Source organism: Dipteris shenzhenensis, chromosome 30 (genome assembly GCF_047967505.1).
Source record: "Dipteris shenzhenensis isolate YYH24624 ecotype China chromosome 30, Dip_SZ_1.0, whole genome shotgun sequence".
NCBI classification, from domain to species: Eukaryota; Viridiplantae; Streptophyta; class Polypodiopsida; order Gleicheniales; family Dipteridaceae; genus Dipteris; species Dipteris shenzhenensis.
The window spans coordinates 9936738-10080916 of NC_141625.1; the positions used below are offsets into that span (position 1 = coordinate 9936738).

The 144179-nt window shown below is 42.9% G+C and overlaps 1 protein-coding gene and 2 pseudogenes across 1 annotated transcript; 1 reads left to right on the forward strand and 2 right to left on the reverse strand.

Moving 5' to 3' along the window:
- The first annotated feature begins 21115 nt into the window (after positions 1-21115).
- On the forward strand, positions 21116-105914 carry LOC147881694 (serine/threonine-protein kinase CTR1-like). Its single transcript, XM_087402110.1, has 16 exons — positions 21116-22302; positions 52609-52907; positions 53130-53274; positions 70975-71078; positions 71221-71414; positions 92281-92787; positions 92902-92942; positions 95073-95141; positions 95450-95550; positions 95661-95745; positions 95868-95966; positions 96055-96123; positions 104534-104665; positions 104960-105054; positions 105323-105492; positions 105609-105914. The coding sequence occupies exons 1-15, from the start codon at positions 21379-21381 to the stop codon at positions 105417-105419; spliced, it is 2961 nt and encodes a 986-aa protein (XP_087258236.1). The 5' UTR covers positions 21116-21378; the 3' UTR covers positions 105420-105492; positions 105609-105914.
- On the reverse strand, positions 74324-78577 carry LOC147881695 (uncharacterized; annotated as a pseudogene).
- Positions 105915-114309: 8395 nt separating the features above from the next.
- On the reverse strand, positions 114310-114972 carry LOC147881696 (uncharacterized; annotated as a pseudogene).
- Positions 114973-144179: the final 29207 nt, after the last annotated feature.

A 144179-nucleotide genomic window follows, 5' to 3' on the forward strand; every position in this document is an offset into this window, starting at 1 on the left:
AGAAGGTTCCAGGACACTATATATGGAAGTTTATAGTTGAGGTATGTAGTATTATTATATATTCTAATCATGTGGCTTCCTACCCACTTCATGAAGTTTACAACATACATAGTGCTTCAAATTTTTAAAATTTTATAAAAACTTGGATATGGCTTGAATGGTGCCGGTTGGTGGTTAAGAGCCCTTTTTCATTTATTATAGATGCACATATTGATTTTTTTCACAATCACAAAATTTGGGATGTTAAATCGCATAGCATTGACAGAATATTTCAATCATTTTATTTCATGTGCAAGATGTACTTGAAGTCTTAGCTCTCTCTTATTTTGAGGTGTGCAATCATGTACCTTAGTTTTGGCATACTTTGAGTAATAAATTTGGAATATTTTAATAAAAAGCTTAGATAGAAAATTTAATAATTGCCATTTTCAAACTTGGAATGTTTGTGGCACTCTTTTGTCCGTGTATGCTTCATGGACTTTGCAAGTAACTTATGAGATACTTAGGCGATTCAAGCACCGCCTATTGAAAAGTTAATGGGGAATGGTGTAGCAAAGGAATAGAGCGAGAATAGAGCTAGCCATGTGTTGTTGCCTCTATAAGCAACTATGAAAGCCCCATATTGCATGATGGAGAATCAAAATGAAATTTTGCATAGAGATATGGACCTTTTATGATAAGTACAATTAGCAACGCTTTGTAATGGAAGGTAGATGATGTGATCGAGCAAAACACAAGACTATTGAATGCTAGAGGGAAATGGTGTAGCAAAGGAATAAAACTAGTGGTGTATTTTTGCCTTATGATGAGTACAATTAGTAATGCTTTGTAATGGAAGGTACAAGATGTGTTCAAGGTGGGATGAGTAAAAAGGAAGCACACCAAGATTAGTCCTAGCAAGACCCTTCACCATGGACGAACTAGGAGAAGCCTTAAAGGTCCTGGCAAAGGACAAGTCCCCGTGCCCTCACAGCTTGGCAGCAGAGTTTTATTGGGAATTATGGGATTTGATTGGTGAAGATTTAATAGAGATGGCAAATATGGCAGCCAAAGTGGGCTCTTCGTCACCTACTGTCAACTCAAGCTTGATGAAGCTACTCCCTAAATGATAGAATCGCCTCAAGGTCTAGGAATGGAGGCCAATCACAATGCTAACTACCTCCTACAAGATCATGGCGAAAGCTCTAGTGCTCAAAATAAGAGATATATGCTCGAGCATTGTGGACTAGGAGAACAACGGGTTCCACTCAAAGGTAAGGACATTTTTGAAAACATATTGAACGTTTTGGTAGTGATTGACTACGCATTGTTTTCGGCTCTGAAGGTTCTTCTTCAGGTTTGACCTTGACAAAGCCTATGATAGGGTCCAATGGAACTACCTGCTGCTGGCGGTGCTAGGGAATCTTGGGTTCGAATCTAGATTCATCAGATTGGTGGCAAGCTTGTTTGGAAACGCCTCGGCTGTGCTCTACATAAACGGAGGTGCAATGGTGAATTTTATTCGCAGGAGGTCGGTGAGGCAAGGCTTCCCCCTCACCCCACTTCTATTCGCTATTGGTACTGTACCTCTAATTCAGATGCTAAAGAGGGCGGTCTCTGAGGGTCATCTTCAAGGGGTAAGGCTACTAGACACATGGTGGCCAATCCATTATCATGGCTAGTTCAATAGAGGAGGAAGCCAGTGCAACCAACCTACTGCAGATTCTTAAGAACTTTTGCACGGTGTCGAGCTCGGTGACCCAGCTAGAGGAAAACCTTTGCAGTTCGCTCCGACTATGAGCCATCCCCGAAGTGGTGTGTGACATACAGATGCAGATTATCCGATGAGGCATGGTCACGAGATACCTACGTGTGCCAATCAGGCTGGGGCTAACAATCCGTCAGAGATTTGATTGGTTTAAAAATGTTGTCAAGGAGAAGTTAAGGAGGTGGCGTATGGCCTCTATTTGGTGGGCTGGAATGCTAGAGTTATAGTGGCTCTTCATAGGCTTCATCTGGGCTGACGAGGGGGATAAAAAGAAAATGCATACAATCCAATGGGAGGCTCTCAAGACCCCGAAACTTCAAGTAGGCCAGGCCTGTCGGACATTAGAACGAAGAATATTTCCCTAAGTGCTAAATGGTTCCCTCAAATGCTTGAGAAACAAGCCCTGTGGATCGAAACACCAAAGCTTTCATCTGCAAAAGTTGAAGCAAAGGAGTCGGTGCTTGGAAAGAACTTTCATGGTATGAGCGGCCAATTTCTCTTTTCCCAGTGTCCATTGTTGGTTCGGATTTGATAGTGGGGTTGGTAGCGGCATGGAAAGAATGTGTGGGTTGTATGAGTTGGAAAGGCAAGAGAAGCCTAAAGGGGGATGCTATCTTGAAGGAGAATATTTGGTGGAGTCCTACACCTCAGCGGGGTGGCGAGGCATTTGCAACGATGGATGTAGCGAAAGGGGTCCGGACCTTTGGGACTCACACAAGGCAAACTGGCTACCGGTTGAAGAGCTGCACAATAGTTTCCATGTGAATGATAGAGAAATGAACTTGGTTTGCGTAGTGCTAGATAGCATGCTAGATTGATCGCCAACCAATACTTGCCCATCATTAGATTGGAGAGCGAACCAATGGCTAGTAGGGAGGCAGTGATTTTGCAAAATCTCGGCCAAAGCTGTGTATGGTCACCTCTACGGGGTAGATCTTTGGTTCTAGATCTTAATCGAAATCTTAATCGAAAATGGGCTCTAAGGCAAGGAAAAGCAAGGTGGAAAGATAGATTGAAGGGCATTTGGAAGGATTGCGTAGCAAGGGAAACCATTTTGGCTACAATCTGGCGCTTGGGACTGATGGCGCAATGCTACTTAGGTTCACAACGGAAGCCCATCGTAACGGGGGATGCTTCACGGTTCCCTTCTATGTTGGCCGCATGCTGGCCTTATATTAGAGCTGTAGTTTGCATGGCTGTGTGGGACGTCAGAAATAGGATAGTCTTCTAAAAGAGGATCCTGGTAGGTCAAAGGGAATCCACCATCTTAGCATTGACTAGGGTCAACTTAAGAGACCTGAGTTGGCTTACATAGGAGAAGGATCCACTAGTGAGTCAATACCCCTTGGTAGTTCGGTCAAGTCTAATGGTCGGTTAGTGTTTGAGAGTTCTTTTGCTGCTTACAATGTGGGCTGTGGGCAGGTAGCCCCCTTGTCGATCGGATTTTGTAACTTGGTCAAAACACTTTGCATGGGCTGACCACCCACTTAATATATTCGACATTTTTATATATATATATATTTTTTAAAGATGGGATGAGTAAAGAAAGACGATCCACCTCATGTTTCTTCTTATATTAACCATGGTATCCCATTGGGCACAAATTCTTCTACAATATTGGTTCATAGGCTCTAATTGTCGAGCCAAGTTTTGAATATTCACATCAATGTAGGTCTTTTGACTGAAATCCTTGCCAAAATTCTGGATTTAATGAATGATATTGTGAGACTTTCAAATTACATCCCCCATTCTATCATTTAAAAGAATACTTCCCTATGCAAAAGTGTGTACTAACATCTAAGTAAAACTTATCCAAGTAAATAAAGTTTTCATCTTACCTTTTTCATAGGTTTATACTTGAGGCAATTTACATAATACTAATGTCTCACAACAACCTACTATATGGTTTGCATTGAGTTGCAAATGTGCTATTTTAGGAAGGGTTTTGTAACTTAAAGCTAAAACCCCACATACATAACAATGCATATAATCATAGCCATGAAGAAGAAACCTAAGGTGAAAGTGCAACACATTAATATTAAGTACAGCAAGCTCTAGGAATGTTTTCCTTAGGCATATTAATGGGGTTTTATAACTTGAGGCTTGCTTTATAGGGAGGTCACGAAGACCAACATTTAAAAAAAAAAAAACTTAAGGCTTGGAAAGTATATGCAAACATAAAGAAACCAAGTACACACCCAAACCTTCGCCATAGCCAAGCCTTGTGCTTGGAATACTTCCCCGTGCCAACCTGCTTTGCTGGTGTTAAGCTCATGGCAGAGCGGAAGGAGCAACACCAACTCTCTCCACGATCCCACAGCCTCTTCGTCGACTGAGAGAGGTGAAGAAAGGTGACTTGCAAAAAAGCTTGTTTTGCCTCCCACAACGCAACGACAACAGCAAAGCCGAGGTGAAAGAGGGAAATATAAAGAACGATGAGGCTTAGGTTAATTGGATGTATACAATGTCGAGAGAGGTGGAGCGAGGCAGAGGTAGAGAGAGCAAAGATTTATCGCTAGGAATTTTCTTCAAAAAATTAGTAATGTGATTCGGGTTGAGAATTGTTAGTAGATTAGTAGCTATGATTTTTAGAATTCGAACAACCCACTCATTAGAGGCTATTAAGGATGCAAGTGAAGTGCTTTAGAGGAGATTTGGAAGTGTTGAGTGTGAATTTTCAATTGCTTTTTGAATAAATAGTTGTGGATCATATTGCCTTCTTTCTCTCTTAGTTTTTTTGGGAGGGGGGAAGACAACTAGATTGCTTGGCGAGCTGGGCTCTTGATGAATACTTCTCTCTTTTGCTATCTTGTTGAGGTTCACATGAGTCACGTTGTCAGAAATGATGCAGAAGATTGATGTTCAATTGCATGCAACCTTTTCTAGAGATTTCGTTATCATCCAGTCCTGCTTGCACTTGATGTTGTTCATGTCGACAGTAAAACGTAGTTTTTCTTTTTTTCGGAGGAAGACAAATTCCTATTCTTTGCACTGTAAGCAAATCTATTGTCATTCCACTTCGAGCGAACGACGGGGAGATGTATTTCAGAAATGTATAAATATTAAATGAAAACGAAATTGAGACAGAAGCATGCAACTGTGACAGGAATAATCCAAACCCAAAGCTGCATTGCATGTACGACAAAAGTTCCAGCACCATTTGCAACTTCATTGGATCCCTTTTTTCGAAGGCACAAATGTTTATTTTTTGGGTCAAATGATGTTCCTGTGCTTTAGGAAATAGTACTTCCGCGCTCTAGCCGGATGGCCCTCGAGCGTGTTGTAACCTAATGGACCTACTGTGTTGTGGCTCCTTATGTAGTACTGCTCTAAAGTTCGTGCTTTGTCTACAGTGTCTGTTGTTTCCAAAACTTTGATTTCGAAATTTTCTTTGAAGGGCTTGTAACGCTACAAGTCCTCTTTCATTTTCGCCGGTGGTTTTTTATTGTGCTGTTTGATCCTCCGCGGCAGGTCCGTCGTGCTCCCTATGTATTTTCTGTTGTTGGGCTTGCACGTGATGCAGTAGACGACGAGGCTCGCACGATTCCCTTGCGCGGGCTCTTCAGTGGAGGCTCCTCCTTCATCTCGAGGCTCGCGTCTTTCAATGTCGTACCTGCATCAACATTGACAATTACGTTAGTCATCGAGGTTTTCGGTCTTTTTTTTTTCGTTTGAGGTCCATAATAGAATGCATTTATTTACTTGCCCTGGTTTTTGTCTGTTGGCGTTAAAGGATCGTTTCCAATACCGAAGCGCTCCTCGTATAAGTCCCTGTCGAAAATATACGTAAGCTTCTCCATTGTCGTCACCGGGTGCGTCGCGTTGTGCGTCCCTCCAAATTGTTCCATGAATTGTTCGAGTATAGCCGTTCCTTGATCGCGCGTCGTATCCCTCAGCAACTCCAAGGATACGTTGTACCCGTAATGCAGCAGCTCGCACGCATACGTTGTGATCCCTTTCGTCTTCGTGTCTAGTAGCTTCTGCCCCTCCAAACTTTCCATCATCCTATCGGTCTCATCGAACTCAATGTCAAGCTCGACAAGGATCTCTTTGAGGAGTCATGCAGGAGAAGTGCAATCCATGATGAGTTTGTTGTTCTTGCAACTCGTTAATTCTTTTTCTCAATTGTTGCGGTTTTTTTCAATTTTCGGAAGCATTATGTACCATTTGCGAATCTCAAGCCTCCCGGCTCTCTTTTAGCTAGCAAACGCCTATTGCAGTTGTCAATGAAGTCGCGTAGTTCCGCATACGTGTTGAAGCCGTTGATGTAAGCTCCCGGACATTCTCCTACATTGTTTGCTAGCCGGAATTGCTTTGTGGTTAGGAAGAACCTCCTCTTTGCTGGTGGAGGTTTTGTTGCCTTCGCGTTGCTTTTGTATAGCTCAAATAGCTGCTTGCAGGCACGACTTATTACACCGTCTTTTCAAATGAGCCGTCTTTTTAAATCTTCAAGAAAAAAAGATTCTTTCATGCTGGTGGAATTTACCTTGTCTGCGTCCATGTCTTATGCTGCAATGTCCCGAGATTTCTGATTCTCTGCACCTGTTCTCGACAACAGACAAGATATTAAAACCATTTTCCTTGCACGCATGTTTGACGTAACATCTTCATGACTTGTCTCTGCCTTTTTCAATCTCTGGTAGTGAATACCTTTATGCGCGTGGTTGTGTTGTCGGCTGTGAGAACTCTCGTGGAATTGGTCTGAATATGTCTGGATGTGGGCAATGTAGTATGCGCAGCCTCGTTCTCTAAGTCACTCTGGACAACATCACGTATGCTAGGCCAGGGGCAAACACTCCTCGAAATATGAGCAGCGCTTTGTTGGATATGGTTGCGCCTTGGGATTTGTGTCCCGTGATAGCGTATGCTAGGGTTAGTGGAAATGTGGACTTGTGGAACCATTTTCCATTTATTGCCTTTCGCTGATGCTTCGAGCGTCGTAATGTGAGCACGGCCGCTGTTGTGTCCACGACGACAGCGATACCGTTGATTTCTCCCCTGCTAGTTGCATTGATGCTCTTGATTTTGCATGCTCCATTTGCGGCACCTATTGCGAGGTCAATGTTTTCCGTTATCATTGCCTTCGCCCCCACGCAAATTTTTCCTATCTCGTTGAAGCTTTTGTCCTCCAACCATTCTTTGAGCGCTAGTTCGCTCGCGGCGTTACTGTGTATTTGAACATGCACAATCATCTCGGGAGTGTTGAATTTCTCCATAAGCTCATCGTTGAAGGTAGCGACATCGACTCTGTGCGTGCAAATGATGGTTGTTTCGGCATCGATGAAGTGGCATGCACCTTCCTTGTCGACAATGCACTGCCCCAAACAGTCGGAAATCTCGTCAATTGTGGGCGTCCTGAGTCTTATGGTATGCAAGAATGCCAGGAACGGCATGTCTCGTGCATGTCGCACCGAGAATTGCATGTGGTACATTTTCGCTTGAGCCCAATGCGCGGAGGACGTGATGTGGCACGGCTCGCAGAGATCCTCGCGGTGTTTGCAGACTGGCGGTAATTGTGCCAGGTCACCAAAAATTATGAGCATTTTGTGTCTGAATGGCTCATGCAATGTGCCATTAGTCACATTGACGATTTGTCTTACCACGAGATCGAAAGTCATCCTTGTTAGCATGGACATCTCGTCAATGATGATCACGTTGGCTTCCTTGATTGCGAGGTGTCGCTCATCCGTCTCATGGATGTTCAGTGGGTACTGACTGCTGCGCACAGGGATCTTGAATTGGTAGTGTACAGTGGTTGCAATCCCGCTCAGCCGCGTCGCAGCCGCCCCTGTTGATGCACAGAGTATTGCCGTTTTGTTTTGCACTACCAGATGCGAAACATAGTACCGTATCAAGAAGCTTTTGCCGCTACCTGGTGTTCCACAAACAACGTGCAGCCCCGAGCTTGTTGAAGCTAGGCTTTCGAAGACTCTTTGTTGTTCTACTGTTAATGCGGCATTGGCAACGGTGCGAAACTCGGCCATTTTTTCCAACATCCTCGCGCGTGTTGGCCCTTCGACGGTTTGTTGGTCGATGTTAGGCGCTTCCATCGGGCAGTCTCGGATGATCGCAACCTTTTGCAATATCATATTGATCAACTGGTCCGTGTGGTCAGTATCATGTTTCCGAGTGCGGCGCTGTGGCTCGAGATGCCTATGCCTTGCGAAGAAACGATCCTTTGGTTTGCAGACAGTAGCGTGGTTATGCCACAGACACCGCAGATTTGAATGCTAGAGAAAATAGCCGCGCAATTACTAACCCATTGCTTGTATCTATCTACGATGGTCAACCACGATGACGTAGCTGGCCTCAAGGACATCTTTCTTGATGTTATATCAAGTTGAATAGCTCAACCTCTGGCTGCTCTGAGCGTTGACGAATGGTCATGTTCGAAGGAGTTTCCGGTGATCATTTCTACATCATGACATGAATCGATGTCTTATGTTCGGGTTTAAACACCTACAGGGATTAATAATAAAAACCATCCGAAACTTTGCTACAATTTCACTCACATGGTTTTGTCTAAACGCAACAGGAAAAACAAAATGGACTGAACCTCTATCTTTAGAAGGTGAAAGAATTGATAAAATAACTTGAATCAAGCAAATACATTTTGTTGTGCATACCTTTAGGAGAAGACACTCGTTTGGAGGCTGCAAACATCTCGAAAACAGAAGTGTTGCAGACATGATTAGTATGTTGGTCGAACCAAGCAAATGTAATGTTCCCTTGCGGAAACAGAATGTGCGAAGAAGTGTGCGTGCTCAAGATGAGGTGTTTAAAAAAAAAAACCATACGTAATGTATGGTGGAGAGCCGGCACATGTCTCTCCAAAAATTATATATCATAGGGGAACGTGCCATCCCCCCATTTCGAATAGTCACCTCCAGTGTTGGAGGTGTAGCGCATTAATGCGAACCAGAGCAACAGACGGTGCAGAAACATTTCAGAATTGAAATGACCGTACATTCTACTTACGTGGAGTATCCTTTGTGACGTCCACAGCTCGACGAGAAGTCGCCTATTTCTTTGCTGGAATGTTGGAATCTGAAAAACAATCATGATTAGTCAATATGCATTCCTCATGTTCTGCATGTTTGGATATGTTGGTTAGCATATGTGCAATTTCCTAAAGATGATAAATTCAAGCACAAAAGCTATACACAATCCAACGATCAAAGATGTAGACTATGGTCGTGTATGATGATGCCGACTATGTAGACACAGTACCTATGCATAGTAGAGAATGCATGCGCAACTCGAATTAAGGAATGAAAGCACTGCAATTCACTGCACTTCATCTTCAGCTAGACGGGGTGCCTATGCACAAAAGAGACTAATGCCTAAATCCTCGCGGTCGACTACGATTTAGTGTAGAGCACCAGAAACGACGTCACAAATTAAACACATGGAGTCCTCAGGTCTCCATGAAGTACTTCCACAACTACTGACACACTCTTCTAGAGTTACATGATTTACATGCTCTCTTCTAGAGTAGGAAAGAGAAAGCATGTAAACCAGGTAAGAAAGCCAAAATACTAGCCATGAGTTCCCAAAATTTTGAAAATGTACTTTTCACAAGTGGGCATAAATAGCCATGAGCTCCCAAATTTGAAAATGTACTTTTCACAAGTGGATATATCAAACTATTTACATGTTGCTATAAGATTGTGGCTAGGGGTAAAAGAGTGGTGACCAAAGGTGGTTTTGCTCTTGTCCTATGTGGAGGAGAAGTATTTGCACGATTGTCTCGTTCGAGTAGTGCTTTTCATCATCTCTAGTAAGGGATGCTCAATGGTGAGGTATATATATAATAACACAAAAGAGAGAAGGAAGAGCGAGCAACACTAAGGTTGAGGAGCTAACTTTTGTGAAAAGAAAGCAAAGAGAGAGAGAGAGAGAAAAGTATGGGGAGGGATCCCTTCTTCTTCTTCTTCTTCTTCTTTTGTTTCTCCTTGTTCTTGAATGACATTGTAGAAGTGAGTGTGGCTATGGCGAGGGAGCTCGAGGCGACACCTTCTTGCTCGTCCCCTGGCCTTCCTTCTCCCCCTCCCGCTTCCTCGCTCATCTCCTTGCTTCAACAAATCCAATCCTCCACCCTCTCCCTCAACTCCTCCTTGGATCCCAAGACTTACATCGACCTCCCCCTCCGTTTCTCCCTCCCTCACACCTCCGCTGCTTTCCACCTCCTCCCTCGCACCCCCAACGGCTCCTTCTCTCCAGGTCTCCTCTCTCTCTCTCTGTTCGAGCTCATGATCAGCAATTGTTTCTCATCTTTGGAGCTTCTTGCCATTGGATCAATCTTAATCATCTTGTCTCTCTCGCGCGAGCAGCTGGGAAGATAGGAATAACTTGGAAGATTTGTGCTGTGCATTGCTTGCGTCGTTGTTGTTTACTCACAGTTTTTGTCTAATACTAGTACTTTCAACCCCTTTCGTGCATTCTCGTTTCGATTGTGTCGCAGCCGCCCGACGGTTTTCGACCCATATATTGATGTTTTCTAGTGGCTGCGTTCTCATGCAGAGAAATCTACGCAACTCCACGTGCAAATGCATTGTTTGCACTTCTTCCGCTGCTAATGTTCTAATGCCTCCTACGTGATCGATGTCTGATGCAGAAACATTTCAAAAATTCATTAACGATTACTTCTACGAAGCCGGAGCTGATCTTGAGGCATACACGCCACTTGATTTTAAGGCGGAGCCTCCAAAGTTGATGTCTGATGCAGAAACATTTCAAAAATTCATTAACGATTACTTCTACGAAGCTGGAGCTGATCTTGAGGCATACACGCCACTTGATTTTAAGGCGGAGCCTCCAAAGTTTCTACCGAAGGTGAAGGAGTCGAAAGTTCGCGAGTGGGCTTTGAAGGTGCACTCTTTGTGGTTGCAACTCGCCAGACAAGTCGCACCAAACGTGAAAGAAGAGCCGGAGCAGCACACTCTATTGCCTCTGCCAAAGCCCGTGATAGTTCCCGGGGCACGTTTCAGAGAGGTTTACTATTGGGACAGTTACTCGATGATCAGGTTAGCGAGCAAGAATTTAAGGAGTTTTAAATATGATTCGAACATACGTGCACTTGGCGAGACGCGCCGTATATCAATTGAAGCTTCAGTATAAGCAGGAGCAAACCTGATGGTGACGGCACGTGAACATTCGAAAGCCAATACGTGAGGGTCTCTTCACAAACCAATAGCCTTCATAAAGCAATCTACGTTGTTTTTTGCTTACGTTCGTCCGTTTCACCTATATTTAAAGGTTTTGCCTTGGCTTTTTACGCAGTTGGCTTATTACGCAGCTTTTCAAAAGCTTTCAAAGCTTTTGGGCTTTCAGAATTTAAAAAATCTAATGGTGTATATTGTGCCATGTGGAAGCACAGGATTTCAGAATTTGAAAAAACGTCCTAGTGCTGGCCAAGTAAAAAGGGGAGTTTTATATTATAGTGTTTTTTAAATAAATAGTTGTGGATTGATTGTCTTGTTTCTCTCTTCCCCTTCTCTCTCTCTCTCTCTCTCTCTATCTCTCTCTCTCTCCCCTCATTGTTCCAAAAAATTGGATCTCAATAAACCATGAGCTAATATTAATGCTCTCTTCTCTTTCTTTCTTTTTTTCTAGGTTCTCTTTGCATTGCGATTTAGCCTTCGTACGTGGAAATCAATTTGTGGAGGTAGCATGCTCTACGCGCGTGCACACACACACAAGCTTTAGTTCTAACTAGAAGCAATTTAGACAATTGTGGCGGGAAGTCATAAGTCCATGTAGCTTTAAAAACCTTGCTCGTTTGAATACAGACCTCCAAACATGTGAAGTGGGGAGCGAGGCAACCGATCAAACAGGGATTTGAGGATCACTACCATCCGGTCACTGTAGCATGTGAACAGAGTTCTCATCGATTGGAGTTCTGTAACTTGTAAGCATCAAGAGCACTGAGCAGAGCGCGGAAGCGCCCGTCGGGACATGGAAATGATGCGGTAAAGGTACACGTGATGGACGGCAAGCAAAAACGAAAAGAGAGAAGAGGCAAAATAGATGTGACGCAAATCATGTGATGGCAATAAAAGAATTGTGGAAAGGAGGGGATCTCGAATCTCATACACGTGACGCCAATTGACAGGTGGCGGGGCGGCATGCCGGTGTTGCTGATTTTTGTGCCTATGATTAGGAGCCTTTTTAGTGCGCATTCAATTTCTCACTGAACGGCACTGATAAAGGACTGCGTCGCCTTCATACACGTCATCCTTTACACGTAAGCCCTTCTGCCAGCTCCCCACAAAAAATATCTGCCTTCCGTTGTTGTCCCAAACATCTGTTCTTATGCTTTGCTCTTGTAACCCTTTCTGTGTTTTGTAATTCGGGTGACCTACTTAATTTATTTATTTTTCGCCTGCCGTCAAGTAGGCCTTAGTGGACGCGACGGCTAAAATGGCCCTTTTCGATTTTCAAAAAATCTAGATTAATTTTACGATGGGGCCTGCAAAGCCCATTTCTATTTTCAAAAAATCTAGATTAATTTTAAGATCCACTTGCTATTTTATCATCTAAAAATCCTCCACATTTTTAGCCTCTCTCTCTCTCTCTCTCTCTCCCTCTCCGCCCCCTCCCTTAGAGTCCCTCTCTTCGTTTCTCTCTCTTTCTTCCTCCTCGCGGGTAGGCCTATTGAATGATACATATCATTCATCTTGTTTAAAGTATGTGAACATAAAGCACCATATTTGGGGCCTAAAACAGTATAGCTTGATAATGACTTTAAAATCACAACAAAAGCTAGCACGCTTTTAAAATAATAATAATAATAATAAACTGAAACTAGCCAGCTTGGATTAGTGGGTGGTCAATCCAAAAATAATAATAATAATAAACTAAAACTTGCCGACTTGAATTAGTAGGTGGTCAACCCAAAAGAAAAAAAATACCAGATACAAAAACATTGGCTAACTCACAAGGCACACCGCCTGTAGCCGACACTGCCACTACAATAAAAAAAGCTTATGAAAATTTATGAACCTCCAAAAGACTGGAACCCAACAAGGAGTCTATCTTTGCAAGCAAGTGACCTATATCAAACAGAAGCAGCTTAAACCTTCTTCCAACCTCATCGCCAACATCATGGAATCTCCGTGAACCATGATATTCCTAGTAAGCCAGATGGCCAAACACATACCTGCTTTGATGAAATTCCAATAGCTTGCCAAGGTCGACAATAACTTGGCACACTTACACTAAGCTTTCTTGACAAACCTTTTTTTCTTTTTTTGGGGGGGGGGGGTATATATTGTTATTTGACACACACAGACACTTAATGGTCACTGCTCTCCATACGAACATGGCTTTGGACTTGTCCTAATCAAATTACCCTAAATCATCATGCAAGTCATGAAATATTCTTCCTTCATGAAAGCTCGTCATAGTCAACCCACACTAGTCAACTAGTCAACTAGTCAACAAGATAGTATGACTTGAAATCCACTTCAAAGTATCATAACCTCAATATAAAAAATGAAAAATGCATTCAATTGAACTTCAAAGAGCATTCTCACAACTGAAAAAGCAATCTCTGAATCTCTGATCTGTACTTTAACTCCTCAAGCATCACCTTAGCATTTAGTGTAGCATCAACCTTCAAAATTAGTCTAGAAATGCTTGCAGAAAACAGAGGAACCTTGGAGGGTTACTACCTCACTCCACAAAGCATCAAGTAGAGGGAATTTGCTGCGCAATCAAAGGCACTTGGAAATAGAAGACTCAGTGCAAGTCTCAGACTAAATGAAGCAAAGATGATTCCCTTGCCATCAAGTATGTCTTGAGAATGCCAAGGTGGACGGGAGCCTTACTGTGTCGCCGAGAAGGGTGGTCCTCCAGCTGTTCGAGATTTTGAAATGGGCCATTAGCCCCGAGCTTTTAATCACTCTTTCCAGTTTACGCCAGACTTCCCGATAGATTGGGCAGCTCCAGAAGAGGTGTCTTATGGTTTCTGACAGCGAGCTGGCATCTAATTAGAGCAGGGCCATCTTGACAATCTGGCAGACCAAGAACCAAGCAGTGTTTAGATCCATGCATCTAAAGGATCAGAGAGCATCCCGCATCATCGCAGGAGTCACGATGGCTCTGGCAAGTTTGAGCCACATCATCGCAGCTAAGGACCTTATAGTCAGCGACGCCCTTCTACAGCTGCATATCCATATGAGATCTGGGTAGGAGTTTTGTTGCCGTGCAGCACAGGTCTAGGGCGAGTAGCCCCCTTTAAGACAAAATTTGTTATGACTGGGTCTTTTCTTTTTTGAGTGGGCTGATCACCCCTCTTTAATAAACTTGGCCTTTTTTTTTATTTTTTAAAAGTATGGCTTGAGAACGATGATTCCCTTACCATCAAGTATGGGTTGAGAACGATGATTCCCTTGCCATCAAGTATGGCTTGATATCATCTCCCCAAGAGCTATACTTGAAATAGAAATTATGCAAGGGGGGGTGTGTGGGGGGGGGGGGACATGTGCGCAAGCGTCGGGGGGGCGACATGGCGTAAAGGGGGGGAGGGATGCACGACATGCGTGCAAGGGGGGGAGGGGGCGCGACATGCGCGCAAGGGGGGGTGGGTGATGGGGAGAGAGGGGGGGTACGCGATATGTGCGCAAGAGGGGGGGTGCGCAATGTGCGTGCAAGGGGGGGGTGGACATGAGGCGGGGTATGTGACATGCATCCAAAAGGGGGGGGGGGGGGGGGTACAAGACATGAGCGCAAGGGGTGGGGGAGGGGGGGGCCATGGGGGGGTATGCGACATGCGCGCAAGGGGAGGATGCAAGAGTGAGACATAGTTGATCCCAAATTGATGTTTGGGATGAGTAGTCTCAAGACTTGTGCTCGTATCTCGTAGAGTATGTCGTGCCCGTCGCAACCGTTCAAAATTCGCCTCGATCCGACCTCATATGTGAAAGTTATGACCTCTTGAAGATCGGGGGCACTGCCACCATCGAGGGCGTGTCGAGGTCCGGGAGGGACGCATGTGCACGGGGGCGAAGGTGCATGGGACGCAGGTGCACAGGGGCGTGGGTCCAGAATGACGTGAGAGCCCGGGGGCGCACAAAAAAAGCAAGGCTTGATATTAAGCTAGCTACCCGAAAACCTATGCCATGGCCTACTTTATATTGCACATGTTGAATCTGATTTAAGGGAGCCTTGAAGATAAGGCGCTTTGCCCCAATGTCAATTGGTTGTGATCCCCCTCCTCCCCACCCACCATCACACGATGCCCCTCCTCTTTTCCACAGCATCCACCCATTGTTTTGTTTCTTTTGTTTTGTTTACAAGGAGAAGCATGCACCCTTTATTAAACAAGTATAAGGTGTACTAGTGTGTAAGGAGAAACAGGAGAGGGGTGAAAAACCAAGAGAGAAGAGGGAATGAAGGAGTGGAAGAAAGGAGAGGGGTGAATTTGTAGTAGAGCACCCATTCACCTAAGGGAGGAGGGAACCATCGGGGAGTAGACTTTTTTTTTTGGGGAACAAAGCTGATTGTATTAAAGGGTGGTCAACCCAAGTCAAAACATGACCAGATACAAAAACTGGCTGCCGAATGGCTGCCCTCGCCCTGTGCTACAAGCAACGTGTATACAAGCGCCTACCCTGTGGGTAGGTAAGAGTGGACCTCCAGCAAAGTTCTACAAACCAACGGGTCTTTGGAGTTGATTACCCAACTTAAGTCCGTAAGGTTATCTTTAACAATGGACAAAATCGTCGACTCCTTATGCCCCGCCTGGATTTTCTACTAAAAGACAAATTTATTGCGCACCTCCCACATCGGATTGTGGCTCTAAGATAGGGCTAGCTGGACGAGAGCCGAGAAGCATCTCTGGTTAAGGTGACCTCCCATTGGGTGCCTTGGAGGAATCAGGACATATGCCCTACCTCGCGGATTGCTTCCTCCAACCAATACTAGATGCCTCGCATGATCATACAATTCCACATAAGGTGCCGCACTACATCCATGGACCTTCCATTGAGCCCCTTTTGTCATACCCCATGTCATACATTTATTAAAGGAGAACAAAGTTTTAAATGTCATGACTATGAAATAATTAAGTCTCCAATCAATAAAAGTTAGCCTTAACCCAAACCCCTATTGCCACAAAAAAGCATGCAAACTACTCTGACCCCACCAGAGGCACTCTCTTACATATCCATAACTTTGCTTTAACTTCGCAGCAAATTGTTTGTCCGAATAAACTTCAAGGGTCTACTTGAACCCATGAGTAATTAATGTCAAACATGTCTATATTGTCAGTGCTTTTCTAGAAGATATTTTCCTAGCATGGGAATTATTAGCAAAGAAGTTAGACTTCAAAAAGGTCCTCCACTATTTTGTTTTGGAGTTATCCATCAATGATGACCAAGAGCTTTCAAAACAAATTTCACAATCAAAGCCTCTTATTCGAGAGTGTCTCCTAGGACGCAACTATTGGACACCCAAGCATGTGAAGGCCTTGGAATTTGTATAAAAATCAAGTAAGTGTTAACTAGCAAGATGACAAGTTCACTAAAAATTCAATTTTAATGGTGCCAATCATTGAAAGATAATCATCAGAATAATGAGAATTTCCAAATCATGATTATGTAAAAAACTATCATGAAATATTATAGTAGGAATTATGGCTAGTTGTCCTTATCCTTATAAAATATGTGCAAAAACAATCTACAAGGCTACTAGAATAGTGTCACGAATTGTTTATGATATGTTAAAAGTGTGATTATAGTCTTAGTTATCGACTTTATTACTCTAGTTAGGATAAATACATCCCATTTTTGCAAAGTGAAATGTATAGACCGCTAAAGGTTAATTGCATTTAGAATAAGCATTCACATCTTAACAACGATTTCATGGCCTTATCACTCAATAATTCAAAATGAGGAGGGATTGATCATATGGTACAACATGAGCTTTACTAGTTAGATTCTTCGTAGAAAAGGCCAATGTGGCAATATGTCCCCCTTTCAAATAAAATTTTTGAAAATCTATTTGCATTAGTTCACTTGCCCCCCCTTGAATTATGAAAGTACATGTCATAACGTGTGGCAGCCCCCCTCGGTTGATCTTTGTCAATTGATCTATATTGGCCTTGCCCCCCCCCCTCTCCCCCCCTTTCCTTCAGGCTGATAATCAAGAAGAGCTTCTGGGACCAACTTCCCATCCACGTTTCAATGGTGAACTAGTGAGCTCAAACAAGAATCAGCTAGGCCAAGAGTCCCTTCTCACCCCCTTCCTCGTTGCCTACCCTTGGACTCAACTCTCCCCTACTATTTGCACAACATCTGTCCCTCCCCTACTTTCCCTCCCCTTTCTCAGCCCCCCTTTCTCCTTTACATCCCCCCTTCTCTGCTCCCCTTCTTGTCCTTGCTGGAAAGTAGCCATGTGTGGGAGCACAATATTCTTGGTGGATGTGGCCTCAGGGTGGAAAGATTTGTGTACGAAGGGGTTGGAATTAATTTCTCCTAGCTGGAGTGAAGGACAAGCACGCCATCATCTCATCAGTGAGGGGAGGGGCAAGGTGGAAGAGCAGAGAGGGGTAGACCCGCCATGCTTTTGGGTGGACGGGCCTTGCCTATTGGGAAGCTCTCTTGAGTGTCTCACGTTGACGATTCTCAATTGATCATCAAGCCACTTGCACCACAACTCTTTCTTGCACTTCCATGTTGTGGGTAGGATGGAACTTGCTTTTTCATCGAATGAGTGTGGGAGACACCATTACTCATAGCCTACAAGAGAGGGTGAGGGAGGCAAGCCGATGGAGAGGGGCGGGGTTAAACTTGGTTAGATGAGGTTAGGTTAGGCTAAATTAGGTTGGCTTAGGTTGTGTGTTGGGCTAGGAACATTGGGTTAGATTAGCTTAGGCTAGGTTAGAATAGGCTTACATTAATCAAGTGTTGGCCTTTCCATTGAGGAAGGTTTATTGAATTAATGTGAATTAATATGATTTTATGAAATGAGATTTGAATACGTTTTTTGGCATTTGAATTTTATACTAAAAAAAGTAAAGTTACTCGTGTTTCAATCATGGTTATATCATTTGTATTACGAGAATTATAAATTTTTTTGCAAAGCAGACCCATGAGGTGACAATATGTCCCCCTATAAAGTACATATATAGAGGTAAATTTTTGGGTTTGATTATGAGCCTTTCTATCATGAAGAGCTTATGCATGCTATGGAGGTTATAGGACTTTGATATTGAAAATTTCAAGTCTATACATCTTAAGTGTTGGAATAACATGGGAGAGGATGCAATAGATATCTAATCTTATGATCAATTGGGGTTGTTTGAAACATACATACCATTCGTATATAATATTTCAATACCAAGGGGACATGGTTTTATGATCATGAATTGAAAAGAATTCTCTCTCTCTTTCTCTCTCTCTCTCTCTCTCAGTCCGATGACAACAAAAGAGCAACATAGCACATACAAATGGAGATTGAGAGGGAGTTTCCTAACTTGTAAGATGAAAAGCATAGAAAGCAAAATAAGAAATGTATGATAGCTTGTATATGTATTGTTGTCTTCATCCATCCCCAAGATTTACATTAGAAACAATTCAATGGATTCTAGACTTTTCTAGATTTTGTACGTATCTATTTCGGAGTTTATAAAGAGCACCTAGACACATACAAAAAAAAGTCAAGAGACAAACGTTACATCATGGAAACTATAGGCTAGATTTGGGATCAAAATCCTTTTTGGTGGCCAAATATTGATGGTACTACAAATTTTTATTATTATGATAATGATATTGGACAAGATGCCATGGATAGCGAACTAAAAAAAAAAACTACCGACGACCCTTTTTGCTACTTGCAATGTGGGCCAAGGGTGGAGTGCCCATTTTGTGGTCCACTTTTGTACATGGTCTTACTAGGCTGACCACCCCCCTTGAGAGCTAACTTTATGGAATAAACCAACATACAATGGTATGTTTAGTGTACATGAAATAGAAATACCATTTTTGAAATACTTCAATAATGGATAAAAGTTTTCAACAAAATTAGTACGCATGCAATTTTATAAATCAGAAAGAGTAGTTAACTAGACATAGATGATAAAAATATAGAATGTGAATGTTGCATGAATTAGCATTTGGATGGAAATCTTTTGTTTGAAAAGAAAAATTAATAAAACTAGACAAAATGATGTGATCCAAATATTGAAATGTCCATATGGGGTCTACAAAACTAGAAAATTCATCATTACAAGAGTGATATTGGGCAAATGCAATGAACACCTAAGAAACTCACATGCAGTAAATTTAGGGATGTCCAATATCTATAAATATAATCAAAGTGCCATTCTTGAAATACTCCGAAGAGGTCATACTTTGATGAACATAAACCATCCCGCACTGGAAAAGGCATGAAAAGTTAAGTCATCTGGTTTTGGAGAAAAAGGCAAACTAAAAAAGCAAAAGAAAAGCAAGTTAAATTATCGTCTCTTCACCTATCCCTCAAAGGCCCAGAAACTAGTTAGTGGATTTAAGAGTTATTCAAGAGGGGGACACACATATAAAAGTGGAGCTTTTAGTATTTAATGTGTAAATATGATGGAGGTTGAGTTAATTGTGAATCATGTAGAACATTTACAATTTCTTTATATTAGCTTTTCATTATCCATACAACGGTATCACTTTTGGCCTAAAGAAAAGACAATATATTGAAATGAAAATCCTTCATGTAATGGCATGATGGACAACCTTTGTATTGTACTATTTCAAGACTAACTAATGACGAGATGTGACAAGCATCAATGTCTTGGCTGTTTATCCATTCATGAAAGGAGCGTTAAAGGCTATCGAATCAATAGAATGTATGAGGTACAATGAATGGACACATCTATTAATTCAAGAAAGTTGGGAGCAAAAATGTGACCAAGGAGCCACACTTTATACGTTCACATGGAGCTATATTATAAACATGATATTATAATATTGAGTGTATGGATGGACGGCTTAAAGAAGATCATCCATGGTTTAAAGAAGATTGAAGAAGGAATCAATGTGTGTGCTTGTTGTGAAAAGAAAATGGGAGGAAGCTATTGGTCACGAGACTTGGAGGGGTGCTTCACTTGTAAAGCATGAGTAGGGGGTGTATAAGAGGAGAAGGGAGAACGAAGGGTGGTCATGTGGAAAGGTGGTTTCATGTAGTGGTTTAAGTGTCATAAATTGTAAATTTAATGAACACACGTTTGGAGTGTAATAACTTTAGTTATACTTTGGCTCCAACCGTTCAAGAATGCCTCATACAACATATAATGAACGTCTTCCTAAAATTTCAAGGCCTCAAATTATGCATAGGATTGGATGCTTTGAAAGAAGTTGGTTTCCAACAACTTTTGGGTAATTGGGTCTTGTGGATGTCAAGGTGTGGCATGTGAGTGTTATCACTTTTGAAGGTGGCAAGAAGGATGTGGTGGGAACACACTAGGATTGTCATATGTATGTTTGTTGAGAGTTTTCATGTTTATAGACTGAGAGATGTCTGAGTAGCCAACTTGCATTTTTTTTCCTTGAATTTTCCAGGTTCAGCGGGTAATTTATAAACCTACCTTCCCCACCATGTCGTGAGCCTTTCTCACCTAACATCAGCTTGTGAGTGGTTGGTGTGATGTGTGCTAAGAGACATAGGTCTGCAAAATAAAAAATTTCCCATTGTTTGAGTATGGCTAGTAGTAATGTGTATATATATAAATACAAATATAAATCTCTTCACAAGCTAACCCAACTCCTTTTTAGGATACCCTGGTTGGGCAATGTCTAATGTCTTGACGGCTCACTTTTGGCCTTTGTGGCTTGGGTTGTGGCCCATTTTGGCCGCCACAATTTTGTACTTCTTTTTCTCTTTTTGGTAAGCATGTTTCTTCTTAAAAAAACTAAAAAAAATATAAATATAAAACTAAATACATGTGGGTGTGTAATATTTTTTTGCACCATTTAGTGTGAAAAAATAGGACACACTCTCACACACACATACAATATATATTATATATATATATATATATATACACACATACATACATACATATATATAAAGTGTATATATATTGTATGTATGTATGAATATATATATGGTGCTAAAAATAAGTAGACACACTATGTGTGTGTAAGATGCATACAATAAAGATACATGTAAAAATATACATATTGATATAACAAACATAGATACACAAACAAATATATATATATATATATATATATATATATAGATAGAGTAGGGTTAAGGTTTGGTGTGAATGGAATCAGAAGGAGGGAAAGGTGTGAAGGGGACGTGAAAAGGGGGTGTCTTCCTCGAGGTTCATTCTGGGAAGTCTGTGTGCGCTATTTTTTGCTTCAGAAACAAACACTTTCTCACACAGCTTCTCCCGCCATAGCCATAGCCATAGCCATAGCCACCCTTTCTCACGAGGATTTCCTCACCTCCTTCCCCTCTTCTTCTCCTCCATCCCATCCCAATCTCCTCCTCCCCTGCATTTCCCCTGCCATGCCGAATTCCATTCCCCTTGCTCATCCTCTTTCTTAGTTCCCTCTCATCTCCCTCCTCGTCATGAACCAAGCCAGCCTCCCGAGCTCCCCCCCCCCCCCCCCCCTCCTTCCTCAACCATGCGCGCTCGTCGTTCCGACTACGTCCAACTCAACCGTCCCCCCGATGTCCCGCTTCCTCCATTCGATAGTCGCTTGCAGCCGAAGAGCAAAGTTCTCGATCGGAATTCCATAGCTCCCTTGGAGAGCCGCCTGGAAGCCAATTTCGGTAGCAATCCGGGCGCTTCCTTCCGGAGTATTGACAGGGGACCAAGCGCAAGCGTCAGTAAGATTCCGCTTTCGCACCGCACTGTCCGCTCCAGGCCTGATAGACCTCATGACGAGATCGAAGATGTCTTTGGAGCTTCCGACAGAATTGGAGTTTCCGATAGAACTCTTCCTTCGGATGAATGGAACGCGAGTGCCGCCGGAGAGCAATTTGCATTCGCTGCGACAAACGAGAGGATCCGGACAGCGCCATTAGAGCGGAATCCACCATTCTGTGTAGCGGGCGAGCAGACAAGCGCACAGTCTCTGGATCAGAACTTTTCCAGGGTTGGATTATGGCCTCTTCCGGAACGCGTCTCATCTGGAGATGGCGGAGTCACAAGCTATGGAGTCATTGGTCCCCCTGGATCTTCTCCATTGCTCAGGCAATCCAGTGGCGGAAGCTATACCGAGAGTCTCCTGTCTACTGACTGGCAGCTCTCCACTCTATCACCAACAATATCTCTGAGCATGAGTGAGGCGACCGTTCTCGGTGGTTATTACGAAGAGGTGACCAAGGAGGCCGAAACAAAAATGGTCAGGCATCAAACTTCGTCTTCGCGAAGTTGGGCTCAGCAAACAGAACAGAGCTATAATCTGCAACTGGCTCTTGCACTTCGTCTTGTGGCGACTGCGGAGCTTACCGAAGAGCCCGTTCTCAACGCCAATACTAAAGAAAACCGGCTCTCGAACTCGACTGCCCGATGCTCGGCGTCAGCCACGGCCCTTCGATTCTGGGTGAGGAAGCTCTACCTTGACATTATGCTCACCATCAAAATAGTGTTGAAATTTTAGCAAAACAAAGCAGGCACTTTACGTTTATCAGAAAAAGCATCGGCGCGATTCAATTCAATTTCTGGAAGCAGGCCTTGCTTGGAATCGCGTGATGGAGAAATTTCGACTGTATGAGCTTTCGAAATTTATCCAACAACAAAAAGTGTGCGATAATTAGACCGCATTCGCCATCGGAATTCTATAGAAGAAGACGGAAGTTTTCAAATCCATCGATCGTTACTACGGAAGCGATTCGGCAAGGCCTGGGTCAGACTAGTTCAACTGGCAATCGTAGCATGATCCGATGATCTGGGATAATCAATACTTAGACTTGTAAGCTCAAATCCCAAGACGGTGTACTTTCCGACCACACTTAGAGGAATTGAGATTGTGCATGTGACGGAAACCGTCGTAGTCTGTAGATCTGGATTTTGCGCTAAAGCTGTACGTGCATGTCTCTGCGTGCGTTGTGTGTGAGACAGAGAGAGAGGGCGAGACATCTCTTCATCGCTTCGGAACCACACTAAAAGTTCTCTTCTTTATCGTCTCTGTAATACAAGTAAAATCATATTGAAACGAATCATTCCAAGCTGATTGCGCGAGGCTCTGCTTTACTCTCTTCCTGCTTCTCCCAGTGCCCTGCACAATGCTTGCTGCCGAGCGTTTTCAACCGGCATTTAAGAACTTCTCACTTGGGATGGCGGATATTCGTTCCAAATTAATACCTGATGTGATAGTAGGCACGCGTCACTCCCCACGAACACATGCTGCTCCTGGTTTATCTCCTGTTCTTCGCACATCCAGCATGGGACGATCGTAGATAGGTTTGTAAATGTTCATCTCCTCGTCTATCCTCTTCCTTCACTACGACTGCATCCTTTTCAAAGTATCTCTTCTGTTTTCCATCTCTCATTTCTTGCTGTTAGCTCCTCACTCGATGGGAGGAATCCTTGCCCTTTTGTGATATCAAAACTTAGAGCTGGCCTATCTCGCATCTCAAGTGGTGTGCACCCGTTTGGATGGAAGGTACTGCTCTTTGTGTCTGCCTTGGTACCAGGTATGACCTCGCTTAGCATTATGTGATGCTTTATGTTCTGCATCTAATGTTTGCATTAATTTTGGTGGGCGTCTCTCCCCTACAAGTCCACGACTTTGGGCTGCAGGATACCATCCCCATCGGAAGGTACCCCCTGCCTCTTGTCGCAAAACCAACGTTTGATTTCCTCCATCCACCCAGATTGTCAAACCGTGCTGGTTACTATCTTCTGCTCCTTGGAGCTGTTGGTGAGGAAGCTGGTCCATTGTCATGCTTTGCACCTAGTGGATGTACTTGATCGTCCTCTCCATCTGTGAAGTATTCTGAAGTCTTCCTGGTTGGGGACTTCAACACAAGGACAGGGTCGTGTCAAGTACTTCTTCTCGACTTCAGAGATGATTCTATTTTACTACCAGACATTGATCTTGAGGATGCAAGTATGCTACAAGTTTTAGCTGATAGACGAGCTCCGGTCACATCTTACGGGCAGGCTCTGTTAGATCTAGGCAAGATGCATGATCTTATTATTTATAATGGTCTTGATGGATGGCCCTCCTCAGGTGGTTTTACCTGCTTCCCACACGGAGGGGGCTCTAGCGTTGTTGATTACATCATGGGATCCCAGTGTCTACATAACTGTCCCAAGCTCATCAATATAGAGGCCAAACATGGTTGGTGATAAAGGACACCTTGTTTGATCCCAACAGTACTCATGATCTCATATGTCCATCCAGACCCTATCCGAACTCTACCTGAGGCCCTCTCGTAAAGTGCCATGACAGCTCCTGGTCATAATCCAAGTCTTGCCAGAGGTTTGATGAGGGGGGCTCTTAGAACTGTATCAAAGGTTTTGCGGAAATCCACAAAGCAACAATAAACCCTCTGTTTCCATGCCCTCACCTCCTTAATGATACTAAAGAGTGAGAATGTGATCCATGGTCCCATGATCACGTCGAAATCTAGCTTGTCCATCTACCCTAAGTCCCTTCATCTCTGCAAATCGACTGACCTCAGAATCAAGCACTGAGGCATAAATCTTGGACATGACATGTCCAATCATAATGGTCCTATAGCTCTTAGAGCTCATGGAATCCCGTGCCTTGTGGATGGGTAAAATAGTGTTAACAATCCAGGTGCGTGGGAACACTAGACAAACAGCTTCATCAAAGAGATTTGCTAAGATCGGGGCTAGGAGATCAATCACATATGCAATGAATTTAGTACATAGGCCCTCATGATCTTTCGCTCTACCATTATGAAGTTTCATCACGGCATCCTTCACACCCCTCCTAGTGAAGAGTGTGCAAGATGATGGACAGGGTATGCGTGAGGTCAGGAGCTAGCTGATTTGGAATATCATAAAGCATGCGTGCATAATTATGCCAGACTTGAGTGTCAATGAGTGGTGAAGGGGACCGACCCCTCTAGAAATCTCCGCCAAAAGTCCTTAAAGTTGTTACTAAACAGAATATTCAATAGTTCCTCCTTGTTTCGGCGGACAAAATCCAGCTTCTTCCTACATACCAATCAACAATACTTGCGTAGCGTCTCTGGTTCATTCGAGAGGTGGTTTTTGGTTTCGAATCTTAGTTGATGGCGTAAAGCCTTGCACTCGTCATCGTACCAACTATTACAAGGGATGGTCCCAGGTGGTGGTGGACAAGTGGAGCGAGTAGTGTGAGGGACATGTGAAGGGCAGCCTCATGTCGTTAGCAGGTGACAAGAGCAGCACGATCCTCTAGTAAGAATATGAAGGCAAGTTGAATATATAGGCGAGAGGCTGCAGTCGAAATGTATGTCATGATAAGTGGTGTGAGTGATCTATTGACATGTCCCAGCACTCCTGAAACCTCTGATCTGCAAGCAAACACAAGAACACACACAACGTGAGGAAACTGAGCAGGCTGCTTACCACCCAACCATGACATCTACGGGATGTGATCCCGAATCAGGAGATGTCCCCTCCGAGCTACGAGCTGAGCTACTGGCACAAACTTCCAACCAGATCCTAACCAGCCTGGTGTCCCATACCACCAGGTGGGGCTGTGAAGCCTCGGATCTGCTGTTGGGCCTCGGGCTACGCTATGATGCAGGCGCGGGTCCGCGACTCAATCCAGGATCAGATCTAGCACTTGGGAACGAAACTTACTCCCATCGGCTCTCTGAGAACTGAACCTTTGGGCCCCTTATATAAACTCGGGCCCCAAGTGCCAAAAATAGCGAAGACCTCTAACTGGTTCATACCCTTGCCACTCAACCCGAGAATCAAGCCTGCCTAGCTCTAAGCCTCCCCAGGCTACCTGAGCTAGTCTTGTGTACCCAGTACACGTCGGATACCAATATGTGCACATGACATACTTCCCCTCTAAGAACTCACTCCTGAGTTCGCTAAAAAACCCGGAAATGTCCTTTGGAGGTTCTGTAATGTCTCCCATGTTGCATCCTCCTCAACACGATCCTTCCACTTGATCTTGTATTCCGTGATAGTTCTATTACGAATCTGTCTTTCACGAAATTCAAGAATACACTCAGGTTCATGTGGAATAAAAGTCAAATTTGTAACTTCTATTATTTCTTGAGGAGAAACAAGTTGATCATCCCCACCCAAAACTTCTTGCAGTCTACTGACATGAAAGACTGGATGTACTTTAACATCAGGAGGCAATTCTAGTCTATATGCAACTGGGCCAATTCTTTTAATGACCTTGAACGGACCACAGTATTTGGGGGATAACTTCGGAACAAAACCAGTACTTAGGCTCTTGGATTCCTTGGGAATTCTCAAATATACCATCGTTCCTTCAGAGAACTCTCTAGGTGAACGATGTCTATTAGCATAAAATCAGTCTCAATCTTGGGCACTTCTAATAGACTCCTTGGCAAACTGCAACATTTCCTGCATGTCTAGCAAGAAGGTCTTTGCAGCATCATTTTGGATTCCTTTTAATACTTAGAGTAGTTTCTAACTTCTCAAAAACAAGTGTCCAAAAGTTACTTGTAAACTTTGAGTCCCTGTCACTGACTATGTCAGAGGGCAAACCATACAGCTTAAACAAGTGGTCCACAAACTCGTGAGCCAGCTGAACAGCTGAAATAGTTGTTCTAGTAGGTAAGAATCTAGCCATTTTTGTTAGACGGTCGACTATGACCCAAATGGAGTCATGACCCTTGCGCGTTCGTGGCAAACCAGTAATAAAATCCATGGAAATACTTTCCCATTTATTACCTGGAATCTCAATGGTTGTAATAAACCCGCGCTTCTAAGGCGTTCCGCCTTAGTAACCTGACAAACCCGGCAACCTACCACATAGTTTTCAATAAATGCATGCATCTTAGGCCAATAAAAGGTATGTTTCACAAGAGACAGAGTCCGATGTATACCCGGATGTCCAGCACTAGGAGCATCATGACACTCCCAGAGAATCTTGGATCGAAGTTCCAGAACATCTGGCACATCAATCTTTCCATTCCGGAACAGCAAGCCGTTCCTAATCATCCACTGACCTCCCGCCGCATGTATCGTAGGTGGCACAATCCTTGAGTCCTAGTCAACCATGGAGCTCTCATCCTGGACTTTCTGCCAATAAGAACTGAAATGACTATCAGTTGTGCAAAGCCCTCTCAAGGATTGAAATAGGTCTGAGGATATTTTCGTAAATGACATAGCATTTACAAACTTGACTCGACTTAAGGCATCCGCCACACTATTCAATGAACCCTTTCGATAACGTATTTCAAAATCAAAATCTTGCATTAATTCTGCCCATCTAGCTTTCCGTCCCCTCAATTCAAACCCATCTTGACTGATGATCGGTCAATACAAGAAACTTCGAACCATAAAAGTAGTGTCTTCAAACCTTAAGGGCATACACTACTGCATAGAGTTCCTTTTCTAGTGTGGGCCAACGATATTGGGTGTCGTCTAGCTTTTTACTCTCATAAGCTACAGGTTTGCCCTCTTGGAATAGAGCTGCCCCAATCGCAAAATCACTCGCATCGGCCTCTAAAACATAAGGCCGGGTAGGATCGGGTAACGCAAGAACATGTGCTTCCTTGATAGTTAACTTCAAGGTTTCAAAAGTCTTGTTCAATGCATCATTCCAAGAGATCGGCTGGGTAGACTTGCATCCACGACCTTTCAATATGTTTGTCAGGGGTGCCGTGATGTGTGAATAATCGCGCACAGACTTCCGTAGAAATACCGTAAATCCTAGGAAAGAACGAAGTTGTTTCACAGTCTGAGGGATAGGCCATTCTAAAACCTTCTGGATACGATCCAGATCAATGCTAATACCTTTCGAAGAAATCTTGTGTCCTAAGTATATGATCTCCTTTATAAAGAAGTCACATTTACTCATCTTGGCATAGAGCTTATGTTGTCTTAGAATAACTAAGACAATCCGGAGGTGTCCTATGTGATCCTCTAGCGTTCGGCTATATACCAAGATGTCATCTAAGAACACTACAACGAATTTGCCCAGAAAATCTTGGAACAAATCGTTCATCATTTGCTGGAAGGTGGCAAGAGCATTGGTCAAACCAAAAGGTAATACAAGAAACTTGTAGTGGCCATACCTAGTTCGGAATGCGGTTCTATCTATGTGTTTAGCATAGATACGGATTTGGTGATAACCCGTACGCAAATCAATCTTAGTGAAATACTTCGCTCTGCCGACCAAACGGTCTATTAGATCATCGGAACGAGGTAGAGGGTATCGATTCTTAATTGTCACTTTATTCAATTGTTTATAATCTATAAACATTCTCTATGTTGAATCTTTCTTCTTTCTTAAGAGGATAGGTGCTCCCCAAGGTGATTTACTTGGGCGAATATAACCCATATTCAAATAATCCTGTAGCTGTGAAGCTAACTCATCCTCCTCAAGCTGGCTCATCCTATAAGGTGGAACACTAATAGGTTGTGCCCTAGGTACTAAGTCTATGCGATGATCTACTGCACGCTCTGGAGGTAAACCTTCCGGCAGTTGAGCAGGGAATACATCCAGGAAATCATCTAACAACATTCTCAATTCACGATGTTCAAACATACTTAAATCATTCTTGTTATTAACGGAGACAACAAATGAAGAAAGTGGAATCAAAACACACTGTTAGACATCATAACGAGAAGTGTTTAATATATTCTGAAGCTGCATCGTAGATACAATAGGTCCCTGAGAAGAGGGAATGTGATCACACTGAATACAAAATTGGGTGTCCTTTTCCAAAAAAGAAAGAGTATGTTTCTTCCATCCAATCCGAATATCATGGGTTTTAAACCACTCTATTCCAATTAACAAGTCCACATGCTCGAAGTGCATGACATAGCACGTAAGAGCCGCTGTGTAATCTTGAATCCGGATAGAAAGGGCTTCAATCTTGCGATCCCAAAATTGCTTCCCAGTCGGAAGCTGCACCTCATAGGTGTGATCGCTAGGTATCGTGGTCAGTCCCATCTTCTGCACAAGTTTGTAATTAACAAAGTTGTAAGAGCTGCCCGGGTCAAAGAGAATGTGAACTCTTTGGTCCCTAACTTCTCTATAAACTCGGAAAAGATCATGGGAACCAAATAACGAAGTATTAAAAGTGCAATTACAAGAAAGTGGGCAGGTAATGACATTTACAGAAATACATGTCATCGAAACTTGATTAGCTTCCTACCCGGACTCGCCTGGAGCTTCGATCCCGGCGTTTGTTTCTAGTTCTTGCGCTTAGGGCTTAGGACAATCATTCTTAGTGTGGCCCCGCTCCTCGCAGAAGAAGCAACGTCCTTTCTTCTTTAGCTTCAAGGTACGAAGGAAACGGGCACGACCATTCTTCGCCTGAGTCAAATGTTTCTTGGAGGTGTTGTCTATAGACTTCGACTCCCCGGTACTAGTGCTGGACTGGAAGAACTTCCGCTTGTTCTTCCCACCTGTGTCGGCAACTGTGGTTCCCTTTGCACTGGCCATGGTATCATCATAAATACGTGCGTAATTCATGGCCTCTTGCAACGTGGTACACTTGTTCTTGATATGTAACTTGTAGGAGTCAGGCAAACCATCCAAAAAGAAACCTAACAAGGTCACTGGATCCATCTTTGTAGCTCTGGTCTGCAAATCCCGTAACCTCTGAAGATAAACCTCAAAAGTCAAATTCAGCTTGGACATATCGAGGGCTTTGAGCTTGCCTACGATATCGTAATCTTCCTCCTTCTTTATAAACTCTTTCCAGAAGACCCCTTTGAATTTGTTCCATGTTGCAGGCTTGGGTTGGAGTTCCTTCCACCACAATAAAGCCTTTTCTGACATAAACCCGGCTCCAAGCTGTATTTTCTTGTCATCTGGATAAGGGTGAAACTGGAAGTGTACTTGCCACTTGTGCAACCAAGTGTCAACAACCTCCTTGGTATGAGACTTCTGGTCTCCGGGAAAAGGATATGGAGTGATGTTTGGACCTAACACTGAAGCCATGGCGTCCACATGCGTGAGCGCCTGAACAGTGCTAGTCAAAAGTGTGAGTGTAGTGTGAATCCCTTGGAGTTGCTGCGTCAACCCCGTTTGATTCGTGTTAACTTGCTCAAACTTTCCATCAAGAGCAGTGGTGAATTCATTGAAGGCTTTCTTTGTAATCAGATCATCGTAGAGACCGTGGTCATCCTCCGCATGGTAGTTCAAATCCTGGTCTCCCATCGCAAGCTCAGGGTTTACAGAATCAGCCATGACTGAAATCTGATCTGAAAAGAAGATAGCCTAGAGAAGAGAAATGAGCAGGTGGCCTCGAAGCTAGGAGGTAGAAATGAAGTGGAAGCTGGCCAAGAAGGAGGCGATGGAAGAAGAGAAAGCTGGTCGATGGAGAAGGTAAGCGGGCTGAGCTGAGGTGAACGTGTGTGGCCTGTCCACACGGTGTGTAGATTGCCTCTGAACAGGCCCCTGCTACCTCTGCTGCAGCGCCCCTTGTAGAAGCTCAACCACTCCTTTGAATTGCCTTATATACACGTAGCAATCCCCTCAAATCTGTGTTGTTGCTCAGTCCTCTCTTGCTCCCTCATCAATGATGGCGAATGATACCATGTGAGAGTTGCGCATGTGCAGAAGCGTAGAGAGAGCGCAAGGTAGACACTAGCGATAGGCAATAGCGATTGCATATATGATCAAAGATACAACCATAGCCAAGGGGGTTGGTCAAAGAGAGAGAATGCCCAAGGAGAGGTCCCAATGTGAGACGGGAGCTGCTTATAAGCTCCCCAGCTAGCTTGGTCGGCTAGCTTTGGCTGGCCATTGGACCGACCAGCCAGGTCGGTCAGCCGACCATGGTTGGGTCGGGTCAGGCTGATGTTGACCCACCCTAGTCAGTTTGGGCTCCATCGGCTAGACATAGCGGCTCAAGCTAATGGTCGATGAAGCGGCTGCGAAACTGTGCATAGCACACAATGGTGAGGCTTTCTCTGTTGCTTGCTACACGTACAATGTACGACAGAGGTATGATATGCCAGGAGTGGTGTGCTTTGATACCACTATAGAAAAGAGGGAGTGCAAGGTAGCGGAAGGTAGGGACGCGGTCTCCGAGATCTTTGTATAGGACGGGCCATATCTAGAGTGACACTTTTGCTCGAGCGGCCCTCTCCTCCTAGTAAGGCAGTGATGGGTTGGACGTCCATCATGCGTGCCTTGGTCCGTCCTTGCTTCGCAAGTGATCCTTGTGCATCTGGGATCCACCCCTCCACGTCGTCTCATCCCATTGGTCCATGTGGTCCTCTTGTCATCTTTCTCCTCCTCCACTCCTTTGTGTCCCGTTGGCAGATTTGAATGTGTGAAAATTTGTTGAAAATTTGTGACGTGTCGCTGAGCACGATCCACCTGTGTCCCTTGTGCCTCCGTCTCCTCTTGCTGTCTAATCTGGCGTAGTATAGTCTCTTTGTGTCGCCGCATCTCCATCAAGTAGAGGCTGACACAGACCTGGTCATGGAAGTGAATCTGCCTAGAGAGAGGCCCAAAATCGAGTCCCTCCTAGAAGAGATAGTGGTAGCATCCTCGAATCTCATGGTATACTGGGTAGGTGCACATGAAATGCTCCTTTGACTCGACCTCTCCCAACGTACATAGCCTGCAAACCTGCTGCTCTCTAGGCATACTTGTGGCTCTCCTTGTCTCGATCCTAAGCTCATGGGAAGAGACCTGCATCGTCCAATAGCAATTGTAGCGGGAGATAGACTATCCTCACTCTCTATCTTGCTCAATACTAGCTGCAATTGCAAAATGATGCACTCAATACACAAGTGATGCTGTGGATGTGAGACAGAACCAGAGGGAGATAAATGTAATGGACTTCCGAAGAGGAATATATAACTGAAATATATGAATGCCCAAAGGGCTGAATACAACTGTATGGAGGAGCTGGAATTCTCACTGCAAAACTGTACAGACTAGACTACCTAGAGGAGGTGAATCCTCACTAGATCCCTGTAGAGGCTGAGGCACCCTATTGGTATGTTGCGGGGAAGCTTGGCTATTGCTGTGAAGGCCTGAAGAAGGGATGAGAATTGAAGGCCAAGGGGGCTGCTTTGAAGGCCAAGGGATGAGTGAAGGCCAAGGGGGCCAATTTGAGGCCCCCTTGGTCGACGAGCAGGATTCTGTCCACCAACCAGGCTGCTCCTTCACCGACCTACTGTTGTTGCTGAGCCGCCTGTTGATGTGGCAGCCAACTGCAGACGTCAATGCTGCCACGTGGTAGCTCTTGTGCTGCCTATGCATCCTTCTGCTTGCATGTCCAGCACCTGCTTGGTGACTGTGTGGCAGTTCCACGTGGCAACTGCTGACGTGGTTGCCTACGTGGACTGCTTGCTGAGCTGGCTGCATGCATGCCAGTCCAGCATGGCCATGGGCTGTGGATGCCCGTGACAGCAATCCTCACAGCATGTGACACTCATCTATCCTCCAGGTATTGAGGTGTGATAATCACTCCGTCCTTTGACGCTCTCAAGAAGTGGTCTGGGTAAAACTGTGTCTTGGTGGGGAGCTCCTGCCTCCCCCCCCCCCTCCCAAGTCCATGATGTATAAAGTCGGAGTAAGTCCCACCGTATGGTATGGTTGATCTCCTCTCGATTGATCAAGGGATCATCCCATTTGGATACCTTGTTTGAGAAACCATTGTAAAGACTGGCCCTGTGAAGACTGCCTCTAGATAGGTGTACGACTGTGCAATGTTAACTGGATCCCCTTGGTAGGTGAAGCTGTGTTGGTGAAGTGCTGCTTGTGAGGTGTTGAAGATCATAACCTTGGTTTTACCAAGGTTGACCGTCAGGTCTCTCTCCTTGCAAAACACCTCCAGGGCCTCCAGGTGTCTCTGTAAACCTGCTGCTGATGACGATAGAAGGACTATGTCATCAGCATATAGCAGTATCTGTACGAGTAAATCGGCCAGCAGTGGTCCCTCACCACCCAAGCGGTCAATGAAGGTCGTGATCTCATTGACATAGAGTCCAAACAGTGTCTGTGAGAGGGGGCATCCCTGTTTTACTCCTATAGTTCTCTGGATCTAATTTAATAAGCCTCCAAGGGCACAAACTCTCCCCTTGACTAACTCATATAAACTCATCACCCCCCAAATCATGTCTCCTAGGACCTGCATCTCCTGAAGCCATGCAATCATGTGAGACTGTCAAAGGCCTTCCAAAACTCTACGAAACAAGCATAGACTTTCTAGGATATCCTAGTGCTCGTTGTCCATGCATCTCTATGTAGGAGATGAGTTCTCTCTCTCTCTCTCTCTCTCTCTCTTGCGTACTGACCCATAAATTTTGGCTAGTGCCAGGTCATAAGTTCCCAGTGATCATGGGTCTTCTATTTTGTGTATCGGAACTATGGTGGTGGTTCTCCAAGCAGGAGGGAAACCGTGGCATATAGCATGGTTGAAGAACTGTGCTAGTCTATCCTCCAGATAGTGAGAGAGAGAGAGAGAGGGGCTATAGGGAGAGGTTAAGGACTCCTCAAACAAGGCACACACTTGGGTGTCGTGGCAAACTGTTAGAGGCAAATAGAAGGTCAAACGTGGCTAGATACTTGCCACGAAGATCCCAATTTGACAAACATGGCTGCCATTTTCACGAAGATGTACATGGTTGCCCAAAATGTCAACATAGAGGCTCAAGATAATGGTTGATGAATCAGATGAAAAACTGTGAACGGCACACGACGGGGAGGCTTTCTTTGTTGCTTGCTACCGGTACAATGTACAATGGAGGTATAATGTGCCAAGAGTGGTGCTTTGATACCACTATAGAAAATGCAGGGTAGCAGAAGGGAGGTGTGAGGAAAGTGAAAGAATGGATAGGGAGATGGGAAAGGGCTAGGGGGGGGAGGGGGGGAGAGAGAGAAAGAAAGAAAGAAAGAAAGAAAGTTTATTAAAGTCTTCGGAAGACTGATGGGTCTATGAGATTGTGAAAAACCTGGTACAAACGAGCTGTGGTGGTGGAGTACTAAACGAGCACCCACACCAATGAAAATGCAAAAAATGCATAATGTCAGTACTAAATCCTAAGTACAACAAGTCATGTCATGGCGGTAGTCGACTATCTTATCATCATCATCATCATCATCATCACCATCAAGACATCAGGGTGGATGAGGCAATGGGTCATGAAATCGGCGATAGAGTCCTATGGCCCACTCAAAGGTGCAGCCCTGGCATGTCTCTTGGTCATAGCTCTACGTCTAACCAAGGCTACTGTGACCCCCTTCGGGTGAGACTTGACTCTAAACAAGTGTGATTTGTGTGTCAACCCTCTGTCTGAGCTGTCGGGTCATAGGCTTCGGGTCACGGTCATGTCGAGGCCTCGTCCCATGGGTGTTCATGTGATTTGGCTGAAAAAACTCCGTGATAGAGCTCTGAGAGGGATCAACCAAGGGAAAAGTCTGCTCTTGTCTCCGTGCTCGAAGTATCCTCTCGCGGTGTCTGAGTGCCTCATGAAGCCTCATGAACAAAACCTGCCAAACATCGCTCGTTTGGGTAGGAGATGAATCGGGCAAAAACCCCATAGCTGTCTCTGAAGAGGCAGTAGGAACGTCCGCGGATCTCATAGTAAACAGGACACCTGAAGATGAAGTGCTCCTCTGTCTCAACCTCCTGCATGTCACACAAAGTGCATATGCGCCTCTCCTTGGGTAGTCGCTCTGCTCTGCCGCTCTCGATAGGAAGTCTATGTGAAGAAACCCAGAACTGACCAAGAGAGATCCTCAGTGAGTGGGGTAAGTAAATCTGAGTGTACCCTGGTGGGTCAATGAAACCCTTCGCTGTGATATGTAAGAAGTGATCTCTATAGAAGCTCAGCTTCACAGCCAGGTCCGGAATGTGTGTAGTTGTAATAGATCCTCATGGATAACCTGGTTGACCTCGTGTGATAGGAGGGGAGAAAACGGAGCCCTAGTCCCTCAAACCATGTGGAGCCCCAATCCCTCAAACCATCTCTGTGTGTGTGCATACTAGCACTGTCTCCTCCTGCTGCAAGTGCCATAGAAGAGGACTGTGCTAGCCATGGTAGCCTGCTACGCCCAGAGGTGTAATCCCCATACTCCCTGACTCGGTACAGATATGTGATGACCTGAAATGCAGCATCTAGTTGTAATGGGGGTGACCCAAACTTCGCGTGAACGATCGGGTGAGGAATGGATGGCTTACTATGGATCATCCGTGATAACATGAGAACCTGTAGCTGCTCCACCCTGGCCCACTCTGTATCCGACAAGTCTGGCCCCTAGCATGGACTGCCATACATCCCCACTGGAGGGACCAAGGAGTCGAAAAGCAACCCTTTGGTCCGTGGATCCTTAAAGTGAGAGCGGAAGCTTTGCCTCTCTAGTCTAGCCAATGAAGCATATCCTTTGCTCAAGCGTGCCTGCATCGCGGGTCTCATAGTGAAGATGGGTCCGGAAAAGACAACCCCAAGATAAGCGTATGATGAAACTACCTCAACAGGTGACCCATCAAATGCGAACTGCTCGTGGCGCATGATGGCTCGAGATGTATTGAAGATCATAACCTTGGTTTTACCTAGGTTGACCTTCAAATCATGAGACTCTAAAAAAGGACTGTAGTGCGTCAAGGTGTCTCTGGAGCCCTTTTGCTAAGGAAGACAAAGAGCCACGTCATTTGCGTAAAGCAATATCCGGATTAGCGTGCTCGCAAAAGAGCAACCTACCCACCCTGTGTCTGCATCACTGTCTCAAGCTCGTCAATGTAGAGGCCAAACAAGGTAGGTGATAATGGACACTCTTGTTTGATCTTGATAGTGCTCATGATCTCGTCTGTCCACCCAGATCTTGCCCGAACTTTGCCTGAAACTCTCTCATAAAGTGCCATGACAGCCCAAATGATCTCGTGGTTGTAGCCCAAATCTTGTAGGCGCCGTATGAGGTGGGCTCTCAAAATCATGTCAAATGTTTTGGAAAAATCCACAAAGCAACAGTTGATCACGATCAAAGCGTATATCATGGTAGGTGGAGTAAGAACTCAGCGGGGTGGGTAGTGCTGCGCGATGGGGAGTGGAAATGCTAAAGAAAAAATAGGTATGATCAGCCGTGGAGGGAGAGGTGCTACGGTAAAGTCAGTGATGCAAGATCTGAAGGGAGGGGATCCCGGCAACACTGGATCCTCCCCCATGTGGAAAGTACTTGAAACCACCTAAGACGGGCCATCTGTCAAGACCATTATAAATAATGAGATCATGCATCTTGCCGAGGTCTAATAGGGCTTGCCCATAAGATGTGAATGGTGCTCGTCTGTCAGCCGAAACCCGTAGCATACCTGCCTCCGTCAATGTCTGGCAGTAGAGTGGAATCATCCCTAAAGTCGAGGAGTGGTGCTTGACGAGCGTCTGTCCTCGCGTTGAAGTCCCCAACTAGGAGGACTTCTCCGCGGCTAGAGAAGTCAACAATGTGTAGGCTAAGCAAAAGGATGCACAAGAGTGGAGCAAGAAGTGGAAGTCGTCACATCAACTAGAAGAATGAAAATGAAAGTACAAAGTACTATAAAAGAGAACTCTAGGACCTAGTGTCCTAGTGGTACCACTAGTACTAGGCGTCGTAAGACACAAAGTACTAGGTGACCTATGAAAGTACAAAGTACTATAAAAGAGAACCCTATGACCTATTGTCCTAGTGGTACCACTAGTAGTAGGTGTCATAAGACACTAAAAGTACTAGGTGACCTAAGTGCCAATAACTAAAGCTACATGGCACATACCAGGGCCGAGAGGGCATCAATACGACCGGGAGAAGATGGCCTACAAACCCCCCTCCATGGTATGGGCTGAAGTATTCTAGAAATGTCTCATAATACGTGGTATTGTCTGGTCATGGTTGCATCATCCAAAAGGATATAGCCACCTATGAATGTACAAGGTATGCCAGATCATGTAACAAAGGGAACCAAGTGTAAAGCCTGTCGAAAGACTTCGAACTTGGGACGAGGAAGTGCCTTTGTAAACATATCTGCTATGTTGTCCTCTGTGGGAAGGTAGGACAACTCTATGTCTCCTGCTGACAACCGCTCTCGAACATAATGATAGTGAACTTCAATTTGCTTGGTACGCGCATGAAACACTGGATTACACGCAATGGCCAAAGCACTCTCGCTGTTAGTGTAGACCATAGTGGAGGATGTCTGGCGAATACCAAGATCTGTAAGTAACTTTCGAAGCCAGACACACTCTACTGTAGCGGTGAAGGCTGCCTTGTACTCAGCCTCACAGCTAGATGTGGCAAGTGTTGGTTGCTTCTTGCTGAGCCAAGAGATACATGAACTGCCAAGCAAAAAACAGTTGCCGGTATGTGACACTGGTGTGTCGGAACAACCTGCCCAATCACTATCCGTGTAAACATGCGTGGTAAGTGAACCCTGATCACCATAGAAGAGGGCTAAATCCTGAGTGGCTCTGAGATATCTGAAGACTCTCTTCACTGCCTGCCAATGCTGTGAACTGGGCATGTGCATGAACCTGCTGAGTTGGGATATTGCATACTGTAAGTCAGGTCTGGTGTGGCATAAGTAAATGAGACATCCAACAACCTGCTGGTAAAGAGTGATATTACATGGTGGGCTCCCATCATGAGCTGAAAATTTGAAGCTAGGGTCCACTGGAGTAGAGATACGATCAAGGAGCTGTCCAATAACTTGGACTGTGACATCATGATATCCCCCTCGACATAAGCAAACTGAATGCCCAAATAATAGTGTAGCTGTCCCATGTCTGACATTTCAAAAGCTTGCTGCAAATCAGCCTTGAAAGCTGCAATATGTTGAGTATCAGGGCCCGTGATTAGCATGTCATCCACATATAAAATCAGCACTAAAGAATCAGATCCACTCCCACGGACCTAAAGAGTGGGCTCTGTGGGGCTATTATGAAAACCAAGGGACAGTAAGTGTGCATGAATTTTAGCATACCATTCCCGGGGTGCCTGCTTCAAACCATAAAGGGCTTTTCTCAGCCGGCATACCTTGTTTTTGGAGCCAACAACCTCAAAGCCAGGAGGTTGTGTCACATAAACTTCTTCTTGCAGATCCCCATGAAGAAATGCAGTCTTGATGTCAAGCTGGTGCACTTGCCAATGGTGATGGGCTGCAATGGCAATGACACATCTAATAGTAGTAATCGTGGAAGTGGGAGCAAAGGTCTCCTCAAAGTCAATGCCTTGTTGTTGGGCATACCCTTTTGCAACAAGACGGGCTTTGTGTCGATCTATGCTGCCATCAGATTTCCTTTTTAATTTGTAGACCCACTGGGTACCAATGGCATGCTTGCCGGGAGGGAGATCTACTAATTCCCATGTGTCATTTTTGGCAATAGATTGTAGCTCAGCTCTCATTGCATCCATCCACTCTTTGCTGTTAAAAGCATCTTTATGGCACAAAGGCTCTACATTGCAAGCTGTAGCAAGGAGTGCAAACTCAAGAAAGTGACCATGCATCTGTCTATTCCCTGATCTTGTCCGGGCAGCAAGAGGTTGATCTCGTTTGCTGTCCCTCAATGTGTCAAGAAGCCATTTGGGAACTTGCCTTTGCTGTCTATTCACAGCTCTTTCTTCAATTATTGCATCATGAATAGTGGGATCATTTTGTGCTGGAAGTGGAACCTGCAAATCAGCATGGGGTGCTGGCTGATCATTGCTTGTTGGAGGGCCTGCAGGAGGCTCATGTTGCTGGTCAAAGTCTCCCTCTGAGGGAAGCAGAGGTAACCAAGAGTGAAAGGCATCAAACATGTCCACTTTTGGCTTAGCTTTGCAGTCCACAAGAGGAGAAGCCGAATGTTCAGCAAAGATCACATCTCTACTGACAATAATCTTCCCAGTATTTGGTTGATACAACTGATACCCTCTGCTCTCTTGGCTGTAACCAATAAATGTGCATTTGATTGCCTTGTCATCAAGCTTATGTCTCAGCTGAGATGGTACATGAACATATGCAAGAGACCCAAAAACTCTCATGTGTGAAAGTGAAGGCTTCCTGCCTTTCCATGCTTCATAAGGTGTAACAGTCCTCAGTGCCCTTGTAGGTGATCTATTCAGCACATGGTTGGCACACATCACTGCATCAAGCCAAAATTTATTGGGCAAGGACTTGGTTTTAAGCATGCATCTGGCCATCTCCATAGTGGACCTGTTCTTCCTTTCAGGAACAGGATTATGCTGAGGAGTGTAAGGAGTAGTGCATGAGTGAACAATTCCCCGTGAAGACAAAAATGCATCAAACTCCTTTGACATATACTCTCCCCCCCTATCTGTGTTGAGGGTGACAAGCTTGCATCCTGATTCATTCTCAACCATATTCAGCCACCTCTGGAAGCATGAGAACACTTCAGATTTGGCTTTTAAACCATATACCCAGCAATATCTTGTGAAGTCATCAATTAGAGTCATGAAATATTTGTATCCCCCAATGGCATTTGTCCTCATTGGGCCACAGACATCTCTGTGCACTAGCTGCAATTTCCTTTGTGAGAGTTTTGGAAAATTCTTTCGAAAAGGAAACCGATGCATCTTACCCAAAAGACAACCCTCACACATGTTTGGAAACTATGCGAGTTTGAGGTACATCATTTGCCATGCCCTGTGAATGTAACTTGGCAAGAGCTCTATAATTGAGATGACCCATTCTCTCATGCCAAAGATGAGTTTCAGCAAGCTGTGAATCTGAAATAGCAAATGCTTGAATAGAAAGTGCCGCTGAGTGATGATCAAGGTGATAAAGCCCCTTTTGCAAAGTGCCAGTGAGAACTATGGCATTGTCATCACGAAGATCATATACTAAGCATCTGTATCCATCAAATATCACTCTGAAACCTGAAGTGGCAATTGCTGAAATTGAAATCAAGTTGACTTCCATTGCACAAAAAGAACATTTGTCAAAGTGACAGGATCGCTTGAAATGGATGTGAGCTGCACATCTCCAATTCCTTTTACAGCATAGGAAGCATTATTAGCACATGTGACAGTCCCCCCTCGAGGTGCATTAGCTAAGGAATGAAACAACTGTCTGCAAGAAGTGACGTGCTTGGAAGCACCACTATCAAAATACCAAGACTGAGCATCATTAGCAGTAAAGAATGCATCAACTTTGGTATCCATCAAATATCACTCTGAAACCTGAAGTGGCAATTGCTGAAATTGAATTCAATTCCAAGCACAAAAAGAACATTTGTCAAAGTGACAGGATGGCTTGAAATGGATGTGAGCTGCACATCTCCAATTCCTTTTACAGCATAGGAAGCATTATTAGCACATGTGACAGTCCCCCCTCGAGGTGCATTAGCTAAGGAATGAAACAACTGTCTGCAAGAAGTGACGTGCTTGGAAGCACCACTATCAAAATACCAAGACTGAGCATCATTAGCAGTAAAGAATGCATCAACTTTGGAGGGATCAAAAGAGCAATGGACAGCCCATGCCCAATCATCCTGGAGAGCATGTGCATGTGAGGCATCTGCTGGCTCATGGGATTCAATTGCATGTGAGGCATTGATCGTCAATCCTACTTTCTTTTTCTCCGAAGCAATGCGCTTCCTGCATTCTGAAATTTCATGCCCTGGCTTGCGACAATAGTTGCATCTTTTCTTCTTCGACTTATTTGCTGTATTTTGAGATGCATTGGAGGAATTGCCACTGTTAGGCGCATATTTAGGCTTGCCCATAGGCTTGGAAGCCTTGCCTTTTCCTGTCTGCTATGAAGCAAATGCATGATCAGGAATAGTAGCTTGCCTATTAGCGCGACTTTGCTCTTCCTGCAAAAGCAAAGTGACTAATTGATCAAAGGAGTAGTGGTTTGGATTGCCCATGGCCACTAGTCGAAGGGTTGTAGCAAACCCTTGATATGTATCTGGCAGCCCATTCAATGTGGTACTGACAAGCTGAGAATTTGGCACCACCTCATCAATATTGGCAAGTTGTTCCATGAGGTCCTTGACCTCGGTCAAGTATGCATCCATAGAATCACCTTCATTCATGTTGACTTCCTGCAATTGCCTTCTTAAATATGCAACACGTGCCTCATTGCGAATTTGATAAAGAGAAGCCAATTTGTCCCAAGCATCCTTTGCTGTCCTGCATGACCGGATGTGTGGAATAATGATTCTCTTGCATGATAAAGCAATACATGAATGTGCATTTGCATCTCTTGCATCCCATCTTGTTTGTTCCTGAGTTGGAGGAGCAGCAACAGGGGTGCTGGAGGATAAAGCATTAGGAGGAGTACCCTCTGCAGAGGGACCAGCAATAGGGGCAGCCACTGTAGCATTGGTTGGCCTCAGATCAACCCCAGAAACAATGTTCCAAAAATGTTTTGCAACAAGAATATGTTTCATGAGATAAGACCACATGGGATAGTTGGTGCCATCCAACTTATCATCTTCATGAAGAACAAAAACCCCACCCTCACTCTTAACTACAGGCTGACTGTAAGCTCAGAAAACGCTCATATAACGAGCCCACGGCATTTGGATTGGCCTTTTTTCTTGGTTCCAATACGCTCCAGATCCCTACCAAGGCTCCCTTGAAACTTAAATTTACTAGCTGATTTGGTTCTGTCAAGATCGACCATTTGCGTGACCCATCTTTATCTTTGTCCTTCTTTTTGTAGGCAAAGGGGCTCCGGAAACTTCCGGATAGAGTATGTTGATGAACAGGGAGGTGTGCATCGGGCATATCTATCTCGAGGTGGTGAAGTGATAGTCTCTGCAGGTGCACTGGGGAGTCCCCAGCTGCTTCTTCTGAGCGGGATCGGTGCAAGGAAGTATCTTCATTCTCTAAACATTGATCCAGTATTAGACAATCATGATTGTTGCCAGTCATTGCAAATGGGACAAGTAAAAAAGCACTGACAAAGTGACCCAAAAGATAGCCTCAAGGCTTGCAACTGCAAAAAATAGGACTTGCTGTCCAAAATTGGAAAAGCCCTAAAAAAGGCTGTAATTTGCAAATGTGATCAAATGGCTTGCAATTTCTTGCCAAATTCACTGCAAATCTGAAAGTATTGTGCAATCTGCCTGCAATAGATCCAGAATCCCCAATTTGTAGAGCAAAACTGAGCCAAAAATGGGGCAAATTCAGGAAAGCCCCAAATTGTCTGCAGATCTGCAATCTACCTGCAAAATCATAGCCCGAATGCAAAAGCCCCAAATGTCACCAAAAATTGCAGATTTACTGCAATGTTTACTCCCAAAATCGAAGCCAAACAATGGTTGAATGCACAGCTAAGCCCGCAAATGAATCCTGCAAGTTCAAAACAATATGGACGGAAGTGTACGGTCGAATCTGATGCAGAAGTACAGACTGTATGGACGGCCGTATGGAGCTGTATGAATAGATTTTTGACGCGCAGTATGGAGGGCCGTACGGAACTGTATGGACATGGGAAAAAGCCCTTTTTTTTGGGACAGTTGACGCGTCGTACGGAAATCCGTACGATTGTACGGAATCGTACGGACGGCAGGTCACGGGGTCGCGTCGGAGCTATGCAGGACGTCCGGTAGCTGAGCTTGACGATGGAGCTGAAGTGCGGGAGTTGGAGCTGGAAGCAGGAAGCTAGGAGTAGGGAGCAGGTCCGGGAAGGAGGTGCTCTGATAGCATTGTAAGCTCACGGAAGCAAAAGGATGCACAAGAGTGGAGCAAGAAGTGGAAGCCATCACATCAACTAGAAGAATGAAAATGAAAGTACAAAGTACTATAAAAGAGAACCCTAGGACCTAGTGTCCTAGTGGTACCACTAGTATTAGGTGTCATAAGATACTAAAAGTACTAGGTGACCTAAGTGCCAACTAGGTCCTAGTGGTACTACTAGTACCAGGTGTCATAAGACACTAAAAGTACTAGGTGACCTAAGTGCCAATAACTAAAGCTACATGGCACATACCAGGGCCCAGAGGGCATCAATATGACCGGGAGAAGATGGCCTACACAATGGACTGATAAAGAGCAACAAATGGAGATGTCTCATCCTCACCTCGACTATCTCTGGCAAAGTGGGAGGTCTCAGTGGGGATGTAGTAAACTGCAATAAACAGATCCTGGCTGTCCATGTAGTGAATCCGGATCTAAAGAAACTTGGAATGTGTATGTCTCTGCTCCACTGAGATGGCCCCTAAAAGTGTAGGTCTGTAAAGGACTGCAACTCCTCCTGACCTTCGAACCCCTCTTGTATCCCTCGTCTCATCTCTGTCGACGGACTCCCATGTATACCCGCTGACTACTGGTAGTGGGCGCTCTGGACTCTGATGTGTCTCTGTATAAAAGACTATGTCGTGACTTATATAGGATTCCGAGAAGTTCCTTGGTTTTGACCATAAGGTAGCATTACAGTTTCAGATGGTGCTGGATAGGGTCTCGGATATTTGAGTCTCATAGATCTCGCCTCCCTATGTGGGAGGGGAGGTGGGCGCTCGACGGGGGCTTGTAAGGAGTCGTCCATCTCGTACTACTGCCTACTTCCCCTCCTTGCGGGCCTGATCTTATTGCTACACCAGGAAGAGCCTCTCCTCAACCTGTAGTAGAGTGAGGTCCTGATCCATGGAGATCACTGGCTGGTCTCGTAAGGTTGACCTACGACGTAAAGCCGAAAGTCGTGCTTGGGCGTCATGGAACCGTATGATAAGGGGCTGCTCTCGGTTGGGGTCCCTCCCTACCCGCCATGGTCCCTCAATCCTATGCTCAGTCGCCCCTAGAGTAGTTGCGATGAACGCCGTTGCATCTTCCATTGGTGTAGCCTCAGTGCGTGGGATCCCATGTACTTTGATGTTGAGAGCCTTACTGGCTCTCTATTGCTGCTCGAGGAGGGTAGCCGAAACGGTTACCCTTGCAGGTTCCCATTTGGCTACGTTGATCCATTTGGACGTCTCCTCGATAGCAGGTTGCATGCTCGCAATTTGTGCCTCCACAACTGGGGTGCTCACTAGGACTGTGCGTATAGCAGTGATCTCCTGTCGAAACTGTGAGATCTCCTGTCTGAGTCTCTGAATAAGATCAGCGTGGTCTCGGATAGCTTGAGCCTACTCTTGTATGAGACGTGCCTGCTCCTGGGTGAAGTGTGTCTGCTTATGTGCGAAGCGTGATAGCTCCATCTCGCACTCTCAGATGCTATGTTACTCCATCAGTAAGTTCTCCCAAGCCTTTGATGGGTCAGCTCGTCCATGCCCTAGCGGAAACTGAAAGGACTGTGGCATGAAAGTGTGGGGATGAGACTGGAGGCTGGGTGATGACTGGGTGAGATGGGAGGCTGGGTGATGGTTGGGTGAGATGGGTGCGATATGGAGATGATAGTGGCTTGGAGAAGGCGATCCCAGCAGGGTGTGGGAATGTGGGCCGACTGAGGGGCAGAGGGGAGAGAAAGGTCAAGGCGTAGTGCAAAACAATGTATGACCCCTCCAAAGTAGGTGTCATAATTGAAGAGAACTGTAGTGGGAGAAGAAGGGAGAGACGGAAGAGATGATGTTAGTGACAACCACTCTATCCTAGGGGAGGGTGGAGCAATCGATGTCATGGGTAGGGGTATATTAGTGCCAGTAGTTGTAGCTGCGGATGTAGAGGCTGTGGATGGAAGTGGAGTTGAAAATGAAACTGAGGCTGACGCTGAAGTTGAAGCTGAGGCTTGCGCTGAAGCTGAGGATGAGGATGTAGCTGAGACGGAAGTTGAGACTGAAGCTGAGGTTGAGGTGGACCCCTCCTTTACTTTGCTGTCAACTCCGAGTCCACTGTGGTTGTAGTGTGTGTTCACATTCCTCGAGTTTCAGTTGTGTTTGTTTCTTGGTTTTGTTGTCGTCTTTCTTGGCGGCTTTTTCCGTATCTTTGTCACCTTTTCCCATTTCTTTTGGTTGATCTCGTGTTCGGTGCAGGTCTTAGTGCAGGAGCGGGAGTATCAGCCCCACCCCCCCTGGCGGGAGGCAAATCCAGTCGTGGGGGATGAAAAATGGCGGGGAGCAGTAGAGCTCGATGGAGGGGGCTGAAGGCAGGGCTGTAGGTCGGGGTGGAGGGGTTGCAGTTCGGGCGGGGGGTAGATGGAGGCTGGCAGAGTGGTGCGCTAGGGGAGTAGTGCCGGGTTGTAGGCGGAGGGTGGATGAGAATGGATGAGGGTGGAGGACAATGGAGGAGGGTGGAGTGGCGAGGGTGGCTAGCAGCAGAGCTGCAGGGCGGGGGGGGGGGAGATGTGAAGGCGGAGCTGCAGGGCAATGGATAGCGGGTGCCAAGGAGCTGTAGGGTGGGAGGGGAGCTGTGAAGGTGAAGCAAAATGGTGGTGGGCAGAGCTGCAAGGCGGCGGGCAGCGAGCAGGAGGGGAGGCGGAGCAGCAAGAAAAGTAATGCCATTTGGATTAACAAATGCTCCATCAACTTTCATGACACTTATGAACAGTGTCTTAAGGCCATATTTAGGGAAATTTTTTGTAGGATTTATATTCTAAAACAAAAAAAAAACATTTGGAACATTTGCGAAAAGTGTTCCAGAGTCTTAGAGATAATTCATTCTTTGCTAAAGAATCCAATTGTGAATTCTTTGCAAAAGAAGTGAAATACTTGGGACATAATATCCCAAGAAGAGGTTCGTATGGACCCTGACAAAGTAAGGGCCATATTGGAATGGCCACATCCTACAAACCTAGAAGAATTACAGATATTCTTAGGTTTGCCTGGATTCTATATGAGATTCATCCAGGATTATGCTAAGATTGCTGTTCCGATGACAGGCCAACTTATTGGGAAGGGAAGCACCTTCGTATGGGATGAACATCAAAAGAGAAGTTTTGAAAAATTAAAAGTAGCTATAGCAGCAGCTCCTATCTTAAAGGTAATGGATCCCAATGAACCATTTGTGGTTGAGACAGGTGCCATTGGTTTTGCTGTTGGGGCGGTACTTTTATAAAAAGGTCGACCAGTGGCTTTTGAAAGCAGAAAGTTAGATCATGCCCAACGGAATTAATCGGCATATAAGAAGGAAATGTATGCTATATTATATATATTAAAGAATTGGAGGCACTATTTATATGGTGCCAAATTCGAGATCATCTTTGATCAAGAGAGCATTAAGTTGATTTGCAATCAGCCAGAGCTTAAAGGTAGAAAAGTTAGATGGGCTGAATTAATGCAAGAGTTTGATAGACAATTGACATATCGGAAGGGAAAGTTTAATGTGATAGCAGACTTTCTCAACCGAATGCCATAAAACTCAATTTCAGAATGATTTCCTAGAGTCCTTAAAGGGAAAATGTGAGTTTGATCCTCACTTCTATGAAATATGGAAAGCAATTAGAAATAGGGGTCCTACAAATCGAGAGGCTTCCATTGAGAAGTCACATGGAAATGGCGATGCACCACAGGTTGGTGATAAAGCACTCAAGTGGAAAAAATATACTATTGAAGATGGCTACCTGCTCTACAAGGGTAGAGTATGTGTCTCGGATAATAATAACATTAGGCGCCAAATTATTTTTGAATGTCATGATAGTCCGAGAGATGGACACCCGGGAATTCAGAAGACATGCGCGCTTCTGAAAAGACAATTCTTTTGTCTTGGAATAGGTAAGGACGTCCAAGATTATGTATTGAAGTCCCAAAAATGCTAGGTCAATAAGGATGAACGTCTTAAGGTAGGAGGTCTCCTACACCCATTGGAGATTCCATCTGGCAAATGGGAAAGCATCTCCATGGATTTTATTGTGGGATTACCTAGGACATAGAGGGGCACAACTTTGTGTGGGTAATTGTTGATCGGTTGACCAAGATGGCTCATTTTATTCCTGTCAATGAAAATGTTAAAACTCTAAAATTAGCTAGGCTATTTGTGGAGCATATTTACATATTGTATGGGCTACCAGATGGTATTGTTAGTTACCAAGATAGCAAATTTAACAGCAGTTTTTGGATCGCTGTGTTTATGAGGTTAGAAACTTCATTGAATATGAGCACGATGGATCATCCAAAGAGTGATGGTCAATCTGAAAGAGTCAATCAGATCATTGAGGATATGCTTGGAGCATATGTAAGTAAACGGCAAACTAATTGGGAACAGTATTTGCCCATATTAGAATTTGCATATAACAGTGTAAAACATTCAGCTACAGGTTTTAGTCCATTCATGACAATGTATGGATTTCAATCAAGAGCCCCAATGGCAGTGGGACTCGAGAAAGAGAAGGTTCGAGCGGCCAAAGACTTTTGAAGTAAATGAGAAAGTCTACCTCAAGGTACCTGAATCTTCAGAATTTCTAAAGACAGGTAAATGTCCGAACTTGTCTCCTAGGTATTGTGGACCATTCACAATACTTAAGAGAATTGGAGAACTTGCTTAAAAATTAGCCTTACCTGAGGGATGTAGAGTACATCCAGTTTTTCATGTTAGTAGGCTAAAAAGAAAATAAGAAGATGATGATAATCTCAGTGAAATTGAAAGGCCTAGTTGAACTTAATGAACCTGCATCTTTACCACATGAACCATAAGTAATTTTAGATAGACAACGCAACACACAATATGGCAAGAATGTTTGGTTAAGTGGGAAAGATAGAACTGAAGAGAGTTCAACGTGGGAAAGGGTAAGCAATCTCCAGAGGAGGTTTCCCAATTTTGTTTTAGAGGACGTAAATTATTCTTAAGGGGAAGGGAATGTTACGTCAACTATAATACCACGACCATGGTATAAGGCGGGAAGCTAGAGGGCTTGGCAGCACTTGCATTAGCAGGCCCTAGAGGGCTTGGGTCTAGGGTCATGCCTAGGCCTAGGCATTTATGAGGAGGTGCATAGGGAGGCCCAAGAGAGGGCTAAAAAGAAAGGAGTCCCTTGTGGGACATGTGGCATCAAAGGCATAGGCCAAGTGGCAAGTGCTTAGCAAGGGGGAGGATTCTAGAAAGAGAGCTCCTTATGGAAAGTATGAGGGAGAGGGAACTCGATTAGGGAGTTCACGGATGCGAGAGGGAGCTCACGGGAAAACGCGGTTGGGTGGAGAAATATGGCGAAGCCCTCGGAATTGCAAGAGAGAGAGAGAGAAAGAAAAGCTATTAATGTCCATGGGAGACCAACAGGTCTATGGGACAGCAAAAAACCATCTAGTACATCTCTTTAGGGAGGGCATATGGCAGCTTCCAGGGAGTGCAAAAAACAACTCTGATTATTTAGAGTACCTTTGAAAAACATAATCAGCCATACATCAGTTTAAGACTGAGAGTCTTTTGGTTTGGATTTAAACTCTTTGATTAGTGCCATGCCTTCATAGTACACTGCCCAGTTTCCATACTTCCTAGGAGCGTTGACCTTAACTAATTCCGTTGCCTTATTCTTAAATTGAGCTCATGTGAGTTCTCTGAGAGGGTGTACGAAGATTGGAGGAGGAAGGAGGATGGATTAGATGCCACATCATAAGTGCATACAAAAGTCGTGGGTTGGACTTATATATTGTCCTCCACAATCCCCTCTAAATTATGTTAGGCTCTTTTTTCCCGTTTTATTATATTGTTGTCATATGTACAACAACCTAGAGTTTGTAGGGGACAAGCCAGAAGGAGTTTCTTCTTAGAGATTCCCCTTTAGAGAAGTGGTTCTTGGGAGTACTTTATCTTCTCCTTTGAAGGCAATCATATATGATGAGAGCTTTGGCTCACATCAGGTTATAGTTGGCCAATCTATGCACAACGGCTTGGTAGAGAGGCTGGACCGCTTCTGTCTGAATCATCTATAGAAAGATGCGAGGCCCAAAAACCCTCTCAACCGAGTGGCATTGCGTGGATGCAGCCATTCCCTCTCTGTTTGGCCTCTACATTGATGAGCTTGAGACTTTCATGGGGGCTTTCGGAGGGACCGGTTGCTCATTTGCTGGGATCATCATTAGGATTCTTCTTTATGCAGATGACGTGGCACTCTTGTCGTCCACACCCGAGGGGCTCCAGCGACACTTGGATTCACTACAGGTTTTTTGTTTATCCCATGATTTGGAGGTCAACCTTGGCAAGACCAAGGTCATGATCTTTAACACCTCTCGAGCAAACATGCAACGGAAGCAGTTTATTTTTACTTTGGTGGGTTACCAGTTGAGATCGTACCCTCATACACTTACTTGGGGGTCATCTTTTTTGGCCCGATCTTCACGATGAGACCAGCGATGCAGGCCAGACTAAGTAGGGGATATGCCTCACTGGCTCGGCTAGAGAGACAGTGTTTCCACTCCCACTTTCAGGACCCTCGGACCAAGGCTCTTCTTTTCGACTCCTTGGTCCGACCAGTCGGTATGTATGGCAGCCCTTGTTGGGGACTTGACATGATAGAGATAGAGTGGACACGGGTGGAGCGCCTACAGATCCTCATGCTCTCACGGATGATCCGAGGGAAACCATCTGTACCACATCACATCATTTAGGCCGAGTTTGGTGCTTCTCCACTCCAGCTAGATGCAGCCTTTCAGACCATCACATATCTACATCGGGTTAGATCATATGGGGACTGCACATCAGGGAGACAGAGGCTGCCATGGTTGGCTCTCGATTCCTCCATGAGGTTGGCAATAGAGGGAGACGAGCGATGCTGTTATGCACGGACTCACAGATGGTTTGTGAGACTAGGGTTTCACATCGATAGGTTACCTCCTTTTCAGTACAGTTTAGATGCCCCTCCGGTACTCCCACCCACCATCCCGATCGGGCCACACACCAACCAGGTCATTCGAGAGGATCTCCTGTAGCTACACACCTTCAGGACCTAGTTGGAGTCGAGGGAACTCCCAGTGAAGCTGAATTTCTACAGAGATTACTGTCTTCGTATTTTTGAGGAGGGATTCATCACACCATCGGGGTACACTGAGCTTCATATGCCTCACTCACTACGGATCTCCATCGGACAATTTCGGATATCATCACACTGCCTCCGCATAGAGAGCAGCAGAGCAGAGGGGATCCCCAGGGAGCATCGCATATGCATATTGTGCGACTGTCAGGAGGTTGAGACGGAGGAGCATTTTATTTTCAGGTGCCCAGTGTACTACGAGATCCGAGGGTGCTACCACTGTCTCTTCAGAGACGGCTCTAGGCTCCTTTCCAGATTCCTCGCCTACCCAGATCAGAGATGTCTTGCGGCATTCATTCACGAGGGGGTCCGACACAGAGAGTACTTACTCAGGTGATGGGGCTTGGCCACACCATCAGACACCTCTCAGAGCAGGATTACAGAGTTCTTCCCATCGAGTGACATTGATCGTCCAGTGTCTAGCTGTAGACGTGACAGAGACCTCGACCTGACGACCACAACACGACACACGAGACATTGAGTGGACACACAGATCATTCTAGGGGACCTCCCATCATTATTTAGAATCGGGATACGCCCCACGGGAGTCACGGTAGCTCTGGTCTTACGTCGAGCCTCCTCTAGGAGACCGAGACGCACGGGACCCCTTGACGGATGCCAGCGCCCCATCACCAGCTATGCACTAGCTAGGGCGACATGACACACGGAGGATTCCGCTCCGCTCCAGTCTTTTTTCTTTTCATTGTCATACCCAGATGTATTTGATTATGTATGATCAGACTTAGGATTCAGCACGGGTGATGATGCTCGTTTTAGTAGCTCCACCCTTACTGTGATTTGTATCAGGTTTTCTTTCAGTCTCATAGACCCATCGGTCTTCCGAAGACTCTAATAAAATTTCTTTCTTTCTTCTTGCAGTTCACCTTTGAGGAATCCACTCAAATCGTATTCTTGCCGACAATGTGCTCTTTTGCCATAAAGTGCACTTGCTGCCTTTTAGCATAGAGCTGATGCAACCCGTAGATTTCCAGCACCTCTTTATCATGCCCAATGTGCTTTGTTTAATTTTTCTGTAAATGAGGATGCCTTAAAAAAAGACGAGCACGTATTGGAATAGAAGTGGCTGCAGTATCTTGTTCATCTATGCTTGAAAGGTGGCAGGTGCACAGCCGATTGGAATGGCATCACTTTGAACTCATACAGGCCCCTTTGTGTGTAGAAGGCTGTCTATGCTCATCACCCTCTTTCAGCCTGATTTGGTGGTATCCCAGCCTCAGATCTATCTTGGGATTGGATATCTGTTTTGAGATTGCTGTAATCAATGCACATGCACTATGAACCATCTTTTGTGAATTGCATGTCTTTCCACTGGGCATCAAGCGATCTACCACCTCTATTAGAAATGTGAACTCTCTCACACAGAGGGTATCCCGCAGCAGAAGAGTGAAAGTTAGCCCAGGAATTACACACGGAAGTGTTCACTATGGAATCACCAAGTGCGTACTTCACAACATTCATGTTATGTGCAGTCTAGAAAATAGACTTTGCTGAGAGACAAATATAGAAGCAACACTTTATAATTCCGTTTGTCCACAAAATGGACAAGATACGATACCTTAGGGTTCTCTTGCTAAATTCCTAGCAACCTCTAGATCTCTGAGCCCACATGCTTCACTGAGCATATGTAGGCTCTCTGTCCAAGGATCTCTCCACCTTGCTGTCCGGTGGGCTGCCACTCAAGCTCAGTCTGTACTCCTTCAGGTTCACCTTCACCTCATGTGGATAGGCCCAAGGGTCCCCTTCTTGCTGCTCCTGTCTGTTCTCAGAGGGTTGCTCTAGATGATGCCAAATGAAGCCTTAAGGGCCACCTTTTATAGGCCCAAGGGTCTGCCTAAAAAACCAACCCAGCAGGGGGCTGAACTGACCCCCTTGCTGGCCGACCTGTTTGCTGCAAAACTTCCCCCTTTCACAGAATCAGAGCCTAAAAGCCCTGTTTTCCATGCAGGGGCCTAGCCCCTTTGCTGGTCTGTGGGCAGACTGGGTTGGCTGGCCCAGCCGAACTGGTTGGCTCAGCCCAACCAGCCCATATATAAGGGCAAGGCCTTCTGTACTTTTCCTGATGTCAGCTCACCATCCGCAGATCAGCCAGGTGGCCTTGCACCACTTTTCTTTGCTGTCCTGTTGCTCTACACAGCCGGGTTTTCTGTGAGGTGTGCTGCCCACTTGGTAGCCTGTTTGCTGCCGATATGGCAGCCCCACAATTCTCTTTCTTTTTGTAGGAATGGTGCCCACATGGCAGCCACGACTCTGCCCATGTGGCACTCTCTCAAACCCTAGGTTCAGCGCCGCCATGCTCTCCTCATATGGGGGCTTACAAATGGGGAGGTGACCTATCCATTTCCAACAACCTCATGTTGACATCAAGGGATCTGCTGCTCGAGAAGAAATTCATTTCTCATAGCACTTCTCCTTTTGCCTCACCAGTGCTCCTGGTTGAAAGATTGCACAGATAACAAGGGCTAGATGCAGAAAACTGCATTTGTCTTATGAAGTTGACATAGATATAAAACCACGTCTGTAGTGGACATAATATTTTTTGGGGAGACAACAAGCTGGAGTGTCATTCTCTTTTTTAGTTTCAAATGATAGTACAGAGTTACTGGATTCTGTTTTTTACAACCATACTGAGGAGCTCATCTCAGGGGATCTTTTATCTGCTGCAATGTGTTATTAACATCAGAAGAATTGCAAACTGTATTATTACTTTCACGCATGGGTAATGCTCTTACAATATGTGAATGTTGGCTTTTGTATACCCTCATTATATATAATGTAAGCTGAATGGGATTCTAGAACATGCATGTATTGCTGCAAGGTACTTGACCTTTGTCTCTGGCAAATAAAGTGCTGAGTGCTTGACTATGTTGTCTTGGAGAGTGAATTATAGCAGTCTCTCAGGTTTCTTATAAGTGACCTGTATGTCAATTTCTCAGGTAAATGGTAGCCTTGGTTACAGTGACAGAATCCAAGATGGATTTTATCATATCTGGGGTATGAATCCTCATATCTGGGCAATCTGTAATGATACCAAGGAAGGTGGCCTCTTACCATCACTAGATGTGCTTCGTCAAGTAGACCCATCTGATGCTTCTATGGAAGTTGTTCTGTTTGACAAACATGGAGATCCACACTTGCGTGATTTGGAGAATCAAGTGCTAGGCCTTGCTTATAAGGCAGCTTCTTTGAATGAGCTTGCTGAGTCTCTTGGTGAGCTTGTTTGCAGCCTGATGGGGTGAGTGAAATATGCCAACTTTTCTACCCTTTTTTTTGTTTCCCATTTGATGGCCAGCATATGTGCGTATGGTATCAACCTTTGAAAGTAAAGTGTTTCCAAAAGCAAACATGGGGAAGGCAAATTGAGCAACATTTTCTTCAGGCATGGTATTTTTTGAAGGTTTAAAGGAATAGCAAACTCCATGGGCATTTATTTTTTGGGATTTGTGTTGAAACAAAGAGGAGCAGCTATGTCTGAAGATGGTGACTTGGTGTCACGCTGGAGGCTTAGCAGCAGTTTGCTCAAGGAATGTGTCAGCTGTCTTGTGATTCCTATAGGGAGCCTGTCCATTGGCCTTTGCAGGCATCGGGCTTTATTGTACAAGGTATGTCTCCTTATCATGGAGTCTCCGGGAGCCATTTCTAGGCGATTGTTGTTACAGTCCATATTTCCTGCTTGTGATGGTTAAGGTTGTGCTGTGACTTTGATATGCGTGGTCATATAATCTGATAAGTACTCACTTGAAACTCAAATCTAGCCCTCCACATGACGGGTGTCCTTGATGTCCTGTAGTATCTTTTTTTTCAGAAAAAGTCCTGTAATATCTGACAGGCGTTATCCCTTGTCTTTTTATAGTATTTTTGAACGTCAGGGTTTTTTCTAAACATCTGATGTAGTCAAAAGCACTCAGTGTAAGTATCCAGGGAATGCGATTGCATACTAGTTGTTTTTACAGCTGTTTTCCCTTCAAAATTTAATAGTACTAGGCACACATTTATCTTAGGGCAGGCTAGGCAATATTTATTACATAGGTTGCGTTCTCGCATCTTGGTGATTGTTCCATCTTCAAAGAGCATGTAACATATTTATGACTTGAGCACTGACTCTTATCATGGATGAGTCTTTATATGCCATAGATGAAAGCATTAGTGAAAATAACGATCATGGCTGAGACTTTTTATGCAATAGCCGAAAGCATTACCGAAAACAAGGGCAGATAATGATAAGAGAAGACCTTTTTTAGATTTGTAATTTGATGTGTAGATGTGTAGTTTGTACACACACACACACACACACACACTTTTTTTTGGTAAATTCCAGTGCATTGTATTTATATTGTCATAACTTTACAAGAGGGAAAGTCTCCAAGATGGAGAGTATCCCACAAATCAGAAGCATAAAAAGAAAAGCTCAATGCAAGATGCATGTATATCACCCTCATGGCAGGCATCATATAAAGATTGCCGCAATGAGGCTCTAAAAGATTCATATGACTTTTGAAACTGGCGGCCCAAGTATGCCAAATTATGCTCTTCCCAGATTGTCCAAAGAGCCCAATATCTCACCCATGAGAAAAAGAGTGAGTATTGAGATAAAGGCCTCCTAAATCTGCCAAATAACCAAAAATGTTTCCCAAATATGTGACTCGGGAAATGGAGGCGAAGATGATCTGAAATTTTCCCAAGGAGGTTCCGAGTAGACGGGCAATGCCAAAGCAAATGAGGGACAGTGTCTGAAGGAGCGTGACACCGTAAGCAGGTGGGTGGTGCAATGTGACGGTTGGCAAGTGTGTTTCCCACTGACAATGTGCCGGTCATGCATCTCCAAAGAAAAAGTCTTTGTTTCAAAGGCATTTTACACCTCCATAATAGTCGGAGATTCTTCCGCCACCATGAAAGGGGCTGCCTGATATGCCACAGAGTATTAGCATATTGATGAATCCAAGGGGTAGGCTGAAGAAGCTTGTAGACTTTGATGGAGGTCAAAACAGGCAGAGGAATAGGACGAGAGGATGTAGCAGAGGGGTACAATTGCCAATCCATAAGCCTGTCTGTGTCAGCCACAGGGGGAATAGGTAGAAAAGGATGCAAGAGATCAGCAATTTTCTTCCATATCAATCTGTGATGCATTCCCAATGCATAAGAGGCAGTGGCCTGAGGAAAAGATAAGACATGGCCGTGATCATCTACCACATCATTGATGTATCTAATTCCCAATTTCATGAGATTATATGCCCGAACCGATTCCTGTAAAGCAAGTGGAATGTTAAAGATGGCACTCCAATGAATACTTTCTTTTCTCATTGAGTTTGTCCCTGAATGATTATCAGGAGCCCATTTGACTTTAGAAAGCACTTGTTTCTAGTCCAGTATCAGAGCAGTAGAGAAAGGGCATCCAGGAATCTTTCCTACAAATCTCCCAATGACAACCTCCCAATGATCAGTAGTCCAATGGCCATAAGCATTTGTCCTCATGTTGACACACATGGATGCTATCATACAAGTCCATGGCTGTTTTTGATGGAAAAAGGTATGGAGCATAGTCGCCTTCCTTGCAAGTACATGATATCTGATATTTAGAACATTAAGTCCTCCATGCATCCTAGGGGAGCACACCATTTCCATCTTCAGCAGTCTCAATGCTTTCACAGCCTTTTTTGTCTTCCATAACAACTCCATAGCTTGAGACATAAAGGCTGAGATATCTCTAGAGGACCAATGTAGTAAAGGCAAAAAGAACTGAACATAAGACATTACAATAGACTGTACTATTCTGAGCCTGACATGAAGTGGCCAAGTAGAAATTTTCCAATATTCCAATTTATGTTGAAGTCTTTGGAAGATCCATTTTAGCTGCTGCTTCCTGGTGATATGCCATCCTATAGGATATCCCAAATGCCTGACTGCATCTTTGGAATGCACTATCTGACTAGGCCAGAGAATAGAATGCCAGTCACATTGTTTCAGGGGAAGCAATTTGGATTTGTCAAAGTTGACATGCAATCCCGCTGCTAATCCATACAATGATAATGTGATCATAAGCATGCAGACTTCCCGAGGAGAGTTCTGTGGCATAAAGAAGGAATCATCAGCATATGCTTGTGCCAAAAAAGATGCAGCCCCAGGGATTTTAAGACCAGTCATCTGTCCTGTGCTTGTAAGATGATCAAGATACATCAGGAGGGGATGAGTCGCAATGGCATAGAAAAGAGCACTAAGGGGGCAGCCTTGTCTGACTGATCTACCCAATATCCATGACCGAGATAGATGACTTCCGAGAATGCACTGGGAAGTAGAGCCAGTAAAACCGACTCGCTCATAAAAGACAGCAATTACAGCTCATAAAAGACAATAATTATACTTTCATAAGCTCTCCCTCGCTCCCTCTCTCTGTAGATGCACTAGGGCCCAGGACAAAACGTCGGGCTGGACCCCCCCGAAGGTATTTTATTACTTGAAGAGAATCTGTTACAAAAGTTCAGCGTAGAGCTGTCTAGTAACATCCTTTTCAAAACGTGAAAAATCCCCTTTATTACAAGAGCTTCAAGCTCATTTCAAATTGGCAACATGCCACTTGTCTAAAATCTAGACTAAGTCCTATTACATGCCACTAAGGGCCACTCTGGAGTCTTCAAAGCACTTGGTCACACGAACTGCCTCCTAGATGCTTGTCAGGCTCCCGTAGCGCTTAGGAAAAATAATTCTTCCTAGTACCTGCAACAATTAATTAAAGCGCATCACCATGGCACCCATTAATTGTTAGCGCTTTGCATGCAAATAACACAATGTGGACTAATTCTAGTCACGGTGGGCGTCCCCACTGAACACATGTGCACATCTAAACAAATAAAAAAAAAAAAAATATATATATTTATTCTCTGGTTGACCGGAGTCAACACTCTTAAGGAGCTTTGACCAAAGGTCGAGGCGCCTTAATTATAGCCAAGTCTCTCTAACCGAAGTTGGCACATCTTGGTTAACCGAGGTTAACCCTCTTGGCGCATGCCAAGTCTTGTTGACCGAAGTTAACACTCTCTGACCGTAGTCAGCTCTGTAGTTCTCTGGTTAACCGCAGTTAACCCTCTTGGTAATAAACCAAGTCTTCTTGACCGAAGTCAGGTTTACTTGACTAGAGTCAAGTATCTTTGACTGTAGTCAATCCTTTGACCATTAAAATAACTCTTTGAAGATAATTAACACATATAAAACTCTTTAATTATGATTAAATAAATGATCAACTGTACTTTGACTTAGGATATTTACATTGTGGTGACATCCCCTCCTGTCTGGAGGTCTCTCACAAACTGATCAGCTGCAAATATTTCATCTTTGGTCCTCAATATAGGTGGCAAAATCACCTTCCCATATATGACCTCAAAAGGGGCTTTCCCTGTAGAGCTATGTACTGTATTATTGTAAGCAAACTCTACTAACGGTAGGTACTTTTCCCAGTCTGAACTTTGGTCACCCACGTAGCATTTCAGCATATCCAAAATTGTAGAATTTGCTACTTCACTTTGACCATCTGTCTGGGGATGGAAAGAAGAAGAAAAATTCAGATTCGTCCCCATGTTATCAAATAAAGCTCTCCAGAATAGACTGGTCATTCTGGGATCTCGATCACTAACAATGGACTTAGGCATACCATGATGTTTAATAACCTCAAGTCTGCCACATCAGCATCTGATCGGGCTGCCACATGTACTGGCACATCAGCACCTGAACTGTACACTGCCACGTCAGTTCACACGTGTCAGCACCACGTCACTTATGTGCCACGTGTCTGTTGACCTGTCAAGACCTTTGCCACGTGTGCGCCACGTCAGCTTTGGTGCCACGCTGGCTGCCACGTAAGCCTAAGGATGAACCTGGGTTGCATCACTGACGTCGCGCGTCACGCCTTCTGGAGAATCTGTCGCGGGACCTTCTAAAGAATCCGTCGCAGGACCTTCTACGTGCGCCTAACCATCAGGCCTCCACCTTCCATTTCTCTAAGCAACAAACGATGAAAGCACCCGTTCAGTGCAGACGCCTCTCAAGCATAACTTTGAGCGTCAAAGTCACTGGTCCTTCGTTGTCTCCCGAGAACCTGGCTGGCCTTATATGAGTGCAGCTTACGCATCCTTGTGCAAAACTTGCATGCTTCTGTCGAGATAAAATTAAACACTGGGGCACACAGACTCAATATCTTCCAATGGCATCTTGTGTAAAACGATTCCTGGCACAGCACTTTCTACAGGAAAATCCTTATGCAACCGAACAGATAAACGTTGATGCATCTCTTCGTTTACAATTACATCTAGAATCCTTTCCCGAGGCAATAGATAGCAGCTGGCTTCGCTTCTCCTACACCTACGCCAATCTCTAAGGTTCTCTTTTGCTAGATCGTCATAGTTTGGGAAAACTATGAGCCTTATGCTCTGATACCAATAAAACCGACTCGCTCATAAAAGACAGCAATTACAGCTCATAAAAGACAGTAATTATACTTTCATAAGCTCTCCCTCACTCCCTCTCTCTGTAGATGCACTAGGGCCCAGGACAAAACGTCGGGCTGGACTCCCCCGAAGGTATTTTATTACTTGAAGAGAATCTGTTACAAAAGTTCAGCGTAGAGCTGTCTGGTAACCTCCTTTTCAAAACGTGAAAAATCCCCTTTATTACAAGAGCTTCAAGCTCATTTCAAATTGGCAACATGCCACTTGTCTAAAATCTAGACTAAGTCCTATTACATGCCACTAAGGGCCACTCTGGAGTCTTCAAAGCACTTGGTCACACGAACCGCCTCCTAGATGCTTGTCAGGCTCTCGTAGCGCTTAGGAAAAATAATTCTTCCTAGTACCTGCAACAATTAATTAAAGCGCACCACCATGGCACCCATTAATTGTTAGCGCTTTGCATGCAAATAACACACTATGGACTAATTCTAGTCACGGTGGGCGTCCCCACTGAACACATGTGCACATCTAAACAAATATATAAAAAATATATATATATTTATTCTCTGGTTGACCGGAGTCAACACTCTTGATTATAATTAAGGAGCTTTGACCAAAGGTCGAGGCGCCTTAATTATAGCCAAGTCTCTCCAACCGAAGTTGGCACATCTTGGTTAACCGGGGTTAACCCTCTTGGCGCATGCCAAGTCTTGTTGACCGAAGTCAACACTCTCTGACCGTAGTCAGCTCTGTAGTTCTCTGGTTAACCGCAGTTAACCCTCTTGGTAATAAACCAAGTCTCCTTGACCGAAGTCAGGTTTACTTGACTAGAGTCAAGTATCTTTGACCGTAGTCAATCCTTTGACCATTAAAATAACTCTTTGACCATAATTAACACATATAAAACTCTTTAATTATGATCAAATAAATGGTCAACTGTACTTTGACTTAGGATATTTACATTGTGGTGATAGCCAGAATAAAGCCAATAAATTGCATTTGCTATCTTGGGACCAAAGCCCAACTTTGTCATGGTTTGAGAGATAAAATCCCATTGTACAGTGTCAAATGCCTTAGTGATATCTACGTGCAATATGAGCACATCTTGATTCGAGTACTTAGCATATTCAATTGCAGTCAATGCATTGGAGATATTGTCATGGATTTGTCTTCGTGGCACAAACCCATACTGATGAGGATGAAGGCCCGCATTCAGTATCCCATGAAGCCTATACACAATCATTTTGGCAATGAGTTTGTAAACTACAGGCATCAAAGTAATAGGCCTCCAATCTGACATATGATCACATAGATTTTTTTTTGGCACAAGTTTGATTATGCCATGCTTCCAAAGGTGCGGCAATTGATTTTCTTGCCAGGCAACATTGATCATTTGTAAGAGAACATCTTTCAAATCATCCCAAAAAGAAATATAAAATTCCACCGTAAGACCATCCTAGCCAGGGGACTTGTATTTGCCGAGATGGGACAATGCATTATCAGGTTTCGTGTCAGTAAATGGTCTCTCAAATAAAAGAGCATCGTCCATTTCCACTATCCCAGAAACATATTGAAGAAATTCAGTCCTCGCATCAGTCATTTGATCTGATGGGGATCCAGGGGTAGAGAACAGTGTTTGGAAGTAATTTTGGCATTCATCTTGGAGATCAGAGATAGAGTGCGTCTAAGAGCCATCTAGTTTCCTTACCCTTAGACATGAGTTTTTCTTTCGAGAGGCATGCAGGCCCTGGAAGAAGGCTTTTGATGAGCAGCCCTTATCCATGAGGGGCTTCATTCTTGCTCTACTCTGCCATTTGTGCAATTTCCGCTGATCATTATCAGTCAGTTTGATCCGGGCTTGTGAGAGGGAATCATTTTCTGATTCAGAGAAAGGCCTTAAATGTGAAAATTCAGTCAACTGTTGTGCTGTCCTTTTTGCCCATTTGACCTCATTCCTCCATGTAGCCATGTGCCAGTTTCCATACTCCCTAATGACATTCTGTATACGAGAGACAAAGCTGTCCCAAGCAATAATTCATGTCCTCCTGAGCATGCAAAAGCAAGGGATGAATTGCAAATCTGATCATTTGCTGGAAATATTGATGTCGAAGATAAGCCTGATTAACATGCAGTAATCTGCTGGAGAGAGTCGGCAAATCATCCAGTGGCATACCAAATTGCAGATTTAACCATAATGGGGCATGATCTGACAAGCCCAATGAGAAATCTATGAGGAGATGAAGGCTAAAATCTGCATATTGTTGTGGATAGAACAAATACCATCTGTCAAGCCTTGCCTAGTATGTGGTAAATGCATTATGATGGAATGTATATCCGGAGCACTGACCCTTGTAGAAGCAGCGATAAATCTTCAGCTTGCACAGAAAGAAGCATGCTATCCCATTTCTGTCTTTCGGATGAAAGCATATGAGATCTTGAAGTGTGTTATCTCTCAGCAGAGGAGAATTGTTAAAATCTCCACAGATAAATGCATTGGATCTCCATGGATATTTGCTTAAAGAATCCCATAGAGAAGCCCCCATGGCAGAGGTCTGGGAGGCATAAACTGATGCAAGCTCAAGAATGTCACCATTGACATTACATTGTATGACTATCCATCGGCCACTGCTGTCATTGAATGCTAACTGAGGCTCCAGCTCATGTCTGACCATTATGCATACACCTGAGTAGGTAGTGGTACCAGCATAATATATATCATAGCTGCCAAAGTGATCATGATGACCAGCCTTAGAGTGTTGATTATGCTCTTGCAAACAAACAATATCTGGCTGCATTTTATGTACATAATTCCTGAAAAGCCTCCACTTTGAGACATTGCAGAGGCTCTGTACATTGTATGTAAAGAACTTAAGCGTTTGATGCATGAAAGAGATATATACAGGAAAGTATAAGTATGAAACAAGATATCAGAGAGGCAAAGCCTCTGCCTGCATGGGTTGCAGGCTTTCATGATCCATAAAAGATATGGCATTCTCCCCTTCTTCAGAATCACATATGGGGATACCCTTCTTCAAAACCCCCACCCAATTTTGAAGGATAGGAGCTGAAGTAGAAGCCTGTCTTGGTAAGGGAGAGGAAGCATCCCATTGCCGAGATTGAAAGGGGCGTTGCTTCAATACAACCACCTTCTTAGGCTGTTGAAAACCATCCCGATCTGTCCCCACAGATTCCTTCATCTTCTCTTTTTCTTTTTCTTTGCCTTTTCCAACAAGTGATTGCACCTGATTAACTGGTTTAGCATTCTTTGCTCCATTTCGATTTGCTGCCTTAGCTTGCAAATTCTCATTCTTTTCCCTTGTCTGAGGCGGCAAGGCATTAGGAGGGGGTTGATGCAAAACCATTGGGCATTCAGAGGCTAGATGCCCAAACTTGTGGCAGGCAAAGCAAGCACCTGCAAATACACCCCATTTCAAGTCAAAAAACTTTTTCCCCAATTGCACACCCTCAACTTCCACTGCAATAGAAGGAGGGGTAGGTATGTCAGTGTCCCAGAGGATGCAAAACCTGGGGCGTGGAGGACAAATGACCTGTCCCAATGAAGCGGCCAGGCCAGGCAATTCTTCATGCATATAATCCGGGAAGTTAACAACCTCAACCCATACAGGACAGTGATGGCGTATAAGACTTTAGTAATCCTTGTTTGGGGACCAAGGCATGGCATGTACCATCTGCTTCCCATAGAAGAGGGGAGAAAGCTCAAGGAGCCTCTGCTTGCACAAAGCATCGGATAAATGCACCTCATAAAAGCCTCTGGAGGCAAAATAGACACCCTCTACAAAACATCCTCCAAGGATAGACTTGATCCATTGCGCAACATCACTGGCGGCTGGGATTCTTCCTGGAAAGAAAATAATTACCGCGGTTTGAGATAGCTTCCTTAGAGGATTCACAAGGGAGGGCAATTTCAATTTGTATGTGACCTCCGGAACTGGTTTGCCCCATTCCTGTCGTGACTGCTGAAAGTCATCCTTAAGTGTATCAAACACATATTGAGCTTCCATAGTAAGCTCATCATCCTGTGATGCAGGTTGAGAAGGACGACGGCCTTATACAGGATAGGCTGTACGGAACAGCATGAAGAAATTGTACGGAAAGTACTGTACGGACAAAGGGGTGCTGTACGGAAAAACCTGTACGGAGGATCGTACACAGGATGAACTGTACGGAACAGCGGGGAAGCTATACGGGGATTCTGTACGGACAAAAGGGTGCTCACGAAAATGTACAAAATTGTACGGGAAGAAGCAGGGTGGTACGGGGAAGGTGAGTACACTGACGGTGTTGCGTCGTATAGAAGGGCTGACAAGAAAAGTACAGACGTACGGAAAGACTGCGAACTGTACGGTCCTGCACGCCGGGAGAGTCGGTACGGCGATCGTACGGACGGAGGGGGAGAAACCTGGGAGGGTATCGGGCGCCTTCACTCACCGTCGCTCACCGTCCTTCGATCCTCACACACCTAACACACCACACACACACACACACACACACACACATACATATACATATACATATACATACATACATACATACATACATATGTATATGTATGCATACATATATACATATGTATATATATGTATATATATCTATATATATGTGTACATATATACATATACATATGTATACATATATATGTATACATACACATATATATATATATATATAGAGAGAGAGAGAGAGAGAGAGAGAGAGAGAGAGATTTCTATATATAAGTATGTATATATATATGTGCGTGTGTGTGTGTGTGTGTGGTGTGTGTGTGGTGTGTGTCTGGAGAGTGGTAGCGGTGGGTGGGAGAGCTTGCTGATCAGCGTCGTTCGTCATTGTTTGGCGCCCGTCTTTCTGTCCGTACCATTGTACGGCCGTCGTACGGTTCCCGTACGGCTTTTGCGTCAGGTTACCTTACCATCGCCGCTCCATTCAACCCTGCACGTCAGTTCTTACCTGCAGTCTTCCTTCCCAAAGCCCATACAGTCCGTCCGTACTTTTCCCGTTTAATCATTCCGTACAGTCGTTAACTCTTCCGTACAGACTGTCTGTTGTCCCGTACAGCCTGTCAGTGATCCCGTACAGCTTGTCAGTCCTTTCTTGCAATCTCTCAATCTGTCCGTACAGTTTCTGTCAGTTTCTTCGTTGCGTCCGTACAGTGCTTCATCCCAGCGTCCGTACAGCCTGCCAGCCTTTCTTTGTGCCCTATCCGATTCTCTCTGTTTGATATCTGTTCAATCCCTTAGCCTCCATGGCAGAAGCAAACAAGTACTATGTCAAGAGAGCCCTCTCTCCTGAACCCAAAAGACAATTAAGGAAAGCCTCTTCCCCCATAGCTCCTTCTTCTGAAGATGCTTCCTATGTGTTTGATATGCTGAATGATGATTTTCAACAAAGCAGAAGGGAATGGATTCAACCTGCTCCGGAACTCACTTACAAAATGAAGCTGCCATCTCTTGTGCAACCTTTGAAGAAGCTCTCTCAAACTGCAGTTATCATCTTTTTCCCAGGCAAAATTCCCTCTGCTAATGATGTGGGACAATGGGTGAATTCTCTCCTAGGTGGATGCTTTGTAGAAGGAGTCTATTTTGCCTCCCTAGGATTTTATGAAGTTCATCTTTTGGATGCTTTGACAAAACAAAAGATGCTGGAAATGTCCCCTTTATTTTTTGGTCGCCAGATGGTGTATATCATGCCCTGGTCCCCCAATAAGGACTATCAGAACCTCATCAAGCATCATTGCCTTGTATGGGTTGAAGTGGTTGATTTTCCAGATTATATGAGAACAGAGCTTCCAGGTTTAGCTATGACATTGGGACAAGTGATCTGTCCCCCTCGTCCAACAGGTAATAAAAATCGTTTTTGCATATTATGGGATACTGATAGACCGACCCCTTCTTCTATTGCAATTGAGATTGAGGGTGTTAATTTGGGCAAGAAATATCTCACCTTAAAATGGGGCATTTTTGCTGGAGCTTGTTTTTCTTGTCACAAATTTGGGCATCTTGCTTCGGAGTGTCCTTCTATCCTTCATCCACCTCCTCCAGCTGCTATTCCTCTGCCATCTAATAAAGGAGGTCAGAAGACATATGTGGAAAAGATTGAAGCTAAAGGAGCAAAGCCTTCAGTTCATACAGGGAGCCAGGTCAATTCAGCTCAAAATAAGGATAAAGGCAAAAGCAAGTTAGGAGAAAATATTTCATCATCTCATGAGGGATGGCAGACTGCAAAGAAGACGGTGCCTCTCAAACAAAGACCTCTCCAATCTCGTAATTGGGATGCCTCTGCTCCTTCTCCAGGACAATCTTCTACCTCTTCAAGCAGCCCCATCTCAAAGGCTTGGGTCAATGCAGTCAAGAAGGGTCTTCCCCTTTGTGAAGAAGATGATATTATCAGGGAATTGGAAGCTGAGGGTCAGCAAGACCCTGTGGCAATGGCAGAGGCTTGAGGCCTCCCGCTCTTTTGGAGGACCGATCATTCTCTTGTATATATTTTCATGCGTGCTTCTCTTAAATGTTTTTCCTATAATATACAGGGCCTCTGCAACCAGAATAAATGGAGGCTTCTCTGGCATTATATAAATACAACTCATCCGGATGTTGTATGTCTCCAAGAGCATAATCAGCATTTTTTTGCTGGACAGCATGCGTTTTTTTCAGGATATGTATATTCTATTAGGATTGGAACAATTCTCTGGGCTGTGCATTTTAGCCAGACATGATCTGCAACCCTTGATAGCATATAATGATCTAGGTGGACGATGGATGATTATCCAATGTATGATCAATGGAGAGATTTTTGAAATAGGATCTTTGTATGCCTCTCAAAATTCAGCTTCCAGAGCTCAAATGTGGAACTCCATAAAGCAATATCCTTGGTCCTCTAATGCTCTACTTTGTGGTGATTTCAACAATTCTCCTCACTAGAAGGACAATACCACGCATAAATCACATATGCTGCCCTCTGAAATCCAGCAATGGGAACACATGACATCATCACTTTGATTTGCAGATTTATGGACAGCAACTCATCCTTCAGTGATGGGATTTACATATCATCATAATGCTTTCACAGATTATTGGGCCAGGCTTGATAGATTTTATCTCATTCATGCTCAGCAATATGATGAATATACATGTCAGATGTGGACTGATTATTCACAACAATTATCTGATCACACTCCACTTTGGCTCACCCTTTCTTTTGGTATGCCTCTGGATGACTTGCAGCTCTCTTTAGTCAGAAATTTACAGGTTAATCAATTCTATCTTTCTCACGAAAAATTTCAGCATATGATCAGATTGGCTTGCAGGCCATTGCTATCCCATGCTCAGGAGGATCTGGAATTTGCTTGGATCTCTTTCATACATCGTATTCAAAATGTCATCAAGGAATATGGAAGATGGTACTTTGCAGAAACCAGACAGCATATCCAGTGGGCAAAATCATACAAGCAGTATCTTGTACAGATTAGTCATCAAAGATCTCTATCTGATTCTGAGCAGCATTTATTATCTTGTGCTTCCTCTATAATTGATGCCAATGACAAACGCAAGCTGTCTAAATGGCAGATTAGGGCCAGAGTTAAACCTATGCTAGATAAGGGCTGTTCCTCTAAATCTTTTTTCCGGAACTTACATGCACATAGACAAAGCCAATCTATCATGAGGGTAAGGAAATCATATGGTCTCTGGACCCAGTCTCTCTCTCAGCTTGAAAAACAATGTCTGGATCATTTTCAGCTCCTTTATTCTCAGCCATCTTCTTCTGCACCTCAGGTCGCATTGGCTCGTAACAGATTTACTGAGCTTGTTTCTCCCATTGTCTCCCCGCAAAAAGCCTCAATGCTGGAAATGTCTTTTTCAGATGATGAATTGGATGAAGCCCTTAAGCATTTGGGTAAACATAAATCCCCTGGCTGGGATGGTCTGACGGTTGAATTTTTTGAATCCTTTTGGCCAGAAATGAAGGGTCCAATTCTGCAGTTTATTAATGCAGCATGGCAGCACCAACATCTTCCCTCAGCTTGGAAGCATGGTCTGGTTAGGCTTGTGCCCAAAAAGATTCTTTGTGAGACTATGGATGACTGGAGACCAATTACTTTGATGCCCGTGATATACAAACTGATTGCCAAAATGTTGGTACATCGGATAAAGGATATCCTTCATGATGGACTTCATCCCAGGCAATATGGTTTTGTTCCAAGACGGCACATACATGACAATATCACTAACACTCTTATCGCAATGGAATATGCTAAATATTCAGATCAAGATGTGTTGGTCATGCAGGTGGATGTGGCGAAGGCGTTTGATACAGTACAGTGGGATTATGTCTCTCAAATCATGCAAAAACTTGGTTTTGGGCCAAAGCTATCTAATGTCATATATTGGCTTTATTCAAATTCTACTGCACAATGCTTTATAGGGAAACATTTGTCTGAGTCTTGGACTCTCGAACGTTCGGTTCGACAAGGATGTCCTCTCAGTGCCTTGCTTTATGCCATCGCTTCACATCCTTTGCTTCTTTATATGGATCACATGGTTGATACTGGACAGCTAGAGGGGTTTCAGATTTCTGGTTCACGACCCTTCATGGCGCAGGCCTATGCAGATGATTCATTCTTCATGTTAAAGAACAGTCCATTGGAGATTTGCCTCTTGATGGATACCCTTTCAGATTTTGGGTTGGCAGCTGGTCTTAAAATTAATTTTCAGAAATCAAAACTCTTGCCTCTCAAGCTTTGTGATTGGCATGCTATTCTGTGGCCAGGCCAGATTATTCAACCGGAAAATATAGTAAGACATTTGGGTTATCCTATTGGCTGGAAAATCAGTAATAAGCAACAAATGTTGTGGGTGTTCAACAAAATTCAGGACAAATTACAATATTGGAAGATTTCCACATGGCCTCTTTATGTACGGCTTCGAATTGTCCAGTCTATTGTTCTAGCTTATGTCCAGTTCTACCTTCCTCTATTACATTGGTCATCTCGAGATCTCTCATCTTTTATGTCTCAAGCCATGGAGATTTTTTGGAAAACCAAGCTTCATAAAAAAGCTTTACGGTTGCTCAAAATGGACTTGCTTTGCTCACCCAGAATGCATGGTGGTTTGAATATAATAAACATCAAATATCATGTGTTGGCAAGAAAGATCACTATGCTCAAAACATTCTTTCAACAAGAGCAGCCTTGGTCTATTATGCTAGCAATTTTGTGTGGTCAGATGCGCACACATGCTTATGGACATTAGATCCATCGGAAGTAGCACTTGGAAAATTTCAAGGTAAAATCCCTGGTTGTCCATTTTCTAATTCCTTGATTCAGGATTGGAAGCAAGTACTCTCTCACATTAAATGGTCTCCTCATCCTGCTTCTCTAGCATCATCACTCAGATTGGAGAGTATTCATTGGAGTGCTGTGTTTTCCTCTCCTTTTGCTGTTCAACAACCCATCAGAGCTTACAATCTTATGAAAATGGGTATCCGGTTCATTGATGATGTTGTAGATATGCAAGGAAATATTCTCCTTTTTCCAGTAGCATGTAGACAATACAACCTGGCAATGCATCATAGACCTATTTGGAAAGCTATTGCTGATCTCCTACTTCCTCTGGTTCCGATTCCAACATTGAATGGCAGTGACAGGCTTCAAGATTGGCACCTTCAGTCTTCAAGTCCAAGCATTTCTTCTAAGCCTTTGCAGTCATTGACATCTATACAGGCTTATAGATTAATATTACCTCCTCCTTGGATTGCCCATCATGCTAATTCTTTATGGCATCTGAACAAATCATTAGCCTGGTGGAAAGGAAGATTGCAAATGATATGGAAGTTAAAAATGCCATTGAAGCAAAGACTATTCCTATGGAGATGTATTGTTGGTATTCTCCCAGTGGGAGTGAAATTGGCTAAACGACGAATAGCTTCACCTCTCTGTCCAAGATGTCACCTTGCATCGGAGAGTATTCCGCATTTATTGTGGTTTTGTTCATATTCCAGAGACCTTCTAGATAGAATCTCCTATTTTTTATCTCTCAGATTTCCAGCACACAGGTTCTACAGGTTTTTCTGGATGTATGGCAAACTATCAGCTTCTTTGTCACAGTATTCTCTCTTCTTCCATTGGATCAGATACTGGGCCTTATGGACCCTCTGACTGCAGCGCATCCAAGCATATCTGAATTCTCCTCTTCAGCATCCTTATGAGTTTTTCAGAGCCTCATTAAGGCAGTCTTTATATGATGCCTTACATGAGGAAGATTTGGATGTTTCTTGTATTCAACTTTTCTTTTACTGTTTCTAATGGATAGGGCTGTAGCTCTATTTTGAGCACGGCCTGGATGTAAATGAATGTTTTATAATATAAGTATCTTGGTTTTACAAAAAAAAAAAAGTGTGTGTGTGTGTGTAAAAGCCTACATGCGGACAGGCGAAAGGAGGATATTTGCAGGATCAGGAAAGATGATGGCACCTGGACTACCTCCAAATCAAAATTGGAATCACAATGTTCTAGTCACTTTCAGCATCTCTTTTCTCCTCAGATTGATCATTTGGTGCAAGCGAATGCAGCCAGGTCTCAATTTCTTATGCATGTTCAGCCTATATTGTCTCGGGAGCAGGCTCATGCATTGGAGCAGCCCTTTAAGCCTAATGAATTGGATGATGCTTTGAGTCATTTACGTAAAGGCAGCTCTCCTGGTTGGGATGGATTGACTGTTGAATTTTTCCGTGCATTTTGGGGTGATCTCAAACACACTCTTCTTCTTATGATCAATCATGCTTGGGCAGAACAATCTCTTCCTCCTTGGAAACATGGCCTTGTCAAATTGATCCCCAAAAAAAGGTTGTCTGAGACAATGGCTGATTGGCGGCCCATATCTCTTATGCCAGTCATTTACAAACTCATTGCCAAAATGATTGTCCTCAGGGTTCGATTCATTTTACATGCAGGACTTCATCCCAGGCAGTATGGGTTTGTTCCCAGAAGGCAGATTACTGACAATTTCTCCAATGCTTTGCTTGCAATTGAGGATGCCAAATATTTCAAACAAGATGTTCTCAATCTGCAAGTAGACATTGTGAAAACATTTGATACTGTCCATTGGGATTTTATCTCTCAGACTATGAATTGGGATTTGGCCCTCGGCTGGTTCATATTATCTACTGGCTCTACTCTCATGCCACTGCGCAGTGTTTGCTTGCTGGTGGGTTGTCAAGAATCTGGACTATGACCCGCTCAGTGAGACAGGGTTGCCCTCTTAGTTCACTACTGTATGCCATTGCTACCCACCCGTTATTGTTGCATATGGACCATCTTGCAGATATCGGGCAGCTTCATGGCTTGCAAATTCCTGCCCAAACTCATCCTCTAAAAACACAACATCGTGCAGTTTCAATCTCATGATAGTCACTGATAAGGTTGAAAACCATAAACTCAATCACGCATACCAGGGACTAGATACTATGACATCCCCACTAACGTCATCAACGCTCAACAGTGGGTGTAGACCATAGTATAAACATATGCTCTCACACATACAAATCCACACACCCACACATACTTGAACATCCATTTATACAAAGTCTTCGTATATATGGATACACACACTTTTTTTTTTTTTTTGGGTGAAACCAGTAACTATATTATTAACATGAGATCAATGTACATGACATTAGACTCTGAGAGAGAGCCTAATGGAAGAACTCAAGAACAGTCAGAAAACACTTCAAGGCTAGTAGCATCCAAGTCCCTCGCAGCATAACAATCATATAAAGATTGCTTGAGGGACATTCTGAAGAAAGCATATGCCTGAGGAAACTGTTGTCCCATCCTAGAATGCAATCTCTGTGTCCAAATGGTCCATAGTACCCAAAAGCGAGTCCAATGAAAGAAAAGGAGGAATGGAGACATCTGAGATGAGAAGCATCCAAACATCCAGAAGAGTTTCCCGAGTCTGATGGAGGGAAACCGAAGCCGCAGCAAATGAGAGACATGAGTAATCAATATCCGAGAATGCGGGCAAGACCATAATAGATGTGGAACTGTCTGACGGTGATGAGAGCAACGGGGGCAGGAAGGGGAAGCAATGCGACGTGCTGCCAATTTCACCCCAATGAAAAAAGCTCCCACTATACATCTCCAAAAGAAAAGCCTCTGTTTCAATGGCAATTTGGCTTTCCAAATTTTCTTGAGTCGTGATTGCCACCAGGATAAAGGCCTATCCCAATTCCAAAGAGTATTGGCATGCTTATCAATCCATGGCGGTGAAAGAAGAAATCTGTAGACCAAAGTATGTCACGTCTCTCGATATAAATCATCACCGTGAGAGATGACCTATATAGCACTACCACTCCTCCCAATCTATCAACTCCACCAGTCTCCCGAGTCTTGTCTCGACAATATGCTGTCTCCATGTGTACCCACATACTATTGGCAAAGGGCGCTTTGGGCTCTAATGATTTTTTTTGTGTGGAAAACTATATCCATCCTGTGTATGACTCCGAGAAATTCCCTGGATCTGACCACCATATAATTCCGTTTGCATGGTCAACAAAAATTACTTTGACCATGTGCATGTATTGAGAAATCACTTTGCTGTAACCTTATGCTATGCTTGGAGGCTACTGGTTTAGAGTCTCATTTTTCTAAGAGGATAAAGTGGTTTCTCGCACCTCTGGCAGATTTACTTCGTTGTAAAATCCATGTTGTTCGCAGAGGACTTTTTACATTTATAAAGAATTACGGTCAACCATTTTTTAGGAGGGAGGGATAATGTAGAAGCTTGTTATCATGCTTGTTTTGGGATCCTTCTTCTTACTAATAACCCAATTTCCAATCTGTTGTCTTTGTAGGCCTTAGCTGATTGTGTAGATGTGCCTTGTCGGATAACTCGTGGATGCAAGTATTGCGGACTCAATGATGGTGCAACATGCCTCGTCCAATGTGGGGCTGAAAGGTATATGGTTTTTTGCAGATGACACAAATATTATAGTTAGTTTACAAAGATTAAATGATGTTTCATAAGCTAGACGCTATTCTATTCTAGAAATGCAATGAGTCAGTGTCAATGATTTTGTTGACATTATCCATGCGTGCAGGGAACTATTGGTTGATTTGATCGCGAATCCTGGGGATTTGAGTGATGCAGAATCTTTTTTAAAAAGCTTGCACTCACCACCCATTAATTCACCCCTGCGACTTCCAAATTTGAAAGTGTCAGAAATGACTAGTATTCAAACGAAGATGGTGGAGGCACACCTTGGACTACAGGAGCCTTCAAGAACACAACAAAGTAAGTTGGGATATCTCAAAAGTCATTTATTTTGGGCATCTTTCTTGCATTTTCTTAGGGAATCCCTCATGGAGTAAATTGACAATTTTGTTAGATATCATTGAGATAAGAGTCATACTTAAGCTTTTTTTTGTTGAAGCAAGTTTTTGGCGAGTGTCATTGGTATGGTTTTCACTTTATTTCTTGTACTTCTCTAAGTGAAGTACCTTCTTACCTCCTCTTTAGGTTTGCCAAGTTTGGGATACTTATAGCTTCGGCTTCATCTCTAGTTGCATTCATTTTATGCTCCATATCTCTTCTCTGTTTGCTTGCCTTGATCCCCCAAAAATATGATTTTGAGTTTTGATTTCCTTCATTGATGTTTATTCATTCATCAATTTAGTTACTAGTACGAGGCCCAAGATTGGTCTTCAAAATCTCACCGGAGTCCTGATAGTAACCCAAGTGATCATAAGTTCAGGTTCAAAGCATTCTGTCATATTTGTTGGAAATATTAAGGCAATGGTCAACGTTAGCTTAGTAATAAGTTTAGCATCTTATTGAGTTTTCCTCCCTTAACCACAGTTAGTGGTTGAGTTAGTTGTTTGTAAGGGTCTTAACCCCAGTTAGGGTTACACGTAAGGTTTTAGGGTTTTGTACCCTTGTACTTCATTTCAGCCTCTCATTCTCAAACCAGCCATTCAGTGAGTTGTTTCCCCTTCATTTGTGTGCACCTTGCTTCTCACATAGTGGTATCAGAGCAGGTTGCCTCTCGCTCCCCACACCTGCCTCTCCCTTGGGAAGCACCTCTGTTGCTTTTGTCAGAAAGAGCCTTGCTGTCCAGCCTTGTTTCAGTCAGCTGTCACCTTTATAGGCCTGGTTGCCTCTTTTGGAGCACTTTTGGAGCTGCTGCAGTACTGGACGGTCCTTTTTGGAGGGGTTTTTCTCAGATTTTGAACCGCTGTACCTGTTTGTTAACTGGCTGCACCTGTTTTTGGTGGTTTTCGATCGATTTTTAGGCGCTTGGAGCTGTTCTAATCTGCTCAAATAATATTTGGTAGGATTTTTAGTGATTTTGAGCTGCAGCAGCTGATTTGATCAAGGGCAACCTGTTCTGGAGTGATTACAGATCCGTTGTTAGGGTTTTTAATCTGTTATAGACCCTTTTGTAGGGTTTCATATCTATTACATACCCGTTTTGAAACCGGCCTTCGATAAACTAAAGGGCAGTGATCTTCTTCTACTCAGTTATAAACTTCATAAATAGCCACAATGCACGGTCACTTAAATCACTTAGCACAACTTAGAAACAAGCTTCAACAACAACAAAGGTGAGGCTAGAATGCCCCTGCTCAATGAAAATAATACATAGTGCACCCACTGGCCCCAAATGCCTTGGCGCCCCTTACGGTATTTATTTAATGCTTCTGAATGGAATTGCTTTACAACAAGGGTTCAACATTGCACTGTTCCTCTCTGCAAATCCTCTACTTGTCTTCAAGGCATCTAATCCCAGTGCACCACTAGAATTCCCACTGGCAAGGCATACTGAGGCATTCACTTCTGATCTGACACAACTAAGAGGCATTCAGGCATCCAAACCACTGGCAAACTGAGCTCAAGGCAGCCTCAAGGCTATCACATGCATCCACACTGTCCTTAGGCTTTCCACAGAATCACCCTGGCCTTTGGGTGCTTACTAGAACCTGTTGGATTCCTGAAAGGACTGCACACAACACGCATGCATTGCAAAAAGCTGCAAAGCAAGAAAGAACAAGGAAAAACCGAACCTGGAACCAACTCCTGCTGATTGTGGCAGAGGGGCGAGCTCCTTCCTCGCACCTATCCTCTGTCCAAGCTCCTCGCAGGGTGCAGGTGTCTTCCAACAATCAGGAGAAGAGAGAATTGAAGGTAGAGAGCGGAGGGTGAACAAGAAAGAGTTGTAGAGGAAAGATGGTTCACAGATCTGCCCCGAAATGATTGCCTCGGGATCTGTGCCTGAGTCCTCCTAAGAGAAGGTGCCAAAAGCAATAGAGAAAGTTCCTCCTGCAGCCTGCACTGGTCCAAAACAGTTCCAGAACAGCTCCACGCAGCCAAAAACATGTGCACAAAGGTCCAGCACAGCAAAAGACAACTCCGGGCACCTGCTGGAGGCAGCTGAACACGTCCGTACGGATCCCGTACAGCCGTACGGACGTCCGTACAGTCCGTACGAAAAATTTCTGAAAATCCAAAAATGAGTTGTGGCACTTCTTAGAAGTGTGTACTAGCCTTGGAACAGTCAAAACAGTGTTAAAACGGCTGAAAACAGGCTTGAAACAGCTCAAACAGCTCAAAAACTGCACAAGAACAATTGAAAACGTCCAACACCTCTTGGGAGGGTGAGGGGAGAGAGATGGAAGGTGGGGGAAGGGCATGCATACACATGCTTGACAAATGGCACCTCCTCCTTGCCATTTGCCCCTTCATTAAAGTCCTAACCCCCATACCAAGGACAACGTTGGTTATCCTTGGGCCCAACTTTTAGACCCCTCTTTTAAAGCCTTTGCCTTGCCCCTAGGACCTAGTGGTGCACCTAGACTTTGCCCTTAGGAACTTCTAGGAAGTGTGCACTTCCTCTAGCCAGTCCCTCACGGCCAAACCATTACAACACTTAACCATGGTTAACCCCAGGTTAAGCATAGGTTGAGTTACGAAGATACTTTACATCACTTTTCACGTCCTCTTTTCACGTCCTCGTGACATACCCTCCTCTTAAAACAGCAAACTACGTAGGTTGCTATTGAAAAAGTACAAATAGATAGAAATAGCCCATACCAGAGTATACATCATCTGTAAGATACAACCTGCAATGATAATATGGGCTAGGAGAGCTCGAGAGTCCATCCATACATCAATGCATCCTCTATGTCGAGTGTCGCGAACACCCATCATGGAGACCTTACGGCAGGAATACTGTCAGCAAGCAGTATCTTGGGTGAGGCAATCGGTGCCACCAAGCGATCTCCAGATATATGAGCAGTCTGAATCAAGGAAGGGGAGGTGCTACCCTCCTCTTCAGCACCAGGCAATGCTCGAGATCTCTGCTCTGTTGAACCTGTAGGAGCTTGTACCGTAGTTGGCGCAAGCTGAAACGTGTCGAGGTAGAGGTGCAAAATATGAGGTGAGTCTGCCAGGTTACCCTCCTCCATCCACCTCGCATCCAGTGTAGGATAATTCCTGAACTTCACCAGATAGCGACGGGAAACTCTACCTTTTACTTTTCTTTCCATATGTGCCAAAATCTGTTCCGGAATGAAGAGTTCATCCAACTCTTCCACCTCGGGCTGATCCTCATGCAGCAGGTCAACGGGCACATCACCCTGGAAAGGCTTCAATAAACTCACATGAAAGGCATTGTGTATGGTCCAAGTGGCAGGTAGCTTCAGCCTGTAAGCTACGTCATTAATGTGTTCAAAAATCTGAAAAGGACCATAATACCGCATCTTCAGCTTCGTGCATACTTTCGTCTTGCCTTTCATCTTCCTGAGTCGTGCTTTTTGAAAACGCAGCAGCACCCAATCACCCTCTTTCAAGAGCAACTCGCGGCGATGCTTATCGGCTGCTCGTTTGTGCTTCTCTTGGCTTTTATGGAGGGCTGTTTTGACCTTCTGGTAAGCAACATCCAAACTTTCCACAAATCTGTCCGCTTCAAAAATCTTCTCTTTTGTATGCAGAATGGGAGGTACCTTCCGTTCTCCTGCCACAATTTCAAAGGGGGCTTCCCCCGTGGATGAGTGTACAGTGTTGTTGTACGCGAACTCAACAAGTGGCAGAAATTGCTCCCATTTCGATTGCTGATCCGAAACATAGCATTTGAGAAGATCAAGGGCAGTGGAATTGGCTTCTTCGGACTGCCCATCAGATTCAGGATGGAAAGAGGATGAGAAATTCAGCATGGTACCCATATTCTCAAAGATACCTCTCCAGAAAAGACTTGTCATCTGCGGGTCTCTATCACTGACAATTGATTGAGGCATCCCGTGATGTTTAAACACATGAGACATAAAGAGTCTCGCCATCTGGTCTGCTGTAATTTTCTTTCTGACGGGAATGAAGTGGGGCCTGCTTGCTGAATCTGCAAATAATGGTCCATATCCCATCATGTCCAGATGGTGTACGAGGAAGATCAAAGATAAAATCCATGGCAATACTCTGCCAAGGTCGATCGGGAATAGGTAGAGGCTGCAGCAGTCCAGCTGGCGTCTGCCTGTCATATTTCACCTTTTGGCAGGTGATGCATGTCCTGACATATGCCTCGACATCTTTCCTCAATGATGGCCAAAAGAAATAGTGCTCCACAGCTTTGATGGTGGCATCAATGCCTCTGTGTCCTACATATGGTGGAGCATGACTCTTTGTCAACACTTTGGGCCTCAACTGTTTCATGACACACAATCTGCCATGCATCATCAGAAATCCATCTTTGAGAGTATAGTGCTCATGCCTCTGTCCATCAACCAACTGATCATAAATCCGTGAAAAATCAGCATCATTGGCATATTGATCCTTCATGGCATCAAGCTCATCATGATATGCAATGGTCACTGTTGAAACTTGTGGCTTAACAGACACTACATTTGGAGTGGGCTTGCATGAGAGTGCATCTGCAACAAGATTCTTCTTCCCATGCACATGCACAATCTGAAAATGAAACATAGAAAGAAAATTTGCCCACCTCATATGCTTCTCAGACAACTTTCTCTGAGTGAGAAAGTACCGCAGTGATTGATGATCGGACTGAACATGAAAATGCTTCCAGGTCAAAAGAGCATGTATGACAGCCAAGATCTCTTTCTCATAGATGCCAAAATTCATTTCAGCATCGTGGAGCACTCTACTCTCATATGCCACGACTCTTCCATCCTGCATAAGTACCCCTCCTACGCTGTTCCCACATGCATCTGCTTGGACAGCGAACGGTTTGCGAAGATCTGGCAAAATAATCACAGGCTCTGAGCAGAGTCGCTCCTTTAGTAGGTCAAAAGCTGCAATTTCTTTGGGACCCCATCTGAAAGTGACCCCTTTCTTCTGTAAGGCATGTAAAGGAGATGCAATCTCTGCAAAAATACCGAATGAAACTCCTGTAGTACGAGCACAAGCCCAGAAAGCTACGTACTTCATGGATGCTCTTCAAGTATGGCCAATTCCTGATGGCCTCTACCTTGGCAGGGTCCATCCTAACTCCATCCTTGGAAACAATGTGCCCGAGAAAATGGATCTCATGCATGAAGAATTCACTTTTCTTGGCATTGACAAGCAACTTATGCTTTCGTAGCTCCTCGAGAACAATTGCCGGGTGCTTCCTATGTTCAGCCTCATCCTAAGAGAACACGATGATATCATCGAAGAAAGTGCCAACAAAGGTTCGGTGCTCTCTAAAAATCCTGTCCATCATTCTGTTGAAGGTGGCAGGTGCATTACTTAACCCAAATGGCATGACAAGAAACTCGTACAGACCAAATGTGGTACAAAATGCTGTTTTGTGAACATCCTCTGGCTGAATTCATGTGGTGATAACCACTCTTCAGATCAATGCGGCTGAACATTCCAGACCCCTGTAACCTATCCAAAATATCATCTATCCGAGGTATAGGGAATCTGTTCTTAATGGTAATCTTATTGAGGGCTCTATAGTAAATGCACATCCGCCAGGATCCATCCTTCTTCTGGACCAAGAGTACGGGTGAGCACTAAGGTGAAGAGCTGGGCTGAATCAGCCCCTTCTCCAGCAGGTCCTTGACCTGGTTCATAATTTCCTCTTGCTGGGCTGCACTGACCCTGTAAGGAGGTCGGTTAGGAGGACTGCTACCAGGGATTATATCTATCGTGTGGTCTTCTGGCCTTTCAGGGGGCAACTCTAGTGGAAGTGAGTCACAAAAACAGTCCCTAAACTGAAAAAGAAAATCTGTCCGCTGTTTTTCCAGCTTAGAAAAATGAGACTCTTCTTCTACTGACTTCTTTTCAGATGCAAACACTAAGTACGCTGAAAGATGCTTTTTCATTACGTTGCCAATGGCAGAAGGAGATACAACAGGGATGGATTCTCCCTTCAATTTAGCATCCAGAACGTGGGTCTTGCCACGGTGAGTGATTGTGATTGTTTTATTCTTTGTATCCAAAACAGCCCCAACATGAAAGTGCCAAGGTATCCCCAGTAACACATCACAACCATTCAACGGCATAATATAGAACTCTTTTGTGTCCACGTAGCTCTGAATATGCATCCGCAGCTTGCCTATCACCGGAGTAACTGATTGGCTGAGTCCCGGACACGCCATATCTGCATCACACAAAGGACCCATCTCTTCTGCCCTTATTCCTAACTTTCGCTTCTTATGTGGGCATTCAAAAGCCCTGTTGCCTTCCTCCTTTCAAATATAACACTTGTTGGCATCATAGAGAATTTGCTTTTCCTCATCAGACATGTGGGTCGGTACTCGCCTCTGTCCTCCAACAAACTTTGCCTTCATGGGCTGCGAAAACTTTCTGAACTTCTTAGGGGATTCCGTCTTGCTGCCCTTTGGCCTTGATGTCTCCTGTGAGCTTCCTTTGAACCCAGAAACTTTCCCTTGCATTAGTGCATAAGCTGTAGTGGCATTCTCAACCAATTGAGACATAACCCTTGTCTTCGTGCAATAGTCCCGAATCTCCTTTGGCAACCCGCAGCAATATCTTTCAATTTGCTCGGACAGCGGCACATGTCTGTAAGAATTCACTGGTAGTAGGGCTTCCCAAAACTTCTTATTGTAGTCCTCCAAATTTCTGCAATTTGCAGCATCCAACCTGTACCAGGCGGTCATGATATCCACCTCAAAAGTGGTAGTGAGCCATGCTGCTGAGAAGACCTGCTTGAATTCGATCCAAGTGGTAGGTGCTCTGCCTTGCAAGAGGAGGTTGGTCCACCATTGGAGCGCATTGCCCTTCAAAAAGGTGGCTGCCTTTCAGACTTTGGAGGATTCTGTGAAGTGTCCACCTGAGTAGGCAGCATCAAACTGTTGCACGAATGTCAAAGCCTTCAATCTGTCCTCCATCCCATTGAAAGTCTCAAACTTGACAGTTGCCCCTCCCTCCTTGTAATCTTTCAATTTGCCTTTAGGGGTGAGATTGTCATAAACGGGGGCCTGTAAAAATGGTGGGGGCATCAGTGCTCCCGCATTCTAAGCCATTCCAACCGTACCCATGTTGGGGTTTGGCATTCCAGGTCCCACTCCCTGCATCTGTGGCATAATCCAAGTATTGCCCATTGTCCCAGGCATTCCTGTCTGCATTCCAGGTGCATTCCAATGTTTGAGTACATCATATTGGCATTTGCAAGGGGCGTTCCACCCATCATAGGTTGCTAGAAATTTTACATTCTCGGCTGCGTGCTGCCCACAGAGCTACCTGGCATTCCGGGTGCCTCTGTGGATGGTGCCACCATTGCCTGAAAAACTGATCCCCCTCCGAAATATCCTGGATGCATCGTGGGCTGAGGAAGGGCTTGCTGCCCCTGATGGACTGAATGGAAGTTATTGGCATGACCCGCTACAGGGGTGATCGAGGGCATCTTTGACGGCTGTCCAATGAAAGAAACACGCCTAGGGGTCTTCTTATGCTTCTTATGTTTCTTTTGAGATGACTTTTTGCTTCCAGGGGAAGCAACCATAGGGGGAGGAGTCCAATGAAAGAAACATGCCTAGGGGTCTTCTTATGCTTCTTATGCTTCTTTTGAGATGACTTTTTGGTTCCAGGGGAAGCAACCATAGGGGTCTTCTGATGCTTCTTATGTTTCTTTTGAGATGACTTTTTGCTTCCAGGGGAAGCAACCATCTCCGTGACAGCATGTTGCAATTGTGACAGGGCTCCCGCTACACTTTGCATCCGTAGCTGAAAAAGTGCATTGGGATCAAGCTCCTCTGTCTCATCTACCTCATCCTATGAGTCCTCCGTGGCATGCTCATGAGAGACTAGATGAGTCCCACTGTCCTGCTGGTCATCACCCCTGCTGGTACTGTGTTCCTCTTCAAAGCTCTCTGATGCTTTGTCTTCGTCCTACCCCTCCTGCTCTGAAATGGTCAATGACCTCTCACGGTGTGACATGCTTGCTGAGATTGATGGCTATAGCAACAATTGCACTGAAGGTGTCCTTCACCCAACACTACGAGGGCCCACCTCTGTAGGAAGATGGTGACGATCCCGGCAATGGAACCACTGAAACCGACCTTCGATAAATAAAAGGGCAGTGATCTTCTTCTACTCAGTCATAAACTTCATAAATAGCCACAATGCAAGCTTCAGTCACTTAAATCACTTAGCACAACTGAGAAACAAGCTTCAACAACAACAAAGGTGAGGCTAGAATTTCCCTGCTCAATGAAAATAATACATAGTGCACCCACTGGCCCCAAATGCCTTGGCGCCCCTTACGGTATTTATTTAATGCTTCTGAATGGAATTGCTTTACAACAAGGGTTCAACCTTGCACTGTTCCTCTCTGCAAATCCTCTACTTGTCTTCAAGGCATCTAATCCCAGTGCACCACTAGAATTCCCACTGGCAAGGCATATTCAGGCATTCACTTCTGATCTGACACAACTTAGAGGCATTCAGGTATCCAAACCACTGGCAAACTGAGTTCAAGGCAGCCTCAAGGCTATCACATGCATCCACATTGTCCTTAGGCCTTCCACAGAATCACCCTGGCGTTTGGGTGCTTACTAGAACCTGTTGGAGTCCTGAAAGGACTGCACACAACACGCATGCACTGCAAAAAGCTGCAAAGCAAGAAAGAACAAGGAAAAATCGAACCTGGAACCAACTCCTGCGGATTGTGGCAGAGGGGCGAGCTCCTTCCTCGCACCTATCCTCTGTCCAAGCTCCCCGCAGGGTGCAGGTGTCTTCCAGCAATCAGGAGAAGAGAGAAATGAAGGTCGAGAGCGGAGGGTGAACAAGAAAGAGCTGTAGAGGAAAGATGGTTCACAGATCTGCCCCGAAATGATTGCCTCGGGATCAGTGCCTGAGTCCTCCTAAGAGAAGGTGCCAAAAGCAACAGGGAAAGTTCCTCCTGCAGCCTGCACTGGTCCAAAACAGCTCCAAAATAGCTCCACGCAGCCAAAAACATGTGCACAAAGGTCCAGCACAGCAAAAGACAACTCCGGGCACCTGTTGGAGGCAGCTGAACACGTCCGTACAGCCCGTACGAAAAATTTTTGATAGTCTAAAAATGAGTTGTGGCACTTCCTAGAAGTGTGTACTAGCCTTGGAACAGTCAAAACAGTGTTAAAACGGCTGAAAACAGGCTTGAAACAGCTCAAACAGCTCAGAAACTGCACAAGAACAACTAAAAACGTCCAACACCTGTGGGAGAGTGAGGGAAGAGAGATGGAAGGTGGGGGAAGGGCATGCATACACATGCTTGACAAATGTCACCTCCTCCTTGCCATTTGCCCCTTCATTAAAGTCCTAACCCCCATACCAAGGACAACGGTCGTTGTCCTTGGGCCCAACTTTTAGACCCCTCTTTGAAAGCCTTTGCCTTGCCCCTAGGACCTAGTGGTGCACCTAGACTTTGCCCTTAGGAACTTCTAGGAAGTGTGCACTTTCTCTAGCCAGTCCCTCACGGCCAAACCATCACAACACTTAACCATGGTTAACCTCGGGTTAAGCGTAGGTTGAGTTATGAAGATACTTTACATCACTTTTCACGTCCTCTTTTCACGTCCTGGTGACACGTTTTTAGGGTTTTGATGCTGTTCCTAACTCTTTTTTAGGATTTGGGATTATTGTCTTCAACATGTTTTGGAGAACACTGCTGTTTTTTGGATGCTTTATAGGTTACAACTTGCCTTCTATCTTTTGTCCTTAGATATTGGGGCTTGTGCCAAGGAGACTTTTCAGGCAAGCATTGGCTTGGGAGCAATGAATTTTGTTGGTGCTGTTTGATTCACAGCAAGTGAAGTTTTCAGAGGTCTTATTTCCATATATTCATATGGAAATCCTGGTGATTTGTTTGGAGTCCTCGTTCAAGAGGATAAGTTGGTTGGCACCAACTATCCTCTTTGGAGCTTTATGATTAAGAATCTTTTTGTTTCAAAAGGACTCTGGGATTTTGTGATAGGTGATGACGTCTGTCTTGGAGCTGCCTTTATTCTTCTCTATTCAACCGATTCTCTGTGCAAATTGTGCAACAAGATTACGTCTATAAAAATCATAGCCGCCCCTCTGTGTTTGTATGCCAGTGACTCATCTACAGTCTTTAGGAAGCTCTCGAGAATAGTTTGGCTATTTCCATGACAATACTTAGTTTCTTTATTCCATCATATGTTGGCCAACTTGGCCATTGGCTTGTGGTACTCCTTCTCAACATGATCATGGTGGGCAGCAAGCAGGGGCAACACACATGCTCAAACAACACCAGGTCAGAGAAGATGTGATGCTCGAGACGCACATGCCTAATTGCACTTTCATGCCTCATATAAGGTCATGCCGGACTTCTTAAAATCCGTGAGACATATTGGAAACAATGTATCAAGCCCACAATGAAGCAAGGGTCTCTTTTTTGAAATGAGAGCTTGATTCAGTAAGGGTGCATCAAGAGACTCAATATCAGGCCATGTCATTAAGATTCAAGATCTTCGGGAGCAACTCTTGAATATTAATGAATTTATTCTTGATGCTTAGCTTGTCTCCACGACTCTGAACTCCACATCTCTGTGTGTCTACAGAGGATTGCAAGAAGAAAAAGAAAGAGTTTGGCATGCAAATTTCACCTAGATATATGTTCCCATCGTATTAGTAGACATGCAAATTTCATCTTGTGAACTTTTTGTCCATTTACGGCTTGCTGATATTGCAATAAATTCTATAAGTGGTCCGTTGCCCTATTAACTAGACTGTCTAAGCATTTTTTGCTTAGAAATGCTCATTTGGGAGAGAACTAAACGATATCTTGTAGTCCTCACAATAGTTGCAGCTTGAATAAAGAGAATGTGGACTACTTTTTGATTAGCCTTCTTCTTTAGTGCTGCCCTTTGTCACTGCTAAGTTTGCCCTTCACCTCCGGAGGGCTGACAAAAACTTTGTATGAAAACCTTTATGGATGTTTAGGTGTGTGGATAGGTATGCGCGAGAGCATATGTTTGCACTATGTCTACACCACTAATGACTTCAGTGGGGATGTCATAGTAGCTAGTCTTTACTATGTGTGATGGAGGTTATGGTTTTAAGTCTTGTGAGTAACTATGATGAGATTGAGAGAGAACTAAACGATATCTTGTAGTCCTCACAAATAGTTGCAGCTTGAATAAAGAGAATGTAGACTACTTTTTGATTAGCCTTCTTCTTTAGTGCTGCCCTTTGTCATTGCTAAGTTTGCCCTTCACCTCCGGAAGGCTGACAAAAACTTTGTATGAAAACCTTTGTATAAATGGATGTTTAGGTGTGTGGATAGGTATGCGCGAGAGCATATGCTTGCACTATGTCTACACCACTAATGACTTCAGTGGGGATGTCATAGTAGCTAGTCTTTACTATGTGTGACGGAGTTTATGGTTTTAAGTCTTGTGAGTGACTATGATGAGATTGAGAGAGAACTAAACGATATCTTGTAGTCCTCACAAATAGTTGCAGCTTGAATAAAGAGAATGTAGACTACTTTTTGATTAGCCTTCTTCTTTAGTGCTGCCCTTTGTCATTGCTAAGTTTGCCCTTCACCTCCGGAGGGCTGACAAAAACTTTGTATGAAAACCTTTGTATAAATGGATGTTTAGGTGTGTGGATAGGTATGGGCGAGAGCATATGCTTGCACTATGTCTAAACCACTAATGACTTCAGTGGGGATGTCATAGTAGCTAGTCTTTACTATGTGTGCTGGAGTTTATGGTTTCAAGTCTTGTGAGTAACTATTATGAGTTCTTTGATTGCAGTCATAATACCTCTTGGGAGTTACTCATGTAGTGTTATTGAGACTGCTAAGACATGGTATTTTGATAGTGGTGCAACTGCTCTTGTTGGCAAGAAAGTTTCTTGTGCCACTGGCATTGATGGCATTGGTCTTCGTCGTTACGGCATTTGTTTGGTCCTAAGGATCAAGAAGAATTTGCTACCTGTCCCTTCTTTTGCTAAAAGGGGATATTGTGTCATTTTTGAAGATGGTAAGTGCACTGTTGGAAATAGAGAAAATGACCATGCCGTGGTAATATCTAGTATTCTTTTTCCTATGAGCTAGATAGCCTATGCACATACACCTAAATAATTGAGGGGAAAGCTTCATGGTGAAGCCCAGTTCTTCAATGGTGAGGAGACTTGTCCAGATTTTGAATCATTTTTATCCGGTCACCGACGAGTTCCATCTGCCGGGGAGGTGTTAGCCAAGCAGCCACTTTTTCATAGCTCTTTGGTAGTATTAGTGTGTCACCCTTGGCTATTTGCGTAATGGCACTCTCAGGGATTGTCTAGTATTGGTGGTTACTCGTTCAATGGAGGTCAGGAGATCGTAGAGGAGATCATTACTCACAGGTATGGACCTTTTTCCTTAGGTTGTTGGTACTAGACTCCAGATCATGAGAGCCCTTATGCAAGCCTAGAGAGAGGTCCTTATAGATCATCACTACCCTCAACTGAATTTTTTGGTCTCATTTTTGGGGGGATCAGTAGGGCCAAGAAAGTCTCATACTTTCTTTGGCTAACTATTCATCGAGGTATTCTAGTTGGCTCCTAGCTTTAGCAGATGGGCAAGCCCTCCTTTTGTATGTGATGCCAGCTTGTAGAGGAATCTAGACAGTACTATTTGTGGAGTTGCCATATTGCTAGGGTGGTTTGGACAAGATTTTTCAGATTGCTTTCGTACATTATCTCTGAGTTCTTCATTGACATGGGGTGTAGCTCTTTGGGCAGAGGGTTTGGTGCCTTTGCTCTATATGAGTATAGAGGTAGGTGACCATACCTTGTTCATGCAATGGCATTACGGACGTGGCCCTACAGATTTGAGCACCATGGAGCCTCAGGATTTATTCTTACTCCCCATCTTGGATTATGGACCCCCCCTTGCCTTCTTCATACATTATCTCTAAGTTCTTTACTGACGTGGGGTGTAGCTCTTTGGGCAGAGGGTTTGGTGCCTTTGCTCTATATGAGTATAGAGGTAGGTGACCATACCTTGTTCATGCAATGGCATTACTGACGTGGCCCTACAGATTTGAGCACCATGGAGCCTCAGGATTTATTCTTACTCCCCATCTTGGATTATGGACCCCCCTTGCCTTCTTCAGAGGCCGTCTAGCATTACTTTATGGTGGATATAATGTTTGAGATGTGCTGAAGTCATTGGTCGTGTCCACTGCTGCTGATATACTGGATTCCATTTTATTTCTCCCATTTTTACTATCCGGAGTCAATGGGAGAAATGCACTGGGGCCTTTGCAAATGCTCGAGAGAGATTGATAGCATTCATGATGGATAGCATTCATGATGACCTAAGGTTATGCTTAGAAAAAGGGCACAGATTCTGAAAATACTTTTGCCCCACTTCGAGGGTGACACGCCATCAAGTGTGTGATTGCAATGGCCACACGTTTTTGTTGGCAAGTGCATCAGTTTGACATAAAAACAACCTTTCTGAATGGGGACCTTTTGGAAGAGGTGTATATGAAGGCAGCCCATAGTCTTTGTGATGCCTACTAGGAGCACAAGGTATTCAGGTTAAGGAAAGCCTTGGATGGCTAAAAGCATGCTCCTCGAGCTTGGTATGCTAAATTAGATGCATATTTGACATGCCAAGGTCTTTGTAATAGTTCGACTGAAAGTACCCTCTACATCAAGAAGGATGGGGGGGATTTGCTGATCATTATCTTGTGATGATATGCTACTCACAGGCACTAATGCAAAGGAAATTCCAGATTTCAAAACTGAAATGCAGTTGACATTTGAAATGTCAGATTTGGGGCTTTTGCATTACTCCTTGGGGATTCTGTTTATGCAAAAATGATTCTAGGATTGGTATGGCATAGTCAAAGTACACACAAAGATTGCTAGAGCAGGTTAGGATTTAGGGCTGCAAGCCCATTTCCATGTGTGATGGCAGTGAACTGTTGATGCCACCATGTATGGTCAAGCTGTAGGATGCCTCATCTACTTATGCAATACTATGCTAAATATGTAGTTTGAGTGTTGCAGTTTAGCAAGTTTATGCACAGCCCAAGGACACTATCGTTGGCAGGCTGCCAAGCATGTGTTCTGTTACTTGCAAGGCACACAATCATTTGAATTATTGTTTCGTGGGGGGGTTTGACTTGTAGTTGCATGCCTATAGTGGCTCAAGTGGGGATGGTGATTATGATACCCGACAATCAAGTAGTGGAAATTAATTTTATTTTACACATTCATGCATTTCATGGTTCTGGTTGGGATGGTGATTATGATACTTGAACACGAACACACACACACACACACACACACACACACATGTTGGCAATGAATGGAAGCTCAGAAATGAGTGGGAGAAAGCAAAAAACGAGCTGCTGTATTGAAAATGTTGCTACACTGAGAGTGGAGGCTCAAAAGAGAGCCAACATAACAAAACCCTAGTGCTAAACACCCTAACTAGACTAAGTGTCCTAATTGACCTAGGTGGTACATGTACTAACTGTACCAATAGACCTAACTGACTCTCATGGTGTGGATATTGGCTTGCAATCCTCAAACTGAAAACGTTGCAAAAGCTGTCCAATATACTTGGATTGTGACATCAAAATGCCCCCCTCACTGCTAGCAAATTGGGTGCCCAGGTAGTAGTGCAAAAGACCAAGATCAGACATAGCAAATGTCTGTGCAAATCAAGCTTAAAATCTGCACTTTGTTGAGCATGTGTCCCAATCACAAGCATGTCATCCACATAAAGGACTAAAATCAGCAAATCTGTCCCACTCTTGTGGATGTAAAGGGTAGCCTCTGTGGGTATGTTCTGAAAGCCAAGTGTGAGCAAATGAGTATGTATCCAGGAATACCAAGCCCGAAGTGCTTGCTTCAATCCATAGAGGGCTTTCTTTAAGCGGCATATCTCGCTTTCAGAACCTTCAACCTCAAAGCCAGGAGGTTGGGAGACATAGACCTCTTCTTGCAAATGCCCATGAAGGAAAGCTGTCTTGATATCAAGCTGATGGACCTCCCAATGAAAATGGGCAGCAAATGCAATAACAATGCGAATAGTAGTGATCCTGGAAGTGGGAGCAAAAGTCTCCTCAAAGTCAATGCCTTGCTGTTGAGCATAGCCCTTAGCAACAAGACGGGCTGTAAAACGGTCCATTGAACCATCAGCTTTCCGTTTAATTTTATAAACCCACTTAGCTCCAATGGCATTCTTGCCAGGAGGCAATTCACACAACTCCCAATTGTTATTGTGATGGATAGAATCCAATTCAGCTTGCATAGTCTTCAACCAACAATCATTCTGACAAGCATCTTTATGGCATAATGGCTCTTCATTGCATGCTGTAGCAACCAATGCATAAGCAACAAAACTAGCATGCTCTTTCCGGACAGCTGCTCTAGTACAGGCTTGCAGAGGAGTATCTTGTTTGCTGTCTTTTAATGTGTTAAGGAGCCAGTGGGGGACCTTTTTGGGCTCTTGGATTTCAGCTCTTTCCTGGTCAAGAGCCCTGTGCTAAGTGTCCTAATCAATTGGAGGCATATCATTCTGCATATGTGGCTGCACATGTGGCTGCAAATGACCAACAGATGGAGGAGGTACAACCTCAAATGGAATATCAGCATCAGCATCTGACGGAAACAATGGCATCAAGTTGTCAAAGATATGTGGGGCATCAACAACAGGCTGTTTTTGACAATCCAGCAAAGGCATAGTAGAAGATTCATCAAACACAACATCTCGCCTGACAAAACACTTGCCCGTGGTAGAGCTTATAGCCCTTGCTCTCGGAGCTATACCCAATAAAAATGGACTTGACAGCTTTATCATCCAACTTGGTGCGTGTCTGAGAAGGCACATGGGCATATGCCAAGCATCCAAATGTCCTCATATGAGAAATGCGAGCCTTACGACCTGTCCAAGCCTCATAAGGTGTAATAGTCTGCAATTCCTTTGTGGGACATCTGCTCAAAATGTAATTAGCACACATGACGGCATCCAACCACAACTTGTTAGGCAAATGTTTGCCTTTCAACATGCACATGGCCATTTCCATCACTGGTCTATTCTTCCGCTTAGCCACGGGATTCTGTTGAGCAGTATAAGGCATCGTGCATGGATGATGTATGCCACGGGAAGCCAAAAAAACAGCAAACTCCTTTGACATATATTCACCCCCCTGTCTATATTAAGGCGAGCAATGTGAAGCCCATTCTCATGCTCAGCCAAGGCAATAAAATGCTTGAAGCATGAAGAAACTTCAGATTTGGATTTCAAGGCGAAAATCCAAGTATACCTGGTGAAGTCATCAATAAATGTGACAAAATAATAGAATCCCCTGAGAGTTGCAATCCGCATGGGTCCACAAACATCACTATGAACCAGATAAAGCTTGCGTGAGGCACCAACTCTCCCATCCTTGGGAAACGCAGTGTGGTGCATCTTACCAAGCAAGCAAGGTTCACAAACATGCTTTGAAGCCATATGCATTTTGGGAAGATCAACAACCATACCATTCTTATATAATGTCACCAAAGTCCTGAAGTTGAGGTGTCCAAACCTCTCATGCCACAAATTGGTATCTGTGATGGTAGAAGAATCAAGAGCAAAGGCATGTGCATCTGCAAGTGCAGCATCATCCGAACATCTGTCATAAGCATGAAGTCTATACAGACCTCTAGTCAATATGCCAGTCAAGACCATGGTAAAGGCACGGGTGGCATCATACACTGCACACCGAACACCATAAAAAGAAACCTGATAGCGACGTGTAGCTATGACTGAAATAGAAATAAGGTTCTTGCGAATGCGTGGAACACAAAGCACATTCTCTAGAGTAACAAGACTACCAGAAATAGAAGTAAGAGCAACTTGCCCAACACCTTTCATTGTATATGAGGCATTGTTGGCACATGTGACACTCCCCCCTTTAGATGTATGCTCTAGTAAGCTGAATAACTTCTTGGAGGAAGTAATGTGCTTATGAGCACCATTATCAAAGAACTAGGCATCATGAACATCATGAACATCAGGATTATAATGACATGTAACCAAGAAAGCCCAATGCTAGTCTTGTGCAAAATTAGCTAACTCATGTCGATCTTCTGTACTAGGAGAACCAGATACTACAAGACCAGACTCTTTCTTCTTCTTTTTAGATGCAATTCTCTTCCTGCATTCAAAGATATCATGCCTAGGTTTCCTGCTATAGTTACATCTCTTCTTCTTTTTGTTATCCCTCGAAGAAGAGGCACCATGAGAATGACTAGCATGTGAATGAGGGGGTTTACTAGCTGAAACCTTGCCTTTGTCTTTGTTTTTATTCTGGGCAGCAAGGGTTTGATCACTAGCCATAGAAGCATTGTGATTTGCACGACTTTGCTCCTCCTGAAGGAGAAGAGAACCATCTGGTTAAAAGAATAATGGTTGGCATTGCTACCTGCAACCAATCTCAATGTAGTAGCAAAGCCCTGATAAGAATCAGGCAACCCATCAAGGGTTCTAGAAACAAGCTGAGAATCAGGCATAATCTCATCAATATTGGCCAATTGCTCTTTCAAATCCTTCACATTAGTAAGATAGGAATCCATGCTACCACCCTCTTTAAGCTTCAAGTCCTTCAGCTGCTCGCAGAGATAGGCAAGCCTTGCCTCATTGTGCACCTGATATAAGGATGCAAGCTGATCCATGCTTGCTTAGTTGTCTTGCAAGACCGGATATGAGGGATAATAAACCTTTTGACTGAAAGAGCAATCAAGGCATGTACTTTGGCATCACGACCATCCCACTGAATCTGCTCCTGTGTAGGAGGCAAAGTACCTGTAGTAGTAGATGCAGCTGCTCTAGAAGTAGCATTAGACCCATCACCTGAAGTAGTACCATTGGCAGAAGGTGGAGCACTAGTAGCTGCATTACGTGTAGGACTGGCCTCAGAGCCTGACAAAATGTGCCATAGTTTCTTGGCAACCAATACATGCCTCATCATGTATGACCACATGGGATAATTTGTGCCATCAAGCTTGTCATTAGCCCCAAGCATCCCAAACAAATCATCCTTATTGCCAGCCATTGTGCCAAAAATGCAAGGCAAAAGCACCAATATGACAACATAAATGAGAGGAAGGCAACCTCTCAAAATCAAGTGGAAAAATTCTGCTCAAGCTTCAAAGCTTATTCTTGCAAAAGACTCTGCTGTCCAAGGTTTACCTGTTGCAAGAAAAATCCCCAAAAGGCAACACAAGGCCTTCCAAGGCAACATGGGGTCTTTCCAAAATGCAAATGAAGCAGAAATTGGAAAGAACCAATGCAACAATGGCTTACCCAATGATGTAGCCCGAAAGGACAGCAATGAAAAGGCTCTGAATGCGAGTAGAGAGATTTGCCCTTGAAGGAGAGGTTAGAATGAGAGCAAATGGCAATGAGAAATGCCAATATTGAGCTGGAAATGAGAATTACAGCAAGAGAAATTGCTCCCACGAGGAGGAGAACACTTAGAAATGAGAAGAGAGTGATCTAGTGAAGGGGTACTTGCAGCCTGAGGCAAAGGGAAGCCAGAATAGAAGAAATGGGCTCAAGGAGAGGCCTCCGGATCGCTCCAACAACCTCCAAAAGTCTTCAACAGACGGCTCGCAGCATGAGACAGCTCCAAATGAAGAAAAATGCTGAGAAAAAGCTTCAAATGGCTGGCACACATTTCGAGGCAGACCCGTACTGCATTGAATGCTTGCTGCGAATTCCACACAGGTTCACAGGGTGTATGGACCACACGTGTGGGGAAAAAAAGCAGAAAATACAGCCCAATGCAGCAATAAATACTGCTGTCAGTCCGCACAGATCCCATACAGGCTCAAAACAGCCTTAAATGCACCTGCAGTATTCCATACGGCATTAATGTGCTTGTGTAAGTGTCAGTACACATGTGGAACCGCCTGCAGAAAAAAAGTCCGTATAGATCTGCAGCAGCAGGGCTCAGATGAGTTATCTATGCAGCAGCAGCTCCTGGACAGTCAGCTTTCACAACAACAATTGAATGTGTTTGGTTGCGATGATGCTTGTAGATCTACATGCATAATTGGAGTCTCACACTCTAACTCTCATGGACAATCAGAGTGCTATTACAAGAGCATGAAATTATATGTTTCATGCCTGCTTGAAACCATTAATTCACTATCATAATGTCAGAGAGCGGTTATATGTAGAGGAGATCAGCCTGATCTCCTGTCCAATGCATTAAAGTGTAGCCGATCCTCTCACCAAGGCATTGAATTGAGAAAAATTTGAGGCTTTCTGCAAAGCGTTAAACTTGTTTACATTTGGTGATTGATATCACACCTTATACAATAGGACATTGTCATTGTGGTGGGATGTTGGAAATATTAAGGCAGTGGTCAATGCTAGAGGCAATTTTTCCTTCATTGAGTTTTTTTCCTTAGCCACAGTTAGTGGTTGAGTTGGTTAGTTGGTTGTAAGAGTCTTAACCCCAGGTAGGGTTATACCCTAGGGTTTTAGGGTTTTATATCCTTGTACTTCATTTCAGTATCTCATTCTAAATATAGTAGTTCAACAATTGTTTCTTCTTCACTTGTGTGCACCTTGTTTTAATATTGTTAGCCTTCAAGACCCCTTTTGAACTCTCGACCAGCACCAAGCAAGCATTGACTCGCATTAAGAGACCCCTCTGATTCAATCTAACCAGTTCAATCGTGTATTCATGGGGGGATAGAGTGGTTAGGTGGTCTAGGGGATTAAGGCATGATGTAAATGATATCAAAAGAGGACGTCTAGAGGATAAGGTGGAAGGCGCACAAGAAGGAGAGAGAAGTTATGGAAAGAAAAGATGCTTGGGGAAATGTACAAAGGGAGTTTTTTTTGCTGCATGTAAAGGGTGGCATGACATTTTGGTCAAAGGGGCTCTTAGCTTTTGCTTTTGAAGATATATGAACGCAGTTCTCTGCTGAAAATAATATTCATTCCATTTATGGTGCACTGAGTGTGGAAGGTGCTCGAGATCACAGGAGAGAGCGACAAAATTGGAATTTCCACATGCACATCTAAGTACATAGCTCCCCCCAACTCATCACACCCCGAGGCTCTCCCTCTTCCTCTGGACTCCATAGCGAAGAGGGATTACAGCCTTTTACACAAACTAAAATAGTATAACAGTATAAATAAATATCTCAGATAGATGATGATTTGTTTACTTTTTGTAATCTTGATGAATGGGAAGAAAGGGACCTATCTTTACAGTGCTTTGCTTTTTTGCATGGACTGCCCAGTGACTACCTTCTTCTCTAAAAATCCCTTCGCTTATTCTTGTACTGTAACTAGCAGTAATGTCCACCTCGTAGTGTGATTCTAACTATGTTAGTGTGTAGTGTCCACCTCTTTAGTTTGATACATGATAAGATGAAGGATGGTGTGCTCTTGTGTCGAGAAAAAGTGATTTATACAATTAGCAGTGCTGCCTTATTATATAATTCTATGTTATTTATAATCTTGATTCACTTGGAACATTGAATTTTATGCATACCTGATATTCAGCTCATGAATGTACTCCTTGCAGCTACATTTTATGGCCTTATACTGGAGGGTACAGAGATGTTATGGTTGATAGTAGTCACTGCTCAATTCTACTTTAGCTGTAGGGGTTGCCACAAGATTATGCACTGAAAATAGTGTGAGATCCATCAAGATTAATTAAATAATAATTGAATGTGCTTGCAGGCTCAAAGGAAAAACGGAGTATGCTGGACAAGCTGGGAGCTGCATCTCCTTTCAATGGTCCTGTTAGTACAAGACTTGGCAATATTTGGCCTATTACTGCATCTTCAGAAGGGAACTGCAAAAGTGCCAGTGTTAAACTAGTGAAACCTGATCATACAATGGGTTATGAGGGGCTATCAAATGAGGGGAGAAACTTGTCCTGTCATCTTCTTGCCTTAAAGCCCCCAGCTGCAGGTGACAAGCCCATCCCTGACAAGGTCAATGAAGATCAAAATGATTTTCAGATTTTGCCTCAGCAGACTGCCCATGAACTTCAAAATCTTCAAACATTGGCCGAACCCTTGTCTGATGATTCTTCTAAAGTAGACATAATTGAAGGCACTGCAAAAGAGGTAGAAAGAAATGGAGGAAATGCAAAGAAGCCTCCAAGCATGGATCTATCTCTTGCCTTGGATGGATTTGAAATTCCATGGGAGGACCTTATCTTAAAAGAGCGGATTGGGGCAGGTATGTCTGTGCACTCTTACTTGAAGCAGCATGCAGGTTTAGGTGATTTTAATAATCACTGAGCACAGGACGGGTTTGTATTGGCTGACACCTACTGAGCTGATGAATTGACAGGCTCATTTGGTACAGTGCACCGAGCTGATTGGCATGGCTCTGTAAGTACAACTTTAAGAATAAAGCCCGAGCTCTTCTTTTTCTGATCTAGATAGCTTTGAAATCATCATTTCCCATTGGCTCTTTAAGTGCAACTTTAAGAGTAAAAAGCTGAGCTCTTCTTTTTCTGATCTAGATAGCTTTGAAATCATCATTTCCTGTTTGTCAATTGAACTTCTAAGAAAGCTCTGCTTTGGGCTGATACATGTGTTCGCTGGGTGGTCTCCAGGTGGAGAAATCCATCGTGGTATTAGATGTGTCGAGCCATTCTGATTTACTTCATTTACATTTCTGAAAGCACTCAATATGTCCGATGTTAATCCAATATCAATCACTAACTCGAACTCAAAAGTATTACTATCTGTTTTAAAAAACCAAAACAAGGGCTCCATGAATTTCCCTAGTTTACGCTATTAGAGATTTTTTTTAAAAAGTGTGGAATATACAAACAGAGATAGGAAGCTGATCTGTGAAGAGAGAGAGACAGCAAACCTCAACTAGAGACTGCGCATGAGTATACAAGAAAAAACCTGCATGTACTACTGAGAAGACCTCCGTGGAATGGTTACAACTCCAGAGCAGAACTGCACCACTGGTAGATTATTGGAGTAGGCAAAAGACTGTCCCACAAACTTGCCAATGAGCAGGCTGAACAGTGTGCAAAGGACTGCTAGAATAATACCACGCCAGGGCCCCAAATGACCCCATTTATAGGGGTGGAATTGGCTGAAAACTGACTGACCAGGTCTGCAGACCTGGCTGACTTGATCTGACCCTGGTCAGGGTCCCAGACTGGCCTGGATCTGGCCTAAATTCAGGCCTCAAACGAGGCCCCAACAAGCCTCAATCCAGGCGCTACTGACCCACCAGTTGACCCTGGCAAAGTGCCCTGGCCAAACCCGCTCCTAACAGAAATACAATGAGAAAGGACTCATCTACTGCTACTCTCTCGGGGTGGGCACACCCACATAGAAGCCCTCCTCCCTAACTGACACCAAGAGATGACTACCTCTAACAGTGATGAGCTTTCATCACCCAAAAGGGATTAACTTTTGAAAGATTAATCCAGATCCATCTTAGCTGTTATCTGAAATTTTAAGGGTGTAGCTCGATACATGATTGCTAATGGCCTTCTTTCATACATGTCTGTTATGCAAGAACCACAATTAACATGCTCTCCCCGGAGCTGTTGCTAGGTAATGTACCTTGGGGACCTTAGATTACAGAAATCCAGGCATTGACAGAGGGGTCTGCCTAAAAGTCTCTAAGAGTAGTTCACGCTAGAGATGCTCTAAAGATTTGTGTTAATTTGTTTTTATTTGGTTTTATACATGTTGCCCACATGGCAGTCAGAGTCTTGCCCATGTGGTAGCCATGTCATCCTATGGTCCACCCCCCCTTTGCTTTTCTCATATGGAGGCTTATAGATAGAGAGGTGACCAACCTTGCTCCAACACATCTAAGGGCAAGCACGTGTCACCGATTTTCAGCCATTATATCACCACTTGCATCTAAGGATGTCCATTTGTCATCGATTTTCAACCATTGGATCAAGATTGTGCACCTAAGGGCTTGCATGAGGCACTTACTCTCAACCATAGATCTCAATCTCCATCTAATGGTACATGTAGGCCTAGCCATTGACCTATATGTTGAAGTGGGGAGCCCACCATGTGCACTTAATGATGGGGAAGTGAGCTGGTCTTAAAGTGGGAGGTCATCATGCATATTGGTTTATGGCCATTGGATCAAAATAGATCTATGGTCTCTATACACCCCTTCAAGATTGAAGGAGAGTAACACAAGGAGGAGAAATAAACTCTCCATTCTTTTAACGTGGTGGGGTTGAGAGTGCAAGGAAGTCCCTTCCTTTGCTCTCCACATTGCACCTCACCTAGCTCCCCCTCCACTCTAGCTCACTGTATGAGTATACTTACTTTTAATGCCCTCTGTTCAACTTCTTCTTTACACATCCATAGAAGCTTTTGATCTTGTAGGCAAGAAATGCATTGTTATCCCATTTTATTTGCATGTAGTCTTGCATGAGGTAAATATGTCATTTATGACATTCTTTACTGCTCTGCCTGTCAGTCCTCTCTTGGAGTTCTGAGTTGTGCTTAGTCTTAATGCAGGATGTAGCTGTAAAGATTCTTATTGAGCAAGATATTCAGGAGGAGCGCCTGCAGGAGTTTGTGCGAGAGGTGAAATTTCGAAACTACACTCGACAACGTCTAATAGTCAGTTCATCTGCATTCATTAGTCAATGCCTTTGGAGTCCCCCAAAAAAAATTGTGGAGTGTAAAAGGCTGCTGTTTGAAGTATGTTTATCACATTGAATCAAGTAAGGGGCTTATCATATTACTGGCAAACGTTAGCTCCCTAATAGAGGGTGTATACATCTATACTGAATTTTATAATTTTATAATTGGCTTTTGTCCTTGAGAACTGATTATGTTCAACCAACATCAATACAACATTGTCATGCTTGTTTTGATATATGTCTGCGCAGGTTGCACTTATGAAACGCATGCGGCATCCCAATGTGGTGCTTTTCATGGGTGCAGTCACAAAACAGCCTAATTTCTCAATTGTCACCGAATATCTTCCAAGGTTTTCATGCTTTTACCAAGTGATAATGAAAATGTGTGCTTATAAATGATTGGTTGTAGAGATGCAGTGTGTCACCTAAATGATTGTACTTTCCTACTTGATGTAATCAGAGGAAGCTTGTTTCGCCTAATGCACCGCGCAGGCATGAGAGAGATGCTGGATGAAAAGCGCCGAATTCGCATGGCTCTTGATGTGGTTCGAGAAATTTTCTCTAGCACTATGCTCAGGAAGTCCTTATATACACGAATATCCTGCAGATGTCTTTGTTTCTTCTTATTGTATGCAATTAATTTTCTTAGAACAATGAATTTGTACAGGCAAAAGGAATGAATTATCTCCATCGTCTTAATCCTCCTATTGTGCATCGGGACCTGAAATCTCCGAACCTCTTGGTGGACAAAACATGGACAGTGAAGGTATGGACAACAATATTTGCAGGTATCGTTAGGGATTCGTTTTGTAAAAATTCTAATATGACAGATGCCCTTAACTGAATTGGTGCAGGTTTGTGACTTTGGCCTTTCTCGCTTCAAAGGCAACACCTTTTTGTCATCAAAGTCCGCTGCTGGCACGGTACTCCATTAAAGCATATAAGTATTATAAAACCAATGAAATTCATGCATTTGATTTGGACACTGAATTCATCAAATTAATATGGTTGCAAGATGGCAGAAAGGACTTTAGAAAGTCAATTGCATGTGCAAATACAGCCTTCCTTATAGTTCGATACCTAAATATTAAATTTGGAACATAGTGCATCAATAAAATTTGTATTTTAAACCATATAGGTGCTGCTTGTTACAAGGAGAGTTTCTTGCATGTGTAGGGAAGGCAAATAAGGGTGTAATATCATCAACCATATTAATAGCATCTAAGTACTGGAGGCCAGAGGGTGCATTCCTTTTGTCAAAAGTGGAAATATGGACTTCCCAATGTTGACATAAGTAGATGCAGTTCTTGAAGTATGTAGATAAAGCATTGTAAGACATTGGGCTCTGCAGCAAAATGCAATGCAATAAAGAGGCAACCAACTCTCTTAAGGGTTATGGAACAGCTTGGCCAACGTGTGTGCCAAGCTCGCAAGCAAACTTCCCTTTCAGCCCTAGGTTTCCCCTAGACTTGGTCCTTGCAGGGGAAGGACAGATCCTGTGCACCCGCTAGGCAAACCTGGCAGCCCTCCTCATTTCCCTCCTCAGTCTTAAACTCTAGATAGGGATGCCCCACTGGAGTTTAGACTAGGGTAGATATACGGTGAAGATCGCTAGATGGAAAGCAACTAGGAGACAACAGGGCATCGGAATGGCTAGAGAGGCATCCCACTGGGAACATTGAGCAGGAGGTAGAGGCCACCCTGAAGAGACTGGATTATCCAGAGTGTGGGGAGTTATTTGCAAATGTGTGAACTCAAGACCCAGCTCCTTCGAAGGAGTTTAACCCCTCAGGCCACAAGCCTCGGCGAGGATAGTTGCCTCCTAGAGTGTTTTGGTGCTTGGGCCCTTGAGAAAGTACATGAAGATCCCATAGGAGTATATCCGTTTACCCTTGGGGTCTTCAATGTCAATGGCTATCCAGATGATGATTTATCATCATATTTATTTGTTCCTTCAAATTTTCTTTAGCAGCTCCCAAAGTATAGAAGAATTCCCGTACATTTTCCTGAACTATCACATTTCTCTAAAACCTTAGGACTAGGTGGACGACACCCATATATCCTTTCTTAGCACCAAAAAAAAAAAAAAAAGTCCATGGGAGGCACACATGGCAGGGAGTTATGAAGAGTCGCCACCAGGTATACCTCCCTGTAGTGGGACCTTGGAGAGTGGGAGTGCATTGACGCAGGGCATCGAGAGAAGAGCATCCCCTTCTTTCATTACATGGTCAGTAATGCCAGGAGATTCCAGCTGAGTAGTAGAGGTTGGAGACCTTGCAGAGTTCCACATTGGGAGGCACTTAATATCACTGCGGATTTGTAGAAGTGCTTCTAGAAGAGACTCTGGAAATCCCATAGGAATAGAAAGATCACTCTTTTCTTTTGGCTTTCTATCCATGGTGGGATTGCAGTGAACCTTTTGAGATCTAGGTTCGGAGCCGACCCTACTTGCCCTCGTCGCCTCTCTGCTTGGAGACGATTCAGCATTGCTTATGGGATTGCAGACAGGCAAGGTTGATTTGGATGAGAGTAGTCAGGATTTTCAGTCACTTTGCCCACTCCCCATTCTTTATGACATGGGGCTCAGTGGCTTGGCTTTCTCTTATGGGGCCTCAGGTATTCTATGAGAGACTTGACTCTTCTCGGGCGAGATTCTAGTGAGCATAGCAGCCTGGCATATCTGGAGAGCCAGATGCACAGAGGCATTGGAGGGAACTCAGGTTCATCCCTCGCACACATTGGCTAGTATCTGAACAGACATCTGAACAGACACCATACATACCTTGATGGCCGTATGGACGAGTATGCAGGGAGACTCCCGTGCAGCCTTAGCTAGGAGGGCTTCTTTCTTTAGGGAATGGAGGGATTCTCCTTTCTTCTCTAAGACTCTTACAGGGTCGAGGTGGCACTTTCAGCCTCAGCCTTGGTTGTTTTCCACCTCATTTTGAGGGGGTTTATTTATCCTCATGGTTTCATGATGGATTCCACTTGGATAGAAGTCTCTTTCTTGAAAAAAAAAAAAGACACCATCAAGATGAAGAATCGCCACCGAAAGACACCATCAAGTCGCACTCATTACACAAGCCATCGGATCGCAGCATCTCCATTTGCGCATCATAGTCTGTAAAGCTGTGTGTCACGCACGCGACAGTCCTGCTTTGATACCGTGTAGAAACCACAAAGTGTGCCACGTGGCATGCGAAAGTGCATTGGGTAGGAGGGGTCCCAAGCCCCGTCCCCTAGCCATGCAAAAGCGTCCTCATACTTCCAAAAAGATCCCAGGAGGGATATGGAGGGGGAGAATGGGCCAATATATATCCAAGGCTCTCAAATTGCATCTAATGCTTGCGGGATTAGTCCCCTTTCAGAGTACACGTGTCAAAAGTGCGTGGGCACCCTCAAACAACCAAGCTCAAACGAGGGGTGAAGGCCACCACCTTCAACACTCAGAAGGCTCATAGATGCATGTATGTGACACGAGGCTGTTCTAGGAGAGTGGCTTTGGTACCGCTTAAAGAGAATTGGAGAGGAGAGAGCCATGGTTGATGAAGGAAATTGAAATGAATTGCACACTTGAAAATACAAAGACAAGGTTTTGTAAGAAATTCTAAACCCACATCCTAGTGCGACAGACCATTAATGAGTACATCTCATGTCCTGCAACTTGATCCAAAATTCCTCAGTAGAGGGTATAGGAAATAGACCAGGAACTATTTGGGCATTTATCTTCCTATAGTCCACACAGACTTGGAGTTTGCCATTTTTCTTAGGCACAACCACAGTAGGAAAGAGCCAATCACTATGATCGATGGCATATATGAACCCAGCACGTAGGAGTTGATCCAACTTGGCACGTGTTTGGCATAGTTAGGATTCATTATGTACCTTTATTGTCAAATTGGTTTAGCATCTGGCACTAAAGGTATCTTGTGTTGACACAACTCAAGAGGAAATCCCCTCAAATTTGTGTAACTCCCTGCAAACACATCCTTATATCTGACAAATTTATTGACCCATAGGTTAGAGGACTCTAGATACCTCAACTTATTTGATGTCGAATTCAAAATCAAATGCCTTGACATAAAGCTATGGGACCTTGAACACTGGTTACATTGGTCTCAGTCCTAGTGACCAAAATAACCTAGTGTTTAATAGTCGAATGTAATGAAAATGATTACATCGAACGAGGGTATCATCCTTAGCTACAAAAAGATTAGTGCATCACTTGTTGGGGTATTCAATGATTTGACTCATGTCTAGATATTATTGAGCGAACATATATCGGTAGCTTCTCATCAATTCATAACGCTCTATTTGTCATGAGAGAGAGAGAGAGAGAGAAAGAAAGATATATTAACGTCCAGAGGAGACCTCACGGGTCTATGGGACAAAATGCACACCAAAAAGCATCAACATCAGCTAGAGACTGAGAGTCTATGGAGGAGTATAGCAGCTCAGCCCCAAATTATTATAGCATAACTACATTCACGTACTATATTAAGGGTGGTCAAAATAACATCAGTTTAAGACTGAGAGTCTTTGGGTTTAGGTTTGAAATCTCTAATATGTGTGTGTCTGTGTGTGTGTGTGAGAGAGAGAGAGAGAGAGAGAGAGAGAGAGAGAGAGATGTGTGAATGTTTGTAGGAGGCCTCACGGGCCTATGCGACATAGCACACACAAAGGATAAACACTAACGTCAGTTATAGACTGAGAGTCTCTTGGGAGTGTGTATACCATTGCAAAGGTTATTATTTATTAGCTATGATCTACTACAAAAAATAATTGGCCTGCAGTACATGAGTTTAAGACTGAGAGTCCTTGGGTTTGGTTTTGAAGTCTTTGATAAGTGCTTTTCCATCTCTATAGATAGTTCTTTTTCCTTCCTTACGAGCATCCTTTACTTTGTTCAACTCTGGCTTTCATCTTGAGCTGAGTCGGGGTGAGTTCCCCCGAAATCCATATCTTTGTGCCTCTCAGCTTATTGGTTTGCATGAGAATCTTGCTTCTTGCCTTTTTATCATTTTGTCTTGTGTTCCAAATTGGGCAGCACAGGCTATGTCCTTTAAATCCCATTCAATCTGAGGTGTTGCTGCTATAACGTTATCAATCTGTGCTGCCAGGCTCCCTTCATACCCGACATAGTCATCCCATTGTCACAAGCCAAAAGAAAGCGGGTGTACAACATTTGGACAAACGAAGATGAGCTTTATTTGAAGTGACTACTTCAAGAAAGCTTGGACGTGCCAGCTAAGGACATAGCAAAAGCATACGAGCAAACACATGGGGGAGCGGTCACGATTTGAAAGCCACATGCAACAAGATCTACAAGCTCAAGGCAGCAGCTTACCGAGCAAGCAAAGCAGCTTTGATTGAAGCGATCCTGCCAAACAACCCACACACTTTCCAAGGAAACAATAACTATTCACTTGCTGGGCAGGAGGTGCAAATTGTCCACAAGGTTGACAATTCCAAGCAAGAAAAAAGAAAAGCAAAGGCACAACGCACATACCTTTAAAAAATTGAAGACATGCCTAGTTTTGCTTGCAGCGGTTGCCTGACTTTCAAGGCGAAGTTGAGGTGCACAACAATCAACATTTCGATGTAGGAGGGCCGCAATCTAGGCTTGACCCCATGGCAAGGTTGTCCACACTAGTCTGTGCATTGTGTTACGGCCAACTCTAGACGAGGAAAACCATGATGCTTAAAGACATGCTCAATGAATTGCCAAGCAACTTGTGATGCTGAATACCTGGTCTCCGTGGGTATGAAATGGGCCTGTTTTGTCATTCTATCCACCACAACAAAGATGATGTTGCATCCCTGCTTTGTAGAAGGAAATGCTGTGATGAAATCCATGGCTATGTGTCCATTTTCCTTCTGGAATGGGTAATGGTTGCAAGGGACCCTCAGGTAATCTGCTGTCCACTTTATTCTGTTGGCAAGGCAAGCATTCAGCCACGTATTTAACCACATCCTGCGACATGCCGTCCTGGATGGAGCTCTATTTGATTCTCTCATATGTCCTAGTGAGACCTGCAGTGCATTTCTTGCAAAACTAGCTGTCTATAGATTGAGTCTGGCACTAACTAAATCCTATCCTTTTACCACAACAGCCCATTATACAACCTGAATTCCGGATGACCCTGGCTAGAAGGCTGCTGCAAATCTGAAAATATGGGAGCTGCCTTAGAATTCTGCATATACTCTTCCTGAATGCCATGAATTTATTCCTGATATATGGTAGAGATAGCAAACAAATGGCAAGCCCACACCTGGACAAGGCATCTGCAACCACATTTTCCTTCCCTTTTCTGTACTCAATGTCAAAATCATAGGATTGAACTGCAGCCATCCACTTCTTTTGCTTACATGACAAATTTGGCTAAGTGAGAAAGAATCTGAGTGTCCTATGATCTGTTTTCACCTTAATTTTGCTCCCGTATAGATGGTGGTGCCATTACTTGAAAGAATGCAAGATAGCCAACATCTCTTGATCATAAACATGGTAATTGAGTTCCTTGGCATCAAACTTCCTGCTTTCAAAGGCTATGGTTGCTAGTTTGGCTATGGATTATGTTTTGATCAGGCACCTGGGATATCCTATTGGCTGGCTGGTCACTAGATCCTCATGTTTTGATCAGGCACCTGGGATATCCTATTGGCTGGCTGGTCACTAGAAAACAGCAGCTTAATTGGATATTAGACAAGCTAAATGCAAAGGTAAATTATTGGAAAACTGCCACTTGGCCACTTCATGTCCGCCTCAGGATTGTGCAGTCCATTGTTATGGCATACTTACAATTCTTTCTGCCACTCTTACATTGGACAGATCAAGAAATTGCAGCCTATATGTCGAAAGCCATGGACATGCTATGAAAGAATAAGGCCTCCAAGAAGGCATTCTGTTTGTTGAAAATGGACTTTATCTGTTCTCCTTGGAAATGTGGCAGTTTGAATGTGCTTAATATTCGCTATCATGCACTCTCACGAAAGGTATCAATGCTGCTCACCTTCTTTAAGCAAGAACAACCATGGACAAGAATGCTTTCCTATATGTATCAGACTATGCAGACACTTTTTTATGGTAGATGGGAAGTGGATGCTTGGCAGCTTTTACTTGGAAAATTTATGGGGAAAATCCCAAACTGCCCCTTTGCCTCAGCACTCATTCATGATTGGAAAGAGGTCCTATCTAATATCAAATGGGATCCTGCAAACCCCCATAACAACTCTTTGAGGAGTGAGAGCATATATTGGAGTGCAGTTTTTGATCCTCCCCTTGCTTGTCAGGAGCTTGTCAGATCATATAATTTGAGCAAAATGGGTGTTAGATGCATTGCAGATGTGATAGATGATCAGGGGCAACTTCTTACTTTTCCTCAGATCATGGTCAAATACAATCTTGGAATGCACCACAGGCCTATCTGGAAGAAAATAAAAGATCTTCTGCAGCCTTTATTGCCTATTCCCCAGTTCTCACATGATAACAAGTTAGCTGACTGGAAGTTATGTCCCAAAGGGCTGAATATGGGCCCTGTGCCTATAAGCAAACTCACCTCTATAACAACATACAGACTTCTGCAGCCCATGCCGTGGATACACACTCATGCAAATTATTTATGGCATATGCAAAAACCCCTCTCTTGGTGGTCAAGGAACTTGAGTATTTTATGGAAGGCCAAGCTGCCTCTCAAACAAAGACTAATTCTTTGGCGATGCATTACTGGAACATTGCCAGTTGGAACTACTTTGGTTAAGAAGAAGATAGCTATTGCAGGCACATGCAGAGACAGTACCACACTTATTACGGTTTTGTCAATGCTCCAGGCTTTTGACTGCAAAGATTTCAAGGTTCTTATGTCTTAGATTCCCGAATACCAGATTTGGGAAATTTTTTTGGCTTTTTGGCAGATGTCCTACTCCATTGTGACCTTATTCTCTACTCCTTCACTGGATTAGATTTTGGGCTCTATGGACCTTCTGGACTGAACATAATTTGGCATACTTGCACAAACACTTCCATCAGCCCTATGAATTCTTCAGAGCTTCCTTAAGGCAATCTATTTATGATGTCTGTAAGGAAGGAGATCTAGACAAGTCCTGCATGGAGATAGTTTATTTGTGTTTTTAATTTGGGCTCTCCACTTTTTTTTTTTTTTTTTTTGCCGAAAAAACAGTGCTAATTATATTACTTCGAGAACAAGATACAAGAGGTCAGCTTATAGCTGACGGGCTGCGTTCACAAATCGGACACAGCCCTAAAAGGTAGCATAATAAATCATACTCTCACGGAGGGATAAGACGAGTGTGAATGAACAGCCATCGGGGTGGTGAGTAGTGCCACCGAAGGCCCTGCGTAGTCTGCTCGAAGAAGAGGCCCTGTGTGTCCCAAGCCCGGAGGAAGCGTCTCCGCTTCTCCTGACCGGCCCGGGAGTCTCCCTGAATCTGGTCCCATTGGCCTCTGAGGGTATGAATAATCTCACTCCAAATCTCTGCCATGATCTGGGCAGTCGATAAGGAGGTGCCACCGAGGATCTGCGCGCAGGGGCTCTCCACTTTTAGGAGAGTCTCTTTGTACAATATTAATCTTATAATACAAGCCCATGGAATTACTAAAAAAAATTGTGTGTGTGTGTGTGTGAGAGAGAGAGAGAGAGAGAGAGAGAGAGAGATGATATGATACGATTCTATTAAAGTCTGCATGACATCCTTTGGGATCTATGGGACTGGCGATCACTATTGACTAATAGTGTTCCCTTACATCCAGTAAAAGTAGATATTACAAGACTGCTATATAAGTACCTGTGGGCTAGCTCTAGTAGGGAGCTTGTGGGCTAGCTTGAGTACCTTGTTGCAGTGTTCTAAGACTTGTTCATGTAGCTCCCTAGTTTTTCTGCTGGTACACCAACATATTTTTCTAGTCATTTCTGCAGTCCCCATAACACTCTCTGATGTGTGTGTTAGCTCTACATTTGAGGAGTATATGTTGCTCATTTTCTATGTCCCTGTGGGGCAGATTTTGCAGATCCTTTCTTCTCTAGGGATTCTGGGTCTTGCCCACCTCACCTCTAGACCATGCGAACCCATTCTAATTTTGCAGATTAGATGCCTTTAATATTGACATGTCTTCCCTGAGGTATTCTGTAGCTGTCGATTGAGTTTATTTCCTGTTGCATATTTGCCCTCTGGTTTTGCCATAGCTTCTGTAGCATTTTCTGCGTCACTATGTCCCTGGTTTCGCATGCATCTTCTGGTATATGAGAGAGAGAGAGAGAGAGAGAGAGAGAGAGAGAGAGAGTAAAGCTTTTCGTGCTTTTTTTATCCTTTTTGTAGCCGGAGTGGATGGCACCAGAAGTCTTACGTGATGAACTGTCAAATGAGAAATCTGATGTGTACAGTTTTGGTGTGATTCTTTGGGAGCTGATCACTTTGCAACAGCCTTGGAATGGCTTAAGCCCTGCACAGGTTCTGTATTGAAATCTTCTATACTAATCTTTGGAAGGGGCAGAGTTAAACTCGTGCAGCATTGCAAATTCTAGAGAAAGTGAAATTTTATATGGTGGGTGCACATGTGATTAGGTGACTGAAGGATTGCCGGAAATCTAAGTGGATACCCACATCTCTTTTGCAAAATTCGTGTTGTTGGTATTTGCTCTTGTGCAGAGCTGATTATCTGGGCTTAGCTGTGGCTGGTTTGAGCACTTTTTGGATGTGGTTTTCAAGGCTCAGCAAAGAATTCACTAACTGTCATTTCTGCAGGTTGTTGGGGCAGTGGGCTTTCAAAACCGGAGGCTTCAGATTCCAACAGATCTTAATCCAGAGATAGCTGCACTTGTAGAGGCTTGCTTTTCAGAGTAATCATCGAGAAACCTGAGTGTGTGTGAACCATAATAGTGTGGATGATTACATGGAAGAATTGGCATGGTAAAATAGATGAAGAGATTGAGCGAGTCCTTTTCCCTCCCTTTTCTTAAAGAAACTCTCTGTCTCCATCCTCAAATTTTCATATTCATGCAAAAATGTTGAAAGATTAAGGACTTTCAAAAAGTAAAGTTTGAATGAGATTCACGTATAATTTGCACCTGATCAGAGTCCAAATGTGCTTAATTCCATACAATGCAGTGATCCAAGAGGGCGCCCTTCTTTTGCAAGCATCATGGAGACCCTCAAATCCATTCAGAAGCTTTCAGTGACAGTGGATGCGGTGTCTACTGCCTAATGGTCATCCTAAAAGCTGTCACAATTTCTTGCACATGCCATTGCCATTTGACAAGATCTATGTGATAGAAAAGGTCATTATGCCACCACCCCCACCCCTACCCCCACCCTATTCTATGAATATATACTTTTTCATACTTGTAGTTTCCAAAACATTATTATTAAATGGTTGTTCTGCTTTAACCTGCAGGTCAATTTCATTGGGTGATGCTGACTAGAGTGGAAACAGCATACAACAGCTGTAAAGTAGGAAATCCCCATTCTTTGTGGCCATTTAACTGGAGAATTACTTTCAGTGTACTATAAAAGCGGTCTTACCTGTAATTAAATCAAAGGTTTCTGAGTGCATTGGAGTGAGTCAATTGGAGTGTGTTACTGTGTTCTTCAGTGCATTCCTCCTTTTTCCTCCATCTTCCTGCCAAAATTTACAAAATCTTGGAGTGCGTCTAATGCAATTCGGCACAACTAACTAGAAAAAAGGTAAAATATTTATTTTCATGGGCACACGTGCAGATTATGGTGTCTTTATGCATGCTTATGTAATATTTTCTGGGAAGTTTGAGTAGCAAGTTCTTATGCAAGTAGGGAAAATATTATTCTTATGCACGTGATATCCATTCAAAACGTTTAATGGTGATACAGAGCTACGCCAGGTGAAGTCATATGGCATCGTGCCTGTTGATACCCATTCAAAACATTTAATGGTGTATACTGAGCTACGCCAGGAAGTCAAATGTCATCATGCTTCTATTGCCAGGTGGACGGATTATTCTAGATCTGGCATGGTTATCCTCAATCAAAATAAACTTTCTACCATGATGAGGACTAAACGATCGTAGTGGCAGGAAGGATGCTTAGAAATGGATATCTATACAAAGCCATAACTTGAAAAAAAAGTCAGTCTGAATGAAGACCTGTGTCCCTAAAGGTGACACTAATTTTCAGCTTAGCTACATAGATGATAATAGGATCATGCATCTATTGTACTAACAGAATCTCATCTCACTGAAACTTAGTTTTGTCTCCTGAATATTGTTGATTGAAATCATGATGAGAGGATCTACTGTTTCTCTACAATCAGAGGCTTTGATATCCTGTGCATTTGTTGTCTTTGTCCCAAGTATTTTTAGACACCACAAGAATCATACAAAAGCCTCATTGAAGCAATTTCTTTTCGAAGGGGATTGTGCTTGTAGCGCTTTGGCATGTCATTTGGTGTACATGCCAATCTTTTAATCATTTGGCAATGCCCCATTATTGTTAGTTCCTATCGATTGCAAAACAGCGACAATGCCACTAACTAGTTATCTTAGAAGGGGACTAATGTATGTAGTATTTGGTATTGCTGGGCTCCTTGTTCTGTTGATGCTTTGTGTGCACACACATGCATGTGCTCGTGCGTGCATGCACATACATGTATGCATGTACATAGACACACATTCTTATACATGCATATGCTGGACCTCTAGAGCATCCTCTACAATAGTAACTAGGATGAAGTTCTTGTAGAGAGATTATTGTGTTCCTATCACGATTTTGCGCTTTGAAAGGCACATGATATGGCACCCCCTACATTTTTGCGCTATGCAAAAACTAAGGGGTAAGAATATCCAAGGATCATGAGGCCTTCAAGCAAAGCTATTGACTATTAGTTTGGAAATATTAGGCATAAAAAGTCACCTTAAATGGCGAAGAATAATTGCATATACAAAGAAAGTCTGAAGACCAAGTAGATCTTTCATTGTATGTGCAAATGCAATGACTAAAGAATTGAAAGATCGAACTCCTAAAGCAATTTACTTTCAAAGCACATGTTTATTCATTAAAGTAAACAACATAAGAAATTATATTACTAGCTTATATCATAGAGTATACTAGCTCTCAAAACATGTGATCTTTGAATCTCTCCTTTGTTGATCATTGTATACTCTTGAAGATAAAAGTCTCCATCCAAGTCGTGGCTTGTTATATTGTGAGTAATTCTTTCTATTTAAGTGGTGGATTGCCCTATCAACTAGATTGTCTAAGCAATTTTTGGCTTAAAATGCTTGTTTGAAAGACAAGTGGTATTCTAGTTTCACAAGTAGTTGTAGCTGGATGAAGAGAATGTGAACTACTTTTTGATTAGCCTTCTCATTTAATATTGGCCTTTGTCTTGTTCAGAAACAAACCAATGTATCCTCTTACAAAGATAAGCTTTCATACATGTTGTGGCTTGGTAATTTTGTGAATCTTTCCTCTTATAGAAGAACAAGTCAATGGATCCTCTTATAGATAGAAGCTTTTGTCCATGTTGTGGCTTGATAAATTCTTTCTATCTTAAGCAATACATTGCCCTATTGTAGATTGTTAAGCACTTGTATGCTTAGAAATAATTTTTTTGGGAGAGTCTTTAGTGAAATCGCATACTCTTCACAAGGAGTTGTAGCTTGAAGGGAGAGAATTTGGGCTACTTTTTTATTAGCCTTCTCCTTTAGTGTTAGCCTTTGTCACAGTTGAGTTTGCCCTTCACTTGCAAACTGTTGACAAAACTTAGTACAAAGACCTTTTTATGAATGGAGGCTCAAGTATGTGTGGGTGTGTGGATTTGTATTGTGAGGGAATATGTTTATACTAAGGTCCACACCTACCCTTGGGCATTTCCTGTTGATGTCTGTGGGGGCATCATAGCAGCTTGTCCCTAGTATGCATGATAGACTTATGGTTTCCAATCTTGTGATTGTCGTCAGTGTGTTGTGTGTTTAGAGGATGAGTGTAGGCATGTGCTCGGATTCATCTAGATATATGTCGTCACAAACTTAAATGAAGGATGCTCATGTGTGAGAATGATGCATAACTTGAGAAGGATTGGCTCTCCAAATGGGGTGAAAGGAGTGCTCACGTGAGTGTATTTTTTCTAGACTCTTCCTACATGCTCAGCTCAAGCCACAATCCATATGCATGCAAATGCCATACTCACACACCATGAATGATGTGAGAGGGTACAACCCCTCGTGCCTTTTGGGATCACATCCCTTGGGCATACCCCATTATTCTGCTCGTAGCCTATGACTCTTTTATGCCTACCATTGATTAATGCAATACCCATGCACAATACTATCTTTTTATAACCATCCTAGGACCTAATGCATATGTGCATATTTTATTATATATGATTGATCAATTTACAATGTTACAACCATAGGGTAATCGCCAAATTCCTTAGAATGATCCACTAGGATCTAATACAAATAATCATATCGTGACATATGTATCTTCTTTTACAGAGAGAAGTCATGTAATCAAAACAAGCCCTTACATACATAGTCATTGGAATATGAATCTATTACTCGAAATGGGCTTAGTGGTTGTAAGGCCTTAAGTAATTTGGTTACAATCCACTTTGCTTTAGCTTCCCTTGCAAATCGATAACCAATGGCACTTTAGATATGTATCTTAGTATCCTAATGCCAAGTGCACAAGTTATGTTCTTCCTGTGGGGGTTAAAGGTCAGTGTGCCTTTACCCCGATTATGTACAATACTCAAACACATATATAAATGAATGAAAAAGAAGATTAGGGGGTTCTGCACCCACCAAAACTTGTGTGGCTCTCTGTTTCTCTCTCTCCCTCTTCCGTTCTTGCTTCCGTTGAGAGCACTCTCAACTGATATCAGAGCCCGGGTGATCTAGCTGAGTGTGCGTGAATGCTTGGAAGCTCAACAGCTCTGCGGGAGGAAGGAGAAGCTCTGTGGGAAGCTTTGTGGTGACTTTACTTGCATCCGAGTGTGCCGAGACCTTGGAGGAACCTTTGGAAAAGTCACTTTGATTTTGCGAAGTGGTTTTGAGAGTGCAAAGTGTTTTCAAAGAAAGTCATTTTTTGAGCTTTTCCCTGTTCCGTATTGACTTGTAGAGGCAACTATTACTTGCTTTTAGTGTCCACTTTACTTTAGGAGCTTGGAAACACCTTCATTCTTGAATCTGGGATCATTTCATTGGATTTCTGACTCACTGTCAGTTTTCGCGTTTTTCTGTCCGGGTGTTGGAACTCAAGTTTGGAGCAATCATTTGCAGATTTGTCAGTTCCGGTGGACTCAGGAGGTTCTAAAACTTCTATGTTGCTCATCATTTGCACTCCGGTGGAGTTTACAAACAGCTCTGTTTTCAAAAACGTTTTTCAGTCCATGTGTTGGACCCAGTGATTGAGACCACGGTTTTCAAAACCGTCTGTCCCATTATGTTCCGGACGTCCAAAAATCCCTACCTGTCAGTTCTTACGTGATTCGGTGGAGGGTTGTCAGAGTTATAGATCTCTATGTATTTGATTTCGTCTCTCTGTTATGCAGTTTTTATTTTAAGGTTACCTTAGATTTATGCCACATGGCAGTGGATAAGTGTTGATTCCCATTTCTCACTCATCGGTTGGGATTTTGGAGTTCTGACAGAAGAGAGATATTTACAGATTTTCTTGCTAAGTTCGATTATGCAATGGCGCCCATGTTTTAAGGCATCTCAGGTTCTATTTTCAGTAGCGGTCATTACCGTGGGATCATGATTTCTTGAGCATACCTTATGTTGATCACTCTGGTTGCAGTTTGAGTAGTGCGCTCGTTCGTGGTGTGCATTGGGTTGTAGTGGATGATTTATAGGCCATTTGGATGCATTGCGGTTCTTATTGGATGCGTTGATAGGCCCAAATTACCTTGTGGGATGTTATTTTTATGGACGCTTTGCACATGGATGCTATTTTATGCTGAGGGACAGCTTTGACACATTGCAGGTGATGCACTGATAGTGCTATGCTCTCTTGGATGAGATATTATTAATGCATATACCAGTGGACGGTGTTTATGCTTGAGTCATTTGGCACTTATTGGCATTTTAGATTGCCATTGCAATTGGCATTTTAGATTGGGCCAGATTTGCTCATATGGATGCATAGTATATGCACATTAGTCAGATGCTTTGAGACATGAGTTTTGGTGATATGTCACTCTATTGTGGCATATACACTTGGGTGCACCTGGTATTTGGTGTGATTCTCTCTGGTAGGCATTAGCATTTGGGATTTTTGCTTCATTTGCATCATGGCATCCTCTTCCATGTCTGAAAAGGACTTTTTTTAGCATTAAAAAGTTTGATGGGACAAACTTTTCTTTGTGGAAAGAGCAAATAAGGGATGTGCTTATTCAAAAGAAGCAGATTAAACCTTGGCAGGGATTGAAGCTAAGCTTGCAAATATGTCCGAGGATGATTGGAATGAGTTGGGAGGATGATTGGAATGAGTTGGATGCATTAGTAAAGTTTACTATTAGACTTCATTTTGCAAAGTCAGTTTATTTCACAGTAGTAAATGAGCAGACTACGGAAGATTTGTGGAAGAAACTGTGCACCACTTATGAGAAGGAAACTGCCTCTAATAAAGTTTACCTCATAAAGAGGTTGTTTGAGCTGCATATGAAGGAAGGGGTCTCCATTGCTTCTCACTTGAATGAATTCAATATTATTTTCAGTCAGCTTTAGGCTCAGAAGATGAATTTTGATGCGGAGACCAAGGCAATATTTCTCTTATGTTCATTGCCATCCTCATGGGATACCTTCCGTACAGTTGTCAGTAACTCTGCACCTGGTGGAGTACTGAAATTTGATGATGTTGTGGGTAGCTTGTTAGCCGAGGAGATTAGACGGAAGTCTATGGACGGCAACAAGCAAGATGTAGCCTTAAATGTGCAAAGGGACATATAGTTTAGAGGGAAGTCCAAAGATAGAGAGAAGTCTCGTAGCAAATCCAGGGCATGGAACATTGAGTGTTACCACTGTGGCAAGAAGGGCCATATGAAAAAGGATTGCTACAAGCTGAAAAGAGAGCAAAAGGATAAGAAAAAGAATGCAAATTGGGGTGCAAATCAAAAGGAAGAGAGTCCAAGGGAGGACAAAGGAAGAGTGAAGATCGAGGAGATCAATGCAGTCACACATGATAGTGACAATGACGTTCTCTTCATGTCTAGTTTATCTGCAGAGTTGCTTACCACTCCAGATGATGCATATTCCCAGGATTGGATTTTGGATTTTGGTGCTTCATTCCATGTTACTCCCCATAGGGAATAGTTCTCCACTTATGACAGTGGAAAGACAGGTTGTGTGTATCTTGGAAATGACTATGCATGTGACATAGTGGGAGTAGGTGACAAAGTTTTCTTTTGCAAATGGGTCTGCATTTATTTTGAAACATGTGAGACATGTGCCTAAGTTGACCAAGAGTCTTATTTCAGCGGTTCAGCTAGATGATGCTGGTTTTCACACCACTTTTGGCTTTCAGAGTTGGAAAATTCAGAAGGGCTCTATGCTTTTGGCTAGGGGTGCCAAGTATGGGACTTTGTATCCCTTACATGTATCAGGGGTATTTGATCATGTTGTTGCAATAACCGAGCAGCCAAGCACTTCTTTGTGGCATTGCAGGTTGGGGCACATGAGCCAGAATGGAATGAAACTCTTATGCCGTTTGGATTATGTAGCGCATTTGAGTTTCTCTGATTTTGAATTTTGTGAGCACTGTCTCTATGGGAAGCAGACTAAATCAGCCCATAAAAGAAAGGAGAAGAAAGAGTTTAAAAAGCTTGATTTGGTGCATTCAGACGTATGTGGTCCCATCAGGGTAAATTTTAACAAGCAACGATTAGAGCTTAAGTGTAGATGATTGAGCTATTTTTTAAAATTCTAAAATCCTACTATGACATTTGGGCGAATAATTTCAAAATCAAATGTTGAAGTGTAGCTACTTGGCGAATAATTTTGAAGTCAATTTTCCAAATGTATACTATAAAAATTTATCTCATTACTTAAGGAGTCTACATTAATTTTTACAAAGTGATAGATACGTTCATGTACCCAAACATAATTGTGTGATTCTATAATTCATTTGCAACTTTTGTGAACTCTCTCTCTCTCTCTCTCTCTCTCTCTCAAATTTTATATAGAAAACACCCAAGGTGCCATCTTGTTGAATGCATGTTTCTAGTTATGCAATGCACGTGACTATAAAAATTCTCAATATTCAAACATCTAGTCGTTGATGCGTTTACTACCTTCCTAGAAACCAATTTTTGATTATCTTAGCACTTATTTCTCTACCCATAACAATGATTATGACACATAAATTTATTCAAAAAGAGGCTACGCCCCTTAGATTGTTGACTCAATTGCACCTTTTCCATTTTTATGTTTAAAATATCAATAATCTCATTAAGTGCACTCCATTTTGGATAGAATTTCACTTCTCATAAAAAGGTGAGAGCATTTTCCTCTAAAAGCATCTCAAAATTTATTCATTGGCTACAACTATAGATGCTAAGATCGTACACATAAGTAAACCATAAATCTATGTAAGGATCTAAGACAATTCTTTGTATGCATGCAGTGTGCACCCTACCCTCAAAATAACCATGTAAAAAATACCCATAGAAGATTAGACCATCACCATTAAGTCTTTCCTTGGGTTCACTATGTGTGTTCTATGTGAGTCCACAAAATTTGAGACCATCACCAACAAGTCTTGCCTTGGCAGCTTCACTGTGTGTGTGCTATGTGAGTCCACAACATGGTCAAATCCAACAACACCCTCAAATAGTTTTAATTTGATCATAATCAATTCTAGAACCCTACTATCAACCCATGCTTGCAATTGAATTCAGTCAAGCTCTTATTTTTCAACCTTTAAAAGTTGAATGTGAATTTTCTTTTTTCTAGTATTGAAGAGTAATTCAATACCTTTTTTTCTTCAAAACACATTAGGATGGATGTTTCAAATAGCTCTTTGAAAATAATAGTCAAAACACTTTTCAACCAACTAACCTCATGCACCTCCAATGCATTTAACCTTATGATCCAAATTAAATCCAATACTTGATCATTGTTTGCATCAAGAATGGCCCAATTCAAGATATGTTGACTTACCAAGACACACAAAAGAGGCAAACATATTTCAAACCAACTTTTATTATAGTTCTGATGTATGCCTCTTTGTTGCATGTTGTCATTTGTTACATACCACTTAATTAGTGCAAGCCATGAATCATCATACATCAATAAGAAAAACTTTCACCTTCAGCTTGGATCTTGTACAAAATTTAAATTGAAAACTTGTGAAGCACTTCCTAGCACATGTACAAAGCACATATATCAACTAAAGAACTACTAACAAGATTTTCATACAATCCTTCCTTTGCTTTTGGAAATGGGTATCTTAGCTCGTCATGGTACTTTTGTAGTAGATCAATCCTTCCTTTGCTTTAGGAAATGGGTATCCAAGCTCATCATGGTACCTTTGTAGTAGATCAAAGTAAGTGTTCGTGCAATAAAAGAAAGACATCTTTGACATCAGTTCACCTTCCCACAATGAAAAGGGACAATTGGGGTATAAAACCATGTACTCATTCAACTAATTATTGTTCTTGTTATGATAACTTATGTGAGAAAGCCCTAAAATGACAAGGAGAAAGACATGGGGGAAAGACAATGAAGCATCATGCCTACTATTCATGTCCAACTCTGCTTTGTCACAATTCAAATTTACACTCTAGCCAATACCATTGCTCATAGTGCCTTTCTCGCATCACCACATGCTTAAAGCAGTGCACTTGATTATGTTTCCCTTCTACAATACACATCATGATATACAAAAAATAGTCATACTTGCTGCAAATTCTGCAAAATTTACCAAAAAATGAAATGGTTCATAAAGCATCATGCAACCTTGCATATTGTCATAATGGGAGTGGCACATAGGAGAAGTATATACTAGATTTGAGTCACGGATCTTACACATGGGGAGAAGGATAATGTCTGCTACCATTGGGCATATTTGGACCTCTCACATCTGCTGTGTCATGTTGTTCCAACTCCCGATTTCAAATTTTATTGTTCAATGTTTGCCTCCTTCAAGACTACCTTCCCACATGGAGCTTATGTTGATATGTCCCCCAAGACTGCGACTTCTACTACATCATCAGGGGTAATGTCGAGGACAATTGAAAAGTAGATGCTGCAAGTCCTAGTTTAAGAAAAACCACACAACCAATATGTCAAACAAATAAGAACAACATGAGGCCTAGCTAATTAATCTGAATAGATCCATCTCATGACTACTTGTCACGTGCACTGATGACACACTGGTAGCTGAACTCAGGTTTCACCTCCAAAGGGTGTTTCTAGATGGTTAACCATGAAGGGATCTGGGAAAATTGGTATTTTACTTCCTTCTAGGAAGGGTGCTAGAAGGGAGTTCCTAGGCAGCCTCCATGCAGCAAAGTGTTGGCAAACTACTCCCTTCCCTTCTACACTACACATCATGATACACATAGAAACTAGTTATAGTCACATAAAAATTTACATGATATTAATCAAACAACAGATGAGACCTTACACAATAGCATAATAGATTATGATTCATCATGATGAGAAGAAAGAAGAGAATGATGTGCAGAGAGGCAATGAAGAATCATACCTGCAATTCATGTTCAGTTCTGCTTTATTGCAATTTGGACATATACTCCATCCAACACCATTGCTCATGGCCATTTATCATAGCCGTGTATCCAATACACGATTTTATGCTCTTGTCCAAAGTAGTCCCTTTTAAACTACAAATTAGGGAACACATAGCAAATACCTATAATTGTAGCAAGTTCTTCATAGCATTAATTATGAGAAACCCAAACAACAATAGCACAATGCATCATCATTTATTCCACATTGACATTTGAATGACAAAATTACCTTGAGGGTACACCACCCAAAAGTTTTGTGCAATATCCAGCAACTGTAGATCTCAGCTCCTACAACATATAGTACTTGCCTATATTTTAAAAAGATAAGATCAACATTTTTATTTTGCATGTAATATCCATCAAAAGCTCTTACAACCATTTCCTTGAGAGTAAAAAACATAAAGATTTGTCCAAAATAAGTGCAAACATGAACTCCTAGAAAATATAGTAATTGAATTTATTTCAACTAATACTACTACTAGCTTTTGTAATACTAAACGTATTTGTGTTAGTCTTATACTAACTATAGGCCCATATTAACGCTAAGTCTATTCAACTTGTACTGATTAGATACTAATTCAAACTAATCGTATCTAATACCAACATTTAAACTGCTAACTATATTTGATATCAAAAAATAAACTGTTCTAAATTGTTCCTAACTATTATGAATTGTTCTAGTTTTGGACTATTCCTAACTGTTCTGAATTGTTCCAAACTAAGTGTTCAGGATTGTTCTAAACTAATACTTACAGTGTTAGATACTGTCAATGCTAGATATTTGGTGTTAGTCTTATACTTATACTAACCTAACCTAAGTCTGAATTTTTGATACTACATCAAATCTCTCTTGCATAGCTTGATAGATATAACTCCCTCTTTACCAAGGTCTACCCATATGAATTTGAAAATGAGAAATATAAAGCTTACCAATTAAAATAAGTAGCTCATGCAATATTTAGGAGTTAAACCAAAAATATTGCAAAAAACAGGAAGCGGTGATCACCCTGCAAAACAATAGAATAAAGTAAGAGACTGTACCACAAGCAATGAAATCAAAGAGGGAGACCATCAGCAACCCTAAACCTTGAAAAGTATAAAAACAAGATAAGAGAGTGTGCCAATAAGAGAAGAAACAAGCAAGTGAAAGTTGCCAGAAAATTTGTCACAGATTTGGAAGCTTTGGACATGCTCAAATGCTCTTTCATCTTGTAATGCATTCTTGTTAATAGTCCTTCTATGAAAATTTGAGTCCCATAAAGCATACGCCTCCTCAAATGGAAATGTGCTAAGGTCATGTTTGGTAGTATACAATCTCAACCATGTATCCAAATTCTTTTCAAGTCTATTTCACAAGTTGTTCTTTATGAAGGACAAGCTACTAAACACCCGCTCATCTTCCACTAAACTAAGAATCATTGTTTGGCATAGATCAACAAGCTTGAAGTACTCAGACATTCTCTCCTTTAGATATAAGTTGTTCTTTATGAAGGACAAGCTACTAAACACCTGCTCATCTTCCACTGAACTAAGAATCATTGTTTGGCATAGATCAACAAGCTTGAAGTACTCAGACATTCTCTCCTTTAGATATAAGTTTGTCTCTAATTTCCTCCACAATCTAGTCATGGATCCAGGCTTTGATGGTTCTTCTAGCTTGCTATATTGCTCCCACATAGTCTACCCAAAGATGCCTAACTAATTTATGAGCTCTTTGGGACAGATTAATGCATTCACTCTATTGTCATTTAGCTCCACACTTTGACCAAATTGATTTGAAATGACTTGAACTTTGTTACTGAAGTCAATCATCAATACTCTTTTGTCTTTTTCATTGTTCCAATACCAGGGGTAAACAATTGCAAATGATTCAAGGAGTTCATCTTTAGGAAACCGTTGTTGGATCTCATCAACTAGAGTGGCACACACAGAAATAAGCTCTTTCCTAACAAAGCTTATGAATCGTGGAAAAGTTGACTGTTTGACTTTTCGATGCTTTTCAACTCCCTTCACCTTTCTCATGAGATGAAGTTCTATCAATTTTCCTTTTGACTTCATGCACAAACATCCTTGTTGATTATAGCATAAAAAGCTATTCTCATTCTCAATATCCAAACTAGTATTCCATTCCTCAAACTCTTTGCTTGAGAAGCTTGAGCTTTCTCCATAGAGGGTAATTAATTGCAAGCATGCGAGCTTTCGTGGTACAGTATACTCCATGATGTAACAGTCCCGTGCTTGTGCTGTTTTTATTAGATGATTCATCTCTCGTAACATTGGAAGTAATCCACCAAGATATAAAAATGTTTTTGCATCACTAAGGAGATCTAACAACCTTATGGCCTTTTCTCGCCCCTTTCCCTTCTTTAGAGCAAGTGCATGCACAGTCCCAATGATTGATTTATATTCTTCATATAGGCACTTCATATAGGCACTGAATTGGACCAATGAGTGAAATCCACCTGGTATCAACTTTTTCAAGAGCTTCTTACCTTGGCTAACTCCTTTTGCAAACACCTTAAACTGATTGAATCTTTTAGGACTCCTTGAAAAAAAAGCATATGCTTTTCTCACCAAATCCTCTATCTTCTGCACACAATCAAAACTTTGGAGAATCTTATAAGCCAAGTTTGTATGGTGAGCCATACAATGTATGCCAACCATGTAAGGAGCATAAAACCTCTTCAATTGGACACAAAATCCAGCTAGAATCCCATGCATTACTGAACATACATCAACACCCACACATATAATCTTTTGAGACAAATCTCTCAAGCTCATCCTACCATTTGTTGTCATGCTTTTAATTAGCAACCTCAATATAGCATTTGAAGTCGCACTACATTCCAACTTGGAGACTCCCACATAGCATACCTTTCTCACATGTTCTTCCACAAAATATGCATTTATACACACCCATGAGCCAATATCTCGTGTGGTTACCTCATCAAGTGAGATAGCAATGAACTTGGCATTTGCTAATTTCTCTTGTAAGCGTCCCTTGACCACTTCTGCCATGTAGTAGGCAAACTCCCAACCTGCAGTTTCACTCCAATAGTTTGTTGGAAAATGTGGAACACGAAGTCCAATGAAGCTCAATGGGCTCTCCCACTTGGAATATTCTGACATGGGCTTCCCTATGGAGAAAATGTGCAATACAATGGCAAATTGTGCAAGCATGGATTGGTAATCCTTCAAGACCCTTTTCTCATACAAGTGTTGAATGGTTGCTCCACCCTTTCTATCCTCTTCAAACTGCAATAAGTGAGCTTCATATTCAGCCATGTTTTGTATATGCCTGCATTCACCACTACTCTTCCAACGAGCAACAATTTTTGTATTTCCATCAACCATCTCTTTCTCATAAACTTTTCCAAGGTGTTTCTCTAGGTGTTTCTCTATTGTGTCAAGCTTTAATTGCAGCTTGATTGATCGAACCAGCTTCCAACTACAAGCTATACAAGTAGCAAACTTTGATGACTCCTCATTTTCTGACTCCAAAGGCTGTATGATTGGATACTTTGAAACCCAATCAGCTTGGAATGTCCTCTTGATATCCTATTGTGACGCTCCAATTTTGTATATGAAATATTTTGGAATATATATCACAGATAGTGTTCAAAAAGGATGGTTTTGATGTTTTGAAGGTTTTGGGAAAGTTTGGTGTTGGTCGAAAAATTTTGGTTTTTGTCCATTATGGTGTCGGCTGGATTTTGCGGCTTGATTTTGGGTTGGTTAGAGAAATAATTTGAAGAAACTCTGTTTGAGAGAGTTTTAGATCTTGTTGAGTAGAAAAACTTTGTCCTAGTGAAAAATTTGTGGTTTACTCATTTGCATGCCTGTATGGAGGTCAGAAGTTGCTAACAAAGTGGTTTTGAGCTAAAAGTGCATCTAGATTTCCGTGTCAAGAGTTGCAGGCATTAGATGGAGGTCGAGATGGAAGAGTTAGCCATGAAAGGTCAATGCAAAGGGAAAGAAGAGGGTCTGATCTTTGAGATGAGCTATTGAGCTTGTCCATTGGATCTACAAGGCAGGCGTGGTGATGCTCCGAACAGGGCCGTTTTCATGCATGCATTTTCTATCAAAACATGGCGAGACTTCGTACGTGTTTGCTATCAAAAGTGCATGCTAAAAGATGGTGAAAAGCACACGCACACTTTTCGAGAAAAGCTGTTTTTGGCCGATTTTGGGGGCTTTTGGCCGCTTTTTGGGAGTTGTGAAAGGCTATAAAAGAAGAGGAGATCGTGAGAAGGAGAACACACAATCCAACGCACACATATCGAGGCTGTGCGAAAGAGAAGAGAAGGCATGCATCTCGAGGTTGCGCGAGCGAAGAGAAGGCACACATATCGAGGTGCTACAAAAGTGACAATAGCGCACGCGAATCGAGGCAATGCAAAGAAGAAGATAAGATCAAGATATTTTGAGAGTGAGAGTGAGAGTGTGATTGAGATTTGATCATTTGATCATCTGATTTGAACATCTTCATGCGAGTGAGAGTGAGAGTGAGAGCGAGTGAGATAGCTCGGGGGTGGACGGGTGGTATCGAGCTCCTTCACGGAGTGATTCTTCTCCAAAATTATTGTAAAGACTCATCGGTTTGATTCATATTGGAATCTCTCTTCTTGTTCATTCGTGATTATTATCTTGCTACAATTTTGATTGTGATTGTGAAAGAACGGTAGAGGTTGTCTGCAGATGAAGGAAGGGGTCTCCATTGCTTCTCATTTGAATGAATTCAATATTATTTTCAGCCAGCTTTAGGCTCAGAAAATGAATTTTGATGCGAAGACTAAGGCAATATTTCTCTTATGTTCATTGCCATCCTCATGGGATACCTTCCGTACAGCTATCAGTAACTCTGCACCTGGTGGAGTACTGAAATTTGATGATGTTGTGGGTAGCTTGTTGGCCGAGGAGATTAGACGGAAGTCTATGGATGGCAACAAGCAGGATGCAACCTTAAATGTGCAAAGGGGCAGATCACAGTTTAGGGGGAAGTCCCAAGAAAGAGGGAAGTCTCGTAGCAAATCCAGGGCACGGAACATTGAGTGTTACCATTGTGGCAAGAAGGGCCATATGAAAAAGGATTGCTACAAGCTGAAAAGAGAGCAAAAGTATAAGAAAAAGAATGCAAATTGGGGTGCAAATGAAAAGGAAGAGAGTCCAAGGGAGGACAAAGGAAAATTGAAGATCGAGGAGATCAATGCAGTCACACATGATAGTGACAATGACGTTCTCTTCATGTCTAGTTTATCTGCAGAGTTGCTTGCCACTTCAGATGATGCATATTCCCAGGATTGGATTTTGGATTCTGGTGCTTCATTCCATGTTACTCCCCATAGGGAATGGTTCTCCACTTATGATAGTGGAAAGACAGGTTGTGTGCATCTTGGAAATGACTATGCATGTGACATAGTGGGAGTAGGTGACATAAAGTTTTCTTTTGCAAATGGGTCTGCATTTGTTTTGAAACATGTGAGACATGTGCCTAAGTTGACCAAGAGTCTTATTTCAGTGGGTTAGCTAGATGATGCTGGTTTTCACACCACTTTTGGCTTTCAGAGTTGGAAAATTCAGAAGGGCTCTATGCTTTTGGCTAGGGGTGCCAAGTGTGGGACTTTGTATCCCCTACATGTATCAGGGGTATTTGATCATGTTGTTGCAATAACCGAGCAGCCAAGCACTTCTTTGTGGCATTGCAGGTTGGGGCACATGAGCCAGAATGGAATGAAACTCTTATGCCGCTTGGGTTATGTACCGCATTTGAGTTTCTCTGATTTTGAATTTTGTGAGCACTGTCTCTATGGGAAGCAGACTAAATCAGCCCATAAAAGAAGGGGAAAGAAAGAGTTTGAAATGCTTGATTTGCTGCATTCAGATGTATGTGGTCCCATGCCTACACGGTCATTAGGCGGGGCTGAATACTATGTGACATTCATTGATGATGCTACTAGGAAAGTGTGGGCTTATGCTATAGCTCGGAAGAGTGATGTGTTCCAGGTATTTCAGAAATGGCTGGCCTTGGTTGAGAATCAGTCAGGTAGAATGCTTAAATGCCTACGGACTGACAATGGTGGAGAGTATCTCTCTCATGACTTTCAGCATTTCTGTAATACACGTGGGATTAAGAGGGAGCTTACATCCCCTCGTACTCCAGAGCAAAATCCAGTTGCAGAAAACATGAACCGTACCATTCAAGAAAGGTTGCAATGCATGCTTTCCAATGCAAGTCTTTCTGGTGGTTTTTGGGCTGAGGCAATGAAGACTGCAGTGCATGTGATCAATAGATCACCTAGTAAGAGTCTGGATGGTGGTATTCCTGAAGAGGCATGGAGTGGCAAGAAGCCCTCTTACTCTCATTTGCGTATATTTGGGTGTGAGGCATATGCACATGTGCCAGCTTCGAAAGAAGCTAGATCCTAAGTCTAGGAAATGCATCTTTCTGGGTTATGGTGAAAGTGGAGAGATGGGCTATCATCTCTGGGATCCAGAAGCAAAGAAGATCATACGCAGCCATGATGTGGTCTTCAATGAGAAGAAGATGCATAAGGCACCCATGAGGGATGTGGAAATGAGGAGAATCACTTTCCAGGATGTGAATCCACCTACATATGTTGATAGATAGCAAGCTGTCCATGCACCAAATGTGCAAGAAATGGTACAACCAAGTACTCCCACAGGTATACAATCAAGGGTAGATGATGGATCATCTATTGGTGGAAATGATGAGCCAAATGTGGCTGATATGCAAGTGGGACAGGAAGCTGAAATGCCATTGAGAAGATCATCTAGAGTGTCTAGACCACCTGATAGGTTTGTTCCAGGGGTAGACTATGTGATGCTTACTGATTGCGGGGAGCCTTCTTGCTACAAAGAGGCTATGATGCGTGAGGATCAATGCAAGTGGGAGTATGCTATGCAATCAGAGATGAGTTCACTTACGAAGAATAAGACTTGGGACTTGGTTTCTTTGCCACATGGAAAGAAAGCATTGCCATGTAAATGGGTCTACAAAATGAAGGTCACAGGTGATGATGTGCCTAGGTACAAGGCCCGTTTGGTTGCTAAAGGGTTCAAGCAAGAGAAGGGTGTGGACTTTGATGAGATATTCTCTCCAGTTGTGAAGATGACCACACTTAGATGCATGCTTGGACTAGTGGCAGTAAAGGATATGGAGCTTATGCAAATGGATGTCAAGACAGCTGTCTTGCATGGGGATTTGCATGAGGAAATTTACATGGTGCAGCCGGAAGGCTTTGAAGAAAAGGGCAAAGAGCATTTAGTTTGCAAGCTGAAAAAGAATGGTATCAGAAGTTTGATGCTTTCATTCGGTCCCAAGGTTTTAGAAGGAGTGAAATTGATCACTGCCTCTACACTAAAAGGGCTAAGGATAATAGCCTGATAATCTTGGCACTATATGTGGATGATATGCTATTGGCTAGCAAGAATACTTATGAGCTAGATGCTTTAAAGGCCAAGTTGCATGAGGCCTTTGATATGAAGGATTTGGGACTTGCAGGTCATATTCTTGGTATGCGCATCACGAGTGATCGGAGTAGGAAACTCCTTTGGCTTTCACAAAAAGAGTATGTTACAAAAGTATTGCAGCGTTTCAATATGGAGGGGGGGAAGGCAGTGAGTATTCCATTGCCTCCATATGTGAAACTGAGTCATACAGATAGTCCCAAATCAGATGAGGAAAGGGCCATGATGGCCAAGGTTCCTTATGCATCAGCAGTTGGGAGTCTTATGTATGCTATGATAGCTCTACTAGACCAGACATTGCATTTGCAGTGGGAGTTGTTAGCCGGTATATGGCTAATCTAGGAAAGAGGCATTGGGAGGCAGTTAAGTGCATCATGAGGTACATGAAGGGTACCAAGGAGATGTGCATTTGCTTTGGTAAAGGAGACATGCATGTACTTGGGTACACAGATTCAGACTATGCAGGGCATGTGGATAGTAGGAGATCCACTTCTGGTTATGTGTTCACCTTTGCAGGTGGTGCAGTGTCGTGGATGTCTCGCGCACAGAAGTGCGTTGCTTTGTCTACCACAGAGGCTGAGTATGTTGCAGCCACAGAGGGTTGCAAGGAGGCTATATGGCTTGATCGGCTAGTGGGAGATTTGGGGATTCATACAGGTGTACCGACATTGCATAGTGATTCCATGAGTGCTATTCAGCTAGCACGGAATCCGGTCTTTCATGCAAAGACCAAACACATTGAGGTCAGGTACCATTTCATCAGGGAGGTACTTGAGGACAAGCGCATAGAGCTTGTCCATTTCATCAGGGAGGTACTTGAGGACAAGCGCATAGAGCTTGTCAAGGTTCATACAGATGATAACCCTACAGATATGCTGACGAAGAGTCTACCTAGTCAGCGGTTTGAGTATTGTCGTGTATTGATGGGCATTGGATAGTATGCTCACTCGTTGTTCTCCCTTAAAGGCACATTGTCCTTTAAGTGGGAGGTTGTGGGGGTTAAAGGTCACTGTGCCTTAACCCCAGTTATGTACAATACCCAAACACATATATAAATGAATGAAAAAGAAGATTAGGGTGGTTCTGCACCCACCAAAACTTGTGTGGCTCTCTGTCTCTCTCTCTCCTTCTTCCATTCTTGCTTCCGTTGAGATCACTCTCAATTAGAGCTCTCTCTCTCTCTCTCTCTCTCTCTCTCTCTCAACTTTTAAGGTTCAAAACATTCTTTCAATGCATGCTTAGAACACATAGCTTGAATACATAGAATGGTAGCCATTGACCTCCACACACAAGGAGACTGTAGCCTATTAAGAGCCAAAAAAAGTGCACTTCTATGTTGGCTAAATGAGCACAAATCTGACATTGTTGTGCTTGCTAGTTGATCACAAATGTGGCATGCTTTTTTACATGAACAATAGTTGAAAATGGTAGGCAAAATTTCAATGTGGCAATGCTCTTGGCTGAATATCTGGCACTGAATATGTGGCAATGTGGCTGGCTAGACTGATGCACAAGTCTTGTGAAAATTAAAAGGCCGCACTCCCTGTTTGAGTTCTCTGACATGAGATGGACACAAACTGATTGAAGAAACAAGCAATCAAATATAGATGTTGTATCTTAGTTTTGTTACTGTACAAACTGCTAGTTAGGATATATATATATATATTTAGATACTAAATACTAGTTGAAAATGATGAGTACAAATATTACTGTTCTAGTATTAAGTATTAGTATTTGAATTAGTTTTCAAACAATTAGCATTCAAACTAGTATTCAAAGTATTTGAACTACTATCTAGTATTTAGTATTAGTATTTGAACTAGTATGGTTAGAACATTAGCACTTGATAGTACTCAAAGTGCTAATATTCAAACTAGTAATTAGTAAGTAATGGACCATCAATAATAGACCTAGTTGATCAGTGGTTAGTAATTAGAAAAGTGTTCAATTGACAATAGTTGGAACATTAGTAGTCATTAGTAGTTACTAACACCTATTAATACCCCAAGGACTGAACCAATCATGACACCCTATGAAACTAGAGCCATGGATTTATCCTTGACCTAAGTGGAAAGGCATGAGAAACCATAAACCTAGATTTATCTTGGAGCATGAACTAGGATAACGCTTGAGGGGGGGTATGTTGGAGCAAGCATTATCCTTTGTATTGTTCATATGCTAGAGGTGTGTGTGATTAGGGAGAGATTCTCCTGAATTCTAGAAGATGTTGAATTTTGAAAGGCATCTGTTGCTTTGTATGGAATGGACATGTGCCTAGACATGTGATCACACCATGTGTACCCATGTGATTGTCATGTGATGACTGACATGTGGACAAGACTGGAAGTCTATATATGTAACAATTTGTTCATGGAATGATAACTCAATTTCCCATCTTCTTGTCAATACGCTTCTACCATTCCAACCTCCTGGAATCCCCACCATGTTTATAGTTCCTTCAGTCATTAGCAGTTAGTAACTCAATGCTAACTCTACTAACTATTGATGCTCCTATCTAGTATCTACTAGTCAATACTACTTACTAATTCTACTATAACTACAACTATTGTAACAAGATACTACTAACCACGAGTAATAAGATGCTAGATACTATTAGTTGCTAGCATGGGAGTCCCCTGGGCCCCGGCCTCCTTTGAGACGACGAGCGATGGGGGTGATGGAGGAGGGGGGGACATAGGAGGAGGGGAGGGAGGAGGTAGCGGAGGAGAGGATGATGATGAGGGGGGGGGTTTTCTGCTGTGGCATTTGGCTGACCTTCTCCTTCCCCTTTCCAAACTACCGCTGCCTGCTATGGCCCACTTCTTCACTCTCAAGGTGGGTATCCATCTGAGGTGGTTTGCCCTTTTTCTTCTTTGGTCTTTTCTTTTTCTTGGGGGTAGTGAAGGGCTCTGATCTGGTGAAACGTGGGCAAGACCATGCTTGGTGTCCAAAACCATGGCATCTCAAGCACTGGTTAGGAAGGCCTGTGACTATAAGACTGTGTCACAATGCCTGCATTCGTCATGATCTCTAGCTTTAAAGAAATACTATGCAGGTCTAAGACTGCTACTCTGACTCAAGGGACTCCTAGGGCAGCCACCACATCTACGAACGTATCCTACATGACCCACCCAAAATGTGCCCCCAAGTCTCTGACAATAGGGCGTAGCTCCGCTGCAAGACTTGGGAACTATAACATGACTGGATGGTGAGGTATGTGGAAGCGCTCGTCGAAGTCAGCTGCATTGAAGCCCCTGTACCATGGGACTAGGTTGATGATGAGTCTTCCATCCACGGCAATCGGAGAGCGGTCTAGGAAGCTCTTGTGGCTCTCAGGTGGGAAAGTCAAAGCCAAATGATGCCGTGGCCCATGAGGGCAACATCCTCTATGTGATTATCCTCCAAAAGCAAGGTCTCTTGGAGCTAGTCCCGTACCTCATCTTGTGAAGGGGAGTACCCTATGACCCGCCCATGGTGGTCTGTTGCTCTGTCAGAATGACTCGATAAGATTTGGATGTAGGGGGGTCCTACTGGGCCACCAGTTCCTGGTTAAAAGCCGCCATATTGAGGGGTGACTTACTACTAGCTCTCGCAAGAGGGAAGGGATTGAAGCTGTGAGGAGAAGAGGTGATGAAGGCGATGGCTCAATCCAGAGATGAAGGGGCTGAGTCACTGCCTACCTGTAGGCATGCTGGTAACAACCCGCTACGAGTAGGGATGCCTACCAAGAGTTGCCCACAAGTCACGAGTCCTTGCGCAATAGCCTGTACTTTGGATATCAACATGCAGATTTGTTCTCACATGAGCAAGCCCTTTTCATAGGCTAAACATGAGTAGGAGGTGCACGAAGTCTGATCACGCAGGTAGACACCCTGTGCAAGTTGGGCATGCTCAGGCCAAGAACAAAAACGTAAGCTAGCCACTATCGAAGAGCTTGATGGGGGATGCGCAAAGTGGTCTATTTGGTCATGCAGATAGACACCCTACACAGTCTGGGAACTTCAAGCCGAGGGCAGATTTGCACAGACCTTGACGAGGGTGAAACTGTCGATTACAAACAGACTGGCAGGCAAAACTATCAATGATGAGCAGAATGGCAAAACTATCAATGACGAGTAGAATGGTGGGCAAAACTGTCAACGACAAACAGAATGGCGGGGCTGAGCAGGTGATGCATAGAGGGGTGGCGAGGCAAAAGCTGGAGCCTACTGGAGCAGGTGATAGCTGGAGGGTCGTGTTTAGAGGGGTGGCACGACGAGGAGGAGGAGATAAGGTAGATGGGGTAGGGAGGAGAGCGGGAGCATGAGCAGGAGCTATACTATATACATACTTGTACATGTAGATGCTAATTAGATCTAGATACTAAATATAGACTAGATCTAGATCCTAACTACTCATCTATTGACCTTTGATCTATTAGACAATTAGTATAGTTCATTACTAATTACTAACTAATCAGTAGTTGAATACAATGTATACAGTTTACTGACTATCTATTACTGAATAATTGTATACTGAATAGAATAGAATGTAGTTACTCTTCCTCGTGGTTGAGCCTTCCCTTCATTGCTCTACTTTGTGTGTAGTGGGCAGCAATGTTGGCGGGCAACTGTAGCTTCTGATGGGCTCTAATGGCAACCCAATAGGATGAAATTCAGATGGGTCATCACATGTGAAACATTGCAAACCAAGTGACCTACTACTCCAATTCTATGGCCTAGAATATGCCCTTTCTGCTAGTCATATGCTCAGCCAAGCCTGCTACCTGACATAATTCCCTACTACACTTGGTGACAACTCTGCTATTCCAGCTGACCATTATTGCTTGTACTTGCTGTTGAATCCCAGCCCAATCAAACCTTGGACAAACTAGAACTTAGTTAGTAGTAACACGAACATGAACAAAAACAAGCTGAGAACATATGCAAGCTACCATGATCCACCCGGGCCTTGCTAGGGCTCCCACAAGCATGTTCCTATATAACTCTAGCATACCATTCCACTAGAGCCCATCCCCAAGGATCATCCTAAAACCACCACACACATTGTTTCTTTCAAGTCTCACCATTTATAACAATTCTGGCTTATTTATTCATAAGCACCATAGGATTATTTCCATGCTTGAATTTTCTGTAGTATTATCAGTGAACTCAGCCAAAGACATCTACCTTGTCAATTCAAGCTGTTAGTTCAACTCATTTTAAGATGATTTCCTGGCCTAAGAGTTGGTTGTTTATCCTCCGTTATTTGCTAGCTCCAGCAAAATGTATTGGGCTGTGCATGTTTCCTGCTTGTGTGGGATTGAATGGGTTGTTTTTTTGTAGCTTCAACAGTTCAAAATGCAACCCTCAATCCAAGTCAAACCATCTAGTGGTGTCAATACACTAAACTCCCGCAATAATCTATAGCCACGCTCTTATAAAGAGTAGCAAAGCATAAGCATGCCACTCAAAAAGAAGCCTTATATCCCTACATTGCTAACCACTGCTTTTATTGATACATTACCCTTGTAGTGCCAATGTCTTGGTGTACAAGGTGTGATGTCAATCACCAAATGGGAATAAGCTTAAACCTTTTTGAAAAGCTAACTTTTCTCGAGTTGTGCTCTGGTGAAGACATCAACAAAATGCAAAGGAAGACCCACCATGCCTGAAACCATGCAGTACAAAGAATCTTCCCTTTGGAATGTTCTAGGCATTGGCCTACAAAAAGATGTACATTTCCATGTTGATGGTTGGAGATAAAAGGTAAGGGAAGATGTAAGCCAATCAAATAAGAGGAAAGCTAAGGAAGTATGCTTTAATGAAATCTTTTCACAATAAGCCATGTATAACGCTTTTCCAAAGGATAAACTAGAAACATACTTTACCAGAGAGCATAAAACATGATGTGCACTAAAAATCATCAATTCAACAGCTTTGCTGATGTCAAATCTCAACTAAACTTCCATCTTACAAGGATAACTTGCCTCTTTTATGCATTCAGGTCTGTTGAAAGTTGTCTTGCCCACTGTAGGATTGACAGGGTACCAAACCTGAAGACATTGTGGAAACAATTGTTGGACAGGAAATTTTCTATCCTTGGAAAAAAGATTGTTGGACGTGGGCTCGACGTGGGTGCAACATTTGTAAGAAAAGATGGTGGCGGCAACACAGACGCTTATAGAGTCCTCACATCCTAGTCTGATACCAACTAAAAGGAAATTAACAATTAACACTGTATGTAGAAATTGTGATGCAAGAGTATCGACAAAACACTGCTCAAGGATTCTGATTCAATCAACTCAAGCCTATTGGCCTTGCTCTGTTTGAAAACTCTAACTCTCTGCACCATTGATTGTGAAGAACCTCAACTATGAAACTAATATAACTAAGCATCACCATAAAAGGGCTACAGAATACGTGTGGTATATCCATGACAGTAGACTCTCATCCTTGGCGATTGACTCACTTATCCTCTATTGTGTGTCCAGAGGTATAATTGACGAAACTAATCACTATCATCCCACGCTCAAATTCCCTACTATCATCCAGAATTTCACTGCCAAGGTAACCTTGCTGTAGAGAGTCAATCAGTCCACCACATAACTCCTACCTGGCTTACATGCAAGGGGCCACATAGATAATCATCACCACCAGGAAAAAGCACCTTCGAAGATCATATTTCCAACACACTGTACTTCGCAAGGATTAAAATCTTTTGAGGTCTGTTGATATGAAGAAAATCAAGACTAAATTTCTACCCAAACTGATCCCAACTCACTTTCAGCATTTCAACCTCCTGGTCTAGCCTCACCTTATATTTCAAGTAAGAGGACTAAATGCTACCATTACAATGCTCCCACAAGGACACTTTCTGTTATGGAAACGTGAAAGGAATTTGTATCTTTGACATAAATAGGTCACTGATCTACTTTGGATATAAGTGATCTAGCTGGATCACAGTCTGCAAACTCGAATATTTTTTACATGTATGGGGAGTTGCAGTGGGCTGACAGAACTCAGATTCCTTTAGATCATCAGACATTTTCTGACACAGACATTGCAAGTCTGATACATATCATTCTTCATCAAAACTTGATTTCTGCTTGGAATTGCATTGGGAGAAAGTGTTTTCATCATCTTGACATGACCCTGACTGCAGCAGAGAATTGGTCAATGCTGGAGGCTATCTGCAGAGTCAAAACGAAGCACTCAAAGGTGTCACTAAAGGATGAATTGTACACCCTGCAAATGGATGAAACTGAGAACCTTGGAACATTTCTTAATCAAATGCAGTCCCTACTGAAGCAACTTGAAGAACTGGGGTCGAAGGCAGATGAAGATGATAGGAAAGCCATATTGTTGAAGAGTTTGCCCCCGAGGTACAGAGACACAGTGAGAATTCTAAGATTGGATGATGATACTGACTATCTTGATTCATGTAGAGCTCGTACATTTTTTAAGGCCTCCTGCCTGCACTGCCTACAGCACTGAGAACTCCTCCCTCCTCCCCTTGTCGTCAAGCTACCTCCCCCTCTCTCTCTTTCCTGTGAGCTCCTGTGCGTCGTTGTGCCCCCCCCGGGCCATTGTTTCCTCTTCTCCCCTCCCGCCATCGTTCCTCATCTCCTTCTTCTCCCCCTTTGTGCACCTCGTGGACTTGCAGTTGCAACAGTTTTTGCCCCCCATGCGCTATTGCTTCTCTTGAATCCCATGCTTCTGCTCGCACCTGATCTTGCCCATGGCTTCTCCTACCCAGCATGATTGTGGACTGTCGGGCATAAAGTGGCCTTGTTGCATTCTGCCCGCACATATATTCAGCGTGCTGCCTTCTTTCGGACTTGACAATGTGCGAGGGTGGCAAATAGGACATTAGTGACCTCCGCCTCCACTTTTCCCCCATCCCTCGGGCTGAGCCACCTTCATCTCTGTCCTCTCTCTTCGCAATATCAGCCTCTTCTCCTCTCGTGTGAGCTTCTAGTTCATCTACTTTGATATGGTGGCTTTTAGCTAGGAACCAGTGGCCCAGCAGGTCCCCCCCCTCCAAAGCCTATCGAGTCACCTTGACAAGACCATTTTATTTGTACTCGACAGTTGTTGATGCATAAAATATTAATTATAATATTCATGAATCTTTCCTATTTTTTCTACTTCTTTCTATGTAACATTGGACCTCATCCCATTGGTTGAGAACCTATCTTTCCAAACCCTTAAAGGCCCTAAAATGAGCTCCAACTAAATTAGTCTTGTTTGGTTGATACACACTTGATGTTACTTATATGTATGAAACTTGCCAATTTTTAGATTCCAATGCGTAGCCTGTAAGGGCTGGCTTCCCTTCATTATTTGGCATATTTTTACTTCATCTCCTTCAGCCCCACATCTCCCTATGGGTGGGTGCTACCCTCCCAAACTAGCCTTAGATTTGCCATCTTTGGACTCTCATAAAGTAGCCATTTATGGCCAGCCGTCTTCTCCACTCATGGCTCTCCATTGGCTGCAGAATCCTCTCCAATGCAGAGCAGCAATAGTCAACATCAGAGGTGCATCACTTAGAATAGATCCAGGGTTGTCATTTTGAGCTATGTGTCCAGTGGCCACAACTCTTTTGAAGTGTGGTTAAGCTTTTCTAAGTAACCCCTATGTAAAAAATGCAAAAACACCAAAAATTAACTTGTCTACAAAAGTAGAGGTACCTGAGATTTGATATTACATCTCCAAATAGGCAAAAAGAGGAGGTTAATGTAATAGAGTGTTCCTATAAATTATTGAGAACATGATAGCACTACACTCACTCATGGAACAACCAATTACAAAAATACCCAAAGGAATTAGTTTTGAGATTACGTGAGATGAAATATTCACAAATTGATTAACTAGATGTAAGGAAAAAAAAGCTACCTGGCATGTCAATGTGAAAGGCACGCAAAGTTAACACATGGGACAAGATATAGTGATATAAGGAGGGCTTTATATTACATGGGGAGAGAAATCACACAAGGCATACCTAAATCTAAAATCGCACAAGGCATACGTGAATGTGTCGGCTATCGGATGTGGCACTCGTTTCTCCCTCGTAGAGTCATGCTACAACTTACAAGATTGCTTTTGCCGTCTCCATAGTTTTTGAAGGACAATAAAAAAGTGATGTTTTACCGTTTTACATTTGCAAGTCTTCATTCTACATTTTCAAGTCTTCAAGCTTATGTAGAAGGTAGGGATCTGCAAGAGCAATTAGATGTTAGTTGATATTAAACGTCATTTATGAGTCGCTCCTGACATAAGCAAACATAGCAACTACCTCTCATAGGCATCAAAATGTAATTTACTCACAACATTTAGCGCAGGAATAGATCTAGGCAATGAGATAGCATTTGTTTCAATACTTCACTTGGATGGAAATCCAAAAAATGGAGAGGCGAGGCCAGCAACAACAGAAGTCGCATGAAGTTTTTATAGAATGTAGACGTCAATACCATCAGCGATTCAGCGTGTTACTTGGAACCTGAGAAGCAAGGCAATAGTGCATTGGCCAAGCCACCCAGGTGAATGCATGACAAATACATCTAAGCAAGGAGAGAGAGTCGGGCCAAATTCTTCGTGAAAGGGGAGAAAGTAGAAAAGGGCAGGCGATTTAACACATCCATGTTTTTAACTAAATGTAAGTTTTTTGGGCTAATTTTTTTACATTCTTTTACATGCAAAATAGCCCACCCACTTTTTTAATTGCTTTAAATTTGCCTTTGGGCTATAATTTGCCCTTAAAATTTACCCTGGTTCCCATGCCTACACGGTCATTAGGTGGGGTTAAATACTATGTGACATTCATTGATGATGCAACTAGGAAAGTGTGGGCTTATGCTATAGCTCGGAAGAGTGATGTGTTCCAGGTATTTCAAAAATGGCTGGCCTTGGTTGAGAATCAGTCAGGTAAAACGCTTAAATGCCTATGGACTAATAATGGTGGAGAGTATCTCTCTCATGACTTTCAGCATTTTTGTGATACACGTGGGATTAAGAGGGAGCTCACATCCCCTTGTACTCCAGAGCAAAATCCAGTTGTAGAAAAGATGAACCGTACCATTTAAGAAAGGTTGCAATGCATGCTTTCCAATGCAAGTCTTTCTAGTGGTTTTTGGGCTAAGGCAATGAAGACTGCAGTGCATGTGATCAATAGATCACCTAGTAAGAGTTTGCATGGTGGTATTCCTGAAGAGGCATGGAGTGGCAAGAAGCCCTCTTACTCTCATTTGCATATATTTGGGTGTGAGGCATATGCACATGTGCCAAAAGAGCTTCGAAAGAAGCTAGATCCTAAGTCTAGGAAATGCATCTTTTTGGGTTATGGTGAAAGTGGAGAGATGGGCTATCATCTCTGGGATCCAGAAGCAAAGAAGATCATATGCAGCCATGACGTAGCCTTCAATGAGAAGAAGATGCATAAGGCATCCATGAGGGATGTGGAAATGAGGAGAATCACTTTCCAGGATGTGAATCCACCTACATATGTTGATAGACAGCAAGCTATCCATGCACCAAATGTGCAAGAAATGGTACCACCAAGTACTCCCAGAGGTATACAATCAAGGGTAGATGATGGATCATCTATTGGTGAAAATGATGAGCCAAATGTGGCTGATATGCAGGTGGGACAGCAAGCTGAAATGCCCTTGAGAAGATCATCTAGAGTGTCTAGATCGCCTGATAGGTTTGTTCCAGGGGTAGACTATGTGATGCTTACTGATTGCGAGGAGCCTTCTTGCTACAGAGAGGCTATGATGCACGGGGATCAATGCAAGTGGGAGTATGCTATGCAATCAGAGATGAGTTCACTTATGAAGAATAAGACTTGGGACTTGGTTTCTTTGCCACATGGAAAGAAAGCATTGCCATGTAAATGGGTCTACAAAATGAAGGTCACAGGTGATGATGTGCCTAGGTACAAGGCCCATTTGGTTGCTAAAGGGTTCAAGCAAGAGAAGGGTGTGGACTTTGATGAGATATTCTCTCCGGTTGTGAAGATGACTACACTTAGAAGCATGCTTGGACTAGTGGCATCAGAGGATATGGAGCTTATGCAGATGGGTGTCAAGACAGCTTTCTTGCATGGGGATTTGCATGAGGAAATTTACATGGTACAGCCGGAAGGCTTTGAAGAAAAGGGCAAAGAGCATTTAGTTTGCAAGCTAAAGAAGAGTCTCTATGGTCTTTAGCAAGCGCCTAGAGAATGGTATCAGAAGTTTGATGCTTTCATTTGGTCCCAGGGATTTAGAAGGAGTGAAATTGATCACTACCTCTACACTAAAAGGGCTAAGGATAATAGCATGATAATCTTGGCACTATATGTGGATAATATGCTATTGGCTAGCAAGAATACTTACGAGCTAGATGCATTAAAGGCCAAGTTGCATGAGGCCTTTGAGATGAAGGATTTGGGACTTGCAGGTCATATTCTTGGTATGCGCATCACACGTGATCGGAGTAGGAAACTCCTTTGGCTTTCACAAAAAGAGTATGTTACAAAAGTATTGCAGCATTTCAATATGGAGGGGGGGAAGGCAGTGAGTACTCCATTGCCTCCATATGTGAAAATGAGTCATACAGATAGTCCCAAATCAGATGAGGAAAGGGCCATGATGGCCAAGGTTTCTTATGCATCAGCAGTTGGGAGTCTTATGTATGCTATGATAGCTACTAGACCAGACATTGCATTTGCAATGGGAGTTGTTAGCCGGTATATGGCTAATCCAGGAAAGAGGCATTGGGAGGCAGTTAAGTGCATCATGAGGTACACGAAGGGTACCAAGGAGATGTGCATCTGCTTTGGTAGAGGAGACATGTGTGTACTTGGGTACACAGATTCAGACTATGTAGGTCATGTGGATAGTAGGAGATCCACTTCTGGTTATGTGTTCACCTTTGCAAGTGGTGCAGTGTCGTGGATGTCTCGTGCACAGAAGTGCACTGCTTTATCTACCACAGAGGCTGAGTATGTTGTTGCAGCCACAGAGGGTTGCAAGGAGGCTATATGGCTTGATCAGCTAGTGGGAGATTTGGGGATTCATATAGGTGTACCGACATTGCATAGTGATTCCATGAGTGCTATTCAGCTAGCACAGAATCCGGTCTTTCATACAAAGACCAAACACAATTAGGTCAGGTACCATTTCATCAAGGAGGTACTTGAGGACAAGCGCATAGAGCTTGTCAAGTTTCATACAGATGATAACCCTGGAGATATGCTGACGAAGAGTCTACCTAGTCAGCGGTTTGAGTATTGTCGTGTATTGATGGGCATTGGATAGTATGCTTACTGGTTGTTCTCCCTTAAAAGCACATTGTCCTTTAAGTGGGAGGTTGTGGGGGTTAAATATCACTGTGCCTTTACCCCGGTTATGTACAATACTCAAACACATATATAAATGAATGAAAAAGAAGATTAGGTGGTTCTGCACCCACCAAAACTTGTGTGGCTCTCTATTTCTCTCTCTCCCTCTTTTGTTCTTGCTTCCATTGAGAGCAGTCTCACTTTCAATTCACCATCCGATTCCTTACAATTTTCCCAAGGTGCAATGTCGAAGTGACCCATCTTGAAAGCCTAATCCTTCACTAGTAGGTTGAGTTGATGGAGATTGAAGTGGAAGTTGGATAATTCTTTGAATAATATTGATATAAATGTAAAATGCTCGAGGAAAATTGCAACCACAACACCCATTATTGGAAGTGATTCATAGCCTTAGAAGCTCAATCCTTTACGAGTAGTGTGAATTGATGGAGGATTGAAGTGGAAGTTGGCTACTTGTTCAAATTAGATGAATACCAATTTGGAAAATGACTGGCAAATTACATCCCCAATCAAGAAGAATGGAATATTCAATTGAATGAGGAATTGCTAAAGAGACAAGAGTGCAGGGAATAGTAGTCCTTGTAGGCTCTTCAGAAGGATGTGTTGGAATGGTTGATGGTCTAATCCTTCGTAATGGCACAAATGATTCATCAACTTCCGGTAGTACTCGAAAAAGTGAAAAATATTATAATAAGAACCATAACTGGGAATGGGTCATCTTGCTTCATGTGCTTAAAAAATGATCCCTCACAAAAGCCTTAAAAAATTGATATAAATTGGTAGTTTCCCATGGAATAAAGAAATTCTAAGCACGGCTACATTCTTCAACCAACTCGTAGCTTTGTCTAGAGTAGAGTATGCATTGCAACGATGGGGAAGGGTGGGGAAGCGGGCATAATAGTGGGCATTTCACTCTTGCATGAGGAAAGTTGGACCTGATATAACTAGTAACTTAGTTGTATCCACCACCTTCAAGGGCTATCAAAATTAAGCATGGAAGTGCTTATGGTACTATACATATTGGAGTAATTAGTATAGTGTATGATAAGATCTTTGGCAAGAATTGTAATGAATTTCAAAATTAGTATATCAACTTTGAGGGGAGGGGCAGAAGGGTGGCTTGTAGACATCGCCAATAGAAGCCATACCTTGTTGACATGATAGGGATGGTGCCAATTGGTTGGATAGACCCTGCCAGACATTAAGAGCGTTATCACCTCAGTTAGATTAGGAATGGGATTCTTGGAAGCACGCACCATAACAATTGTAGATTTAGAATTTCACATCAATGTCATATTAACATTTGGAGCTTCTTATGTTCTAACTGCAAGGCCGTAAAGCAGTCCTTTACATGTCCAATGTGCAATTGAGCATCATTTTATACTTCTACCCACCACTAAGCATGCAAGATCAATGCCTTATCATTCATTATACCCTCACTCAAGGGTGGATTACAAGCAAGGATGTCTTGGCTCATCACCTTCTCATGAACATGTGCAACATAACATATGGACTCAGCCGCCATTTGTTGTCACATACCTTTTGTTCCCTTTAGTGTTTGTATACCTTGCATATCATACAACAAAAAAAGACAGACATATATCTGTAAGCTTTGTGGTCACCTAGTAGCACCTTTACCTTGACTCCAATAAACACCTTTACCTTTAGAAGTGCCAAGTAAAGGACTTGCTTGACAACCATTGTAGACCTTGATATCAAGGTGATATAAACACGAGAGCATTTTGGGGACCTAATGAGGATTATAATGTTGTTTTGTTAAGTTGTGCATGTGTGAGAGGTGCAAGGTTGGGTTTTGAGCACACATGGAATGGATGACAGAACAAGGTTATATGTGAATAGAGTTTGTAGGGTTGCTTAATTTCTTATAAATGTAAGTTGTATCTACATTATGCAAGGACTCATTTGAAACAAGAACCCCACTCCCCCCTATTGGCAATGCACTCTTTACCCCTTCTCCCCAAAAAATATTTACATTTATATCCAAAAATTCCCATAGCCACCCTCCCCCCCCACCCCCATCTTTTCTCTGTATGCCCTTGGTCCTCCTTATTGCTACCTTGTCCAGCTCCCCGTCTTACCACACCAATTCCTTGTTAACAACAACCCATAATGACTAGTTGAATGTGTCCATTTTTCAATAAAAGGGAAAATTTGAGACTCTTCAGATATACTTAAATCTACAAACACTTCATTGAACTTTCACCCCTCTCATCCTTTAGCTATCAAAATTGCTTAAAAGTCCCATTGTGGTAGGCTTCGTGTACCCTACAAAATTTTAATCTTGCCTAATTGCATTTCTCTTTCCAAGAATGAAAAATATATGGCTTAAGGTATTCATGAAGAGCCATGCAAACATGTCATAATGTAAACTATCTAGGGAGAGTACTTATGGAAGTAGGCATGGAAGCAACTTGCCTACCTCTAGCACCGTTGGGAGGTTCCACCTTTTGTTAGCTTCAGTAGGAGCATCAAAGCAAGGAGAGAGCAAGTTTAACCTATAACATGTGAGAGGAAATCTGAACAATTGCAAACTACACAAATATGAAAGTATGAGAATGAAATAAATACTTGAAGCTAGAAGAAGAAATACATTCTTTGGTTTTGATTGCGATCTTTGGACCACCATTCATCATGGAAGTAGAGATGAAAGTTAGGGAAACATAAAATAAAGATCTCAAGAATTGTGAAAGCTATGAAATTGGCAATTGAATACTCTCCAAATAGGTAAACTCAAGCAAAGAGTTACTTCTCTTGAAGTGTGAGATTAAGGATAAAGTGGAACATTAAATGAGGAGGAGGAAGCTTTTAGAGAATACATGGAACAAGGAACAAAGCATTGAAACATGGAACAAGGAGCAAGGAACAAGGAACAAGGAACAAGGAGGGGGGTCTTAGGGGGGGATCAAGGAACAAGAGGTCTTACGGGGAACAAGGAACAACAAACAAGGAACCAAGAACAAAAAGGGAGGTTTTGTTGGAGGCCGTGGCCTTCATCTCTCACATGCGCTGGTTGATACGTGAACTTGGGGAGCTTTAGTCCCATACACAATATTGTGAACTAGTTTCCCTTGAATATAATGAGTTGATTGACACTATCCTCGCATCCAAATTGTTTTTTTTTGGGTGTGAGGAGGTATGACCCATGGCTAGAGGGACTATGCATGGGACCCTCTATACCTAGTGCTTCCTTGGACTACCACTTGGAAGCCAATAAAAAGTTTTAGGGGGAATAAGGAATAAGGAAAATTAAAGGAAATTGAAACTTGAAAATTTTATAGATGTTGAAAATTCCCCTCCAAGCAACTAAAACCCAATATTCACCTGTCCTCCTTAGTGAGAATCCTCATTCCTTGGCTACTATGAAATAGGACAAGCAAAAAGAGTGGGATAGAGAGCCTCCATTTGCAAAAGTGTAAAAAAATAAAGTGAAATTCATACAATACGAAAAAGGAGAAATCTTCAATGTTAGTAATACAACAACCAACCTAGAAAAACGTTTTTCTATGGTATGTTTCTATTCATTGTTCCTAGGGCTAGGTCAAATTCAATTTAAAGGATTTACTGAAATTTGGGAAGCCCAATATGTTTATCCTCACCTAAATATATATTTAGTTGTCTTTAAAGCATAAATATCAAAAGATGACTTGTGGACCAAGCTTGGTGATGAAGTTGTAGCTACTCTAAAGGTATTTAGGTGTTGCAACATATTGTGAATCTCTATTCTTGAATTTCAAATGTTAGCAAGGCCTTTGATAATGTTCATCCATGATGGAGTGAGGACCAAATATTGTCGATGCAGTGGTAACTTTGCTAGAAAGATTGTGAATGGACGATTGAGAAGCTAGAAGACAAAGGTATATCGAGGAGTGGAAGATACTCCTATACACTAAAAGAGGATGTAGATGAACTTGGAGGTGATGAGGATATCAAAAGTCAAATCTAGTGCTACTTGAAGCAGAGCTAATGGATCGAGCAAATCAAGGAGTAGAAGGTACATCCAAACCAATTTCAAGTCGACAAATCATGTCAAGCCAAGCTTGTGCAAATTTTACAAATCTCTCATGGTGATATCACTAAGACTAGAGATCTAGTTACCCATTTTCAAAGGTGAACTGAATAAGAATCCGCATTTGCACATTCTAAGCTACTTAAGGAGCTGGAACTTGTTGGATATAAATAAAGATGAAGACTTTTTGATGTATCTCCCAACAACTCTTAAAGGGGAAGTTAAGGAATGGTTTAATCTATTTTGCATAAATCGTTTCATGACATGGATGGGAATAAAAGAAACATTTTCAAAGATGTTCCATAAAGAGACAAAATAAAAAGATGTCCAAATGTTGCTAAATTGTTTAAGACAGTGATATGGAGAAAGTTCTATGATTTAGGGATTCTCATAAACCGGTTATGGTAGCCTCGTAATGAAGTTAGAATGAGAACCTGGTTGATGAGTGGCCTTAATCAAATTGATTTGAGGACAACAAAACCATAGTTCATATCCTTGATGTTGTGAGACCTCGGCAATGCATCCTAAAATCTTTTGAAGAGGATGTAGAGGTCGAGGTGAAAACCTTGCGGAGCTGGAAAGCAAAGAATAAAGGGAAGTATTACTGAAGGCAAGTTACATAGAAGAAGAAATTCGCAAGTATTTGGCTACTACAAGAGCCAAAGGGCTAATAAGGTCAAAGGGCTACAAGAGCCATGACTTATGATGAATTTTTTATGAAAGAAATTGCAATTGAAATAAAATGCCTTGAAAATGGAAGAATTGGGAAGCTAGTGCCAACATTTCTCATGATTAAAAGTCGAGAATAGTATAGTTTGAAGAAGAAGATGACATGATAATGAGAGAAATACAAATAAATGTTGGATTAGAGGTAAGAAAAGACATCAAAGAAATTTTATGAGAGGAACCCAAGCAAATGAGGTGTGGATCAAACATAATAATATTGGGATGACCATGGTTACGCTAGGCTAAGATAAAGCATAGCTAGCTAATAATCAAATGACAATTAAGCAAGGGCTGAAGAAGAAAAAATGAGTATTTTCATAATGGTAGTAGGTAATAGAAGAAAGGGTTGAACTAAGACACAACCTTCAAATTAACATGCTAAAAAGAGGCTAAAAATCATCATTCAATTAGCAATTGTAGACTATCTTTGAGGGTATGCTTACTGATGCTTGAATGGTCACATTTGAAGAATGTGTATGTGGATTTCTCATGTTCCAAGAAGAGGCTAATGTGGAGGACCCGATCATCCCAAGTTAAACATCTTGGAACTCTAATGGATCCTCTTTCCTTTTTATCTCAAAAGTGTTACTTTTGAAAATTTCTTATAAGCAGTAATCTAGTGCCTCTATTGTTGATGATTTAGTTCCTCATACTCTCTTGAGCTCTAGCACCTTATTTATTTTTCCTTTCTCCGCAAAATCATTGCTTCCTTCTACAGATGGTATCGATTATGAGAGTCTGAGTGAGATTTTTCGAAGCGAAGAAGAAACAAAGCAAAACCCACCAAAATGACATAAGTGCATAGAGGACAACTAACATTAGTGTACAGGGCATCTAGTTTAGGCAAAAAAATTTACTATGCTCATCATCATCTTATCATATAAATTTGCCAGTTCCTAAGGTCAAAATCAAGTTTAATGATAGTAGTGGTATTTGAGTAGTCTCAATAGTAGCACAAGTATGCCTCTTTTGGAATAGGAGGTTTAAGTAGTATAGTATTGATTGTGGTATGAATAGCTCCCTTTGAACCACTTTCATAGCTTCTCGTTAAAAGGGTGATGTTAATGATGATACAATTTTGGGCAAATCTTTTGTGTAAATTAGGCCACATCAATTCATCAAGGGAGGCCCAAACAACCTCCCCCACCTAATAAAAATAAAATTGATGCATAATTTGGAGATTTTGACATCATGAATCCAAAATGACTTTTGAATCACCAAAATTGGACTTTAGATGCACAACTTGATCTAGGCAAAATTTTTTGCCTAAAAGTGTCATTTCTCCCTAATTTGATGTTCGATTTTGGCGATTCAAAAGTAAATTTAGGAGTTTTTGGGCACTTCAGATACATTGGTGATGTCAGAACATCCAAAATTTGCACCAATGTTTTGCTCCATGTTAGGAAAAATTTTCCCAATAACAAGTCATGCTAGTGCAACATGTTCTAGTCTACAAATTGTTTTGCTAATGCTACATGTTTTGGTGATGTTTAGGAGGAATTGAATGTAGTTTATTATAAATGGTAATATGAGAAGGGAAAAATCTCAAGGAAACACAATGATAATGTTGCATGTGATGATGATAGATAGATTAATTAGTCTTTTGATAATCATTATAATGATCATGTAAATTGTTTAGGTTGCATGCACGATAAATTTGAATGAAAAGGCATGAAAGAAATGAATGGAAAGGAAAATGCATAAAGCATGAGAAGATGCACAAACTAATCCTCATTTAAATGGCTAGTTCTCAAGCTTTATCCCTCTCTTCTATATTAGCCTCTTCTATTAGCCTCTTGCAACCATTAGCCCTCTATTCAAGCCAAGAATTCTGCACTTGTTTGCACCCAAAATGAGGAGACAAGCCCCAAAGACAGAGGGCAATGCACATCTTTAAGCACCTACACTAAACATTCAATAATTTATGAGACAACTAAGAGTCTTCAAACTCAATGATGGTGGTGATGCATGCACTGATGTATCTGTTGCTTGTGACTGTAGTTCGTCCATTTTTCCCACTGGTTACTTAGTTGTTATTCCTAGCATGGGTGCTCTTGTGTTAGCGGTTTTCATCATGTTAATGTAATTTTAAAAACTGCTAAGAACTAGAGCACGTGTGAGAAATTATTTGGGGTCTCATCTTCAAGCACACACCCTACACATTTAAGAACTAAGAGGCCTCAAATTCAATGATGGTGATGATCCATATGCATGCCTACTTTAGCAAGTTTTGCTTGGGTTTTTGTTTGCTCAAAAAATTGCTCGGAGTTGGGAATAGGCACTGTGAGAGTTTCCATGCTAGTAGATAGGTGTTCGATGTCTCAAATAAGAATTTGACCCTTTTTTGCTTTCACTATTTGGATTTTGATGTTGTTAGGGACCAATACGCTCTAGTTAGCCTTTTCTCTACTAGAGACCTTGTTCTCAAGCTCTTAAGTCTCTGCATCTACATCTTCTCTACCAAAAGCATAAAAAAATAGCAATGCAGGTTTATCCAATAAATTGAGAAAGTGTCCCTGGTCACCTTTGAAGGTGTCCAACTCATGTTACACTCCTTGTACAATAATTTTGGGACTGTATTATCATCTACATCATCAAGATGAAGAATTTGGGAGATCTTGTTCATTGAAAGCATGATCTCATTCCCATTTATCCACCAAATGTAGAAGTGTCCTCATTGAAAGAGTTTGATTGCATGATTCACAACTATTTCACTTAAGGGAGTTGCATAATTCTTTGACATGTGTATTTTTGAGCCATTGAGTGTCCATTTTCATTGGGGCATGATGATATGTTATTGCTTTCTACTTGTGCTTTTATTGCTCCTTGTTGATGAATGGATTGAATTGGGAGTGAGGAGCTAATGAAATAGAAGTGAAGGTATTTCTCTAAGATGGTGAAAGAATTTGGAGGTTGAGAATGTAAAGTGATACACAATGGTTCTTTGAAGGATAGAGATTTGATGGCAAGGAAAAACTTGTCAAGACTTAATGGTGTTGGCATGGATGGTTAGACTCGATTGTTGAATACTATAAACTTTTGAGAAAATAGAGCTTGTAGAATAGAAGAGTAAAAGTTAGACAAGTTATATACCTTGGTTTGAATTGATATCAATGGAATGAGTATAATCAACAACTTGAAAGCAACTATCATTGCCATCATGGAGTCATAGATGGTACAATGTTACTATGTAGAGTGGAATATTGAATCCCATTATTGCCATTAGCTTTGAATGGAGTGCTTCTTGTTTAGCTTGATTGGAAATAATCTATGTGTGCTCTTTGGTATTGGAGGTGAGTAGATCTATTGAATAAACTATCATGAACCTTTATGGGTGAATATATAGTGATTACTAGGTTGTCATCAAGGGAAGACAATGCTATGGTGTTTAGATTTCATAAATCGGCATTTTGGATCTTTTAACATTAGAATCCATCTCATTGAATGCGCTTGGACCAACCCATGAGTCTTCTCTCCTTCAGTAAAAGGCATCGTACCCTTTTCTCGATCATCTTTCACTTCATACTTTTGGAAGCCTTTTGGATGAGGTGTAGGAGCTTCTTACCACTCTCCTTTTGTTCATGGCTTCTCCTTGTTCAAAATAGCTTGGGTGGGTGAGCTAGAATTTCTACTTTTTGAACTTGGTTTGCAACCTCTTCCCACATCATCCTAATCGGTGGTTTTTCCTCTTTTTAATAGCCATTCTTGGTTTGGGTGAGCTAGAATTTTCAAAATTTGAATTGGGTTACCACTACAAACTTTTGCTTGATATATTATCTATAAGGGACATTCATTCTAATGAAGTCCCTTCCCTTGATAATAGTAGTAAATGATTGTTCTATTTGGTCGGTGGAAATTCCAGCAAGGTGGAGTGGCATTATATTTATTATTGTGGCCTTAGTTGTGAGTCCCTTGCCTCCCATTGTAACAACATTGAGCAATCATGAGATTTTAGATAGGTCGCATAGATGGACAATGGTTGGTCTTTAGGTAGTATTATTCTTTGGTGTGCTCTTCATTCATACACTTTCACTTCACACATTGGATCTTATTCTGGAACCACCTTCCATGGATCCTTGCCTACTAGAAAAAATCTCCATAAATTAGGGTGCCACTTCTTGTTATCCTTCTTTTTGGGATTTGTCTTGCTCTCAGAGGACTCTGCCTCTATTTTTGTTTTGATTAATTAGTCTTGATGTTTGAAGTATCCTTACTCTTCTTGATCTTGTTCTACTTCTCCTTTATTTAGAATTGGTTCCATTTCTTAAACCCATTCCAAAAGGGATATAGACTATCTCATGAATTTTATATATGTCCATTACAGTAAGGGTACCTCTTACTCTTTCCTCACTTTGAGCATGAACCAATTTATTAATAGTTCATTGCCAAGATGTAATCATTCTCAATGTGATTTGTAAGTGTTCAGAACCTTTCAACATAGCCCACCACTAATATAGGAAAAATCTATTGCATTCGGGAAAAGAAAGCTAAGATCCTCTTTGATTAAGTATTCCACATATGTTGATAATAAGACATATAGGATAGGCCTTATGACACCTTTAGATTTGTATGGTACACGCATGTTGCATGTTAAATATTATGGAATAGTTACAAATACGGTCATTGGATCAAGGATCAATTATTGATGTATACTTGTATATCTCTTTTTAAAT

Excerpts from the sequence above, each read along its gene's own strand:
- LOC147881694 (XM_087402110.1), top strand. The coding sequence starts at position 21,379 with ATGCGCGCTCGTCGTTCCGACTACGTCCAACTCAACCGTCCCCCCGAT. Across the intron at positions 52,908-53,129 it reads CTTGTTTGCAGCCTGATGGG|AGGAGCAGCTATGTCTGAAG; the intron begins GTGAGTGAAATA and ends GTTGAAACAAAG. Across the intron at positions 95,551-95,660 it reads GTCACCGAATATCTTCCAAG|AGGAAGCTTGTTTCGCCTAA; the intron begins GTTTTCATGCTT and ends TGATGTAATCAG.